Source organism: Schistocerca serialis, chromosome 7 (assembly GCF_023864345.2).
Source record: "Schistocerca serialis cubense isolate TAMUIC-IGC-003099 chromosome 7, iqSchSeri2.2, whole genome shotgun sequence".
Lineage (NCBI taxonomy): Eukaryota > Metazoa > Arthropoda > Insecta > Orthoptera > Acrididae > Schistocerca > Schistocerca serialis.
In genome coordinates this window covers 432,270,778-432,414,956 of record NC_064644.1, presented here as the reverse complement: position 1 = coordinate 432,414,956, position 144,179 = coordinate 432,270,778, and the positions used below count along the sequence as shown (strand labels likewise).

Here is a 144,179-nt window from a genome sequence, read left to right as displayed (position 1 = left end):
GGCCAGAGTTAGAGATATAAAAGAAAGAAGCTAGTTTTTCGACTTATATGGCACCTTCAAAAACATTTAAACCCAAACATCTTGACATGTTCGATTTTTTTTTACTTGTTAGCATTAGCACTCAGGTCATGTGAAATAAAACATTGTGTCCACACGATACGTGATGTCATGTCGAATAACATGATACATGCCATCATGTTATCCAACATGACAATTGTCATGTCGTGCAATATGACACATGTCATTTAAGTTAAGGATGCATGCAGCCCCACTCTGGGATACTTTCTACTATAAATGCACCCCTACTCTTGGATACTCCCTGTTGTAAATGCATATCACTCTCTAGCAGTAGAAAAAATTGTGTCTATTTGTCCTTACACCCTCACCATGCATATAACTGAGGGTGGGTTTGGGAAGGAATGGTCCCTTCGTGGAGAAAATCAATCCTTCCCCCACCCCAATCAGAAATCAAAAAATGGGTTTTCATCCCTCCCAGGAGCAAATCCACCCACAGAAATTTTATCCCCTCAGAAAAACTTTTTTACCTATTACAAGTATGCTCTTCAGCCATATGATATTCTATATTGTTTACTATGGCTGGTGAATCTTCTGGATTTTGGGAACAGCATCATGGACTTGCGCAACACGCAGATGTGCAAACACCTGGCAGCTAAGGGAGCTTACTGCGCTGGGGAAGTAGAGTTAACTCGTGGAAAAAGTGCGAATAAGTCAAGATGTTTTGACTTTTTAAATCCATAACTCTACCCAGGAAATATTCGCCTTTTTTGTACTACGGTAGGAGAATTTTTCATTCTGGTTTCCAACATTTACTCTACCATAAATTGGACCCCCAACCGATGTAGATTCTTGTTGACTCCGGCGTCGATTGATCCGGTATAATCTTTTGTATGACCGATCGAACAATGTTGCTTGTATCGTGGCCACGGATAAAGCTTTCACAAAATTACAGGATGATCATTAATTTCGTGTATTTCTCTTCTTCTTGCGAAATTTGAACTGATTCGTACAATTTTGAAACACTATTTGTCGCGCGTAAAAAACCTCACGAAAAAAGGTTTTTCTTTGCAAGTAAAATACGAATGAAGCTAGAGTTTTGAAAACGAGTTTTCAATTTTATCGCAAGAATGCTTCTTTTTATTTGACTCACTTTAAAACGTTTCTGCTCATTCAATTCACATTTGCGTATTGCATTTAACTCGACTTTAAACCATCGCATTTCGACGTCGGGTGAAGGTTATTGGATAAAAAAGTAGTGTTTTGATTTTATCCATTAATCTACCTTCGTGCGAAGTCTGAACCAATTCACAGAAAAACGTGTTTTTTCGCGCGTAATATCCGAAAGAAGCAAGATATTTTTGAACGGTTAAACTTATCTTAGACACTGGTGTACCAAATTGGAACCATCAGCCGCGCTCCAGTCCGGGGTTATTAAAGGGTGACTGTTTTTATTCGTAAAATCCGAACAAGGGTACTGTTTTTGCATGTAAAATCCGAACGTATACAGATGGTGCCATTAGCTGAACGTTAATTTCTGTCCAATTAAAATCTTTTGCAAAAGGAATTAATCGATTGGCACAATTTGCCTGGACGCCAGCTCCGGTTCGTCGTTCAAATCTTGCTTAAAGTAATGTAACATAGTTACAGTAAGACAGATGTTCGAAATGCTATACATATGGCCTCTGATCCATGTTAAATCAAAAAATTTTTACTCAACGTTCCTCACATACAGGTGGTATCAAGCACCAAGACACCGTCAATCCGCTCTGTAACGATTCCAGTTGCGACTAAGTTGCTTTAATCTGTAAACTGCTTCTTAAGTCTCACGATATATTTGTACTTTTTTTTTTTATAACCGTCCGTCGTGCTCACATATGTTATACAGTTCACATTATCGGTTTCGACTTATTGTCATCATCAGATCAGATCTGATAATGACAGTAAGCCGAAACCGGTAAGTGAGTTGTATAACATTTGTGATCAAGATGGACATCTGTAAATAAAGTGACAAACATGTCTGTGGACTCGTCTACAGACTGCATGTCTACGATGGATACCTTTATCCTTAAGATTCCTGGTGTTAAAAGCAATCTCTGGGACTCTGACGTAAATTCCGGCTTTCAGATAGAATTTTGGGAATGCTATAACAATGTCTACGAGATCCAAGTCTAGGTCATGTTTAGTAGATACAGGAAACAAATACCTTAAGGGGCTCCGGAAAGGCTGAAAATCATGAAAAGTTCAATTTTTACTTTTTTGCGTTTTCTGAATCTGCAGACTATTACCTTTTAATAGATATATAATTTATTCAATTCCGAAGACTACAACTATTTTTAAATTTTTTTTGAAATGTGTTCTACATGGGCGTGACCCACTGTGGCGCTGTTAAACTGCTGTCAAATGGTGTTATTATTAACGTCCGTGTTCATCAGGTACATTTTAGTCTGCCTCATGCAATAATGGAGGTGATAAAACCTATTTTCAGAGACTTAGCAGCACCTGAACTGTTGAAAAAGTGTATTCACGGGAAAATTCAAAACCCCAATGAAAGTGTAAATAGTGTTATATGGTCGAGAATCCCCAAGACTGTATTTGTTGGAATAGAAACACTTCACTTTGGTGTGTATGATGCTGTTGCGACTTTCAATGATGGCAACATTGTAAGGTGCAAGGTATTTAGAAATATGGGAATGAAGATAGGTTCTAACATGGTACGAGCGATGCTTGCTTTAGACAAGGAACGCCTTCGGGCTGCAGACAGGGCTGTAAAGAGTCTAGAAATACAAGCAAGAGTAAACAGGAGGAGGAACAAGAGGAAGCTGGAGGAGGAGTTTGCAGAGGATGAAGATAATCCATCCTATGGACCTGGAATGCACTAAAAAGTTAATCCAATCTTTGTCGCTCGATTCCCAAAACTTTTATTTTCTCATACTAATTACATGTTTTCTAAGGATCTTCCAAACATATTTGTTTCAAACTTTCAGTAAATGTTACACAGTACCGTCTGCATAATTTAACACAGCCTTTTTCCAAAAAACTGTATATTTTTGAATATATAAATAAAAAATTGCAAAAAAATGTTGTGAATTTTCACTACAAATGAAAAAAAATCATCTTTAATAACTGAACTAAAATTTTGTAAAATCCCTGTGTTAAGTTGTAGCCCATATTCCAATAAATAATCTGTAAAAAGTTCAACTTCCTACCTCAAATACTTTGTGAGGAAAGATGTAATTTATAAGCGTTATTTTAACATTGCAAGTATAGGGCGTTCCGGAGCCCCTTAATGAATTATAGTGAATCACTGGGACATATGTCTCTTCGTAGTTTAATCCCTTTGTTTGTGCACGCCCTTAAAGTATTAGCCGTACCTTTTAGCTAAAAATGTGTCCTTAGAGATTCTTTTTAGTTTTCAAAATCCATTTGGTGTCCATTCCCCTTAACGCTGGAGCGGGCGCTCTGGCGCGCGGAGTGCGCCACTCGTTAACAAATCTCTATAAAATATAATCAGTTGGTACATCTGTGTTCTTCTCTCGTGTATTCTTTCATTGTTGTCTTGAATTCAGCTGTGAGCAATCATTTCTGTCTGTGATCGTTAAAAGTGGAGTTACTTCATATTTCTTCCGCCAGTGTGTAGTTGCCGCACAAAGTGCGCCGCGCGCCTGCTGATGTCCCGATACCAGTAAGTTTTCCTTTTTTTTTCGTTTTATGTGCTGTACAAAACCTTCACGTTAAAGTACTTAATTGTTTTACATATTTTGTAATTATTTTTGCTTTTATAGGACTAAAAGATGCCTTAATGGCGCCGAGGTTGAGTGGCTACTCAATGAGGATACAGTTTTTCTTGTATCAAATTTCGAGTTTGATGATTGTGAAGATGAGGACGAAGAAGAAGAAGTGATCACACAGAGTGACCATGATTCAACAAGTAAACAAGAATGTGCCTCTGAAGCCGAAGAAAGTGATGTCGAATCTTTCAAGTGACAAGTATTCTATTAGAAGGGACAAAACGTGTAAGTGGAAGAAACCTTGCAGGACAGCCGCAACGAAGACAAAAAGTAAGATCATTGTCAAGATACTTCCCAGACCTAAAGCCATAGCCAGGGATGTCAAGGATGATATAAGTGCATTCACTAAAATAATCAGCATTGATATGATCGATGAGGTTGTCAAATGTACTAACATGTATATTCAGCATAAAAAGACTAGTGTAAATAATGTGCAAGAAAACGATGCCAAAGTCACGACGAGAGATGAAATAATGGCGTTGTTTGGATTGATGTACATCTTCTGAACGAAGAGGGCTAGCCATATAAATGTGAATGAACTTTGGACGACTGATGGGTCAGGCATGCAGATACTTAGAGCTATGATGAGCTCCAAGCGTTTTCTGTTCCTATTAGGTGTCTCAGATTTGATGATAAAAGAATACGACAAGCGAGACAAGAAACGACAAGTCAGCCGCTATTTGAACAATTCTTGACGAGTTTGTTGGAAACTGCAAAAACAGTTACAGCGTGAGCGAATTCGTAACAGTGGATGAAAAGTTACAAGCATTTAGAGGACTCTGTAATTTCATTCAGTATATCCCAAATAAACCAGCGAAATATGGGATAAAGATGTTTGCTCTCTGTGATGCGAGAGCTTTTTACACCAGTAACTTGGTGGTCTATTGTGGCAAGCAACCTCAAGGGCCATATGCTGTTTCAAATTCTCCTTCAGATGTGATCAGCATGCTTACCAGTCATATTGAAGGAAGCAATAGGAATGAGACTATGGATAATTTATATGATAGTTACGCACTAGCATTCTTCTTACTGACCAGGAAAGTCACATGCATTGGAACAATGAGGAAAAATAAACGTGAGATTCCGCCAGAATTCCGTCCAAAAATTCGTCTTTATTTGGGTACCAAAGAATATTGCTTTGGTGTCCTACGTACCTAAAAAGAATAAAGCTGTGATTCTCCTATCTACGATGCGTGATACTGCAGCTATCAGTAAAGAAACTAACAAGCCTGAAATCATTATGGACTATAATGTCACAAAAGGAGGAGTTGAAATTGTTGATCAAATGTGTGCCTCCTGTTCTGTAGTAAGAATACGAGAAGACGGCCTTTGGAAATATTTTTTGCGCTGATGGACTTGCAGGTATCAATGCCCAAACAATTGACCATGCATACTCTAAGCATCCTAAAATTCGATGAAGAATATTCCTGAAAGGCTTGTCATATATCCTAATGGAACCACATCTGCTACAGAGAGCTAAGATTCCATCTCTACCATCTCACATTTCAGCTTTCCTTCCAAATAGCAAAGAAGCAGAAGTAGCAATAGTTGGAGAGTCTTCTTCAAAGAAGTTTGGACGATGCGTAAACTGCAGACATGCTAAAAACATAAACACTACAATCAAATGTGATTTTTGCCGCAATTTCGTCTGCAAACGGCATGTGACTATCAGATACATATGTGAAAACTGTAAACATGTCGACACAGAATAAGACATTACAAATAAATGTGTGTGCATTGTTCACTTTCATAATAATGTAAAGTTTTATAGTTGATCATTATTTAGTGTTTTACACGTTAGACATGGAATACAATCTTCTGCTAACCCAAATATATGTGTTCTGTTTTTTGTAATTCATAAATCCATGTAAACAGCAATAGAAATACAAAAAAGACGTAAGAAACAGAAAAAGCGCCACGGCGCACAGAGTGCGTCACGTGCCCGATCGCGTAGTGGATGGAAGCGAGCCCGCTCGAGGGTTAATCTCAGCCTTTCTCCATGACTGATTTTCAGCATGTGACTGCATTTCTTCTGCAATTGCCTGAAGCCAATTGATAGATTCATTACGTGGTAAAAATTCTTCTAAGGATGATGAATATGATGTTCTGTGACCGCATGGTAATATGTCACGTAATCATTCATCCTTACTGGTTTCCTATTCCATGATGAACTTCTGAGCGCTTGAGAACTTTTAACATTGAGAGTTTGACTTTTCTGTAAGGATGCAGAATTTTTATTTGCATCTGATGGATTTGAATCTTCTGAGGTGCTTTCATTGGAGCTGCTTTGACCAGATAAAATACATTTTGCCGCATGATTATTCTCATCCGTAATAGGCTCCGACTCAACTATTTCTGTTACACATTGCTTAATTTCGGGACTAATTTCCTGCTCCCGAGGACTTTTAGGCACTGTTATACAGTATCATCGTTCTTCTGAACTGTATTTTCTTTAAATATCACCTCTCTCGCCTTTATTAATTTTCGTTGATTAGGTTGAAATAGCCGATACGTTTTGCTCTATTCGCAATATCCTACCAGTAAGCATTCAATGCTCTTTTTATCCCATTTACATCTGCTTGCTTTAGGAAAAGGAGCGAATGTCTTGCTGCCGAATATTCTTAAATGCCAAAGTTTTGTTTTTATTCCGGTAAATGCCTCTTCTGATGTCATGCCTTTTAATGATTTTGTAGATGACCTATTGATGAGATAAGCAGCTGTAGAGGATGTTTCCCCCAGTATGCTTTTGGTAAGCCTGCATCAAATAACAAGCACCCACCTTTTTCTACTGATATTCTGTTATACTATTATACCTTTTTGCTACTCCGTTTTATTCTGGTGTGTAAGGCACTGTTGTTTGATGAATTATTCTTTCATTAAGAAGTCTGCTAGTTCACGAATCACATACACCCTACCATTGTCTGTACGCAAGACACGAATTTTGCACTGAATTTTTTTACCACTAGCTTCTTCAAATTTCTAACAGTTTTCGGTATTTCATTTCGCCACTTAGTGTACAAAAATATCTTCCTCGAACAATCATCGAATCAAGAAATAACTGGCGCCTCCAATTGATTTTGTTTTCATCGACCCACACAAGTCAGAATGTTTTCATTGAAGGGTACTTTTCGCTCTCGACTCAGAACGTTGGAAAGGTAACCTCGTCCGTTTGCTTTCCAGGCACGTAACACATGGAGAATCAATGTTCCCGTATAATGCCATAGGTCATACAGTTCCGCAAAGTTTCCATTCTGCGGGGCTTAAATATCCTAATCTTCTATGCCACAAGTTAGTCTCATTTAAAAGTGGCTTTAACTAAACAACTATCTGGTTAATCCAATTTATACATGCCATAAGAAAGTGTCGCTGTTGCGAATACATTCTTTTGCTTATCTTAAATGCGACAGCCTTGTGTATTAAAGATAATGGTATTTCCATTTCCCACTATCTTACTTACAGAAAGTAAATTCGCACTTAACTGTATCATGTAAAGAACTTACTTTCATTTTCGTATTTTTTTTCAGTCAAGTGGGGCATCGATGTGTGTGTCTTCAATTCCATATTCGCCATCATCACATGCGAAGTTAATATCGATCTACATGAATTCATTTCACACGAGAGTTCAGACTTGTGTGCTAAAGCACTAGAGTCGATATACCAGTCATTATTCACAGATTTATCTGCTGTATCGAAAATGTTTTGTAATTTGAAGTCCCTCCCAATGACTTTCTACTTCCATTGCTTTTGCTACCACAGCTTTTTGCAATATGATCAAACTTATTACAATTATATAGCATCTTGCTGACTTGGAGGTACTATGCGAAAAATTTCTCGTGTCTTCTCCTTCTCTCGTAGAACTGCGTCGCTATTCATAGAGTGGGCAATGCTTCTTGTCCTTCACTTCCTGCAACAATTCAGTTTTATTAGCCTCCAGTTACTCTCTTACTGGAATTTTCTAGGCCCATAACCATTGGTTGCAGTCGTCTGGTAACCCCGCCTAAAAACGCACGCTATCCACTCACCTTTCACTTTAAAACTTATCAGAAATGGAAATTATTTTAGATACATATTCGTCTACTGACGAACAGTTCTCCAGTTGAGTTGTGAGGAGTGTAATCAGCAAACTAATTCCTCTGTAAATTCAAGAGTCTTCATGTACCTGTTTTAATTTTCCGCAGGCATATTTGGTGTTTTGCAGGCGCATGTAAATTGCTGGATCAGCTGAAAAAATTAATTTGGTTTCAGCATCACACACTTTCGACTCGTCCTTTACTTCACCTGAAACACAGTCCCATTGCCTTTCAAAAAATGGCTCTGAGCACTATGGGACTTAACTACTGATGTCATCAGTCCCCTAGAACTTAGAACTACTTAAACCTAACTAACCTAAGGACATCACACACATCCATGCCCGAGGCAGGATTCGAACCTGCGACCGTAGCGGTCACGCGGTTCCAGACTGACGCGCTTAGAACCGCACGGCCACACCGGCCGGTCATTGCCTTTCATGTTGATGTCATGTTTTCATTGCAAATTGTACGTATTGTAGTTCTCCCTTCCTTTCAGTTTCTCTACAAGCGGCAACGAATATAATGCCATAATTCCGGCTTCAAATAGATCGCTGATTTTCAGTGGCGGCTCGTAGATATAAAAGCTGGGTGTTCACAAATTTTTAAATTCAGTCAAATATGAGAGTGCGAAATCAATAGCATCTGCTGTATAACAGTTATGCTTATCAACATATTTATACCACTAAAGCCGCTGTCAATAATAATAATAATAATAATAATAATAATAATAATAATAATAACTTGTCCGAAACAAGGAAGAATAGCTTTTGTGAAATTTTGTTGTTTTGTACATAGTTGAGTACAGTTTATGGCAAGAACGAAATAATGTTTAAGTTTACGCTACTCTCCATTTCGCATTTTTATATAAGTGGGAGTTTTCGTGCTTTCTTATTTTGTGGACAAGTGTACAAGATACCTAATTCATGTATTAGTTAACGAATTAGCTTCTGGGCTGAAAATCAGGCATTCTTACGTAGCATCCACACAACTTACGCTCCTTACATACCTCTTTGTTAAATGTTCGCTTGTAGTCACACTTATTTAATTTCGTCACTTTCTCAGACAACGTATCTGGTTTGAAATGCCCCAGTTTCTTTGCGGCTAACTTTTCTTTGTAATTTTCTTTTCTGTTAGCGCTTAATACAGGTTCAATAGAGTTCATGTTGGTACTCCACAGGAAAGCCGATTCGTGCACAGTAGACAACCAACTCCAAACACAAACTGCCGTTTGCGAAAGTGATTAAATTCAAATAGTACTATCTGCCAACAAGGTCACTTGAGTATAATACAAATGATGCGCTGAGAGCCATAAGGGACAAGAGGACAGCGTCTTCGACCCACCATATTTAAATGAATCTCAGAGAAACCAGTGAGACAGCTTTTCGTGAATGCTCACTTGTATGTTCAATGTGGACCTGTAGTACGAATAAACGTGACTCACCATAAGATCAACAGATGTCAGAAGCGTGAATAAATGCTACAGTCTCACAATTGACAATGATGTGCTTTACGGTTCTCAGCGCCTCAAATGGACTACTCTAGGATAAAATCCAAAACTTAATATACACTATGTGATCAAAAGTATCCGGAAATCTCCAAAAACATACGTTTTTCGTATTAGGTGCGTTGGGCTGTCATCTACCGTCAGGTACTCCACATCAGCGATACCAGTAGTCATTAGACGTCGTGAGAGAGCAGAATGGAGCACGCCACGGATTGATTTTTTGCTTTGATTTGATTTTAACAGGTAAGCTAAAACAGCTTAGGTCTAAACCGTCACTTCCCGCACCGAAACTAAGTTTATTGTGCGGTATCGCTCCCTGTATATCTAGTAAAGCCAACCAATACCCTTCAATAGTGCAAGGAGTCCCTCTACCAGTTTTTTGTTAGACACAATTTCTTCAGGTCTAGTTGTCCCGCAGATTCTGTATCTTTTACTCTCCAATGGCATGCATTCGAAGATTAAGTGTGATGCAGTTTCTTCATCCTCACCACAGATCCTACATTTACAGTCCTCTTTTGTTAGACCCATTGTGTGTAGGTGTATTTTGAAATTCCATGGCCGCTCATCAGTCCAGCCATGAGTTTGATCTCTTTCCTGTTCAATCCTAGGATTACAGAGCTTTTTTTAAAACATGGCTTGGGCATCATTATCTTACCATGTTTTGTTTATGGACGTTGGTCCAATATCCTACGTGCTGTTTCCTAAGTCAGTTCCGCGGTTCTAATTTGATCATAGCCTTGGTGATTGTCAGGACAGGTTCTGGTCCAATAAATGGAGTTGTTGCCCCCACCCTAGCCAATCTGTTGGCTTGTTCATTGCCACAGATCCCTGAGTGGCCAGGGACCCACACTAGGTTTACCCTATTGCTTCGACCTAGCTCCACCAGAATCCTGTGGCAATCTGCAACAATCTTAGATCTTGTTGCAGGAGCTGCCAATGATTTCAGGGCTGCCTGGCTGTCTGAATAGATGTAGATGCTACGGTCCTTGTAGCACCTACGCATATTCTCCTCCACACATGCCCTGATTGCAGTAATTTCAGCTTGGAATACAGGGATCTGGCTGAACCCCGTACACCCCTGCCCCAACGCCTTGGTCTATTTCCGATTCATCGGTAAAGGAAAGATGTCCCCCGTATGGCGTCGAACTGCTTTTTCCCACTGCTCCCTGCTTCCAATTATTATATTGTAAAGCTTGTCGAAGCAGTTGGGAGTTATTATACAGTCGGAAGGCATTTCCCAAGCCATTCTTATATATACCTCACTCACTATGTTAGTGTGTGACTCTGGATATCCGAATGAGGCCCACTTTTTGCCAGGTTTAAGTCTGTGTGCCCCAGCTGCTGCCTCCATCTTGACCCAAAGGTGTAGTGGAGGCATATCCAGCATGGCTTCCATTCCAGCGGTTGGTGTGCTGCTAACTCCGCCTGTTATGGCTAAGCAGACCAATCTCTACACCTTAGCAAGCTCCTTAGCTGCAACCCGCTGTTCTACCTTCTTCCACCACACCACAGCCCTGTAGGAAATCCTAGGTCTGACCACTGTGGTGTATATCCAGTGCATACCCCTGGGGCTTAGGCCCCAGTTTTTGCCACAAGCCCTTCTAGTACTCACTAGAGTACTTTTTGCCTTGGAGCAGATACTCTTAATGTGAGGGGTGCATGTTAGCTTCTCATCTAATGTTACCCCTAGATATTTCACTATCCCCTTCACAGGTGGAGCTTTAGATTCCAACTTTATCCACTGCAAGTACTATGACAGTTACGCGGAAGGTGAGAAAACTTGGATTTCATGGTTGAGTGGCTGCTCATGAGCCGCACCTCACGCCAGTAAATGCCAAACGACGACTCGCTTGGTGTAAGGAGCTTAAACATTAGACGATTGAACAGAGAAAAAGACGTTGTGTGGGGTGACGAAAGACGGTACACAATGTGGCGATCCGATCGCAGGGTGCGTTTATGGCGTATGCCCAGTGAACGTCATCTGCCAGCATGTGTAGTGCCAACAGTAAAATTCAGAGGCGGTGTTGTTGTGGTGTGGTCGTGTTTTTCACGTAGGGGGCCTGAACCTCCTGCTGTTTCACGTGGCACTATCACAGCACAGGCCTACATTGATGTTTTAAGCACATTCTTGCTTCCCACTGTTGAAGAGCAATTCGGTGATGGTGATTGCATCTTTCAACACGGTCGAGCACCTGTTCATAATGAACTGCCTATGGCGGAATGGTTACACGGCAATGACATCCCTGTAATGGACTGGCCTGCGCAAAGTCCTGACCTGAATCCTATAGAACACCTTTGGGATGTTTTGGAACGCCGACTTCGTGCCAGGCCTCACCGACTGACATCGATACCTGTCCTCAGTGCAGCACTCCGTGAAGAATTGGCTGCCATTCCCCAAGAAACCTTCCAGCACCTGACTGAACGTATGCCTGCGAGAGTGGAAGCTGCCATCAAGGCTAAGGGTAGGCCAACACCATACTGAATTCCAGCGTTACTGATAGAGGGCGCCACGAACTCTTAAGTCATTTTCAGCCAGGTGTCTGGATATTTTTGATCACATAGTGTATCTCGTTCAAAATCCCACAAAATAAGTTTTTCTATCAGTATAACTACAACATATATTGATATACTGATATCCGATCTAATTTTACTATGTACTGGTTGAATTTGCATATCTGTGAAGTGTGTTACCGCCTAGCGGGATTAATGCGAGTGAACGTAGATAAACGTCTGCTGCAGTGTCTTACCACCTGGAAACATTAACGCAAACTGGCAGTTGAGAGAAAGTGCACGCAGCGCACTGTGCACATTGTTTATCAAATCCCTATGTATTTGGCTCTTAAGGCAATTACGTCACGGCAGTTGTACATATGTAGAAGCGCCTTGAAAAGTGCAGTTGTGAAAGTGTGGTCGTGGCCCTGATGCCAAGTTTCACTGAGTCTAGATGAGAAATATGTAGCACAGCGCGTCAGATTTAGTACCGCGTATTTCAGATTACCGCATCTACTTTACGTTTAACAGCATTCAAAGAAAAATAACCAATAAATCCTCAAGGTTTCTAAAGTTAGGGTGTTCACATGCTCTTTGCTCTTTCACAGCAGCCGCCACTGCAGAATTTTGTTATTATTTATTTCGTAATTTTTAGCCAACTGCATTTATTGCGTAGACAGGATAGATTGGACCCATAACCTGTTTCTTGCTTCAATATTCAGTAAAGCCATTAAATAAAGTGATCACGGTTCGAAGTAGCACACAAGAAACATTCTATTATACTAAAGCACACATAGTATTCGTAACATACACATATGAACAAGAATAAAGAACGTACATGGAGATTAATGTACACCAGCAGAGGCATAGATTCTCATTTCTGACAAAAACTAAATTATTTTTGAAAGATCATTACTATTGTCACCATTTCATAAAACTGTGGCACTGATTACGTCTTTATCTTACGTAATCAGTGCTACAAATACTAGCATTAATGCATGACACAACATGATGAAGGTAACAGCATTTGAAACGAATATATGAACATATTCCTCATACTTTCGACTCACTACACACAAAATTTGTTCTTTATAGCACGCTTCTCTGACAGTAAACATGTGCCTCTCATATGCTTAAATATCTCGTGAAAATACCTTTTCGGAGCTGTAGATAGTTCCCACAATAAACTCACAATTGCTTCATTATTCACTTTGAAATAATAACGTTGTTAGCATATTTCTTTGTTTCAGTCTTCTATTAGTCTATCTCCTCCTCGCCCCCTCTCTGTCATCTCTTCCTCTCCCCCTCCCTCTCTGTTCTCAGCCCATCTAACCCCCTCTATGCTGTCTTCCATCTCCCACCTTTTGTCCACTCCCCTCGCTTTCTCTGTCCATCATCCCGTTACCACCACCCCCACCTTCACGCCAAGAAAAGGTTGGTTGTTTTGATCCCCACGATATTTCTTTCCAGGTAGTAAGAGTATGTGTATCAAGTCTGAGTGAAATCCAAATGGCTCTGAGCACTATGGGACTTAACTTCTGCGGTCATCAGTCCCCTAGAACTTAGAACTACTTGAACCTAACTAACCTAAGGACATCACACACATCCATGCCCGAGGCAGGATTCGAACCTGCGACCGCAGCGGTCACGCGGTTCCAGACTGTTTATTTATTTATTTATTGTTCCGTGGGACCAAATTAAGCGATTGAACTACAGAATCATACATAATCTCGCAATCAGCACAGGTACTTAGCTTTGTCGTGCTGGATCCTTCTGCCACGGTATTGCTGCCGACGTTGCAGTTGAAGCCGACGCTGAAGATCTCGTAGCCTCTGCTGTAGTACTGCAACCGTCGCTGCGCGATGAACCGCCGTTGAAGATGCCGGTGCTGGCTGGAAACACGCGCTTTCGATGTCGCCTCTTCTTCCGCATTACTTTTTTATCACTCCTAACCACTGCTAAAACTCGGTGCCCACAACTGTTGCAAAATTCGTAGCTTAGAGACCCCATGCAAACTGCCTAAACTGCCACGGACTTGGGACCTAGATCACAGAATGTCGTTAACTGTGAGAATTGCAACTGATATTTCACAACTATTATAGAAACCTAACTTTCAGTCCTGAACCACCCACACATTTAACTTTTGCGAGAGGCCCTGCCTATCGAAGTTCAGATAATACTTTTGGAAACACTTTGCAGAATTCAAATCCAGTTCTAAAACTTTCCAGAGCTCATATTCCGCAACTAACACTTTCCAAAGCCCAATCCTGTTACAACACTTTGCAAGGTTCTTGTCCCTCAACTAACACTTTCCAAATTCCTATCCCGGACGAGCACCCAATTACGAGCTAACATCCCAAAGATGTTTGGGCTAACAGGAGGTTCGTCTTCGTCGAAATGTATTGGCTCAAACTCGTTTAGGGGTTAAAAAGCATGTGTCGCATTACACGCCCTAAATTAGACACTTGTGACCCTTTGGTTAAATTGTCTGGCTGATGGCATGTTCGCGAAATTGTATGTAGCATAGCCTTCAGCTACATTTGCTACGACCTAGCAAGGCGCCGTATTCAATTGATATTCAGATTCTATTAATGTATCATCAAGAGCGATGTTCTACAAATGTGAATTAAAGTTAAGTATTCCAGAAGCTACGTACTTTTCTTTATAGCATTCATTACGTATCCTGCTTCAGACCTCACGCCAGCCTGCGTGAGTTTAAGCGCATGCCTTTCGGCTTCCTCTCATTGTGTCTAGGCTGTCTTGTCTAGACACAACAGTATGAAACATACAAAGTTAATATAACTAATAATAAGAGTAATAATAATATGAGGAACTAAATTAACGACCCATAAATGATGTAGGCCACACAGTTGCTATTTGGTTGGGATAATGTTTATTCAGAAAGCGAAAGTGGTCGTATTTAGAAATACTGTTACACTCGAGCGCATATTCATTTGACACAGTTCGACCATTCACAATCTCATCGCGAAATACAAATCCAATACTCCATCTCGTTACCTACACGAAAACTTAAGATTCACACCAGATGCGCGGCTGCTCACCGCTCAGAGGCTAAGTCCCGCAGTACCACACAATGCGAGATTTTCTAAGTCGTTTCACTTGCTAGCTACCTAAAGACCAACTGTTCGCTTTCACATCTCAATCAGAGCTGTACCCTTTAGTGTCTAGACCAGAACTGTCCACTTTGGTGTCTCCAACCGAACTGTCCGCTTTCGCGTCTCCATCACCACTGTCTCACCACCCGTCTCCCGCGTGCCGAACATCCTCACTCAACTGACTACTGCAGTTCCCTTCCCTGAAGCTGTCCATCTGATTGGCTACAACTTATTCTACATTATTTTACATTTTAAAATATTTAAATAATCAAAGCTTGACCACTTTCATGTTCTAAATAAAGTAACAATAATATCCATTACATAATAAACATTAAATTCTTTTACATAAAACCAATACAATTTTCTTCTTAACTTTGAATGTCACAGCCAACAGCCTTGCACCAGTGTGCTTCCTGATAAATAAATACGGAACAAAAGTAGCTATTATGCACTAAACTTTACAACAAATATTCTGTTACCTAATGACCCGCCGAGGTAGCCAAGAACGCTAACGCGCTGCTTCCTGGACTCGGGTAGGCACGCAGGCCCCGGATCGAATCCGCCCGGCGCATTAACGACAAAGGCCGATGTGCCGGCCAGCGTAGATGTGGTTTTTAGGCGGTTTTCCACATCCCGCTAGGTGAATACCGGTCTGGTCTCCTTGTTCTGCTTCAGTTACATGGCTCGCAGACATTTGAACACATTCATACTATTCCATGGATTACACTCGATGCAGACAGCTGGGGTACACTAATTCAGTCCCGGGGGGTACAGGGTGGCGGCATGAAGGGCATCTGTCCAGCCCTTCAACATTAACATGCCAAATCCGATTAACGATGGCTGACCCTGCAGGACAAGGCACAAGCGATAGATAGATATTCTGTTACCTAATGATTCAATAAGGTGTCATGCTGTTGCTGTTTAATGTGTTTTGTGAGGAGGAAATGATGATGTGATATTTAACTGAAAACACTGATAATTTAAATTTACTATATCTTTTAAACAAATAAAGATACAGAGTTGATGCTTACAACATATGTCTTTTTAATTATGCATTTTGTATGAAATGTCGATTGTAAAGATCGACCAAAGTGTTCAGATTTTAGTATTCAGGTCTTTGTTACAAAACTTGTTAATTTCACTTTAACAGTAAATCCTAAACTATTATAGATATGATCAATATTCAAGTTTTATTGGGATCACTATGAAAATGTAAGAAAGATGGTAGGTTAAAATTATTGTGGCTTCATTCGATGAATTACTACAGAATTAAATAGTTTTCATAAATGTTTCCCTTTATGGCCGATCTTAGGTCTGCCGTACTTAACACTGCTATGTCTCCCTGGGCACAAACAGCTCCTACAATGTTTCCCTACGACATAGGTTCTCTTTTCTCTCACTCGCACACTACAGCGCTTAGGCCTAATCAGCCTGGCCTCATTCAGCACAACAGACGCCTGTGAATTTCTCCATCTCGTGGCGAATCTGCGATCTTTGTGGCACACGGTCCTGGACGACAGGACTCGTTTCACAATTCCTGGAAGGCTGTCTCTTTCAGCCATCTACTTAAATGAGAGCAAAGTGCTCGTTAACACACAAGGGGCTAACTGAAGTTAATCTCTCAAGACCCGCCACAGTTCATATATTTTATACCGTTGAAGTGTCATGAAGCTGTGCAGCTTGTATGCTGCAATATGGATCAACATGGATGGACTTAATCTATGGAGAGCACATGTTAAAGCACTCTTCCACAGATAGCAAAGTACAAAATATGCATATGAACAATGTACAAAACTTGCATCAAATTATGTAAAACAATACAGAACAATTTTACAAGTTACATTATGTTTTATTCTGTCATACATATTTCCCATGAGACTTGACACTTCAGTTATTGGAGAGAGAGTCTTAGCAGTTCATACATTTTTCAGTTGTTGTTGGGCTTAGAAGTTCATTACTAGAAGAGACAAATGAGGAATGAATACAATGCAGTTAAATATTTTATATGTCAAAATTATAAATTGATAATGAATTTATTACAATCAAACTGCTATTACTCTAGCTAAAGTACGATTCTGAAACAGCACATGAGGAAATGAAAGGTGTTCAACTAATGCAAACAGCAATGTGTCTGCATAGAAAGAATAACACCCCTTCTGCTGAAGGAGATAAATTTTAAACAGGCAAATGTTGTTAATAACATTCATAGTCATATTGTAAGACGTCGTGGTCTCCTAAACTTCATTGCTTACATATTCCGCCCCCACAATCATATTCCGCACATCAAGGCGCTTCATTCAAACCAAACTCAATAAGATAAAGTCAATGTTGTATGAATTCATGTAAACGATATGCAAATAACAAGCAAGCACACCGTGGTTGAAATACTCGAGGCTGGCGTATACACATACATTCCAGACACGACAGTCACAGGAGCTTTTAGTTTGGGAGAGCAACCACATGCCAGGAGGCAGGTCCCAACCTACCTACGTCGGTCGGTGGCCGCCCGTGGAGTGGACAGCGTATGTCCGAGTGAAAGGGGGAACGACCCCATGTTCGGCTTAAAAGCAAATTCCGCTACACTGTGTGGGAGCACCCAATCTACGCATTCTTTACAAACAGAGCAAGCAGTTCAGAGATTTTCACAGGAAGACAGCAAACGCCAAACGCCGTTGTTACAGATTTCCGGATTGGTCGCCTTAAACGAAACGTCATTCTCCCGTTTTAGAAGAGCAATGCTGATTGGCAGACGATATTTCTGACGCCTTGAGCTGAAGAAGTAATGGAAGAGACTGAAAGATATACCCCTTCACGTCTGGCGTGGAGCGGGGCCGTCCTGTTGTCGCTCTTGGAGTGAGAACACGTAACGAGAGCGTGCGCACTCGTACATGTACTCAAAGAGCGAGTAACAAGTCTCTCCTCAGTACTTCACTGGGAGAGCACCTCTGTCGAGAGCGAATCAGAGTGCAACTCTATATTGAGTCCTTGCGATTAAGCATTGTTCACTGTGTTGGCCGCCACACTTATGGTGTGGTGTGAACGGACAGAGTTATAGTTAAACGCCTGCGAGTGAATTTTTGAGTGGCATCGCGGTGGACTGCTTATCTGACCAGTATACCACGCCAGTAGTAAGACTAGGGGCGAATAGGAGTCCTTGACTTCATCAAGGTGTAGGGAGAGTTTGATTGGCGAAGGTCAGTCCAGATAGAACGAGAGTTATCTTATTTGTCAGCAGTGAGAGGCGCCGACAGCAGTCATCGCAGGTTATGGTATTCTGTGCTACAGTTCTTGCGAGCCCCCTATTTCCTGCACAACAGTACACTTCACTGTATTTCACACGCGACAGCCTCGACCGTACCTAGCAACATTCTAACGGATAACTATTCAAGTTGAGTAGGCGCAGCTCCCAGCCATTCTGCCAAGTCAATAACAATCTTAAACTTTGTATAGAAATTTCATTGGCTAATCCTATCCTTAAGAGGTAGCTTCACATTCCGAAAAGAACATTCCGGAAATAACTTGTTAAGTTGATAACTAAAAGTGCCATTATGATTTCCCAGAATTTTTTCAAAATAAATAATAATTTTCGGGAGTTTCATGTTTTTCTTACACTAACTAGCACTACTCCAGTACCCAAGTATCCCGCTAGTTACGTAAGAAATTTTGTGAATTTTTGTCTCATTTCCTTACAGCGGACGACTCCAGAAGATATTTATTGCTGAAAGTTTTTCAGGCATTTCTCTTTAGAACGTTAAGAGCGTCTGTCTGACTTCTGTAGTAGTGTGGGGGTGGAAATTGCATCTTGTAGGAGCCACAGGGTAAAGGATACATCTCAGATTAATCCGTTGTGCAGAATGACAGAACAGCACCCACACGCTCACAATATGCAGTTCAGATTGTGATGCACTTGATGCTTTCGGATTAACAACCAATACAGTTTCCTGAAGGTTTTGGAATAAGTTTAATATTAGCTGCATACTTTGCTATAATTAATACATCTTTGTTCTGACATACAGTACCTATAACATCTTTACCCTTTAGTTCATGGATCATGCATTTCTTCTAAGCCTTTAAAGCTTCCACTACAGCACAAATATATAGTCTGATCTCTGTTATACGTATAAAAGAATCCAGCTTCACTGAGTTTGTCTGGACACTACTTAATAGCTAAAGACCAGCCATCGAAGGATGCTAGCCTTGCCTCATATGTTTTGTATTTAGGTTGAGCTGATCCATTGTATGTGATGGTTTCTCACACTTCGTGATCTGAAAAGCACAAAAGCGTTAGTTCAGGAGATGGGTGTGGACGCATTTTCATTATATACAGGCTAAAAGTATTATAGAACATTTGACTCAGCACAGTCTTCTCCCACCACCCCTAACCCCCCCGCCCCAACCCTACCCCTGCTGCCATAGTTTTTCGACCCCTCGCCTCAGACAACCACTACATAATATCTGTAAAAGCATAGGATTCCACTTGGAGAGAGAGACTTTACAGTCCAAGTTGTTGCTATGTTGAAGGTACTCAGCACCTTTTACACGAGATGAAACTTAACAGTTCAACTTCTGCAATGTCAGAGAGAGTGAGAGAATTAGCAGTGTGGGGTCTTGCCCACTCTTCGCTAATAGGGTGCTAATGGAAGCAGCGTTCTCCGAATGCTACTCAACAATTGAAACAAATGCACTACTGGCCATTAAAATTGCTACACCAAGAGGAAATGCAGATGATAAACGGGTATTCATTGGACAAATATATTATACTAGAACCGACATGTGATTACATTTTCACGCAATTTGGGTGCATAGATCCTGAGAAATCAGTACCCAGAACAACCACCTCTGGCCGTAATAACGGCCTTGACACGACTGGGCATTGAGTCAAACAGAGCTTAGATGGCGTGTACAGGTACAGCTGCCCATGCAGCTTCAACACCATACCACAGTTCATTAAGAGTAGTGACTGGCGAATTGTGATGAGCCAGTTGCGCGGCCACCATTGGCCAGACGTTTCGGTTGGTGAGATATCTGGAGAATGTGCTGGCCAGGGCAGCAATCGAACATTTTCTGTACCCAGAAAGGCCCGTACAGGACCTGCAACATGCGGTCGTGCATTATCCTGCTGAAATGTATGGTTTCGCAGGGATCGAATGAAGGGTAGAGCCACGGGTCGTAACACATCTGAAATGTAACGTCCACTGTTCAAAGTGCCGTCAGTGCGAACAAGAGGTGACCGAGACGTGTTACCAATGGCACCCCATACCATCACGCCAGGTGATACGACGGTATGCCGATGACGAATACACGATTCCAATGTAAACAGAACCTGGATTCATTAGCAAAATGACGTTTTGCCATTCGTGCGCCCAGGTTCGTCGTTGAGTACACCATCGCGATCGCTCCTGTCTGTGATGCAGCGTCAAGGGTAACCGCAGCCATGGTCTCCGAGCTGATAGTCCATGGTGCTGCAAACGTCATCGAACTGTTCGTGCAGATGGTTGTTGTCTTGCAAACGTCCACATCTGTTGACTCAGGGATCGAGACGTGGCTGCACGATCTGTTACAGCCAGCCATGAGGATAAGATGCCTGTCATCTCGACTGCTAGTAATACGAGGCCGTTGGGATCCAGCGCGGCCTTTCCGTATTACCCGCCTGAACCCACCGATTCCATATTCTGCTAACAGTCATTGGATCTCGACCGACGCGAGCAGCAATGTCGCGATACGATAAACCGCAATTGCGATAGGCTACAATCCGACCCTTATCAAAGTCGGAAACGTGATGGTACGCATTTCCCCTCCTTACACGAGGCATCACAACAACGTTCCAACAGGCAACGCCGGTCAACTGCTGTTTGTGTATGAGAAATCGGTTGGAAACTTTCCTCATGTCAGCACGTTGTAGGTGTCGCCACCGTCGCCAACCTTGTGTGAATGCTCTGAAAAGCTAATCATTTGCATAGCACAGCATCTTCTTCCTGTCTGTTAAATTTCGCGTCTGTAGCACGTCATCTTCGTGGTGTAGCAATTTTAATAGCCGGTAGTGTAACATTAATAGTTTCATTTCTAGAAAGCAATTGACAATACTTGACTTTGGAGATTTACAAGTAGTAGTTGCAAACGAAGGGTGACGAGCAATGTAATTTAGAGTCCTTGGTATGTGAACTGTTCAGGCAAGTTGACACACGTCACTGGTGACTAAATTCCGCGATCTGGTGCCGATTTCACCCTGAGGCTAGCAGGAGCGTCGCTTATATTTGCATCTTCCAGATGTCGCTCTCGGTGTGGCGCTGTCCAATTCCGCGCACCATTGGCCGCCGTTTCCTCACTGCCTTCTCTGCTCCTGCATTCCGCATCTTCGTTCCGGTGTATGTGGTTACGCCCAAACATTCCTCCCCCCCCCCCTCCCCCAAAGCGACGGACCGTCGTCGTGGCCGTCCGGTGTGGCCGAGCGGTTCTAGGCGCTTCAGTCTGGAACCGCGCGACCACTAAGGTCGCAGGTTCGAATCCTGCCTCGGGCATGGATGTGTGTGATGTCCTTAGGTTAGTTAGGTTTAAGTAGTTCTAAGTTCTAGGGGACTGATGACCTTAGAAGTTAAGTCCCATAGTGCTCAGAGCCATTTGAACCGTCGTCGTGTATGGAGTGCGACCACGGCAGGGGATGCAGGAGCGTGGACCCTCTGATGGACCAGAAGCTGTGGCTGCAGGGGACTTCCAGCTTCTGGCCGTAACCCGCCATCCGGCCTGCGCTCGGCGGAAACGTCCAACAGAAAACGACCAGAATGGTATACGTCCACCTCCTGCTGCCATGAACGAGATGAAAGCGGCTATTGATGCGGTGTGGGCGGGTCCAGCTCCATCAGTAGGACGAGAGGAGGCGGAGGAGACGAAGGCTTCATCTCCATGAGATCGTTTTGTGGTGCCGTGATGACGCTCTCTAGCGGCTGCAGTGGCCGCGCTGCCCTCTGGACCCATGAATCTGGGGGAAGACAGACTGAAAGATAGATCAGCGTGTATGTGACAGAGGCGAAGTTGATTTTGATGGCGGCGCTGCAAACCATCTGGACCTGAAACAAGATACATGCAAGCACCAAGTCGATCGTCGATCTTGCCTCTCTCCCACCGTCTGCTGCCGCTATAAACCCTGTAAAGGACAACCATGCAGCGCGAAGCGATACTTGCGGCTGATTTCGGCGCCGGATGCTGAGGAGGGTCGAGCAGGTGGAGCAGTGTGCGATGGCGGCGGCCGTGGAGCAATTCCGCCGGCGATGGTCCATCTCGTGGGTGCGAACGATACGAGGCCAGAAACAGTTGCAATGCTTGACCCTTGGTGTGTGCGGAGCAAAGTTTGACCATCTGCTGCTTGAATGTTCTGACAAAACGTTCCGCTTCGCCGTTTGATTGTGTAAAGAATGGCAGCTAACTCTAAATATAGATAAATGTAATTTAATGCAGATGGATAGGAAAAAGATCCTGTAGCGTCTGAATACTCCATTAGTAGTGCAGCGCTTGGCACAGTCACGTCGATTAAATATTTGGGCGTAACACTGCAGAGCGATATGAAGTGGGACAAGCATGTAATGGCGGTTGTGGGGAAGGCGGATAGTCGTCTTCAGTTCGTTGGTAGAATTTTGGGAAGATGTGGTTCATTTGTGAAGGAGACCGCTTATAAAACACTGATACGACCTATTCTTGAGTACTGCTCGAGCGTTTGGGATCCCTATCATGTCGGATTGAGGGAGGACATAGAAGCAATTCAGAGATGGGCTGCTAGATTTGTTTCTGGTAGGTTTGATCATCACGCGAGTGTTACGGAAATGCTTCAGGAACTCGGGTGGGAATCCCTAGAGGAAAGGAGGCGTTCTTTTCGTGAATCGCTACTGAGGAAATTTAGAGAACCAACATTTGAGGCTGGCTGCAGTACAATTTTACTGCCGCCAACTTACATTTCGCGGAAAGACCACAAAGATAAGATAAGAGAGATTAGGGCTCGTACAGAGGCATATAGGCAGTCATTTTTCCCTCGTTCTGTTTGGGAGTGGAACAGGGAGAAAAGATGCTAGTTGTGGTACGAGGTACCCTCTGCCACGCACCGTATGGTGGATTGCGGAGTATGTATGTAGATGTAGATGTAGATGGAAAGGGGAACTAGTTAGATGCAGTATGCCATTGCGTTCACAATGTTTCAACCTAATGGGTCGTAAAATGAGGTCCGTTGTCTGACACTATTACTTCAGGTAAACTTTCTAGGCAAAAAAATCGAAGACAACACCTGAATTGTGCTACGTGACGATGTCGAGTTCATGAGCACAGCGAAAGGAAACTTGCTATATGGGTCAACCACAATCAACCAGCGAGTGTTCCAAAAGGGTCCCGCAAAGTATACATGCACACGTTGTCGTGGTGACTGCGACTTAGGCCAAGTAGAGAACGTTTGTGGCAGAGCGGACTGATTTTCCGCAAATACGTGACACTATGACGTCATCTGTTTTATTTGGGCGTCGAGACCCTGCCAAGTACAGTGTCGACGCGCTGTTTCGTACGAACAATCCGCCAATGTCCTTGGTGAAGTAACTGCAACACTTCTTTTTGCAAAACTTTAGAGATCAACACACGTGACTGTCCACTGTCACTTTGAACAAGAATTACACCTTTGTGAACAGTGAGGCTATGCCGACCTGCAAAGTATCGGAGCGCTACAAAATTCTTTATGCTATTCAAGGAGTGGGGCCAAGATGTGCGAATGTATTTGAGCAAAACGTTCAAATTTGGATCAGCTTCCGCGGCCCTTGCGATTTTCTTATAATTTAGCGGGAAAGACTGAAGCAGTTCAGAACCCTGTACACTGATGTGACAACAAGCTGCAGCAGAAGCCTCAAACTCTGTGTCAGGGCCAATCGGAAGGCGTGAAAGTGCGTCCGCATTTACACTGTTGAGCCGTCGGACGATACGCAATCTCGTACTGGTATTGAAACAACAACAAAGCCTATATTTGTAATTTTTGGGCAGTTTATACAGGAACCGATTTCATCAGATTACACATGGACTGCAAAGGCTTGTGATCCGTTACTAAGTAGAATTTTCTGCCATAGTAGTGGAATTTGGTGACACCATACACAATAGCCAATGCCTCTTTTTCAATTTGTGAATAATTACACTCAGCTTTGGACAACACTTTTTGATGCGAAAGCAATAGGCCTGTCTTTACCACCAATTCTGTGCAAAAGCGCTGCAACGATTCCATAAGAGGAAGCGTTAACTTTCAATACAATCGGATTTTCAGGATCAAAGTGAACTAAGCATCGATCATCATCTTTAATTTTTTGAAAAGCTACAAGACCGTCATCTGTCCAAACAGAGGGGACATTCTTGCGACGCAACCGATGCAATGGAGCTGCGATTTGCGCAGCATTCGGTGATATATAATAGTTTATTTTCCCTAAAACTAACTGCAATTCTGTGATATTGCGGGGAACCGGCAAGTTTCGTGTGGCTAACAAATGCGACTGCAGAGGATGTACACCTTGACTGTTTATGACATGACCAAGATACTGCAACTCAAGTTTAAAAAAAAATCACACTTGCTCAGTCTACACTTAAGTTCTGCAGCATATAACACACGAAACAAACCACGTAAGTTTGCAGTATGTTCTTCAGGTGTACGAACCTGCGACCACAACATCGTCCAAATAGTTTGAACATTTTGGCACTTGTGCAGTCAGCTGTTCCAAATAACGTTGAAAAATGGCGGGTTCGGAAGCACTGCCAAAAAGCATACACAAATATTTAAACAATCCCAAATGAGTATTTACTACACACACTTTTTGAGCTCGGTATTTGAAGATACGTGTCGCGCAAATCAATTTTTGAAAAGTAGCATCCAGCGCCTAATCTGTCCATGAGATCCTCTGGGCGTGGCAATGGATAAGTTCAGCCAAGACTTTGTCCCGAAATGCAATAGGAACAGTTCTGGCCTGGCAAAATTTCAGCTGAGCATTGTCTTTCAGCGTAATATGTGCATCAAAATTGTTAGCTTTACTTAAACCTTCAGAAAAGAGTTCTGGGAAATCCTTTAACAATGCAGACACTGACAACACATTGTCCTGAATGTTTGAGCCAAACAAATCAAAAAAGTCCAAATATGTTCTCACACTCGCGTGATTGCAGCACTGTTAAAGTCACTGTTCACGTACGCAAGCGATGCATGGCAGGCAAAGTACATGTTCCGAGAATGGGAATGTCTTGCCCATTACAAGCCGTCAGTTGCGTGCTACTTTTAAACAGGCGTGGAGAGCCTAACAGTTCATATGTGTGACGATTTAACAATGTGACAGAGGCACCCGTGTCCAACTGAAATTTCACACGTTTCCCAAAAATAAGTAAATGAACAGAAAGTTTGTTTGGGTGACGTATCAAAGTAGAAACTGCATGCTTGCTAGTTGCAAACTTGGAATTACTGCATTAACGACATGGGACATGTGCTGAAAGTTTGTGAGTGGGCTGAATTCTTATGTTTGTTCCGTTGCAAACACACGGATTGCACATGTCCTTTCCTACCACGAGTGTAACACTGAGCTTGTTGGGAGGGGCAGTCTTGGCGTTTGTGCTGTGTATAACAGCGAGGGCAAGACTTAATTCTGTTCGCTTTTGTAGCCACCTGCTTAGTGAACTACGTACGCGCTGTGGAAGGTTGATAACCCAGCGTGGCTAGCGCACGCCGCCAGTGCGGAATGGGGCGTTCGCAACTAAGGGACTCAACCCGAAAATGGCTGGCGGCTCAAATGTATGAGCCGACAAAGCACTTGAATCGTACTGATCTAATGTTTGCACCACCTGTTTATTCTCTGATCTTGACATCAGGCATATTGTACACGATCGCATCACGCAACATAACATCTGAACCACAAGCACATTTGAATTTGCATTTTCTCGTCATACCCTATAAAACTGTTACTCACTCTCGATATGTTTGTTCTGGCCGTTTTTTGCAATTAGAGAATTGATACCTAGCTGCTACCACATTCACTTGGTGGTCATAATAGTTAGTAAACGAAGTGATGACTTGTTCGTACGACAGTTCACTCGGAGTGGCGTTAGGACGTAACTTCTGGATAAGTCTGAACACAGCACTTCCTGCCGTATATAACAGAAAAGGAAATTGCACAGTACCTGAGCCGATGGGAGCTACCATATGCGCATTGAACTGGTGCAGCCACTCGAGCTATTCCTCGTCTTGTTCACTAAACTGCCTAAAAGGTGGCATAGCAGCTGTAGTAGGCGGTGCTTGTTCTGCTGGGCTGCTGCACCGTGCTGAGCAGGGTAGATATCTGATTCGTCTGAAACTGAAACAGCTGCATTAGTTGTGTTGCCTCTAACGCTCGTGGCTGCGGCGCCTGAGCAAGAGGCAGGACAGGTGGAGTGGCCATATTGGAAGACACAAGTGCAAAAAGTATCCAAGGCAAACAAGGTAAAGAACGACAAAATCAAAGAAATTTTCTGCACTGCCCACCTGAAAACACTTAATAGCAAAAACGAGAAGAAACTGTTAAAGCAACATGCGCTCCTGCAAAGAAAGACAAGAGAGAATCAAGGCATCTGCAAAAATTATGGCCATGGCTATCGGCACGTAGTTTGGTTGATGACTCGTCGCCAGTTGTGAGGTCTTGCCCACTCGTCGCTAATATGGTGCCTAAGGGAAGCAGCGTTCTCCGAATGCTATTCAACAATTGAAACAAATAACATTAGTAGTTTTATTCCTAGAAAGCAATTGACAATACTTAACTTTGGAGATTTACAAGTAGTAGTTGCAAATGAAGGGTGACGAGCAATGTAATTTAGAGTCCTTGATATGTGAACTGTTCAGGCAAGTTGACACACGTCACTGATAAATAACATCCACGATCCGGTATCGATCTGACACCAAGGCCAGCAGGAGTGTCACTTACATTCATTGCTTCCAGATGTTGCTCTTGGTGCGGCGCGGTCCAATTTCACTGCTCCTTGAGATTTAAAGAGATATCCAGTTGTTGACTTTCTGTCTTCGGAATCTCCAGCCCAATTTGCATCACAGTAACCTACTATGTGGCAGTCCTCTGACTAAGAAAACAAAAGTTTCACCTCCTTAGTACCTTTTCTATATCTGAAGATTCTTTTGACTGCTTACCAGTGCAGTATTCCTGGATTATTACAAAAACGGCTAACAATTCCTATTGGAAAGGCTAGGTCTGGTCTTGTTCCTAATTGAACATACATTAAACTACCTATTGTTTCACAATAGGGTATGTTTTCCATAGCTTCTTGCTCTTGTTCCGTTTTCGGACACATATCATGAGTGAGCATGTGATTACTGTCCAGTGGTGCACATATTAGGTTACTCTCTTTCATATTAAATCTGTTGAGAATTTGTTCCATATAGTGTGTCTGATCCATCCACAAATAACCTTCTTTGTGCTTTCTAGTAATTCGGATGCCTAAACAGTTTGTAACTTCACCAAGATTTTTCAGCTTAAATTTTTCTCTGAGTTTGTTTTTAAAAGCATATCTGTCTTGTGAACTGTTACTAAAAATGAGCATATCGTCCACATAAACAGCAACTATTAAAACGTCTGAACCTTGATTTTTATGGTAGACACAAGGATCAGCTGTTGACCTTTTGAAGTTTAGATTCAATAGTGTACTATCTAATTTCAAGTTTCAGCTGCGACCACCTTGCTTCAATCCATATACTGCCTTTTCAGTCTTTTTACACCATTATCTTTCACTGTCTTTGTAACTGGATCTACTTCTGGAACTTTCACATAAATCTCTTCATGTAAATCACCTTGTAGGAAAGCTGTGACAACATCTAAGTGATCAATGTCGAGATCATATTTAACAGCCATAGCAAGTAAATATCTTAATGAGTTATATCTTATGACTGGCATATATGTTTCATCATAGTCCAGGCCTTGCTTCTGAGCACAACCTTTTATCACTAGCCATGCTTTGTAGCATACAATGAGACCTTTCATATCTTTCTTTCTTTTAAATACCCGTTTTGCTTTGATTGTTTTTTTATATGAAGGTAAATCAGCAGACTCCCACGTGTGGCTCTCTTTGAGAGATTGTAACTCGTCTTGCATTGCCTTCAATCAGTTTTCAGCGTTGCCTGACATCATCGCTTCTTCTAATGTCAAAGAATCAGAGTCAGATGACTGTTTAGACTGATAAGTTACAAAGTCATGCAGTTTGTTTGGCTTGGAATTCTCGACGACCTTCATATTTGCTGCAGTTGTTCATGATCATTAACTGGATCGTCTGGACTTGTTTCGTCATTGCTGCTAATATTCATTGAACTGCTACTTGATGTTACACTTTGATGTTCAGGTTCAATTTTTTCTAATGCAGTTGTAGTTACTTCATCTTGCTTTTTCTCTGTCAGTGTGAGAAACAGTCGACTTGGTTCCATTGACTCAGTTCCCTCTTTACCCTGTTTCGAAGTATTTTCATCAAAAATCACATCTCTCTTTTTTATGATTCTCTGACAGTTAGGTTCAGAAAGTCTGTATGCTTTTGAATCTTCGCAGTATCCTACCAAAATACACTCAACACTTTTTTGCCTCATTTTCGTCTGTTGGCTCTTAGAATGTGAGCATATGCCTTACTTCCAAATATTCTAAGATGCTTAAGATTCGGCTTCTTGTTTGTCCAAGCTTCCTCTAGGGTCTTATTCTTTAGTGAATTAGTTGGGGACCTGTTAATTAAATAAACAGCAGTGGAGACTGCTTCTGCCCAAGATTTATTTGGCAAATTTGCTTTTTCTACTATTGTATGGTTGTAATGCTCAGTCACTCCATTTTGTTCTGGTGTATATGGCATTGTAGTCTGATGTTGGATTCCTTCCTTTCTGAAAGATGTTGTCAGATGATCATTCACATATTCTGTGCCATTATCGGTGCATGGAGTGCACATCCTTTTCCCAGTTTGCCATTCTCCTAGATTTTTGAAGTCCCACATCAGTTGTGCAACGTGATGTTTATTTCTGAGGAAATACACAAATACTTTCCTGGAATAAACATCAAGTAGAGTGAGGAAGTATTTTGCTCCTCTAATTGATCTAGTTTGCATTGGCCCACACAGATCTGAGTGAACAAGCTCGAGAATTTCTGTGGGTCTTGAGCTAGATCGTGAAAAAGGAAGTCTTGTTTGTTTTGCCTCTAAGCAAATTGCACAGGGAGTATTTATTGTTCCCTTACATGAAATTTCACTAGCCAGGCCATTACAAAGAGCATCCATAGCTTCAGAAAGCAGATACCTAGTCTTGTAAGCCACAAGTCTGCACTATGTGCCTGCAATACGGATTTTGCTTCAAAATTTCGATCATATGCTTGGTCTAGTCGGTACATTCCGTTTGCTAATGACGCACTAGCAACCATATTTTTGCATGCGTCGTGAATACAACAACCTTGGTTGTCAAATAAAATAGAATGACCCTATTCTACTATTTTAATAACAGACAGTCAGATTTGTGCTTAGCTGAGGCACATACAGAATATCCTCTACTTTGATTCTAGCTTTCTTGTTACCAGTGAGAACATCTACAAATGAAGAATTACTTTTTACAGGTGTGTTTTCATTATTTGCTATTAGAACTTGCGAACCTGTCAATGCTTCAACACTACTTTCATTACAAGGATATTTAGACAAGTGCACTGATGCACCTGACTCTACGTACCGTACTGTCCATGTATCTTTACCTGCAGCTGATGTTGCAAGTAACGTCTGGTAGCTGGCTGTCTTGGCCGAAGTTTTGTTGTCGTTTTTCTTCTTGCTGCAACAGTTTTTAGCCAGATGCCCATATTTGTTGCAATTATAGCACCTAGGACCCTTTTTTAATGTTACATCCCTCTTTTTATTGTTGACTCGCAGAACGGCATCGCTAATCGAATGTTTATTACAAGCTTCATCGTTTATTTCTTGCAGTAATTTATTTTTTATGGAGTCTCCTGTGATTGTCACGTTTGAATTTTCTAAGCTCATAACCATAGGATTATATACATCCAGTAATCCTGCAACCAGAATACACCCAATCCATTCTTCTTTAACTTCAAAATTCAAGCCATTTAATTTTTGTGACGTGGAAATTATCTTTGACATATATTCTTCTACTGATGAACAATTCTCCAGTCTGGTTTACAGTAACGTTTTTAATAATCCTAACCTTTTGAAGAGACCAGAATCTTCATAGACTTGCTTTAGCTTGTCCCATGCTTCTTTTGCTGTAGATGTATCTTGCAAGTGAACATATATCGATGGATGGACAGAAAGTATAATTTTGGCTCTTGCTGCACAAACTTTAGTTGCATCCTGTACTTCGCCACTGATGCATCCCCCATATGTTTGCATATGTTTTTCGATTGTAGGCAATGAACTGGTATTTACTGACACCATGATTTTAGCGATTACGTCGTTCCAAATTACCACGTGCTGCTAATAATTTTCCTGAGCTGGTGATCTCGTAATTTCTTTTGTAGAATATTACTCCGATTTATAATTCTGGGCCCATAACCTTATTAATACATTAAGCAAGTTACATGAATTATGCACATAAAGCTTAATACACGGAATAAAAGAAATCATAGCGTCCGTAGTTGCCCATAGCAACACAAAAGATATTCACACACCAGGGAGGCATAGATCCTAAAATCACACAAACTACAATTGGAAGGCAATGAAAGAAAGAATTATCAAGGTACACTACTGTTGACCAAAATCCTGCAACCTCAGTTGTGCTGAGAATCACAAGCAGTAGATCTTCTTGCATGATGCAGGGCATAGTTGACAGTGCGGTAGGTGTCCGTAGTGTGTGCTTCCTCGCAGTCACGGTTGGTGGTATCAGCAGAGAAACACTGTTTGTAGAGATTACTCCTGGATCTTCCAGTGTCGGAAGAAAGACAATTGAGTGACATCCACACCCTTCATTACTCTCATACTGAGCTGTGAGGGTGTCTGAATGGAGATGCCAGGTAGAGTTATGCTCAAGTCGAGAAATCCATAATTGTTTCCTTCCTGTAGCTGCTGTTGTTTGCAAATCTGGAGTGACTTGAAGCAACTTCTTTGGTACCTCACCCTTGGGATTGCTGGAACATGCCCACGTAATGGGTGGTTTTAATGATGAGCCTGCTTTGTTGTCTCCACACTGGCAGCTAATTCACCACAAATATCTGATGGTGCTATGCCTGTGAGGTGGTAAAGTTTTACAAGTGACAAGGTTTCAAACAACTTGTAGTTAGCCTACACGTTTCATGTAATACCTTGTCAACTATGTCTGCGATGGTAGTTTTGTGTCAGACTGGGTACGCAGAAGGCCAATTCACATTGGCGTCATGTCACATCATGTGTCAATACCGTCACATCAGTGTGTATTCACACTGTCCGTCATGTCACATCATACCACGTCAATTCACTGATCCCAGTAGCAACCACTGAAAGTGAGGTTAAATGAAGAGGTAGATATCGGAATTGAGCAACTAGCAACAATGAAGTTTAATAATGGCCAAAGCAAACTTCGTAGCTTATGTTCTTGATCAATTTTGTGTGGTTAAGTGCTGAGAAGGTAAATAACATTTCAAAACATCGACATTTATTTTCCAGCAGAAGTGTAGGATATACATACAAACATATCAAAGGAGATTCATCAGGGTATAAACAGAGCCTGTTTAGCCTTATCCAATATGTTTTTTCTTATATACCATAACTAATAATGTCATAAACATCTCTATTTTTCTCCTTCATTGTTGCTAATTTGTTCAGTTAATATGTTATTTAATGAAAATTACTTGATCAACGTATGTTCTTTTTTATATACAGTGCGGGTACCGTCTCTGTTCAAGTACTGTAAAAGCAAAACAATTTTTCGCTTTTAGATATCTGACTTCAGCTGTAGAAGAATGGCCGGTGGGAAAAGTATCCAAGTCATCATGCAACATTTGCAGTTTACGACAAAAATAAATCACAAGAAAAGATTAAGACACAAAATCCACTACTATCACAGGAGTAAGCGCGGCGAAAATAGGTTAGCTTCCGATGCTAATAGACGACAATAGCGTCAAAACTCTAATCGGGAGAAACCTTTGGCGTGACATGACCGTCCGTTGAAGGCCTGTGCGAATGCTGCCACTTGAAATGCACTGTGGAATGTTTTGATGTGACGTGACGTGGTGTGACGTGACGATCAGTGTGAAATGACGTGTACTCTTCAGCCGGTATCACAGTTCGTACTTCGTAGCCGAGAGCTAACAGGTCTCGCGAGAGCTCAACATGCAGCCAGTGAAATTGGAAAGGATATTAATTCTGGCATTTACTTTCACTCTAGAATTTTTGCAGCAGCTTGTGACAACGCAGCTAGACACAAATCTCAAACGATCGCCCATCCTATCATCTGTGTAGTACCGGTTTTTTTCTTACGTTTGTATATATCTTTGCTGTTCGTGCTTTGCTTCGTGTTTACTGTCGAAAAGGACGCTGTTGATATGTTGTTGTTATGTAGTTGAGCCATCAGGTAACAAGTAAACATGAAAAGCGGTGTCTTATCCAGCTGTGAGAAGTCGTTTGTCCTTCAGGCTTTGACTGAAGGGAGGGTGAGTTAATAGCATTACAGTAGTTGCCAAAAGTTTGCAATAACAAATCCACGTTGTGTACAACTTTGGTGCAGACAGACAGCATCAGACTTTAATATGAAGACAGCAAAGCCATCCACAACACTTTTATAGTCAGTGAGACAGTATAGCTCCCATTTATGGTTCAAGCACAGCACTCAGCGTCATCAGAGACGAAAAAAAAAAAAAGATCATCACACGTTTGTTGTAAATAATTCTGCTGATTGTTATATGCCATAATTGTAATTGAATTTTGGTAGATTTACGTATCAGCGCACATTACACAACAATAATTCTTGTCATAATCATATAAGCAATTGTTCGTGGCATTATTTTCAAGAGATCCCTGCACAGCTGTCACCAACGTTCCTTTCATTGACACACATCGTGGAACTGATCTGCTGCAAAGTCATCGATGTTAATGTATGACTTCATGTTATTGTTTGAAATATATATTGCCAGTCAGAGAAAATAATTTTGAGAGTGTAAAATAAGTATTTCTTTGATTATTCTGGCACTAAAGGCATAAGTCTTCATGCAATTTGAGTATGTGGTCAGTATCTAGACCAAATGTTCTTGTTAACGGATTATTGAATTACTTACCAGATTGTTGAAGAGTCCCATTTTGGTTTTTGATTGTAGCATAACAATGTAACTATTTTGATATGGCACCATTTTACCAGGCGTCTCGATAGATAGTACGTAGCTCGAAATTTCCATCAGGACATATAAATCCTTCAGAACAATTTGTTTAATAAAGAGATTTTTATTCACATTTAGGAGAGACCTTTATGCGTAGTGTATATTGGTTGGCTTCTAGGCATACTCATAATTTACTGTGATTCTCCATAACTAAAGTGTCCTGATTCTGCCAATTAGAATTTCTGTATACAGGTCACACTGGACTTCATTTCTTCGCAAGGATTAGTAGGACCCCATATTTAGTTTGAAGATACTTGCAGTATTGTGCCGCATTCTGTTATACTGCTTTTTCAGCAAGTTATTGTTATGCAGTAAATATTGGATTAAGTATGAAACTTTGGTGCTGCTACTAGAGTGAGAATTTCAGATCTCCTTGGTTTCAAAATGGAAGTTGTACATTAATAAAGAAATCCAGATACTTCTCTATTTAAAATCTGACTGCCATCATAAACATGTTAAAAATGAAGGGTTTTTGCACATAGGACACACAAACCTATTCTGCTAACAGTTGTCAAATTTTTTCAATCTACTTTGTGAGTGAAATTAGGACAGAATGAGATTCTCACATCATTAAGAAAAGTTGACAATCTTCCATAAGATTTTGAATGGGCTTATGTTTGTTGAGACACCTATAATTTAAATTTTTAGTGTTGTTGTACATTATTGATATCAGCAATGATTTGACTTTCAGAGACTTGATGGGCGAGCTTTTAATCAGCACAGAGATCTGAAAATCTTTTTTGGCAGTGATCTAGGCTGCTGTCAAGTTTTATTGGGGCTGACCAGGTATGACGTCCTTAAAATGACATTTGTTTTTCAGCTGGTTTTTTGCCTCATGTAAATATTATTCACTGTTTTAGAGTTATAGCACAGGTGTCCTGTGAAGTTCAACAACCCAAACCAACCCGTCCAGAGGAAGGTCTGCTTCTAGTTTATGTGGAATTGAGCCCTATGGCTGCACCTGATTTTGAGGCAGGACGACCATCAGACCTTGCCGTTCAGTTGAGCCGGGTTTTGGAAAAATGTATTAAGGACAGCAGGGCTGTTGACTTGGAGTCTCTGTGCATCAAAAGTGAAGAAAAAGTATATTAATCGTGTGTGTGAAAGTATATTTATGCTGTTTTGTAAACAAGAGTCAGGTTTACATTTTTTTTTTTCCCCCGCAGGTGTGGGCACTTCGTGTAGATATAACAGTATTAAACCATGAAGGAAATTTGGCAGATGCTGCCTCTGTTGCTGCTCTGACGGCATTGGGTCACTTTCAGCGCCCAGATTTTACTGCTGAGGGTGGCAAAATAATCATCCATAGTGCAGAAGAGAAAGACACAGTACCAATAACACTTCATCATTACCCAGTATGTGTCTCCTTTGCTGTGTTCAACAATGGGTGGGTGACTTTTCTATTCAGCTTTCTTTTAAAACAGATAAATACAGGACAGTTATAATTAGATTTTCACTACTTGTACCAGTGTAGACGGAAAACTATTTACCGTATTAGTATTCAATTTTATAGGAATGATGATCAAACTGTGCAGTACAGGATTTGTGTTGTTAGTAGCATTAGCTTCGAGACTTGCCCTTAGGCATCGGTACTGGTACAGCAACATAGGGTTGAAACACAAGCATTAGTATCCATTACAGTTGTTGACAATCAACATAGGTGTGGTTAAGGTATTTAGGGCTTCATTTGAAAGGCTGTCCTATCAAAACATCATGAATAGTGCTGCTGCTGATTAAAGGAATACAGGCAAGTCCTCTTTCCACATCAGCATTGAAGCACATGATTCGGAAGTTTGAATTAACAGGTGATTTTGGAATTACTTCTGGGAAAAGCCAACAGCCAATTGCACCCTGAGCTGTTGAAGAAGCTTCTGTTTCCATGGCTGAGACGCTGGATGCAATGTGTGATCCTCATGCAGTACATTAGCTGTACATGATGGCTATACAATCCTGGGTCCACAGTTCGAAAAGTGCTGTGAACAATGGTGAAAATATGTCCATGCAAGCTTCCAGACTGTTGTGGATGCAGATGTTTGTCACACTGAGCAGTGTTTGTAACCTGGAATGTAAACTTGGTACACAATTAAAGTGTGTTTCTTTCAATGGTTTAGTTATTATTTTTTTCAATGGTTTATTCAGTATTTCTCTTCATCATGTGGTTACAAATGTTTCCACAAAGTTTCCTTGTCCTATGATCACTTGCATCTCATAAGGGCCCTCCCAATTAGTGAAAGTTTAAATACAACTGTCCTGTAAATATAATTTGAAACATCTGTAACCTGTCTTGTAGGTATTCAGCATAAATTTTGTTCACTAAATACAGTATTTTACTTTGTTTTAAGTCAATGTCTTTTTGTTTCTTCATTTCTGTTTGTTTGTAGGGATTGGCTTATAATATACTAATGTTTTTTGAACTGTCGATATTGTATCACAATGTGGACTTGTTTCTTTTTTCCAAGGGAGCATGTAGTGGCAGATCCTACGGAGCTAGAAGAGCGTGTTGCTGAAGCTCATATAGTGTTCGGTATGAATTCATACCGTGAGCTTTGTGGTGTTCACTTGGGAGGCAGTGCACTTGCAAATCCCGAGATGATTATACAGTGTGCAATTCAAGCTGCTGTACGTGCATCTCGGGTTGTAGAGATAATGCGGAGTGCCTTGGAAAGTGATGCCAAAGCCAGGTGATTTTCAAACATATTTTATAAACATCTTGAGTTTAGTAATAGGCCATTATGGTTCATCAAAATACTTCCGGTGGATTGAGAGTGTCAACTACTTTGTTTACAGGCAGCAAAATTCAAATTCTGTGTACAAAGTACAGCAATCCTATTGCTAATAGTGATGGTGGGGTGGTGGTGATGGCAGTGGTAAATGTTAATTTACTTGTAAGTGGAAGTACAAAAATAAGAGTAGCTCTGTGATAGAAATTTGGGTTACTTGCTGCTGTTAGGGACTTTGTGATAATGAAAAGATCTAATGTAAAAGGAAGATACTCAATTGTGATAGTATAAAGAATACATTTAACAAACAGGGAAGATAGATCCATACAGCAAAAGAACCTTGACAGCTTGCATCATCATTTCCACCTTTGAGCATGAGGTGCAAAAAGCTACCATCAGTACTGCCTGAAAGCCGTAGTTGTCTACAAATGCAGCAACCGATCGAACAAGAGCGTCCATCAGCTCAACCACAGGTAGGCATCGGTTGGCTAGGCAATCTGCCAGGCAGTTTTGTTTGTTCACTGCTGTGTTGAGTACACATCTGGACACTTCCTAATGAATTTAGCTAGAACAATGACTTCTCGAAATAGGTCGTTGTCATTTTCCCATTGTTGGAAAGAACAATTCTTATTTTTGGAAAGAAGAAAAAAAAAGATGGGTTGGTTCAGTGTCCAATGTGCCATATGATGCTTAATCCAATGAAGAAGTACAGTACTTGTCCCTCCACCCCACCAAGTTTTGTGAGTTGGATGGCACTGCAAGGAAACAACTCATTGCAGCACTGAAGGGCGAAGTAAAGCAATGGGCAATATTGAGACACAAAAAAGTCATAATGTAAACATTCTGCATGTTAATTGAATTCATTAATTTCAATTGTTACATGTGTTTGATGCAACTAATTTTAGATCACTGACATGGAGGGACGTGCAACATTACAAACAAGCTACAAGGTTGCACACATTATTGCAACAAGTGGCATGCCATTAGGGCTGTTGATGAAATATTGAAATATCCATATTTTTCTCCAAAAAAATATCAATATATATTGATATTTTCCATTCAACTTTTTCCAAAAAATATTGATATATATCGGCGATATTTTCCCCTGGTATATTAATATCAAAGTGGCAATATCAAGTGCTGATATTTTTATTTTATATTACATCTTCGCACCTTTTTTGGTAAATATTTGAAATTGTTCTTGAACATAATTTGTGAAGGAGTTTTACTACTTCTTTTGCTTTCACCGCATCCAGTCTTTCTTTGACTGTGTGAAGCAAGTATATACAGCACAAAAGAAGAAGTCTGATTGCACAGATGGGGGTGGGGGAGTGGCAGTTCGAATGGCATAACAAGATTTACAATGTGAAAAAGTAGCACACCAGTTGCATTAAAAACAATTTTAATGCAACTAGTGCTATTCCTTCACACTGGCCTTCTTCAAAAACAGTTGCTGAAAATAATGAACAAAAAAGCTAAATGACAAGATTGGTCTTTGCGTTGGGCAGAGGCGTATAAGGGGAAATGCTGATGCTATCGGCACTTGGTGCTATCAACAGAAATTGCAACGTTTGGCTTCACCATACAATTTTGACACAACTGCTAGGTTTCTGGCGTTAACAGAAATGAAAAAACAGGGAAGTCGACATGAAGTGTTCCAGACAAATCCAATACATGATGAAATTGAGCAACAGACACATCAGACAACTTTTATTGTGCCAGTTACCTGCAACCTTTGTTAGCAAAGTGGTTATTGCCAAGTGTGAAGATGCATAGTTTTCATTTTAATTCTTGCTCTGGGCGAGGTAGGCTGGCAGGCTGCTAGTTTGTTGATGTATAGAATATCTAATAATAAATCTATACTTAAATATAGAGCTCTAAAACTGGCAGTATATTTACATTGTGAAACTGATATTTTTATGGGCCGGAATGTCGATATTTTTTCCCTCGATCAATACTTTTTCTCATTATATCGGGAGCCGATAATGATATTTTTTTAAATATCGATGTATCGGAGTTTTGAAATTTTTAAAAATATCACAGTCCAACATTCCATTTTCGATGGGCTCCTGTTCATTTTGTGTCTGCTGGCCATCGTAGGGTGCTTAATGCCAGAAGAGGTAAAGAAGTTTCAAGCAGTTGGCCTCTCCAAGAAAACTCATTGGATCTGAGATATGGGCGTGGAACTGGAGAACCAGTGGAAGGAAAGAGGTCGGCTTTTCTTCCTTATTCGTTAGCACTTGATAAAACCAGTGATGTAACAGACAATGTGCAGCTTCCATTATTTGTACAGGTTGTTGACTTGGAACAACAGGTTTTTGTGGAGCTATTAGATATTGTACCTATGGAATGCAGTATGTTGAGGTGGTATTTGAATGGGCTGAAAATGTGTTTGCCGTGGGACAGGCTCTGTTCTGAGGTGTCAGTTGGAGCACCACAGATTTTGTGTTTAAAAAAGATGGGGGAGGGGGAAAGATAAGAAGCAAGATTAAATGCCACGTCAACAGTGAGGTCATTACAGACAGAGCATCTGGAGTGCCTTAGGGAAGTCATGGAAAACCGTAATCTGGATGGCCGGACATCCTGCTGAATGTGAGTCCAGTGTGCCATCTCTTCATCTCACTGCACCAGTGTGATTTTGTGCTTCGTATAAAAGAAAAGAAATCAAGTCCGAATTTGGAAAAGACATATCAAGTATACACAACTTTATCCACCAAGAGGTCCTTTGCACAAAAAGTGTGCAATATCGTTACTTCATGAAGGTTGTGGTGCAATTGTGAACTTTGTAAACAGGCGTAATGTCAGTCACTGCCAGTGAAAGCGATTTTTGCAAGATTTGGAAGCAACATATGATGACATAACTTGGTAGGAAATAAACACTTTTATGGAAATAAAAGCAGAGACGCAGCCAGCACACAGTGAGGACAAATGGGTTGCTGGCTTGACCTTTTTCACCAATATTACAAGACACTTATACAATTTAAATTTGTCACTCCAAGCGAAAGGTTTGATTATTCCTAATGTGTGTGATGTTCGTTGACGAACTCCATTTATTTGACTGGCAGCTTACTGCAGGGAATGTTACGTTTATATTCAGACTCTTGTTTTACAGCTTATTAGCAAAAAATTGTGCAACTCTTGTCAGTCTTTTGAGACAAACATTAAGGTCCAACATAGACAACAAAATGAATTAAAACTATTTAACACTTAAGTTTCTATAATACCAGTTGCTGTGCTTTTGGAAACACAATTAGAGCTGATTGATTTGCACTTTGCTGTAGGACAAATATAACAGCAGAACCAATTTGGTAAGATGGTATCATGATATTCATGCAGAAAAGTTTCCAAAGCCGCACAGGACTGCTGCTAACCTTATATATCTGTTTGTCTCAACATATATTGAATTGAAGAACAACCACAGCTGAAAATCATATTAGATTGAAAATCTGCTTCAGTTGTGAATAATATATCTTTCATTGCGTGACTAGTTTTGGAGACCTAAAGCTCCATCATCAGGTACCACACGTAAATAGAACGGCCAGTTGAGTTTGTACCCTTTATTATATCTCCGTTTGTATAATGCTCGTAGATCAGCTTTGACAGTCTTCATACTGTCCTCATCACATGTGTAGATGAAATGATATGTCATTGATGTGTAATGAGAAATGTATTGAATCTGTTACCAAATCCTGGGGATACATTATATTTCCTGTTTGCATTGTGACTTTATAGACCCAGGCTGGACAGCAGGTATTAGCAAAACCATCTAGTATGCTTGGAGAATAATTTAAGCTGCTAAGTATGGTGAATGAAGTATCAAAATCACAGTATCAAAGACTGTTCTAAAATAAAAAAAAAGAACTTGATAGTTGCTTCTTATCAGTTCATACCTGCCTGCTACTTCTTTTAAAGGCGGCTTTTCTTTTGCCATGTTAGTGGAAGGTGCCATTTTGGATTCCGTGAAATTGCTGCCCCTGATAACTTAAAGATATCGTCTGTTATTCATTTACATCCAACACGCAATCAGAATTGCAGAAGCTTTCAATTTCTGTCTTTCAGCTTTTTTGGAAAGTTAGACCTGTACTGACTGTGTCTTTGATGAATCTCATTATTCATTTGACTGTATCTCACAACATATGCAATTGTCCAGTCTTATAGTCTTGAGCCATGAACCACCAGCTTGTTGGTGAGGAATATGATTGAATACAAGTTCCTTCAGCTGTAATTTATTTCACATTTTTGTAGCTTCAAAACAGGTTTGAGAGAGTATGCAACCATATTGCAATTTTCTGTGCAAAATTTCTTGAGCATGTTCCCAGTGTATTTACTTTGACCAATGTTGATCATCTCTTTGCTGAGCTCTTTCGGGTTTTCAATTGAGTTGTGACATGGTGTTGTCGAACATTTTGACGAGTTGGCTACTCTTCATCTTCAGTTGAAGTTCTAGGTGTGTGTCTAGTTAGTTTCCTAATAGCTGCTGAACTGCAGACTACTCTGTTTGATGGGCCAATCACATGCCTCCAGAAGAGATATCTCAACCATGGCTGCCCCCCCCCCCCCCCTCCTTCACTGAGTGTGTGGGTCTTTGGGTGTTGAGTTCTTGTGCTGCTTTTCTATCGATCAGGACTCAACAGATAGAGGTCCCTTCCCCCTGCAGCACCACCACTGGCTGCATCTCTTCTGGAGGCATGTGATTGGCCCACCTGTTGTACTCTCAGGAGTGAAGTCTGCAGTCCAGCATCTGCAAAGGAATAAGTTGGACATGAACCTGACACTTCTCCTGAAGATGCCAGATAGGAAACTCTTTGAAATGTTGTGACAAAACATCGACACAGGTTGACTGATAATCAAAGAAGATTTCATCAATGGAATTTGCTTATAAAACCTGCTTTTCCATGTAATGGTCTGTTGTTTTCTATCTCACTTTGCTCATGCCAAAACTTTTTCTTTCTTTTGCCATGTTAGTGGAAGGTGCCATTTTGGATTCCCTGAAATTGCTGCCCCTGATAACTTAAAAGGACGGCCGGTGTGGTCGAGCGGTTCTAGGCGCTTCAGTCTGGAACTGTGCGACCGCTACGGTCGCAGGTTCAAATCCTGCTTTGAGCATGGATGTCTGTGATGCCCTTAGGTTCGTTAGGTTTAAGTAGTTCTAAGTTCTAGGGGACTGATGACCTTAGATGCTAAGTCCCATAGTGCTCAGAGCCATTTGAACCATTTTGATAACTTAAAAGTATGATCTTAATATAATAGAGGGAAACATTCCACGTGGGAAAAATATATCTAAAAACAAAGATGATGTGACTTACCAAACGAAAGCACTGGCAGGTCGATAGACACACAAACAAACACAAACATACACACAAAATTCAAGCTTTCGCAACAAACTGTTGCCTCATCAGGAAAGAGGGAAGGAGAGGGAAAGACGGAAGGATGTGGGTTTTAAGGGAGAGGGTCTTTAAATATGTCTGCTTGTGTCTGTATATGTGTGGATGGATATGTGTGTGTGTGTGTGTGTGTGTGTGTGTGTGTGCGAGTTATACCCGTCCTTTTTTCCCCCTAAGGTAAGTCTTTCCGCTCCCGGGATTGGAATGACTCCTTACCGTCTCCCTTAAAACCCACATCCTTTCGTCTTTCCCTCTCCTTCCCTCTTTCCTGATGAGGCTACAGTTTGTTGCGAAAGCTTGAATTTTGTGTGTACATTTGTGTTTGTTTGTGTGTCTATCGACCTGCCAGTGCTTTCGTTTGGTAAGTCACATCATCTTTGTTTTTAAAAATATGATCTGTTATTCATTTACATCCAACACAATGAGAATTGCAGAAACTTTCAATTTCTGTCTTTCACCTGTTTTTGAAAGTTAGTCCTGTACTATGTCTTTGATGAAGTTTAGTTTCCCAAGAACTCTCATCTTACATTGACTCATCATGTCATTCTTTCATTTATTATACCTGCCCAGTAAGATGATTAGTTGTCCACTGAAACAGCGAGAAAGAATTTATTTTGCATCTAAGTTCTGTTATAGGTGTTGGGATCATATTCTGATTTCTGTAGGTTCATTTTCCTTAACATTGTACCAAACTTCTGATAACAAATACATGAAGCCTGTTTTAGACCATAAACTTCTTTCCTTGGTTTGGAATCCTTCATCTCCTCCCTGTATGTTGTGTAACATATGAATTGGTGAGCCTAAACTTCTTCTCGGAAATCATGCTGAAGGAACATGCATTGAACATCCATGTGTTCAGTGTAAAGATCAAGTTCAGCTGCTAAAGCCAACCGGTTACAAAGTGAAGAATGATGAGCAACAAATGAGAAAGATTCAGCGAAGTCCACATTTGTATGAGGGAATAACTTTTGCAACAAAACAATCCCTATAATATTCAGTATTGCCATTTTCCATTTCTTGCTCTTTGAATACCTCTTTTGAATAAATTGTTTGTTTTGTGTGGTGCTAAATCATCAGTGTCCAAATTTCTTTGCCAAGTGACAACTTAATATTCATTATTTAAGGCATCTTTCCATTTTCCCCAATCATCATGACAGCTTTTTTTTTTTAATATGAATTTGGCTCTCAAACCATACCAGAACAACCCAGATCATCATAAAAATATTTGGGTTTCAGTTTTCATTGATGTGATGATTATCTAATATCTGGCTGCATGGCATCAGTATCTGATTTTTGATCAGTGTCCTGATCAGTGTTAATGTTCACTGTCTGCTCAGTGTCACTTTATGCCAATTCAAGGGGAACTACTTCTTGATCAACATCAGTGAAATTTGCAAACTTGGCTCTGAAGTCTGTTTGAATGACTTGAATATCATATATTATTGGCAATGTACTAGTGTTGTTCCACTGTTTGCTACAGCATGTTGAAAGTCAGTTATTTTCACATTAAACTTTTTCTCTTCCTATGTCTTCAGGGCAAAGACTCAGTGTTTCCTCAAAAGTGATGATAAAGTGGGGCAAAGATGCTGTAGTTTAGCCACCTCCTGTTACAAAATAGGCAATTGTAGAGATGACGATATTGCCACACATCACAGTGTAGGACATAATCAAGTCAAACATTTTGTAGCCCATGCTGGATCTAAAGCCTTAAATGTAAAAAAAAGAAAAACAAAGACAGCAACTGAGATGCACTTTGAAGCAGAACATCTTTAACAATTACTGATCCTTTTTGTTGACTTATCATCCCTCAAAGTTTGTTGATGGTGTTCTGAAACACCCTGTGTTTGAAAATAAGTAATGCAGTAATCAGGGGCACTCATGTTACAATTTCATTGGATTAAGAAATGTCAATAACAAAAAGAAGGAAATAGTTTAGTATTGTTTCAACTTGGCTGTATACCATCTCCCACCATTGGAATAAAATGACCATTAATATTTCATTGGAGGATTTGTGTATTGATATGTATTTACATCTGTACTTTGCAACTCACCCTATGGTGAGTGTGGTGAAGGGGATTTTGTGTACATCTGTCGTTTCCCCCTTTCCTGTTCATCACAAATGGTTTGCTGGGAGAATGATTGATAGTAGCCCTCCATATGAGTTTGAATCTCTCTAATTTCATCTTTGTAGACCCTTGTTGGAGTGTACACCCTTGGAGTTTTAACAACAAACCACACCATAATGCAAAATGCCACACTTGCTGCGTCTGGCGCTGGAATTGGTTTGGCAGATCTGGGACTCTTTTGCACTTGTGATGAAACATGCTGCTCTTGTTTGGATTGTTTCCATATTCTCTGTAAATCCTTTCTGGTCTGGGTCCTAATTTGATGAACAGTATTAAAGTATCAGTCAGATGTGGTATCTGTAAGCTACCTTTTTTGTGGATGGATTACACTTCCTGAGGATTCTCCCTATGAGTATCAGTCTGCCAGCTGCCATTCTCACAGTTAGCCTTATGTGGTGGCTCCACTTTAAATTGCCCTGTGCATATACTCCTAGATATTTAATGGATGCAACTGCTTCTAGCAATTGTTCAGCATTTGTGCAATCATAAAACGGCAAGTCTTTCGCCTATTCATGTGCAGTACATTGTGTTTCTTTGTTTTGAAGGTTAACTACCAATCCCAGCTCCAATTCTCTGCAGAACTTCCTGCATTTCGGTACAATTTTCTAGCATTGAGACTTCTCTGTATACTAAAGCATCATCTGTGAAAAGCCTTACAGAGTTTCTAGTTTTATCTACTAGTTCATTTATATATATTTGGAACAGTAATGGTCCTATAACTCTCTTGTAGTATAGAGTTACGTTAATCCCTGAAGATTTCTCTCTATTAAGAATGACCTGCTGTGTACAGTTTGCTAGAAACTTTTCAGTCCAAACACAAAGCTGGTCTCATATATTGTACACTTTTTTATTATGTGTCAGTGCAAAACTTGTATCGCATACCTTCAGGGCCTCATGGACAAATGAAACAAGCAGGGTTTCACACAGTCTTTGTTGCATAATCGACATTGAGTCCTACAGAGATTTTTGGTATCCAATAAGATCATAATATGTGAACATAAAGACATCAAGAATTCTACAACAGACTAATATCAGTGATACAGGCCGATAAGGTGTGTGTGTGTGTGTGTGTGTGTGTGTGTGTGTGTGTGTGTGTGTGTGTGCGAGAGAGAGAGAGAGAGAGACAGACAGACAGGTGCTATAAAAAAAATAAAGGCCTTTTACATTCTTGATATATTGTGATCCCTGTCAGCCATCCAGATTTAAATTTTCTGTGATTCCCCTAAATTGCTTAAGGCAAATGCTGGCATTGTTCCTTTGGAAAGTGCACAGCCGATTTCCTTCCACATCCTTTCCTAATCTGAGCTTGTGCTCCTTCCCTAATGATCCTTTTGTTGACAAGGTGTTAAACTCTAATCAACATGCCTACCTACCTACCATTGACACAATGCAGCTGAGACTAGGCATCTGTTCATTATCGTGAACTGGATTTGTCCAGTTCTGATACATACAATTTTTCATTTCATAAGGATGTGAGACTTAAAGTCAGTGTGTTAAATTATCAAAATTAATAAAAAAAATCAGATGACAGGTCAAGCCTTGGATGTTTGGCAGTATGGTAGCTGTTCGTATGTAATGTGTGAGAGACTCCTCCATAATGCTTTGACCATCCATGATTATTAATCATTTATTTCATAGGTTTAAGGTTGTTGAAGATCATTAAAATACTTGTAAAGGGTTATGCTGGGAACTATTCCCAATTTATGATCAGACCAGTGGAGTCATTTTCATTTGTGATCTGATTAATTTTTGTCTTTTGTAAGCGGAACAGAGGGTTTTCATTCATTTTGCCTTTAGCTGATACAGTGAAAGAGTTGGTGTCTGGTCACTGTCTTGTTATTTATGCAGCAACACATTTGAGCAAATGTTTTTCATGGTATTTAAGAGCCTTTAAAACTTTGTATGTTTATCTGATTCTTCTCATATTTTGAAGTGATTTGTTAAATAAGAAGGTTACGAGTCTATGAGTGCATAGCAGGATTCGCCATTTCTTGATACTGATTGAGCAAAGCAACTTGAATCAGCTATTTGCTAAAACTGTTTGATTTTGTGTTGCCACATTCCCTCCCTCTTGTTACCGAAAGGTTTCTCTACAATCTGTGTTGACCATTGATCACTACACTCACCTTTTTATTAGATTAGAATAGATTCAGTTTTAGTTCCATAGACCAAAAATTGATATGATTCTCGTGGGTGTGGAACATGTCAAAAAGTATAACATAAAAAACATAAAACATTTGAATATAGTATTTACTACCCTGGTCATTTGTAAGGAGATTGCCAAAATATTTACAGAATTAATATGTTGTCAGAATGAAACATTGCTATGTACTTTTAATAAATTTATCATACACAAAATACCTAATCTTCACTGTTGTGACTAAGTGCTGTCAAAACTGAAATCTAACATACATTTTTACTTAAGCTGGTGTAACAGTCCCTGTTAAGATATCCATCTATAGAGTAGAAGGAGTTGCCCATCAAAAAGTCTTTCAAACTCTGTTTAAACCATGCTTTATCTGAAACCAAGGTTTTAATGGTTGCTGGCAATTTATTGAAAATGTGTGTTCTTGAATATTGGACCCCTTTTTGGACCAAGGTAAGTGATTTTAGGTCTTTATGTAAACTGTTCTTATTCCTAGTATTGATACCATGTATTGGGTTATTGGTTGGAAATAGAGATATATTACTTGCAACAAATTTCATTAAGGAATAAATGTAATGAGAAGCAGTGGTTAGAATACAAAGTTCCTTGAACAGGTTTCTACATGATGTTCTTCAATTTACACCACAAATGATTCTTATAACATGCTTTCGCACACTAGAAACTTTTTCTTGGTTTGATGGGTTACCCCAGAATATGATCCCGTATGACATAATAGAATGAAAGTAAGCAAAGTATGCAGGTTTTTTTATGTTTATATCTTCTACATGTAACATCATTCTCACTGCAAATACAGACTTGTTTAGGCACTTAAGCAATTCTGTGATATGCTCTTCCCAACTGAATTTGTTATTGAGTTGTAAGCCCAGAAATTTAACACTGCCAACCTCTTCAATTTGCATGTACCTTATACACGTGCTGGAAGTAAATATCTTACAGGTTCTGAACTGCATATAGTGGATCTTTTCAAAGTTTAATGGCAGTGAATTAGCTTTAAACCATTCATTAATGTCAGTGAAAATTTGATTAGCAGCTATTTCTAAGTCTCTTCTTGACTTGCTATGTATTGCAACGTTTGTATCATCTGCAAACAATGAAGACTGTTTACTGCACAGATATGTTGCAGTCACACCCTTTGTTTCCTGTTAGTTAAAAAAGAGTCAAACCGTTTCACAGCATTGCCCGGGACACCTTAATATTCTAATTTACTTAAGAGAATGCTGTGGTTCACACAGTCAAAGGCTTTTGACAGATCACAGAAAATGCAAGTAGCCTCTAATTTATTATCTAATGAATTAAGTACATTCTCACTGTAAGTTTAAATAGCTGTCTCTATATCAGAACCCTTAAGAAACCCAGAGTGTGACTTGGACAATATATTATTTGCAGTCAGATGCCTAAGGAGATACTCGAGCAGAGCCTTTTCAGATATTTTTGAGAAAGCCAGCAAAAGTGAAATTCATCGATGGTTTGATGGTATCTCTTTATCCCCCTTCTTGTAAAGAGGCTTAACTTCAGCATATTTTAGCCAGTCTGGAAATGTTCTGCCAATAAGAGATTGATTACACAATTTAAGATAGGACTCAGCTCACATGAGCACTCTTTGATTTACTTTGTTGACATTACCGTACCCACTAGAATACTTCGATTTTAAGGATTTTATGATGGATGCTACTTCTTTGGGAGACTTTGAGTGTCACTTCCATTTTTAAATACTGGTCTCAGATACTCCATTGCACTGTTCACCGAACCTGATAACCCAGTCTGTCAGTAAAAGAAGTGAAATACTTGTTTAGGAGGTTTGCAACATTACATGCATTTGTTACCAAAGTCTCATTTATTTTTAGAGCTATCTGGTCCTCTTCCTTTATGGCCCCAGCTGTCTCTGTTCACTATATCCCATACAGTTTTTATTTTGTTGCCTGATGTAATTATCTTTTTCTCATAATAAAGCTGCTTTGATTTCGGGATTACTTGCTTCAATATTTTCATGTATTCTTTGTAATGCATTACAATGCTAACATCAGAGCTGTTCCTAGATGGTAGATAGTCTCCTTTGTGTCCCACATGATATCTTTATTCTTTGTGTAATCCATAGTTTATTTTTTGACTTCTGTGTGATTTGAGTTACCTTTAGGAGAAAGCAATTTTCAAAAATTGAAGTAACTTTAGTAATGAGTGCTTTGTATTTTCGATTTGAGTCAGAAGGTTTGTAAATGTCTATCCAGTTCATGTCTTTGAGCAGTTTCCTGAATTTCTCAATTTGTGACTGATTTATTACCCTCCTGTACTCAGATTTAATAGACTTATTATCCTGGCAAGTTTCAACATTTAACACAAGATGCTGCATGTCATGATCAGATATCCCATTTACTATTGGTTTTGTGATATGACTTTTTTTCCCTAGATTTGTCTACGAAGATATTATCGATAGCAGTCTCAGAACATTTACATATCCTGAAACTTCCTGGCAGATTAAAACTGTGTGCCGGACCGAGACTGGAATTCGGGACCTTTGCCTTTCACGGGCAAGTGCTCTTGCCTGCGAAAGGCAAAGGTCCCGAGTTCAAGTCTCGGTCTGGCACACAGTTTTAATCTGCCAGGAAGTTTAATATCAGTGCACACTCCACTGCAGAGTGAAAATCCCATTCCATTTACATATCCTAGTTGGGAAGTTCACAGTAGGAACGAAATTGAATGATGGTGTTACTGATTGCAATAATTATTCTCTGACAGATTGACAATAAACCCTATGGCTTTTGAATTCTCAAAATCTTCAGTTTGTGTAAAAAGAAGAAAGAAACATATAGTTGATTCAGTATCTTGTAGGGTAACTATGTTACAGCATTGGCTCTAGAGCAAAACACTTGCTTCCTTGTATACAGTTGGTGATTGAAAACTTTCAGTATCATAAATAGTTTCAGAAATATTTTAGGCTATATGACTAATGTAATATAAAATTAGAATTGTTCTTCAAACTATTGTGTTATGATAGCCATCTGATCAAAACCTGTGGTAACTATAAATAAATGCATTGGCTATCAAGGTAATCACATTACTCGTAAAATTGTGCATATGGATGTATCACTGTTGCATTGTTCTCCAGAATGCCTTCATAATGGTAATCCCCTCCCATGTACCTTTATCCTCTGACACAAAACATAGTAGGTGACAGAGTAATCAGAACTTTGGGCTACATATGTTTAGGACTGATAGGTTTCGAATCGATATCTAGCAGTCCAGAAGTAGATTTGGAAAAAATGATGTACTGTCCTGAGACTAAATGTTTGACTTAATTCTTTTCTTTTTTTATATTTTTACTACAGATTCACATAAGCATTTCACAATGCCATAACCAATTTCAAACAGCCAGTGGTCATATTCAGACTTTCAGTGGATACAGAAAAGGAAACAAAGATTCATTTTACATTTACAAAATCTAGCAAGGAACTATCTATGTAAGGATAAAAAAGAATAAAATTGTTAATTTTATCCATGATGGATGCTGTTGAACTCCGTGACTGTTCCTTTAACAGGAAATGTTGAAGAAAATCTGCAGTCGGTCGCTTTTGAAGGCAATTTATTTGAAACACAATCTGTTTTGGGCTTATGCTCATCTTGAGGGTAATTTCATGTTTCACTCCAAAGAAGTCATATGAAGCATCACATCTCTATATTCACACTCTTAATTCTACATAAAATGTTTTACCCACAGCTTATAACATTTTTAGTGGAATTAGGGTATGAATATAGAAATATGGTGTTTCAAATAACTACTTTACAGTCATATATGTATTTGATCCATATTGTGCTCTGATTTTCAATGAACAAAGACAAAAATGAATTTAATCACTCGAAGATCAGCATAATCCTTGAACTAGTAGTGTTTTGAATAAACCATATCCAGAAGTGACTGATGGGTTTTACTCAGTGAATAAAATCATACCTAAAGACACATGCTGTAAGCAGTTTCTGTTGTTTTAACAACATAACTGAAAGAAATAGCTGGCAGAGGTTGAGGCTACGTAGCCAAAGTGAAGTCCTCTCTTTTTCTGTCGATAAATATCAATATACGTGAAAGGTATATCAGCTCCGACAGATTTTATTGTTATAATTATTAGAGTATGCAATGTAATTTTTTTAACCATTCATTCATTTTTAAAGCTGTTTAAATATCACAATACTCTAATGTATGTGCAGTACCTATAAAATGTGAGGATACTGCAAGAAGAATTGGACAGAGCACTGAAAGACCTAAGTCAAAACAAAGCACCTGGAGTAGACAACGTTTCCTCAGAATTATCGAGACCTTTGGGAAATCTAGTCACGACAAAACTATTCCATTTGATATGGCAGCTACACTAGTCAGGTGAAATACCCTCAGGTTTCAAGAAGAATGTAATAATTCTAATGCCAAAGAAGTTAATTGCTGACAGTTGCGAATATCACTGAACAATTTGTTCAACAAGTCACAGTCACAACATATTAACACAGATTATCTAGAGAAGAATGAAAAGACTTCAAGAAGCTGGCTTGGGAGAGCAGTTTGGATTCTGGAAAAAATGGAGGAACAAGCAAGACAATACTGATTGTATGAGTTGTTTTAGAAGGTACACTTAGAACAAGTAGATCTACATTTTTAGTATTTGTATATTTAGAGAAAGCTGTAGATTATATTGACAGGAAGGAAGCTTTAAAATTCTGAAGATAGTGGCGATGAAACACAGGAAGGAAAGGCTATCTACAACTAGTACTGAAAGCACACTGCAGTAGGTTCCTCTCTGAGTTTGCTCCATACTTAACAATCATATACGACCGTTCACTCGATGAAAGATCCATTCCCAAAGACTGGAAAGTTGCACAGGTCACACTAAAGGTGGTACGAGTAATCCACTAACATTATAGGCCCATATCATTAACGCCGATAAGCAGCAGGATTTTGGAACGTGTATTGTGTTCGAACAGTTGAATTAGCTCGAAGAGAACGGTCTATTGACACACAGTCAACATGGATTTACAAAACATTGTTCTCGTGACACACAACTAGCTCTTTACCCACACAAAGTGTTGAGTGCTATTGACAGCGGGTTTCAAATTGATTCTGTATTTCTAGGTTTCCAGAAGGCTTTAGACACTGTACCACACAAGCAGCTTGTAGTGAAATTGTGTGCTTATGGATTATCGTCTCAGTTATGTGACTGGATTGTAATTTCCTGTCAGAGAGGTCATAGTTTGTAGTAATTGACAGAAGGTCATTCATTGAGTAAAACAGATGTGATTTCTCGCATTCCCCGAGGTAGCGTTATAGGCCCTCTGCTGTTCCTTATCTACATAAATGATTTAGGAGGCAATATGAGCATCTGTCTTAGGTTGTTTGCAGGTGATCCTGTCATCAAAAGATGAAAAAAAAAAATTGCAAAACAATTTAGAAAAGATATCTATGGTGCGAAAATTGACAACTGATCCTAAATAATGAAAAGTGTGAGTCATCCACACGAGTGCAAAAAGGAATCCGTTAAACTTAAATCAGAAATCACAAGGAAAGATGTGGGATTTCATTTTTCCAGTGGGCTGTATGAGATTGGAATAATTGAGAATTATTGTGAAGATGGTTCGATGAACCCTCTGCCAAGCACTTAAATGTGATTTGCAGAGTATCCGTGTGGATGTAGATGAAAGAGTTGAAGGGTGTTAAAGGGGAGAAGTAGTGCGAAAGCAGTAGGACTACTTGTAGCCTATCCCTGATGTTACTCAGTCTGTATATTGAGCAAGCAGCAAAGGAAACAGTGGAAAAATTTGGAGAGAACCTCATATTTCAAGGATAGGAAATAAAATCTTTGAGCTTTACCAAAGATATCGTAATTCTGTCAGAGACTGCAAGATGATGTGGAAGATCAGTGGAATGGGACAGATATTTGCTAACCAATTTTCTGGGTTGTATCGTAATGCTCCATGAATTTCTTTGTTCCTGACATTTTGTCCAGAGCTGTGTTGGGCATTTTAAGAGACGCTCCTGGTTCCATTGAATCTTGCCTATTCACATGTTGGACATCAGAGAGTGACAAAAATATTGTGATAAGGAGCCATTGTGAAGTTTACATGCGATCAGCAGAGATAATGCTAGTTAAAGATAAGACTTAACTAACAAACTGTCATAGACCAAGATAAAACCTGTCTATTAATTCTACGGAGCTGCTTTTCATATATTACTAAGTTTCTTGGCTTCTTCTTTTCTGTTAAAACTGTCCAGATGTTTAATATTTCAATGTGTTCTGGATAATAATTGAAGACTTGTGGGAAAATGGGCTAACTCAAATGTAAAAGCTTAGAAGTAAGTGTTGCCATCTGTTGCTCAGCAACAGATGGCAACACTTATCTCTAAGCTGTTAGCCTGTTTTTCCACACATGTCTTCAATTCATCATTGAAGATAAAATCTTGGATTTGAAAAACTGCACGTGATAGCTGCCTGACTGAAGAGGATTCTATGCTACAGCTGATTTTTGTAATTACCCTAGTCAGTAAAGATTCTTTTTTATCTTTGTTGAATGTTTATTCACACTTCTGTTTGTAGTTCCAATGTAGACTTTACTACAAATAGGATCACTTTATTATCTGTCTGTATGTCTGACTGTCAAGACACCTTTTTCTCAAGAATGGGTAGAGGTATCAAGTTAGTATTTATGTCACATACAAAGGACTACGCTCCCTTGATGATGCAGAAAGTTAAGCTTCTAATCAATCCAATCCAAAGATATGGCCAGTAACAGCACATATTTCAGTACTTGCAAACTCTCATCAAAACTTAGATTGTACTTCCCATTGACCCAGAATCATGAAATTTGAGAAGAAGCAAGATTTCCCAGTATAAGTAAAGGAAAAAATTCAAAAATTGTTAATTTTTAGCTATAAAAAAGAATTTTTTGCCATTTGTTGTCCATCTGTCTGGCCATCTGTTAAGATCTCTTTTTCTCAGGAATGGGTTTAGACATCAAGTTGACATTTATGTTGGGTACTGATGTCTGTGGACCCTTGGCAGTGTAAATAATTTAAGCTCAATCCAGTCAAAAGATATGACCATATATGTCTCATATTTTGATACAATCTCATTCATCAAAACCTTAAGATAGATTAGCTGTATAACTGTCAGGCCAGTCTAGTGGTAAAGCATATATCTGGAAACAGAGACTTTGCCAGATCTAATCTTGGTCTGACTACGTATTTGTATCATCATCATCATCATCATCTATTTACATAATTAAGTTTATATGGAACCTTCAGAACATGAGTCATACTTGCACTTGTCCAGTTTTTTCATGAAAGGGAAAGAACCTGTATTCTTCCCGCATTGTTTTTCATCCTTGTCCTTCAGCCTGCTGCTGTTATTTGGTTGCAGAACTCTATTTACTTCTTTTGTGGAATTATCATTTTTATGTTTAATTCATGCTTTAATTCATTGTGTAGGTGCTCTGGTGTACAAATTCTTTTGGCTCTGCGGACGAGACTTTTACTGACACCCCTCTTTTGCAGTGAACAATGGTTGGAACTCTTATGTAAATATCTGTCTGTATATTTGACCATTTCCATGGTAAACTTGACCTTTGAACTTAAATTATTTTAGATAATGAAGTAATTGCTATAAAGCTTTTTTATCATGTGACTAAACTACGAAAAATCCTTCCATGAACCAATACCAATGAGATTTTTTTTTTTTTTTTTTTTTCTAGAGCTGATTGTTTAAATTTTTCCCACATCGAAGTCAGCAATTGCAGAATGCAGTGGGTTACCCACTGCAACACTATCAACTTGATCATTGAATTCACTATTCATACAACCCAGAAGAAACACCATCAGCTAAGGCAGGCAGTCATGAAAGCCATAATTGAAACCGATAGTATCTTGAAAAAAGGTTGAGAGATGAATATTAACAAAAGTAAAACAAGGATAATTGAATATAGTAAAATTAAAATCAGATGATAAATAGATTAGGAAGTGAGACCCTAAAAGGAGTAGACAAGTTTTGCTACTTGGACAGTAAAATAGTTTAGTATGGCCAAAGTAAAGAGAATATGAATGCAGATTCTCAAACACTTTACTCGCTAGTAAAGTGTTTCTGAAAAAGAGAAATATTATAACATACTTATAACATATATTACAAATTTCAGTGTTAGAAAGCCTTTTCTGAAAATATCTGCCTGCAGTGTAGCATTGAACGGAAGTGAAATGTAGACAGTGAACAGCACAGAGAAGTAGAGAATTGAAGCTTTTGGAATGTGGTAATGCAGAAGAATCCTGATAATTAAATTGGCAGATTGTGTAACTGATGAAGAGATACTGATTCGAATTGGGGAGAAAAGTTTGTTATGACACAACTTGCCTAAAAGAAGGGATTGGTTGCTATGAGACATCAAGGACTAGCTAATTTGGAAATGGAGGGAAGAGTGTGTGTGTGTGTGTGTGTGTGTGTGTGTGTGTGTGTGTGTGTTTTAGAGAGAGAGAGAGAGAGAGAGAGAGAGGGTAAAAATTGTAGAAGGAGACTGTGCTGTGACTGCAGTGATCAGGTTCAGGTGGATGTAGGTTGCAATAATTAGGCATAGACTAAGAGGCTTGCACTCGTGTGTGTGTGTGTGTGTGTGTGTGTGTGTGTGTGTGTGTGTGTGTGTGTGTGTGCCTTTATTTTGCACACTTTTCACAACTTCTTCCAATAATTTGCTTCTTTTAATTAGACTGGGTTCACTTTTTTAGCCTTACCTTCTACTTGCTTGATGCCCTTAGTCATCTCATTAAGTACATTTTATTCCTGATGTGTGTAATCATTTGTGTTTATTAACTAATATTGTTTTTATGTCTCATCAATTCTACACTGCTTCGATGACAACCTGCCTCTTCTCACAACTTGTATCCATCTCACACTTTCAACAATCGTGTTATTCATTAGCACTGATGAAGATCCTCAATTTGTCAGTGTTTCAAAGTGATTCTTGCTGCTGTTGATCATATGACATCTTTCGTTCATCATATTTTATTATTTTTACCTTGTTCTTTGCAGGACTGAAGGAGCAGATGTTGGCTTTGTTAAAAGCATAGAAAAAGATAGTCTACTGTCCTTAGTGCGTGAAAATGTACACATCTGTCTTGATGCCACTGAGCTAAGGACATCTGCAGTGAATGCTGTTGACAAACTGAATCACTTTAGAGAAGATATGGATCTGGATTTGAATAATGGTAAGCAGCATGTATCCAGGTAATTAGCTTTAAAACATTCCTTAATGGGTAGTTAGTTGTCTACAGCAGCAGTGCAAAAAGCATTATTTTGGAAAACTGCCTTGTATTTACAGTGTATATGTCTGTATTTTTAGTAAATTTTTCGACTGTTTTATTTAGCCAGTAGTTTTTCCAGGCATTCCGTATGCTGTCATAAGACTTAGACACAATAACACTACATACCCCAAGTAGATTTTTGACGGTTGTCACAGATAAATGAGCTAAGTGGGCACTGGCAGTTTATACCAACACGTCATCACAATGAGTAGATTGGTGGTCAGAACTCTTTCACAGATGTAATAGTGTGTATGAGATATCAGGAAGCAGATGAAGTACTTTCCCCAGGAGGTTCATTTTAATATGTCCAACCTTGTAGCTATCATTGTCTAGAGATATACATGTGATACTTTTCCCAGCTCAAATAATCTATTTCGGTCAGTTAATAGCCTGCACATAAGGTACAAGGAGACCAAGTATGTCTTTTCCATGCAGTTCACATACACTCACAACAACTGGTTATTCCAGCAGTATTATTTACTCATCCATGTGACAAGTAATGTTCAGGGTTGATTCAGTGTTCCAAAACGACCTTATTTACATATTCTGAACCCAGTCAAACTTATGTGAAGTAAATTAAATGAATTTTTACCCAAAGACTTTTTAGAAAGAACACTGTGGCTAAACTAAACTTCAAGAGGTCTTCCATAAACCCTTTATATCGATACCTGGTCACAGTGCTGCGATTTCTGATTCCCGAGTTCTTCTTCTTCTTCTTCTTCTTCTTCTCCTCCTTCTCTGCCTTCTCCTCTGCTGTCTTTTTATAGAACACTGATGATCATTGTAGAGTCTTCTTATTTAGTCTCAGCTTTTTTAAACAATGTGGCAATATCTGAGATGTTGAGTCAGTGCAACTGTGAAACTCTTCTCCAATCAAGTCCTTCTTACTTTCAGTGTTTACGTGAATGGAGCTTTAGTTTTCACTTCAAAATATGTGCCCAAAATATGACACTGTTCTGTATTTGTGATTGTGACTGCAAGTTTTTGCCGGCGTAGTGAAGTAGCTTGCCACTGGTCACATGATCTACTTACTTAGGATGAACCAGTACTTCCACATGTCAGTTGCCTTTAGTTTATATAAGGGGCATTCAAATGAAACCCAGTCACTAGTGTAAAATAACGGTAATGATTTTATTAACTCAAAAATGTAGTTGTACACAGTACACGTACTCAAAAATAGTCACCAAAATTGATGGCACATTTATCCCATTGTGTCACTAGCTGGTCGATTCCATCCTTGAAGAAGCTAGTAGGCTGTTGTTGGATCCAGGCCTGGACCCAGCCACACACTTCATCGTCCATTGTAATTGATGTGTGCAAATAGCTTGTTTTCGAGGTTCAAACACATAAAGTCACACAGTGAAAGGTCGGGACTGTACGGTGGATGTTCCACCATTTCCCACAGAAACTGCGGCAATGTCATCTTGACGGCATTGGCCGTTTATGGGCAGGCATTATCATGCAGGAAGAAAAGCTATTGGACAACAAACCTCAGCATTTCGACTTGATGGCTCCTCTATGGTTCTGCAAAGTGGCTTGATAAAGCTGGGCATTGATAGTGGTTCCCCGTTCCATGAACTCGACAAGCAGTGGTCCCTTGTGGTTGAAACAGAAGGACATCATGACCTTACCAGAACAGGTGTGCACAGCCTTTGGTTTCTTTGGAGGTGGCGTAGTTGCATGTTTCCACTTCTTGCTCTGACGCTTGCTTTCCGGTTCAAAATGGTGACACCATGTTTCGTCACCTGTGACAGCACATGACAGAAAGCCGTATTCCTACCTATGATAATGTTTCAGATGACTCAAAGACAGCGCCATTCAAGTATTGCGCTGTTCAGCGGTCAGTTGGTGGGGAACCCACTGCGCACAGATTTTTCAAAAGTTCAAGTGTTGATGTATATGGTGTGTGTGTGGCGCCCACACTAATACCCAGTAACTGGTGGATCTCATCCATGGTGATTCTGTGATTTTCCAAGACTAAAGCATTCACTTTTGCAACCATTTCCGGTGTGATGACACGATGAGCCTATCCAGGACGAGCATCATCTTTCAGTGACTTGTGCCAGCAAAGGAATCGTTTGTGCCATTCCACATCACTTGAACAACTCAGATTGTACTCACCATACACAGCCTTCATCCATCGATACATTTCACGGCCTCCAACTCCCTCCACCGCCAAAAATCGAATCACTCCTTGTTGTTCCTGCTTACTCGCCTGCCTGTGCGGTAGTGTACGATAACTTGTGTGACCACCTTCTCTTCGGTGTGAAACCACACTGGCCCTATGCAAGAACAAACGATGCGCACATGTCAGTCTCTCTGCCAATAGATGGGGTCACACACAGTTAAGTGGTGCCACCTTACGTGTAAGGCAAAGGTAGACACAGTGACCAGGTTTCATTTGAATGAGCCTCATCATAAATGAGGTTTTAATTGTATTAAGATTCTACTCCTTGTGTCAGTACAGGTAACACATAGCACTTAACAGTTCATCAGTGTGTGCAAATTGAAAATCACAATGTTATATGTCACATATTAAGAGTTTCTGAAATGCTGCCCAGCAGTGCTAATTTTAGTGTTTATATCTTCATCATAATCCCATTTTTGTGTTACCCAGCATCTTAGGTTTCTGATTTTGGTGGTTTGCAAGTATTTTCCCATAAAACTTGATAATCATGCCGTGTTTCCTGTTCTTGCTAACAACCACAATTAAAAAAAAAAATACATTAATTGTATAATTCAGTCTATCATGACCATTATTCGTATCTTCGGTGACATTGGCTTTATGTTTATCAGACCATGGTCTAAGGCATGTTTTCTGTGTGTACTGTTTTGTCCTCTACTGTAGGAGATATCCTCAGAGGCTATACAGATGTAGTTATTTAATTTTCAAATGTAAACTTGTTTAGCTGAAAAAAATCATGAAGTTTACTGGTGATCATGCAGTGGACAAGTTATGACATAATCTGACTGCTGCCCAAGATTAGAGAGTCATGATGATGTGTATTATGGAGATTGTGCAACAGAAAAGTTGACACTGGTTACTTTAATTAACCCTAAAGTTTGCCATGGTCCAAACATTACTATGCTAGAGGTCATTGGTTAACAGAAAAAAAGAGGATATAAATTAAACAAGTAGTAGGCCTTAATGCTAAATAAAGCAAACAGTGCAAACTCTTCTTGCGTTCAAATTCTGTGACACACTACAGCACAAATCTGCAATCTTTGGCAGCAGTTGGATGACATCACTACTCAACCTTTTGATAGTAAGCAATAAAATGTGGAAAGTTTGGCAGTTCCCGGTAGCTAAACAAGTCTGTTGAGGATTAACTACACTGCCTGATAAAGAAAAGTGAAAAAACCAGAAAGGGAGGAGGAAACGGAGGGGGTATATGATGTTATTTCAGTGATTAAAAAGTCGAACAAATTTACAAGAAATTTGACAGTATGAGTCCACTCATCAGTATGACATGGCACCCCGTCTGGTCTGGATGGATGCACTAATTCAATTGAGAAGAGTCACATTACTGAGGCAACCTGACCCACAACTGTTATAGCTGGTCCTTGATATTCTGGATATTGGCACTGAGACAGAGTGGACATCCGATGTTGTACCACATTTGCTCTATTACGGACAGGTCAGGGATCTTGCTGGCCTCAACAACACCCAGTGAGTTTGTAGAGATATGTACCGTGTGTGAACGAACATTGTTCTGTTGAAAAATGGCACGACAAAACTATTACATAAGAGGTAACACTTGAGGTCACAGGCTGTTAGTGATATACTATTGTACCACCAGAGTTTCCTCAATTACTATCAGCTGTGACCGGTTGCGAGCATATTCACTGACTGTGGTCATCCAGATAGTGCAGAACTGTGATTCATTGTCGAACACAACCATTTGTGTTGTGGTACTAACTGTAGCTTGTGCATGGGATGGTAATTACCTAGTCTGGCTGTGGCTAGCCTTTGAGCAGTGATGTGAGGTGACACAGAATTTGTAGAAACGAAGACAGTCTTTGATCACAAATTTTTTTATTTACAAGGTGTACAACTTTGCTTTTGCCGTTTGTCAATAGGTGGCAATAATGGTAAGTATTGGCCGAAAGAAACAGATCGCAGATGTCAGGCAGTTAGCTTGGACCTCAGTTAACATAACCTCATTCAAACATTTGTCGATTTGTGTCTGAATCATAAAGTTCTTCTTCATTGAAAATGTCAGTTTACAAGCCTAATTCTCGTCATTTGCAGGAGGTGTTGCTGTTTTGTTTCAGTATGAAGAAAACAGTGGCTGAGTCTCATCTAATGCTCTCAAGTACATATGGTAAGGATGCTATTAGTGAAAGAATGTGTCGTGAGTGGTTTCAACACTTCAAGAACAGTGATTTTAACGTCGTAGATCGGAATAGTGGTGGAAGAGAGAATGTTTTCAAAGATGCAGAATTGGAGACATTGCCGAGTGAAGACTCGCGTCAAACTCAAGAAGAATTGGCAGTATTAGTGGGAGTGACACAGCAAGCCATTTCAAAATGTCTCAAGGCTATGGGCACGATTCAGAAAGAAGGGACTTGGTTCCTGTGTGAGCTGAAACCAAGAGATGTTGAACAGCATTTGTGTGTTTGTGAACCGTTGCTTCAGAGGCAAAAACGGAAGGGATTTCTGCATCACATTGCGATTGGGGACAAAAAATGGTTTCATTACAATAAGCCTAAACGCAAAAAAATCATGGGGATATCTTGGCCATGCTTCCACATCGACGGCCAGACCGAATATTCACAGCTCCAAGATCATGCTCTGTATTTGGTGGGACCAGCTCCGCGTTGTGTACTATGATGTGTTAAAGCCAAGTGAAACTATCACAAGTGCTCATTATCGAACACAATTAATGCGTTTGAGCAGAGTATTAGAAGACAAACGGCCGCAGTACAGCGAGAGGCATGATAAAGTGATTTTGAAGCACGACAACACTCGATGCCACATTGCAAAAGAGGTCAAAAGGTACTTGGAAACGTTAAAATGGGATGTCCTACCCCAACCGAGGTATTCTCCAGACATTGCTCCCTCTGACTATCACCTGTTTAGATCAATGGCGCATGGCCTGGCTGACCAACACTTCCTATCTCATGAAGAAGTCACAAATTGTATCGATTTGTGGATCGCTTCAAAAGATGAACAATTTTTTCGACATGGGATTCGTACACTGCTAGAAAGATGGGAGAAAGTGGTGGCCAGCGATGGCAAGTACATTGAATGGTACGTGTGCTACCAATTTGTTTCATTAAGGTCTAAAATGTTGGGAAAAAACAGCAGAATCAAAGTTATACACCTTGTAGGTTAATTAACTGTTTTGATCGTTATGATCATCACCAGATTGGTCTAGAAAAGAAAGGACATGCATACTTACGAGCAGCAGCATTATGATAAATTACAACAATATGAGTAGTTGTGTTGATTCACATGACCTGAGAAGCACCTGACAAATAAAAAACCTGTATCCTTAAACTTAGTAAAAGAAGCAAACAAAACTTTTAGCCATGGTTGGCTTCCTCACAAGATACAGAAACATGATCGTACTGTTACGTACACCCATGGCCCATAATGTAGGGCCGCCATTAACACACTGTGCTTACAGACGCTATGCAGACAATGGAGAGTGCTTACCTGTTAAGTGTTTCTGACCGTAAGCACAGTTTACAATGGTATGTTACAATGGCATTTGACACAGAAGGTGTCCATTAGTTGTTCTCAGACGACACCTACAGAGTGAAAGGATTGGATGTGCTTAGTGCACAATACAATGATCTTCCCTTGTGGTGTTCAGATGTGTTCGACCAGAACCTTGACATTGAGTACATTTACCCTCATTCCCATGCAGTCCAACATTGGAACACCGTCATATGTGAACCCCGACAAATCTGGATACTGCACAATTTGATCAGCTGGTCAAATGGAGATGCACAATGTAGCCCCTTTCAAACTGTCAGGTGGTGATAACGCTGTGTCACACTAGTATGCAATATGTATGTGTCCTTAATAGTGATCGCTCAATGTCTGATGTTGCTCACGCCACTAGTGTACTCTCATGGCCATTTTACCTGTCACAGAGAATTGCAACTCTGATCATTTACATACCTGCTGGGTATGTTTGTGTGTATGAAGTTAATCAATATAATAGAGGGAAACATTCCACGTGGGAAAAAGTTATTGTGACATCTGGCCTTGTCTTATGGGTGCTTCAATTTTTTTTTGTCAGGCAGTGAAATTACATCTTATGGCCTCTAAGGATAGTAGGGTATGAAGCATTAGGTGTTGAACATGTCTTAGGTGATGGCCTAATACCCATAAAACCAATGTCAATGCGGATGTAATTGGTAAGATATCCAAATCCTTGGTTACTGATGCTAATTCTGTTTAGAAAAGACTTAGTTTCTATGTTATCTGAGAGTGTCACAGCGACACTTATGTGTAACGTATGTTTTATCATGTGCCATTGATCTTCATTCCTTTAACAACATCATCCAGTGGTTGACAAAAAGCTTTTCAGTATAAATAGAAGAATTAATAATACATATTCTTCTTGTGTATCTTAACATACGTACCTTGTAAACACTCAGTCATATGGCTGACCTTTTCTCTGGGGAATGCAAGAGTGGAACTTGTTATTTTAATTAAGGCTTCTTACTCGAATAGTAGCGCAGACACTATATCGTGGCAGTTTTAGGTGGGGACTGTTTTGAACTATGGGTGCTTGAGATACCAGTACAGTTCAAACCTGAACTACCACTACCAACCACAAAAAACATTTACACTGTAGCCACTGCCAGATGCATTGTGTACTCAAGTTTGGTTTGTATTGTGGATTGCTTGTTTTTCGTATTTTGAAATGAGTAAGAGACTAATATTGGCGCATAAAGAGATTTGAATACAATTCTCACCACGACCAAGGGAATCAGCGATTCCTATGACCATTTGTCAGTTCTGCTTTCATGAAAGCACAGAACGCGGACATAGGATAGCAGCTTTGCGTGAGGGAGGCAGGGCTTGTTCCCCCTCAGCACTCCTCTCCTCTTGGGCAGTCTAAGTCCTCATTTCTTTTTGGTCACAGCTGACTGTCACACTATAGTCCACATAATAACTCCATTTAATTGGTTACCACAGCTATACTGTATTTGCAGTATCATTTGTATCAAAGATAGTCATTTACAATGCAGTTGGATTACTTGGCAATATATTTTAAGTACCGAGTAGCCTTCTGTTATTCTCTAATTACTTGTTGCATAATTCATTTTGTTGGAAGCAGGGGATTTTGCTAGTAATGTCTAGATGGTTTGTCAAAGACTTTTGTCCTAGTCATTGAAGATTATGTAAATGATGCAGAGAGAAGATAGTGAAAAATAATGACTACATGAAAACTGACTTGTTTTGGAGAATCCTGAAACAAATTTCACTCCCAAGATTGTAAGTGTTTAGATTATGAGCAGGATGAGGCATTCCAAGGTGAGAATTCTTGATCTGTTCTGTAAACTATCTCTACACCACCACTGACACGTGTATTGGAGACTGGTTTATACCGGAAACAGATTGCTCCCTCGGAACAGGGCTAGTACAGTGAAGTTACAACAACATTATGCGTAAGTCTGAACAACATCTAGCTGACCCATTCTGTTGGACATTCCCAGATCATGAGACACACCCAGCTCCATACTGTCTCACAATCAGACAACCAATGAGGGACAAATCTTAGGTGTATCTGGGGTTGAAATGGGCTATACTGTTACCAGATCATAATTTTTTTTGTGGAGAATAAATTAATTTTCCCCAAAATATAATATAATTGGATAGACACATGTTCTTACCATGCGGCAGCAGGAAAAATTGCTTATAAAAGTTAAGGAAATGTGCAAGCTTTTGGAAGCAAAGGCTCCTTCTGGCTAAAGAGTTGAAGGAGGAAAAAGATGGATGAAGGAAAAGAACTGGGGACGCTTAGGAGTTATGGAAAAGTTGTGCAGAACCACAGGTCAGGGGATGAGAAGGAAAGACATTGCGGAGGGCTGCATCAGATGAGATTTCAAAAACCTGAGAGCATGGAGGTGGAAGATAGGGTAATAAGCAAGGCAGAAATTACTGACAAAACACCATACAAGAGTTAATAAGAGCAGAAAGCTAAATGTATTATACATGATTGACGGTCATGAGGGGGAGGAGGGAGGGGAGAGAGGAAACACAGACTGGTCAGAAAATGAGATATATAGAAAACTTAACTTGAATGTAGAAAGAAATAGTTACTGAAAAGAAATGCTGACGCTGAAGAAATTAAAATAAATTAAGATCTGATGGGAGGCAGGAACCAAGGACATGTTATAACGCCAGTTCGCACCTGCTGAGTTCTGAGAAAGTGGTGCCTGGGGGAAGAATCCAGATGACACATGTGGTGAAACAGGCACTAAGGTCACAACTGCTGTGTTGCATAGCATGCTCTGCAATAGGATATTGTGTGTTGCCAGTGTACATCCTCTGTCTATCCCCATTCATCCTGCCTGATAACTTGATGATAGTCATACCATTGTAGAAGGTGGAACAGTGTTACATAACGGTTGGTACATGACATGTTTATTTGTGGTATGGCTTAGATACTTTGATGACACATTTGCCATATAATCTCATGGTGAGACAGAGCTATTAAGATTTTTGGAATCTCTAAATACATTCTTGCAATTAAATTTCGCATGGGGCTATTCTAAACACCATGCCACTTCCTTAGATGTTGACCTCATTCTAACCAAGGGTTAGCTCTCCACCTTTGTTCATATTAATCATACTAATAAATAACAGTTCTTACATTTTGACAGTTGCCATCCTTCCCATGTCAAATGATCCCTCTCTAACAGCCTTGGCATTCGAGGCAGTGATGCAGACTCTTTATGACAGTACACCATCATTCTCACCTCAGGCATCACTGGACACAGTTACCCCACCAGTCTAGTTCAGAAGCAGATTTCCTGGGTCATCACATCCGGTCCTGGTCTTGAATGTGTTAACCAGCTACTTCAAGAAGGCTATGCCCTCCTAATATTGTGCCCTGAAATGAGGTCCAGTCTCTCTGAAATTTGCCCACTCCACCTAGAATAGCTTTTTGTTGTGCCACCCCTACCCCCACCCTTCCCACTTTATCTCCACAATATCCTGATCAGACCCTTAGTGTCTTTTGCAACCATTTTCCTACCCTACCCTTGACTTTCCCTCATACCGCCACCTGTACCAGTTCTGTAACTGTTTGGCTGGTTTATTTGGGGGAGGGGACCAAACAGCGAGGTCATCAGTCCCCTTGGATCAGGGAAAGATGAAGAAGGAAGTCAGCCATTCCCTTTCAAAGGAACCATCCCAGTATTTGCCCGATCTGTAACTGGCAAAACATGTAGTATCAAAGGGAGTGCCGCCTGCGAAGCGACACATCGTGTGCCAGCTGCTACATAACACTGTTCAGCCTTCTACAATGGTATTACTGCTGCCAAGGTATCAGTTAAGATGAATGGGCATAGGCAGAGGGTGTATACTGACAACATACAATATCCTGTTGCAGAGCATACTCTGCAACATGGCAGTCATGACCTCTGTGTCTGTTTCACCACATGTGCCATCTAGATTCTTCCTCCAGGCACCATTTTCTCAGAACTCTGCAGGTGAGAATGGCCTTACAACATGTCCTTGGTTCTCGTCACCTCATGTCCTTAATTTGTGTTAATTTCTTTTCAGTAACTATTCCTATGTACAATTCACTTTTTTTTCCTGCCTACCATGTATAACAGGCACGTAATTTTCCTCTTTAACTCGGTTAGACCATCAGCGACAGCACACCACTAGTTCCTGCTACTAATAAGGCGAGTACACTGTACACTTGTTACATATTTTTATGAGCTTCATACAGGAGCGACTTATTTTCAGTTATCTGTGTAGTTACTAGTTTATTTTTGTAATTTCTTGCATGTTCGAGTGCTTGCTAGGCACAACCTTTTATTTCAATAACAGTGTAGTGTACAGTACCGCCGTTGCTATCAACCGTTGTATCTACCCTCATATCGTACAGGCTTTTGTTTGTTTGGTTAGAACAGCTCAGTGTCAGTTAGACCGTAAGTGAGAGAGCACTTCAATTTCCTGCTGCTAATAAGACGAGTACATCGTTCATTTGTTGCATATTTTATGGATAGGAACTGTGATTGTTGTGTACAGATGTGAGCTGAGTTAGCGACCCTTCACTCACAGCTCCAGACTGCGTTGACTTCAATCACACAGCTTGAGGCTGCTGCCAAGGGGCGTCACTGTGGGGGATCGAACACGGGGATGCGAGGGACGTCGAGCACGTCCCATGTTTCCTCCGATTGGTCCACTGCTGTGACTGCCCCAGGTACTGCCTGCACTGAGGTTGACCCCTCACCCGTGGTCGAGTGGGAGATCATTCCAAAGTCTGGCAGGCAGCGAAAAACTTTCCAAGGGGTCGATCGTAGGGCCTTTCCGGTTCGTTTGACGAACAGGTTTCAGGCATTATCTGTGGCTGACGGTGTCTCTGAACCAGATGCAATCGTACACCCTGTTCCAGAGGAAACTTCTCGGCCAGCAAGGTCTGGGCATTCATAGAGGGTGGGTTTGCTGGTAGTTGGGAGCTCCAACGTTAGGCCCGTAATGAGGCCCCTTAGGAACATGGCTGCCAAGGAGGAGAAGAAAGCCAGTGTGCACTCCACGTGCATTCCGTGGGGAGTCATTCCGGATGTGGAAAGGGTGCTTCCAGATGCCATGAAGAGTACGGGGTGCAGCCAACTGCAGGTGGTGACTCATGTCGGTACCAATGAAATGTGTCGCTTTGGATCGGAGCAGATTCTGTCTGGTTTCGGGCGGCTAGCGGAAATGGTAAAGACTGCCAGTCTTGCTTCCGAGATTAAGGCAGAGCTGACCATCTGCAGCATTGTCGATAGAATCGACTGTGGTCCTTTGGTGCAGAGCCGAGTGGAGGGTCTGAATCAGAGGCTCAGGCGGTTCTGTGACCGTGTAGACTGCAGAGTCCTTGACTTGCGCCATCGGGTGGTGGGTTTCCGGGTTCCACTTGATAGGTCATGAGTCCACTACACACAGGAGGCGGCTACATGGGTAGCAGGGGCTGTGTGGAAGGAACTGGGTGGTTTTTTAGGTTAGAGGATCTCGGGGAACCACAGAAGGGGCATCCGTCTAAAAGTGGGCAAGTAGAACACAGTGAGGTAGTTGTAGAAATGATTGATATTGTAGTTGTAAATTGTCGTAGCTGTGTTGGGAAAGAACCAGAGCTCCAAGCCCTAATAGAAAGCACTGAAGCTCAAATAGTTGTAGGTACAGAGAGCTGGCCAAAGCCGGAAATAAGTTCAGCCGAAATTTTTTCAAACAATCTATCAGTGTTCAGAAAGGATAGATTAAATACAGTTGGTAGTGGAGTATTTATTGCTGTCAGAGGTAGTTTGCCTTGTAGCAAAATTGAAGTAGATAGTTTGTGTGAAATAGTATGGGTAGAGGTTATACTTGACAATCAGACTAAACTATTAATTGGATTGGTTTACCGACACCCCCCCCCCCCCCCCCCCCCTCCTCCGACTCAGAAGGTATAGTTGCTGAACAGTTCAAAGAAAACTTGAATTTCATTTCAAATAAGTACCCTGCTGATACAATTATAGTTGGTGGTGATTTCAATCTACCCTCAATATGCTGGAAAAATTATACATTTAAAGTCGGCAGTAGGCATAAAATGTCATCTGAAATTGTACTAAATGCTTTCTCAGAAATTATTTTGAACAATTAGTTCATGAGCCCACTTGAAGTGTAAATGTTTGCGAAAGCATATTTGACCTTTTAGCAACAAATAATCCTGAACAAATAGTGAGTATTGTGACAAATACAGAGATTAGTGACCACAAGGCAGTTGATACTAGGCTGAATACCATAGCACCTACAACCATCAAAAAGAAACACAAAGTATACCTATTTAAAAAAGCTGATAAAAATTCTCTTGACGCCTTTTTAGGAGACGGTCTTCACTCCTTCCGATCTGATCATGTAAGTGTAGAAAAGTTGTAGAATGTTTTCAAATAGATAATATCGACAGCAGTTGAGAGATATACACCACGTAAATTAATAAGTGATGGTACTGATCCCCCATGGTACACAACACGGGTCAGATCGTTGTTGCAGAAGCAACAAAAAAAGCATGCCAAATTTAAAAGAATGCAAAATCCCCAAGATTGACAAAGTTTTACAGAAGTTCGAAATATAGCGCATATTTCAATGTGAAATGCTTTTAATCATTTCCACAATGAAATTCTGTCTCAAAATCTGGCAGAAAACCCAAAGAGATTCTGCTCATACATAAAGCACACCAGTGGCAAGACGCAACAGTACCTTCACTGCGCGATAACAACAGTGAAGTCACTGATGACAGTGCCACTAAAGTAGAGTTATTAAACAAGGTTTTCCAAAACTCCTTCACCAAAAAAGATGAACTAAATATTCCTGAATTTCAATCAAGAACAACTGCCAACATGAGAAACATAGAAGTAGATATCCTCAGTGTAACAAAGCAGCTTAAATCACTTAATAAAGGCAAGGCCTCTGATCCAGATTGTATACCAGTCAGGTTATCAGTATGCTGATAAAATAGCTCCATGTTGAGCAATTATATACAACCACTCGCTCACAGAAAGATCCCTACGTAAAGACTGAAAAATTGCTCAAGTCACACCAATACCCCATATTTTTAGATTTCCAGAAGGCTTTCAACACCGTTCTTCACAAGTGTCTTCTAACCAAACTGCATGCCTATGGAGTATCGCCTCAGTTGTGCAACTGGATTCATGATTTCCTGCCAGAAAGGTCACAGTTCGTAGTAATAGACAGAAAGTCATCGAGTAAAACAGAAGTAATATCCGGCGTTCCCCCAAGGAAGTGTTATAGGTCCTCTATTGTTCCTGATGTATATTAACAATCTGAGTAGCCGTCTTAGATTGTTTGCAGGTGATGCTGTCATTTACTGTCTTGTAAAGTCATCAGATGATCAAAACGACTTGCAAAATGATTTAGATAAGATGTCTGTATGGTGCAAAAAGTGGCAATTGACCCTGAATAAAGAAAAGTGTGAAGTTATTCACATGAGTACTAAAAGAAATCAGCTAAATTTCAATTATGCGATGTTGTTGTTGTTGTGGTCTTCAGTCGTGAGACTGGTTTGATGCAGCTCTCCATGCTACTCTATCCTGTGCAAGCTTTTTCATCTCCCAGTACCTACTGCAACCTACATCCTTCTGAATCTGCTTAGTGTATTCATCTCTTGGTCTCCCTCTACGATTTTTACCCTCCACGCTGCCCTCCAATACTAAATTGGCGATCCCTTGATGCCTCAGAACATGTCCTACCAACCGATCCCTTCTTCTGGTCAAGTTGTGCCACAAACTTCTCTTCTCCCCAATCCTATTCAATACTTCCTCATTAGTTATGTGATCTACCCATCTAATCTTCAGCATTCTTCTGTAGCACCACATTTCGAAAGCTTCTATTCTCTTCTTGTCCAAACTATTTATCGTCCATGTTTCACTTCCATACATGGCTACACTCCATACGAATACTTTCAGAAATGACTTCCTGACACTTAAATCAATACTGGATGTTAACAAATTTCTCTTCTTCAGAAACGCTTTCCTTGCCATTGCCAGCCTACATTTTATATCCTCTCTACTTCGACCATCATCAGTTATTTTGCTCCCCAAATAGCAAAACTCCTTTACTACTTTAACTGCCTCATTTCCTAATCTAATTCCCTCAGCATCACCCGACTTAATTAGACTATATTCCATTATCCTTGTTTTGCTTTTGTTGATGTTCATCTTATATCCTCCTTTCAAGACACTGTCCATTCCATTCAACTGTTCTTCCAAGTCCTTTGCTGTCTCTGACAGAATTACAATGTCATCGGCGAACCTCAAAGTTTTTATTTCTTCTCCATGAATTTTAATACCTACTCCGAATTTTTCTTTTGTTTCCTTTACTGCTTGCTCAATATACAGATTGAACAACATTGGGGAGAGGCTACAACCCTGTCTTACTCCCTTCCCAATCACTGCTTCCCTTTCATGTCCCTCGACTCTTATAACTGCCATCTGGTTTCTGTACAAATTGTAAATAGCCTTTCGCTCCCTGTATTTTACCCCTGCCACCTTTAGAATTTGAAAGAGAGTATTCCAGTCAACATTGTCAAAAGCTTTCTGTAAGTCTACAAATGCTAGAAACGTAGGTTTGCCTTTCCTTAATCTTTCTTCTAAGATAAGTCGTAAGGTCAGTATTGCTTCACGTGTTCCAGTGTTTCTACGGAATCCAAACTGATCTTCCCCGAGGTTGGCTTCTACTAGTTTTTCCATTCGTCTGTAAAGAATTCGTGTTAGTATTTTGCAGCTGTGACTTATTAAGCTGATAGTTCGGTAATTTTCACATCTGTCAACACCTGCTTTCTTTGGGATTGGAATTATTACATTCTTCTTGAAGTCTGAGGGTATTTCGCCTGTTTCATACATCTTGCTCACCAGATGGTAGAGTTTTGTCAGGACTGGCTCTCCCACGGCCGTCAGTAGTTCCAATGGAATATGGAATTATGCGATAAGTCACACAAATCTGAAGGCTGTAAATTCAGCTAAATACTTAGGGATTACAATTACAAATAACCTAAATTGGATCAATCACATAGATAATATTGTGGATAGAGCAAACCAAAGACTGCGATTCATTGGCAGAACACTTAGAAGATGCAACAGGTCTACTAAAGAGACTGCTTACACCACGCTTGTCCATCCTATTCTGGAGTATTGCTGTGCAGAGTGGGATCTACATCAGGTGGTACTGATGGATGACATCGAAAAAGTACAAAGAAGGGCAGCTTGTTTTGTATTATCGCGAAATAGGGGAGATAGTGTCACAGACATGATACGTGAATTGTAGTGGCAATCAAAAAAAATAAAGGCGTTTTTCGTTATGAAGGGATCTTCTCATGAAATTTCAATCACCAGTTTTCTCCTCCAATTGCAAAAACGTTCTGTTGCCACCCACCTACATATGGAGAAATGATCATCGTGATAAAATAGGAGAAATCAGGACTTGCACAGAAAAATTTAAGTGCTTGTTTTTCCCTCGTGTCGTTCGAGAGTGGAATGGTAGAGACACATCTGGAAGGTGGTTCATTGAACCCTCTGCCAGGCACTTTATTGTGAATAGCAGAGTAATCACTTAGGTGTAGGTGTGTGAACTTAATTCTTCTCCCATGCACCACTTTCTCAGAACTCGACAGGTGGGAACTGGCCTTACAAAATGTCCTTGGTTCTCATCACCTCAGGTCCTTAATTTATGTTACTTTCTTTTCAGTAACTATTCCTATGTACACTTCATTTTAGTTTTTTAAAATTTTTTTTATTGTATTTTCTGATCTGCCTACCACGTACAGCATGCACTTAATTTTCCTCTTTAACTCTCGCATGATGTTTTGTCAGTAATAAATGTCTTGTTTATTATCCTATCCTCCACCTCTAAGCTCTCAGGTTTTCAAATCTCATCCAGTGCAGTCCCCAGCAATCAGTCTTTCCTCCTCATCCCATCTGATAAGGCTCCCCTACTACAGGGGTCTGCCAGAGCCACTATCTCTGAAAGCTTGTACATGTCCTTAATTTTTATACATTTTTCTCCTGCCACCACTTGGTGAGTAGATTTGTTATCATTCCAATTATATTATATTTTCATTGATATATTAAATTTCTTGAGCTATAAAAGATACTACAGTCAGCAAATGTTTGGCAGTAAAGTCGGTGTTCATCTGGGAGCCGCTCCCTGATGACTGGAACTTTGATTTGTATGGTGCAGGCAATATAAAGCTGTAGTCAGTAGTGAGTGTAAACAAATGAGACATAAACTGCCCAAGGGAGAGGAGGGGTTCGAGGAAAAAAGCCTCACGTCCCTCTCGGAGAGCTGGCAGTGTACACCTGTTTTATATATCTGTACAAAAGCAGAACTTCTACCTGCTGATAGGGATCACAGAACCCTTATGGTGTTGTAGGATTCGTATTCGAATACCATGACTTACAATGATTAGTCTCTTTTTCATTTCAAAGTAAGAAAACAAAACAACAAGAAACAATGCTCAACTCAAAACTTAGTGGAATACACTAAGCATTTAGTAACAGCTACTGCAAAATAACTCACTGAGGTTAAGAGTGGTTGTAAACTTAGGCCTGATCTCCGCCGGTATCTAACACAAGTGTAGTTCAGAACACCCCACACCTCAAACAGCTGTGTTAAGGTGTCTGCGTAATAATTCGGCATCCCAAAACAGGAGCTGAACTTGTCTCTAGATTCTAAAGATTTGGAAGGCACATTAAAGTAACCACGAAGTCACATTTTCAAATGTGTGATCTTCTGATATGGTGATACTGTACCACTAGCCTTCAAAAACACATTTACTGTAACTAGATCAGAGTAATAAATTTACTGACAGCTAGTTATTTACTGGAGAGTTACTATAACAACAATCACACATCACCTGTTCTCTGTTGTGCTCTGCTGTCTGAGGTGCCTGTTGCAAATTATGTTTGTGGGTAGTAATCTAAATTTTATGATTCATTTGAAAATGGTCTTCATTATTCTGCAACACATGGTCTGAAGAGAGCAGAGAGAATGCATAAAAATTGATAAAGCTAATTATGACCCTGTAGAGGGAACCATGTCAGTATATGCAGTACAGATCAGAACAGCTGCTGCTGCTGCTGCTGATGCTATAGTCATGCTGTAATAGCAGTGACTGATGTTGCCAGCTTTCAGGATCAGCTCTGCTCAAGTATCAATAACTTTCTCTGATCCATGCGTACGAAATAAGAAAAAAGGCACGATAAAAAGAAAGTAAAAGATTCACATACAGATCAGTAATTGCCGTCATAGTGCAATGGTTTTTAATTAGATTAGTGAATATAAAATCTTTGTGTGTGGTTATTTTATGTGTGTCGACTGGGCCACTGCTTTGTTGGTCAATCTGTCTGTTAAAATGACCAACTGCCACTTATATAGCCTGCCAGTCCTCTGTTGCAGGTGATGCTATACATTGAAGAATGGGAACGTCAGTTAATGGCTGCACTGGCATAGTGTTGGAGATAACTACACAAGTAAATAATCCAACTACAGCAACTACATTTTTTTTATAGTACTCTGACATAACTGAATACAAATAGCATTTCCTGGAATAGATAACTTCTAGAAACTAAGTCCACAACCTAACACACAGTGTAAGTCTGATAGTCCCCCTGACAAGTCCATATCTACGTAGTTATGAAATTTTAAACATTTTATTGGCTGTGATTCAACAACCGCACGCTATTTAATTACAGGATGTGTATACAGCCACTTCGGTTGCGCAAAATTTTGTCAGTTGACCACAGTTTCGATTGCACTACGGCGATCTTCTTCAGAATAAAAAGGTACATGGAATACATGTAATCACACCATGGTTTAAAACGTCTGAGCAAAAGTATTCTCGTCAAACAGAAATGTCATAGGAATAAAAACTACACACATCAAAAAAAGTTTTACGTCACCTCGGTTTACAGAACTCCTGAAGATAGATGTTGACTGTGGATACTGTATCACAGACACAGTCCCTTTGACTGTTCAGAGATGTCACTATACCCACCCAAAGATGTAATCAACCGTGCATGAGCATGGTCTATTAGATGGAGGGGGTCCAACAGCCAATTAGTTCCAGTCATTCCACCAGGAAGGAGGTACACGTCTCATATTGTCTGTAGTTCAACCATGACTTGATGGTCAGTACTGCGGTTCGCATTGTTACCTTGTGGCAGAAAGGGCTCTCAACAAGGGAAGTGTCCAGGCGTCTCAGAGTGAACCAAGGCGATGTTGTTCAGACTTAGAGGAGATAGAGAGAGACAGGAACTGTCGATGATATGCCTCACTGAGGCTGTCCAAGGGCTACTACTTTGATGGATGACAGCTACCTATGGATTGTGGCTCGGAGGAACCCTGACAGCAACGCCACCATGTTGAATAATGCTTTTCGTGCAGCCACAGGATGTCATGTCGGCTCAAACTGTGCACAATAGGCTACATGTTGCGTAACTTCACTCCTGACGTCCATGGCGAGGTCCATCTTTGCAACCACGACACCATGCAGTGCGGTACAGATGGGCCCAACAACATGCCGAATGGACCGCTCAGGATTGGGATCATGTTCTCTTCACCGATGAGTGTCGCGTATGTATTCAACCAGACAATCATTGGAGATGTGTTTGGAGGCAACCTGGTCAGGCTGAATGCCTTAGACACACTGCCCAGTGAGTGCAGCAAGGTGGAGGTTCCCTGCTGTTTTGGGGTGGCATTATGTGGGGCTGACGTAAGCCGCTGGTGGTCATGAAATGCCATCCTCCAACCGATAATGCAACTATAGCGGCAGCATATTGGCGAAGCATTCGTCTTCATGGACGACAATTCGCACTCCCATCATGCATATCTTGTGAATGACTTCCTTAGAATAATGACATTGCTCGACTTGAGTGACCAGCATGCTCTCCAGACGTGAACTCTATCAAACATGCCTGAGATTGATTGCAACAGGCTGTTTATGGATGATGTGACCCACCAACTACTCTGAGGGATCTACGCTGAATCGCCGTTGAGGAGTGGGACAATCTGGAGCAACAGTGCCTTGATGAACTTGTGGATAGTATGCCATGGTGAATACAGACATACATCAATGCTAGAGGGCATGCTACTGTGTATTAGAGGTACCGGTGTGTACACTAATCTGGACTACCATTTCTGAAGGTCTCGCTGTATGGTGGTACATGATGCAATGTGTGGTTTTCATGAAGAATAAAAAGGGCAGAAATGATGAAACTTCCTGGAAGATTAAAACTATGTGCCGGACCAAGACTCAAACTCGGGCCCTTTGCCTTTCGTGGGCAAGTGCCTATCCTTTCTTCCAGGAGTGCTAGTTCTGCAAGGTTCGCAGGGGAGCTTCTGTGAAACTTGGAAGGTAAAAGACGAGGTACTGGCAGAAGTAGAGCTGTGAGGACGGGACGCGGGTCATGCTTGGGTAGCTCAGATGGTAGAGCACTTGCCCATGAAAGGCAAAGGTCCCGAGTTCGAGCCTTGGTCCAGCACACAGTTTTAATCTGCCAGGAAGTTTCATATCAACACACACTCCGCTGCAGTGTGGAATTCTCATTCTGGGTGGAAATGATGTTTATGTTGATCTCTATTCCAATTTTCTGTATAGGTTCCGGAACTCTCAGAACCGAGGTGATGCAAAACTTTTTTTTTATGTGTGTAAGATGTAAAAGTATAAGATGATTGTCAACCAGATAAAATACTCCATGGGATATAATGACAACCACAAGGTCGCTTGGGACCAAGAGCAGCATAACACAGCTGCTACTGTCAGATGGTACCCAAAATAATTTAACCATAGTGACAAGGAAATTAGAATTCAGTCTTGACTGTAGGATAATGAATTTAATACATACTTTTAAATATCTGAATCTGCTCAATAATTAGATATGAATTTTATGACCGTAGTATTTGCCCCACGTCTTCTTCTTCTTCTTCTTCTTCTTCTTCTGCAGCTCTGCAACTCGTGATGAGTCATAGCTTCTTCGACTATCTCCTTCCATTTATCCCGGTCCCTTGCTAACATTTTCCAGTTCCTGTAGCCCATCTTCTGAAGGTCTTGTATGACTCTGTTCTCCCATCTAGTTTTTGTTGACATGTTCTCTCTGTCCACCTGGCTTTCCTTGTAATACCTTTTTTGGTATTTCTGTATCATTCACCTGTGCCACGTGTCCAGCCCACCTCGTCCTAGATGACTTCACAAATGTAACGGGCTGGTCTTTGTAGATGGCATACAATTCATAGTTGTATCCCCTCCTCCATCTTTCCCTTTCGCAAATTGGGCCAATGATTCTCCCGAGTATTCTTCTCGTGAATGCATCCAATGATTCACCATCCTTTGCTGTCACAGCTCAGGTTTCAGTGGCGTGTGTAAGCACTAGTCTGATCGGTGTTTTATAAGTGGTTAGTTTTGTGTCTTCGTCAGGAGCCTTAGAGATAGAAACTTTGTTAAGGTGAAATAAACTTTATTGGTTGCAATTAGTCTTTGCTTTATTTTGTATGAGATATCATTTAAGGTGGTTACTGTCGAACCCAGCTACTTGAAATGAAATGATTGACTTTTTCAATTGTATAACTACCCATGATTATTTCGGCTGACATGTTCTTGTGCGCTTTCCCAGCAGCTTGGTGTTTTGTTTTCTGCTCATTGATATTTTGTCCTACTATCTTGCTGGCCTTTCTGAGTGCAGTGAATGTTCCTTCCATTGCCATCAGAGCTCTTGCTAATATGTCAATGTCGTCTGCATGGGCCAGTACCTGCACAGATATATGAAAAATCGTTCCCTTATTAAAGATATTTGCTTCTCTCATCACCTTCTCCAAGGCAGCATTGAATATGAAGCATGCCAGCACATCACCTTGCTGTACTCCATTTTTAATTTCCGAAGTATTGGACAACATTCCTCCAATTTTTATGCAACCTTGCTTTTCTCTCCTTGTCTCACTATCCTTATCAGTTTTTTTAAATACCCTATTCACCAAGAGCTTGATATAGTTCCTCTCTGCCTATACTATCGTACATTGTTTTAAAATCAGTAAAAAAATGATATGTTCCAACCCTGTATTCCTTTGTTTTGTGCGGAATTTGTCTTAGTTTAAATATCTGGCCGATAGTTAACTTACTGGGGTAAATGCACATTGGTATAGCCCCGTTTCCCTGACTATTATTGGAAGGAGTCAGTTGTACAGTATGTTACAGAGGATTTTATATCCTAGATAAGCAGTGTGATCCCTCTAAAGTTACCACATCCTATTTGGTTTCATTTCTTATAGCTAGGGCATAGAACTCCTTCTTTCTATGTTTGGAGCATTTCCTCTTCTTCCCATATATTAGGTTAACCAGTTTCAAGATGTTCATTTCCAATTCAGAGCCTCCTGGCTTGAAAAGTTCAGCTGGGATGGCATCTGTTTCTGCTGCCTTCTTGTTCTTTAATTTCCTCATTGCAGTACATGATCGATCTGATTTATTGTATTTCCATCTGGTACTATCCATGTTTCCTTATGTATTTCCTTGTGTGGGAACAATGTTGAGCCTACCACCATGTTTTTAGATGTGGCAGATAGTATCAACCCTGTCCCATAGTCTTTACTTATGGCATGTTTACAATAAATGCTGATTCTTTGTCTATAGATCTGTTCCCTTCCCACCTGGACATTTAGGTCTCTGGCTAGTATTTTTATATTGCGCCTGGGGCATTCATCCTATGCTATTTCCAGAGATTTATAGAAATCTTCTTTCTCCTTATCCTCTGATTCTTCAGTTGGTGCATGGTCATTAATTATGGGGTAATTGAAGAATTTCCCTTTTATCCTAAATGTCAGTAGTCTTGGGTTTACGGGGTTGAATCCAATTACTTAAGTTGATGATGCACCAAAGTCCTGTCCTGAACTCATATTTCTTTTCACTACAGCTACAAAATATGTTTACTACTTTCTGTTCTAGGACTCCACTCCCGATCTTATTTCTATTAATGCTATGATGCTCTGCTTCAGGTTCATTATTTGGTCTAGCATCACTTTCAGAGCACCTGGACGGTATAGTGATCTCACATTCCAAGTACCGATGAATAAATCCAATTTATGCTTTATATTGTTTTTCTTTCTTTTCTCTTCTTGTCTCCCATCGTTTGGTTGCCTTTCCTCTATAGCCTTGTCCTTGCCGTGTCTATCATCCTTTATCCATTTGGCTTTTTTTTGTTGAAGTTTCGTGACAGGTGGTTGTTTTTTTTTTTTTTTTTACAGAGTAGGCTGTCAACCCCACATTAATTTTTTTCAGCGTTTTCTTCCCTTAGCCTTTGGATACGCAACTCCCAAGGCAAGACAGCAGTTTGCTAGTTTTGGTCCGCCACGGGTATTCTATTTCCTCGGTGTCCACCATATCTGGTGAACATTCCCCTAACCACCACCTGGGGAGGCACCCAATGGGAGACTAGCAGGCCCAATTCTGTTTATTTAAATTTAATAAAAAGTCTTCCCTTATTTATCATGGCTGTTACGGTACTGTAGTTGTATGTTGCAGAATGATAATGGGTTAGCCTCTTCACATCTGCTGAGAGATGGAATTAATTTTTTACTACCATGCCGCTTGTGGTAGCGATTTTCCTTTTCGTGTAGCATTAGCTCCAAATTCCATCATAGATTAATGTTAGATATTATTGCTTTCTAAAAACCACCATTTCTGTAGATGACTTTGACACAAATGCTGCTTTCAAACCAACTTCCGCATGATTATGCACAATTTTAGCACTCAAAAAATATTACCATCACCGCACATGACACAGCTACATGTGCACTACAGGCTTACCCTGCATGCAACTGCTGTTTTTTTCATTCCATTCCATTCCATTGCATTGTACCCACGTCACTTAGCGCGTAGGTCATTTATACAATAGCAGGTTGAAAACCAAAAATGGATTCCTGACTTTCTTTTTTGCTTTGTCAAAAGTATTACATATTTTCAATTAACCTATGAATATTACAGTCATCATAATTATAGAAACCATTCATTATTATGCTTTGGGTTTCTATAAACAATCTCTGTTACTTCATTTACTTTTAACAGATTGTCAAAGACAGTTAACATAGATAGAAAACATTGATACATTTAATATAGTTTGAAAACATCGATACTTTTATCTATTGATTTTTAGGGTTATAGTTTAATCAAAACATTTTAATGAAATTTTGCTCAAATTTTTTAGGCTCTTAAATTACAAACAACTTACCTGCTAAGTTATATTCCGAGATGATTTCCTGCAGGTCAGCTGTACTATCAGTGCTGCCACTTAATGACGATGATTGTAGACAGTAGCCCACTATCTCCTTAGCGTAGACTCCAGCTGTGGACTGACCGTGCCGTCGACTGCCTTTAGACTGACTTGTAGAGGCCTGTTGCAGCTGAGTGTATTATCGCACAGAGGAGTAGATTCAATCCGCAGGATTGACTGGTGCTGGCTGGGTGATGAGCTGCATACTTGTTGGTTCTCTGTGTAATGTGATGCCATCAGGCGAGTGATTGTCATCTGCAGAATGCATGGCAAAGTAGTTCTGTCAGCTGTGGTGCACTTTTGAGGCAGCACTGTCAGTCTTGCAGATTGTCGCTCTGCGGCCGAGTCTTCCAAAAGAAAAGGTACCGTTTCTAGTTCTGGTTCTCCTGCCCTTTCCCCCTTGGCCACTCCATGGGAGGAGGGACAGGCCCGCCGGCTTGGGGCGAAGTACTTCCCCCGCTATTTGGTCTGTTCTCGAACAGATGGGGGGACGTTCGCCACCTCCAAGCCCATGTTCTTTGTTCAACACATTGAGGACGTCTTCGGGGAAATCGAGGCTCTCAGCAAGATGCGATCAGGGTCCGTTCTTATCAAGACCACCTCTGCCACACAATCGGCGGCACTCCAGGCGTGCGACCGCCTAGGGGACATCCCAGTCTCCATTGTCCCACATCTGGCACTAAATAGGACGCAAGGGGTCATTTTTCATCGTGACCTCCTGCTACAATCTGATGAGGAGCTCAGGGCCAACCTGGAGCGCCGCGGCATGCATTTCGTCCGGCGAGTCCAGCGCGGCCCCAAAGACCGTCGCATCGACACCGGGGCCTTTATCCTCGCCTTCGAGGGGGACGTTCTCCCGGAGAAGGTAAAGGTGATGTGCTACCGGTGCGACGTGCGACCTTACGTCCCGCCTCCTATGCGCTGTTTTAGGTGTTTACGCTTTGGGCACATGTCGTCCTGGTGTGAGGCTGAGCCCCTTTGTGGCAACTGTGGACGTCCTCTTCGTGAGGAACATACTTGCACCCCACCACCTCGGTGCCCTAATTGTCCTGGCGTCCACTCGCCTAGGTCCCCAGACTGCCCCGCCTATCAGAAGGAGAAAAAGATACAAGAAATCAAAACTTTGGATCGGCTCTCTTATTCTGAGGCCAGGAAGAAGTATGACCGCCTTCATCCCGTGTCACTGGCCACTTCGTTTGCCTCAGTTGTGTCCACTCCTTCCGCTGTATCCTCACCTCTATCCTGTCCCCCCTCCGCCTCCTCTGCCCGTCAGGGGGCTCTGCCTCCGCCTCCCAAATCCCTCCCTTCCAACTCCTCCTCCCCCGCGGCCCCCACCCCCCCTGCCCCAGGGGCCACCCTTCCTCCTCCTCCTCCCCCCAGGCCACCTGAGAAGCGATCCTCTTCTCAGGCGTCCATCGGGGAAACGTTCCGGACCCCAGCTTCCGAGGTCCGGCGTTCCAAAACGGACCCCGCGCGTGAGGACCTTCTTCGGGTCCAGCCCACCATCCCTGTGCCTCCTCGGCCTTCCAAGAAGGCCTCCAAGAAGAAATCTCTATCCCCCTCTCCACCCCGGCGCGTTTCATCTGACGCTTCATCCGTGAGTCGCTGCTCCCGGCCGTCCTCAGTTTCGCCGGGACGCTCTGCTGCCAGGCGTTCCGCCGGCCTTTTGTCGGCAAATGATGCGGCCCCTCCTACACAATCAGGGACAGCGGCCGCAGCTGGCGACGAGTCGATGGAACCGGATCCGCCTGCCGTCAGTTGTAGCGTTGTTGCCTCGCAACCTGGCCCTCCGCGGCCATCGAGGTGACCAGCTCTTCCCCGTCTCGTTCCCCCAACTTTTTGACTAGCAATGGCGTTGTTTCATTGGAACATAAGAGGTATTCGATCTAATCGGGAGGAATTACAACTGCTCCTCCGCCTGCACTGTCCGCTCGTCCTTGGTCTCCAGGAAACCAAGTTGCGCCCGACTGACCGTATTGCCTTTTCCCACTATACCTCGGAGCGGTATGACCTCGCCCCTGTGGACGGTATCCCAGCTCATGGTGGGGTCATGTTGCTCGTTCGGGACGATGTCTATTACCATCCCATCCCATTGACCACCCCACTCCAAGCAATAGCTATCCGCATTACTCTTTCTGCTTTTACTTTTTCAGTTTGTACCGTCTACACTCCACCGTCATCTGCTGTTAGTCGGGCTGACATGATGCACCTGATCGATCAGCTTCCCCCGCCGTTCTTATTGTTTGGCGACTTCAATGCCCATCATCCCCTTTGGGGCTCTCCTGCATCCTGTCAAAGAGGCTCACTCTTGGCCGATGTCTTCAACCATCTCAATCTTGTCTGCCTCAATACCGGCGCCCCGACTTTCCTCTCGGACTCTACTCATACCTACTCCCACTTGGACCTCTCGATCTGTTCTACCACTCTTGCCCGTCGGTTCGAGTGGTATGTCCTTTCTGACACCTATTCGAGCGACCACTTCCCCTGTGTCGTTCGTCTCCTGCACCACACCCCATCCCCACGTCCTTCGCACTGGAACATACTGAAAGCTGACTGGGGACTTTACTCCTCCCTGGCGACCTTTCCGGACCGCGATTTTTCCAGTTGTGACAGTCAGGTCGAATACCTCACGGCTGTTATTATCAATGCTGCCGAACGTTCCATACCTCGTACTACTTCTTCTTCACGTCGCGTTTCCGTCCCCTGGTGGAACGAGGCTTGTAGGGACGCTATCCGTGCTCGACGACGTGCTTTACGCACCTTTCGCCGCCATCCTACGTTGGCGAATTGTATTGAATACAAACGACTCCGAGCGCAATGCCGTAGAGTCATCAAAGACAGCAAAAAAGCTTGCTGGGCCTCTTTCACGAGCTCCTTTACCAGTTTTACTCCCTCTTCCGTTGTTTGGGGTAGCCTGCGCCGGCTGTCGGGCATTAAGGCCCACTCCTCAGTACCTGGCCTGACCTCAGGTAATGAGGTCCTTGTTGATCCTGTGGCTGTCTCCAACGCCTTTGGCCGCTTTTTCGCGGAGGTTTCAAGCTCCGCCCATTACCATCCTGCCTTCCTTCCCAGGAAAGAGGCAGACGAGGCTCGGCGACCTTCCTTCCACTCGCTGAATCTGGAGACTTACAATGCCCCCTTTACTATGCGGGAACTCGAACGTGCGCTTGCACTGTCCCGGTCCTCTGCTCCGGGGCCAGATGCCATTCACGTTCAGATGCTGGCACACCTTTCTCCGGCGGGCAAAAGCTTCCTTCTTCGTACCTACAATCGCGTCTGGACCGAAGGTCAGGTCCCCATGCGTTGGCGTGACGCCGTTGTTGTTCCTATACCCAAACCCGGGAAGGATAGACACCTTCCTTCTAGTTACCGCCCCATTTCTCTTACAAGCTGTGTCTGTAAGGTGATGGAGCGCATGGTTAATGCTCGGTTAGTTTGGATTCTTGAATCTCGACGACTACTTACTAATGTCCAATGCGGCTTTCGTCGCTGCCGCTCCGCTGTTGACCACCTTGTGACCTTGTCGACATTCATCATGAACAACTTTTTGCGAAGGCGCCAAACGGTAGCCGTGTTCTTCGACTTGGAGAAGGCTTATGATACCTGTTGGAGAGGAGGTATCCTCCGCACTATGCACAAGTGGGGCCTACGCGGTCGTCTGCCCCTTTTTATTGATTCCTTTTTAACGGATCGAAAGTTTAGGGTACGTGTGGGTTCCGTATTGTCCGACGTCTTCCTCCAGGAGAACGGAGTGCCTCAGGGCTCCGTCTTGAGCGTAGCCCTTTTTGCCATCGCGATCAATCCAATTATGGATTGCATTCCACCTAATGTCTCAGGCTCTCTCTTTGTCGATGACTTCGCGATCTACTGCAGTGCCCAGAGAACATGCCTCCTGGAGCGCTGCCTCCAGCGTTGTCTAGACAGCCTCTACTCATGGAGCGTGGCAAATGGCTTCCGGTTCTCTGAAGAGAAGACGGTTTGTATCAACTTTTGGCGATATAAAGTGTTCCTTCCGCCATCCTTACATCTCGGTCCCGTTGTTCTCCCATTCGTGGACACAACTAAGTTTCTAGGGCTCACGTTGGACCGGAAACTGTGTTGGTCTCCACATGTCTCTTATTTGGCGGCCCGTTGTACACGTTCCCTTAATGTCCTCAGAGTTCTTAGCGGTTCATCTTGGGGAGCGGATCGCACTGTCCTGCTTCGCTTGTATCGGTCCATAGTCCGATCGAAGCTGGATTATGGGAGCTTCGTCTACTCGTCCGCTCGGCCATCCCTCTTATGCCGGCTCAACTCCATCCACCATCGGGGGATACGTCTTGCGACCGGAGCCTTCTACACTAGTCCTGTCGAGAGTCTTGACGCTGAAGCTGCCGAGTTACCGTTGACCTACCGGCGCGACATACTGCTGTGTCGGTATGCCTGCCGGCTGTTGTCTATGCCCGAACACCCCTCTTACAAGTCCTTCTTCGCCGATTCTCTCGACCGTCAGTACGGGTTATATGTGTCTGCCCTGCTGCCCCCCGGAGTCCGCTTCCGTCGCCTGCTTCGACAATTGGATTTTGCCCTCCCTACCACCTTCAGAGAGGGTGAGAGCCCGACACCACCTTGGCTCCAGACTCCGGTTCGTATTTATCTCGACCTCAGCTCACTCCCGAAGGAGGGTACTCCGGCTGCAGTGTATTGCTCACGGTTTGTCGAACTTCGTGCTCGACTTGCTGGTCACACCTTTATTTACACCGATGGCTCCAAAACTGACGATGGTGTCGGCTGTGCCTTTGTCGTCGGGACCGCCACCTTTAAATACCGGCTCCTTGACCAATGTTCCAGCTTTACGGCCGAGCTTTTTGCTCTCCATCAGGCCATTCAGTATGCCCGCCGCCACCGCCATTCATCGTATGTACTCTGCACGGACTCACTCAGTGCTCTTCAGAGCCTTGGGGCCCCCTATCCGGTCCATCCCTTGATTCAACGAATACAGCAGTCCCTCCATTCTTTCGCTGATAATGGCGGTTCTGTCAGCTTTCTGTGGGTCCCCGGACATGTAGGAGTGCCTGGGAATGAGGCTGCGGATGCTGCAGCCAAGGCTGCAGTCCTCCAGCCTCGGCCAGCCTCCCATTGTGTCCCGTCATCTGACGTTTGTGGGGATGTATGTAAGAGGCTTGTGTCCTTGTGGTGGGATGCTTGGTCATCCCTCCAAGGAAACAAGCTCCAGGCAGTAAAACCGCTCCCAACTGCTTGGACAACTTCCTCCCGACCATCTCGGCGCGAGGAGGTCCTTCTGACCAGGTTGCGGATTGGGCATTGCCGGTTTAGCCACCGCTACCTGCTCTCTGGTGACCCAGCCCCGCAGTGCCCTTGTGGTCAGGCATTAACGGTGCGCCATGTTTTATTGTCGTGTCCCCGTTTTAGTCAATTTCGTGTTGTCCTGTCCCTGCCATCTACCTTACCGGATGTTTTAGCTGATGACGCTCGAGCAGCTGCTCGTCTTCTGCGTTTTATAACTTTAACTGGCTTGACCAAAGACATTTAACCTTTTTACTTATTTCATCTGCATCTTTGTCAGGTCCTTTTGATGTCCCCCCATCCCCTTGAGTTTTAGCAGGTTCCTTGTGCTCTAACACCAGTGACTGGGCGCTAATGACCTCAGCAGTTGAGCGCCCTTAAACCCTACCAAAAAAAAAGTCTTGCAGATTGGTTGCAACTACTGATTATGCAACCAGTGACACAGCACTGCACAAAGGTATGTTGTAGAGTGGGCCCTTGAGGATGCAACATTGACAAATCTCTTTGTCTATGCCTCCAAGAGATCCACTTCAAACCACCTGATGGCACACTGCTAAAGGGAGACCATGTGGGGAATATATATATTATTTATTTTTGCGGTGCGCTGCATGGCTCTCTGGTAAAATGGCTCACCTGTGATGTTGACAGCCTGCTTCTCTTCTTAGCCATCATAACATTTCAAACAAAGATGCATGTTTCTTGAGCATTTCCATAAAGAGTAAAAATATAAATATGACAAAATTTAATTTGTAATGTTCTTTTTTATTTATACTGTTTTTATTAACAATCTGTTATAAAAGATCACTAATTCAACATTTATATTTGCAATGAAAATTGGACTTTTGTGTATGATGTGTAATTAGCAATAAGAAGACCTGCATTTTTCATAAAAATGACAGATAATCATCAGTTAGCATATATTAGATGAATTTTGTATTTAAATGACTTACGTATTTGAACTGAACAGGTGAAATAATAATAATAATAATGACAGAAACTAGACTCAAATCAGTGATATAACGGTCTTGAGTGCTACTCCCCCCCCCCCCCCTCAAGTATGACCCCATTGTTATGTATTTTTTACTTCATGGAAATACTTGTAGAACATGAAACTTAATTAAAAAAATTTTGTTGCGAGGAATCGAATCTGTGCTGCGCTTGTGGTATACGAGCGCTCTGCCACAGAGCCACACTGCCTTTCGAAAAATTGATCTCATTTTATTTTATATTAAAGATGCTCAGGAAACTACAAAGTCAGTTTCCTTGAGAGTTTTTGAGAGTTGCATTGAACTGCTATGGGCGGCATCGAACTGCTATGGGTGATTAGTATTTGACTTCTGAACTTAAAATACTATGAATTTAAAAAAAAAATACAAAAATCTGATTGCCATGTGTCTCTTTGTAAAAAGCTACAACGTCCACATGAAGGATGAGTGTATAACAGAGAGAAGCCTAAAGATGGTATGGCTGTGTTCATCGAGGACACTTGCCACAGTGTGCTTTCAGTCTCCACAACAACTTTCAACCAGTTACAGTTACTATTCATGCACCCCAAAAGACCATCTCTGACCACTGTTCAGCTCTTATTGAACTGATCAAAGAACTTCCTCATCCATTTCCTCTAATAGATTTTAACACTCACACAACCTGATGTAGAGCTCAATGCTATATGGCCATTTCTGCCACATGTTTCGATACTCACACTCATCAGAACCTATATATATAGTACTTCCCATTTATGTAGGATCATGAAATTTGAGAAGAAGCGAAGTTTCACAGTACAAGTAAAGAAAAAAATACAATAATTGTTAATTTGTAATTATATCACATAAAAATATTTTTTCCCCCCTTTTGTTGCCCATCTGTTAAGACCGCTTTACCTCAGGAGCAGGTATAGGTATAAAGTTGAAATTTATGCTACATACTAAGGTCAAAAGTCATTTGGCAATGTGAAAAATTTAAGCTTTTAAGTCAGTGCAATCAAAAGATGTAGCTATATGTGCCATATTTTGATACAAACTCTCATCAGAGCCTATAGATGAACGAGTCTACTTGTATACACATGTTGGTGTAGTGGTAAAGCAAGTGCCTAGAAGCAGAGAAGTCATGGGATCAAATCTGTCTGAATACGGATTTTTCAGTCTTCATTTTAACCTAGCCTTCTCCTGTCAGCTTCCTGAGGAGTCATCAGAAACAACATGTGGTTTGGATTTCACATTAAACTATAGGTCCCTTACCCTGGTTGGATAACTGGAGTAGATTAGGGACATACAAGTTGCCAAAGTGGTGTCGAGCAGAAAGATTTGCATCAGGCCAGTGAGCCACTCGAAATTATTATCGTTATCTATATTGTTGTTGTGGTCTTCAGTCCTGAGACTGGTTTGATGCAGCTCTCCATGCTACTCTATCCTGTGCAAGCTTTTTCATCTCCCAGTACTTACTGCAACCTACATCCTTCTGAATCTGCTTAGTGTATTCATCTCTTGGTCTCCCCCTACGATTTTTACCCTCCACGCTGCCCTCCAATACTAAATTGGTGACCCCTTGGTGCCTCAGAACATGTCCCTTCTTCTGGTCAAGTTGTGCCACAAACTTCTCTTCTCCCCAATCCTATTCAATACTTCCTCATTAGTTATGTGATCTACCCATCTAATCTTCAGCATTCTTCTGTAGCACCACATTTCGAAAGCTTCTATTCTCTTCTTGTCCAAACTATTTATCGTCCATGTTTCACTTCCATACATGGCTACACTCCATACGAATACTTTCAGAAATGACTTCCTGACACTTAAATCAATACTGGATGTTAACAAATTTCTCTTCTTCAGAAACGCTTTCCTCGCCATTGCCAGCCTACATTTTATATCCTCTCTACTTCGACCATCATCAGTTATTTTGCTCCCCAAATAGCAAAACTCCTTTACTACTTTAACTGCCTCATTTCCTAATCTAATTCCCTCAGCATCACCTGACTTAATTAGACTACATTCCATTATCCTTGTTTTGCTTTTGTTGATGTTCATCTTATATCCTCCTTTCAAGACACTGTTCATTCCATTCAACTGCTCTTCCAAGTCCTTTGCTGTCTCTGACAGAATTACAATGTCATCGGCGAACCTCAAAGTTTTTATTTCTTCTCCATGAATTTTAATACCCACTCCGAATTTTTCTTTTGTTTCCTTTACTGCTTGCTCAATATACAGATTGAACAACATCGGGGAGAGGCTACAACCCTGTCTTACTCCCTTCCCAACCACTGCTTCCCTTTCATGTCCCTCGACTCTTATAACTGCCATCTGGTTTCTGTACAAATTGTAAATAGCCTTTCGCTCCCTGTATTTTACCCCTGCCACCTTTAGAATTTGAAAGAGAGTATTCCAGTCAACATTGTCAAAAGCTTTCTCTAAGTCTACAAATGCTAGAAACGTAGGTTTGCCTTTCCTTAATCTTTCTTCTAAGATAAGTCGTAAGGTCAGTATTGCTTCACGTGTTCCAGTGTTTCTACGGAATCCAAACTGATCTTCCCCGAGGTTGGCTTCTACTAGTTTTTCCATTCGTCTGTAAAGAATTCGTGTTAGTATTTTGCAGCTGTGACTTATTAAGCTGATAGTTCGGTAATTTTCACATCTGTCAACACCTGCTTTCTTTGGGATTGGAATTATTATATTCTTCTTGAAGTCTGAGGGTATTTCGCCTGTTTCATACATCTTGCTCGCCAGATGGTAGAGTTTTGTCAGGACTGGCTCTCCCACGGCCGTCAGTAGTTCCAATGGAATATTGTCTACTCCGGGGGCCTTGTTTCGACTCAGGTCTTTCAGTGCTCTGTCAAACTCTTCACGCAGTATCGTATCTCCCATTTCATCTTCATCTACATCCTCTTCCATTTCCATAATATTGTCCTGAAGTACATCGCCCTTGTATAGACCCTCTATATACTCCTTCCACCTTTCTACTTTCCCTTCTTTGCTTAGAACTGGGTTTCCATCTGAGCTCTTGATATTCATACAAGTCGTTCTCTTATCTCCAAAGGTCTCTTTAATTTTCCTGTAGGCGGTATCTATCTTACCCCTAGTGAGATAGGCCTCTACATCCTTACATTTGTCCTCTAGCCATCCCTGCTTAGCCATTTTGCACTTCCTGTCGATATCATTTTTGAGACGTTTGTATTCCTTTTTGCCTGTTTCACTTACTGCATTTTTATATTTTCTCCTTTCATCAATTAAATTCAATATTTCTTCTGTTACCCAAGGATTTCTACTAGCCCTCGTCTTTTTACCTACTTGATCCTCTGCTGCCTTCACTACTTCATCCCTCAAAGCTACCCATTCTTCTTCTACTTTATTTATTTCCCCCATTCCTGTCAATTGCTCCCTTATGCTCTCCCTGAATCTCTGTACAACCTCTGGTTCTTTTAGTTTATCCAGGTCCCATCTCCTTAAATTCCCACCTTTTTGCAGTTTCTTCAGTTTTAATCTACAGGTCATAACCAATAGATTGTGGTCAGAGTCCACATCTGCCCCTGGAAATGTCTTACAATTTAAAACCTGGTTCCTAAATCTCAGTCTTACCATTATATAATCTATCTGATACCTTTTAGTATCTCCAGGGTTCTCCCATGTATACAACCTTCTTTCATGATTCTTAAACCAAGTGTTAGTTATGATTATGTTGTGCTCTGTGCAAAATTCTACCAGGCGGCTTCCTCTTTCATTTCTGTCCCCCAATCCATATTCACCTACTATGTTTCCTTCTCTCCCTTTTCCTACACTCGAATTCCAGTCACCCATGACTATTAAATTTTCGTCTCCCTTCACAATCTGAATAATTTCTTTTATTTCATCATACATTTCTTCAATTTCTTCGTCATCTGCAGAGCTAGTTGGCATATAAACTTGTACTACTGTAGTAGGTGTGGGCTTCGTATCTATCTTGGCCACAATAATGCGTTCACTATGCTGTTTGTAGTAGCTTACCCGCATTCCTATTTTCCTATTCATTATTAAACCTACTCCTGCATTACCCCTATTTGATTTTGTGTTTATAACCCTGTAGTCACCTGACCAGAAGTCTTGTTCCTCCTGCCACCGAACTTCACTAATTCCCACTATATCTAACTTCAACCTATCCATTTCCCTTTTTAAATTTTCTAACCTACCTGCCCGATTAAGGGATCTGACATTCCACGCTCCGATCCGTAGAAAGCCAGTTTTCTTTCTCCTGATAACGACATCCTCTTGAGTAGTCCCCGCCCGGAGATCCGAATGGGGGACTATTTTACCTCCGGAATATTTTACCCAAGAGGACGCCATCATCATGTAATCATACAGTAAAGCTGCATGCCCTCGGGAAAAATTACGGCTGTAGTTTCCCCTTGCTTTCAGCCGTTCGCAGTACCAGCACAGCAAGGCCGTTTTGGTTATTGTTACAAGGCCAGATCAGTCAATCATCCAGACTGTTGCCCTTGCAACTACTGAAAAGGCTGCTGCCCCTCTTCAGGAACCACACGTTTGTCTGGCCTCTCAACAGATACCCCTCCGTTGTGGTTGCACCTACGGTACGGCTATCTGTATCGCTGAGGCACGCAAGCCTCCCCACCAACGGCAAGGTCCATGGTTCATGGGGGGGATCGTTATCTATATACATAATTAAGTTTGTACGGTAGCCTCAGACCATGAGTGTTATCGCACTTGCCGGAGTTTTTTATATGACATCAGGAAATAAGCAAATAGCCTGTATTTCTGTGTTAGAAGGAGGCTGTAAAGAGAGGACATCTGGACTTCTGCTCAGCTTCAATAATGAATAAGAATGGAAGGTTCTTCTTTATTTGAGAACTTGAATCCATCATATCTGTGATAAAGTTACAGCTGTAGGACCTAATGGTACTCAGTATTTTATAAGGTATCATCAGCCTTTGGAACCAGTTTTGGGACAGTTATTACACTGAAGCACCAAACAAACTGGTATAAGCATGCGTATTCAAATACAGAGATATGTAAACAGGCAGAATACGGCGCTGCAAGCAGCACCGCCTATATAAGACAACAAGTGTCGGGCGCAGTAGTTAGATAAATTACTGCTGCTACAATGGCAGGTTGTCAAAATCTAAGTGAATTTGAACATGGTTTTATAGGTGGCACATGAACAATGAGACACAGCATCTCTGAGATAGCGATGAAGTGGGGATTTTCCTGTATGACCATTTCACGAGTGTAGTGTTTCAGGGATCCAGTAAAACATCTAATCTCCAAAATTGCTGCGACCAGAAAAAGATCCAGCAAGAACGGGATCAACGACAACTGAAGAGAATCGTTCAATGTGACAGAAGTGCAACCCTTCCAGAAATTGCTGCAGATTTCAGTACTGGGTCATCAACAAGTGTCAGTGTGTGAACCATTCAACAAAACATCATAGATATGGTCTTTTGGAGCCAAAGGCCCACTTGTGTGCCCTTGATGATTGCACGACACAAAGCATTACGCTTCACCTGGGCCCGTCAACACCGACATTGGACTGTTGGTGACTGGAAACATGTTGAATGGTCGGACGAGTCTCTTTTTAAATTATATTGAGCAGCTGGACATATACAGGTATGGAGACAACCTCATGAATCCGTGGACCCTGCATGTCAGCAGGAGATTGTTCAAGCCGGTGGAGGCTCTGTAATGGTGTGGGGCGTGTGCAGTTGGAGTGATATGGGACCCCTGATATGTCTAGTTATGACTACAACAGGTGATACATATGTAAGCATCCAGTCTAATCACATGCATCCATTCAGGTCCATTGCGCATTGCGACGGACTTTGGCAATTCCAGCAGGAAAATGAAACACCCCACACATCCAGAACTGCTTCAGAGTGGCTCCAGGAACACTCTTCTGAGTTCAAACACTTCCACTGGTCACCAAACTCCCCCAACATGAACATTATTGAGCATATCTGGAATTGCAATGTGCTGTTCAAAAGAGGTCCCCACCCCCTCGTACTCTTACAGATTTATGAAGAGCCCTGCAGAATTCATGGTGTCAGTTCCCTCCAGCACTACTTCAGACATTTGTTGGGTCCATGCCACATAATGTTGACGCACTTCTTTGTGCTCACAGGGGCCTTACACGATATTAGGCAGATGTTGCAGTTTCTTTGGCTCTTCAGTGTATATCCCAACTTGTCGGGGGATGTTATCTTCTCTGCCTGCCCAAAGCTAGGCACCCACAAGCGGATATTTCATTGTTGCCCTCAACAGCTGCTTAGGAGAGAGTGTTGAATGATTAATCAAATGGTACTGCACTTGGATTCTCAAATGATGAAATCTTATCAGTTGTTTGCAATGAGTTTAGGACTCACTCCCTGATAGCCTGACTCTACTAGAAGCAGCTTATATAGAGACACAAGTGACATCTCAGAGGGATATTGGATAAGCATGTGACACAATGTGCTTCACCCACATCTACATTTACTTGGCTACTCTGCAAATCACACTTAAGTGCCTGGCAGAGGGTTCATCAATCCGTCTTCATAATACTCTGTTATTCCACTCTTGAACAGTGCTCTGATACAACTAATGCCTGTATCTTTCTGTACGAGCTCTGATTTCCCTTATTTTATTGTGATGATTGTTTCTACCTATGTAGGTGAGTGTCAACAAAATATTTTTGCATTCGGGGAAGAAAGATAGTGATTGAAATTTAGTGAGAGAAGATCCCGATGCAATGAGAGATACCTTTGTTTTAATGATATCCACCCCAAATCCTGTATCATGTCCATGATACTCTCTTCCCTATTTCTCGATAATACAAAATGTGCTGGTCTTCTTTGAACTTTCTCGTGGTACTCCGTTAACCGTATCTAGTAAGGATCCGATACCGTGCAACAGCACTCCAAAAGAGGGCGGACAGGCGTAGTGTAGGCAGTCTCTGTAGTAGATCTGTTGCATCTTCTAAGTGTTCTGCCAGTAAGATGCAGTCTTTGGTTCACCTTGCCCACAATGTTTTCCTTGTGTTCTTTCCAACTCAAGTTGTTCAGATTAGTAATTCTTAGGTATTTAGTTGAATGTACAGCCTTCAGGTTTGATGGATTTATTGTGTAATTGAAGTTTAATGGATTCGTTTTAGCACTCATACTTTTTGTTATTTAGAGTTGGTTGACAATTTTCACACCATTCAGATATCTTATTTAAATAGTTTTGCAGTTGGTTTCGATCTTCTGATCACTATACTAGAAGATAAATGACAGCACCATCTGGAAAAAACCTAAGGTGGCTGCTCTGATTGCCTCCTGAATTGTTTATATAAATAGGAGAAACAGAGGAGCTATGACACTACCTAGGGGAATGCCAGAAATCACTTCTGTTTTACTTGGTGACTTTCCACCAGTTACTATGAACTGTGTAATCTCTCTGACAGGAAATTACGAATACAGACGCATAACTGAGATGATATTCCATAAGCACGTAATTTGATTACAAGCTGCTTGTGAGGTACGTTGTCAAAAGGCTTCTGCAAATCTAGGAATATGGAATCAATTTGAAATCCTTTGTCACTAGCACCAACACTTAGTGTCAGTAAAGAGCTAGTTGTCTTTCACAAGAACAATGTTTTTTAAATCCATGTTGTCTGTGTGTCAGCAGATCTTTCTCTTCAAGGTAATCATAATGTTTGAACACAATATATGTTCCAGAACCCTGCTGCATATTGGCGTTAATGATGTTGTTGTTGTTGTGGTCTTCAGTCCTGAGACTGGTTTGATGTAGCTCTCCATGCTACTCTATCCTGTGCAAGCTTTTTCATCTCCCAGTACCTACTGCAACCTACATCCTTCTGAATCTGCTTAGTGTATTCATCTCTTGGTCTCCCTCTACGATTTTTACCCTCCACGCTGCCCTCCAATACTAAATTGGTGATCCCTTGATGCCTCAGAACATGTCCTACCAACCGATCCCTTCTTCTGGTCAAGTTGTGCCACAAACTTCTCTTCTCCCCAATCCTATTCAATACTTCCTCATTAGTTATGTGATCTACCCATCTAATCTTCAGCATTCTTCTGTAGCACCACATTTCGAAAGCTTCTAATCTCTTCTTGTCCAAACTATTTATCGTCCATGTTTCACTTCCATACATGGCTACACTCCATACGAATACTTTCAGAAATGACTTCCTGACACTTAAATCAATACTGGATGTTAACAAATTTCTCTTCTTCAGAAACGCTTTCCTTGCCATAGCCAGCCTACATTTTATATCCTCTCTACTTCGACCATCATCAGTTATTTTGCTCCCCAAAAAGCAAAACTCCTTTACTACTTTAAGTGTCTCATTTCCTAATCTAATTCCCTCAGCATCACCCGACTTAATTAGACTACATTCCATTATCCTTGTTTTGCTTTTGTTGATGTTCATCTTATATCCTCCTTTCAAGACACTGTCCATTCCATTCAACTGCTCTTCCAAGTCCTTTGCTGTCTCTGACAGAATTACAATGTCATCGGCGAACCTCAAAGTTTTTATTTCTTCTCCATGAATTTTAATACCTACTCCTAATTTTTCTTTTGTTTCCTTTACTGCTTGCTCAATATACAGATTGAACAACATCGGGGAGAGGCTACAACCCTGTCTTACTCCCTTCCCAACCACTGCTTCCCTTTCATGTCCCTCGACTCTTATAACTGCCATCTGGTTTCTGTACAAATTGTAAATAGCCTTTCGCTCCCTGTATTTTACCCCTGCCACCTTTAGAATTTGAAAGAGAGTATTCCAGTCAACATTGTCAAAAGCTTTCTCTAAGTCTACAAATGCTAGAAACGTAGGTTTGCCTTTCCTTAATCTTTCTTCTAAGATAAGTCGTAAGGTCAGTATTGCCTCACGTGTTCCAGTGTTTCTACGGAATCCAAACTGATCTTCCCCGAGGTTGGCATTAATGATATGAGCCTGTAATTTAGTGGATTACGTCTATTGCTTGTCTTGTTTATTGCTGTGACCAGTGTAACTTAGTCTTTGGGTACGGATCTTTTGTCGAACGAGCAGTTGTGTATGATTGTTAAGTATGGGGCTATTGCATCAGCATACTCCGAGAGGAACCTAATTGGTATACAGTCTAGACAGGAAGATTTGCTTTGATTAAGTGATGTCAATTGATTCACTATTCTGAGGATATCTACTTCTAAGTTACTCATGTTGGCAGCTCTTCTTGATTTGAATTGTGGAATATATACTTCTACTAACAAAGAGATAGAGGGGCTGGCCAGTACTTACCTCAGCTCAGTACAGCCGATAGATACACAAAAAACAGAACTGAAAATTTACATTCCTAGCTTTCAGAACAAATGTTTCTTCATCAGGGAGGAGAGAGGGGAAAGAAAGGGAAGAAGGGAAAGTGGGTTCAGTTACTCACAACCCAGGTTATGAAGCAACAGGGAAAGGAAAACAGGGAGCGTAGCAAGGATGGTGGCATGGTTGTCAGAGGGAAGCCAAAGATATTCTGCTGTAAGTACTGTGCCAGCTTCAGACCAAAGAGGATGCATACAGAAGTAAAGAGGTATATAGTATAAAGATAAACACAACTATATAGGATGAAAGGATGCGTGAATGGCTAAAGAGGAAAGGGAAAGAGGAGAAGACTGAGGAGTAAATGGGAGTGAGGTTGTTTAACGTAGGTTCAGTCCAGGGGGATGGCGGGATGAAAGGATGTGTTGGAGTGCAAGTTCCCATCTCCGCAGTTCAGAGGGACTGGTGTTGGGTGGGAGAAGCCAAACGGCACATACGGTGTAGCAGGTTCCTAGGTCCCTAGAATTATGCTGGAGGGCATGCTCCGCTACTGGGTATTGGACATCTACTAGACGGACAGTTCGTCTGTGTCCGTTCATGCGCTCAGCCAGTTTAGTTGTTATCATACCAATGTAAAAGGCTGTGCAGTGCATGCATGTCAGCTGATAATTGACGTGTAGTTTCACACGTGGCCCTGCCTTGAATTGTGTATGTTTTACCAGTAGCAGGGCTGGAGTAGGTAGGTGGTTGTGGGGGGGATGCATGGGGCAGGTTTTGCAGCGGGGTCGGTTACAGTGGTAGGAACCGCTGGGTAGAGAAGGTAGTCTGGGAATATTGTAGGGTTTAACAAGGATGTTAAGGAGGTTAGGGGGGCGACGAAAGGCAGCTCTGGGTGGTGTGGGGAGAACTTTGTCAAGGGATGATCTCATTTCAGGGGTTGACTTGAGAAAGTCATATCCCTGGCGGAGTAATTTGTTTATGTATTCGAGGCCAGGATAATATTGGGTGACAAGAGGGATGCTTCTGTGTGGTCGGGGGGTAGGAACATTATTGTTGGATGGGGAGGAATGTATTGCTCGGGAGATCTGTTTGTGGACAAGGTCTGCAGGATAGTTGCGGGAGAGGAAAGCACTGGTCAGGTTATTGGTGCAATTGTTGAGGGATTCGTCACTGGAGCAGATACGTTTGCCACGAATACCTAGGCTGTAGGGAAGGGAGCGTTTGATGTGGAATGGATGGCAGCTATCAAAGTGAAGGTACTGTTGTTTGTTTGTGGGTTTGATATGGACAGAGGTGTGGATGTGAGCTTCAACAAGATGAAGGTCAACATCCAGGAAGGTGGCTTGGGTTTTGGAGAAGGACCAGGTGAAATTCAGATTCGAAAAGGAGTTGAGGTTATGGAGGAAATTAAGGAGTGTTTCTTCACCATGAGTCCAGACCACAAAGATGTCATCTATAAACCTATACCAGGCCAGGGGAAGCAGCTGTTGGGTCTTCAGTAAAGCATCCTCCATGCGGCCCATGAAGAGTATGACATAGGACGGAGCTATCCTAGTTCCCATAGCCATTCCCCTGATTTGTTTGTAGGTCTGGCCTTCAAAAGTGAAGTAATTATGGGTGAGGATGAAGTTGGTAAGTGTGATAAGGAACGAGGTTTTTGGAAGATCTTCGGGCGGGCGTTGGGAGAGGTAGTGCTCAAGGGCAGAGAGACCATGGGTATGTGGGATGTTTGTGTAAAGGGATGTAGCATCTATGGTGACAAGAAAGGTTTCAGGTGGGAGAGGAGTGGGAATGGATTTGAGGCGTTCTAGGAAGTGGTTTGTGTCTTTGATGTAGGATGGAGTCTGCGGGTGATAAGTTGGAGGTGTTGGTCTACCAGAGCTGAGATACGTTCTGTTGGGGCTTTGAAGCCTGCTACAATGGGACGGCCAGGATGGTTCTCTTTGTGGATTTTGGGTAATAGGTAGAAGGTAGGGGTACGTGGCTCAGGTGGAGTTAGTAAGTCTATGGAAGCTGTTGTGAGGCCTTGTGAGGGACCTTGGATTTTTAGGATTTTCTACAGCTCAGTCTGGATGGAGGGAATGGGATCCTGGGTAACAGTTTTGTAGGTTGAGGTGTCGGAGAGTTGACGCAGTCCTTCTGCCTCATACTCCACACGGTCAAGTACCACAGTTGTGGAGCCTTTATCCGCCGAGAGGATGACAATAGAGCGGTCTGTTTTCAGCTCCTTAATGGCTCGGGATTCAGCTGGGGTGATGATGGGGGTTGTCGGGATGTTCTTCAAGAAGGACTGGGAGGCAACACTGGATGTGAGGAATTCCTGAAATGTCTGCGAGGGATGGTTTTGGGGGAGGGGAGGAGGGTCCCTTTGAGAAGGCAGTCGGAACTGTTCTAGACAGGGTTCAACACTGGGTCTAGTATTTGGGGGCTGTGTTTGGGTAGTGAAGTGATATTTCCAGTTGAGGTTCCGGGTGAATGAGAGGAGATCTTTAACCAGTGCAGTGTGGTTGAATCTAGGCGTGGGGCTAAAGGTTAAGCCTTTTGATAGAACAGATGTCTCTGGAGGAGAGAGGGATCTGAATGAGAGGTTTAGAACTGAATTGGGACTGGTGATATGTGGCATTTGACTGTGGTTATAGTTGAGATTTGGTCTGTGTGGGGTATGTGCTGGGATGGGGAGACTGAGTAGGGTGGCTAGGCTAGGTTTGTTGGCTATGAGAGGGGTTTGTTGAAGGTTCTGTTGTGGTTGGTGTTTGTGAGGGATAGGGAGAGGGACCCCACTTCTTATGTGTTGCACTAGCACGGTGGATAGTTTTTTCAGGTGGTGTGTGGCATGGAACTCAAGTTTGCAGCTGTCTTCTAGGATGATGTTCCTGAGTGTGTTCTCCAAGCAAGGGTTTGAGGGGTGGAGGACTTTGAAGAGAGATAGGAGCTGTTGGGAGTGGTGGTTACATGAAGTAGTGTAGAGATTCAGGACAAGTTGGGTAAGGGCTAAGGATTGAAGGTTCTGGAAGTCCAGGAGAGACTGGTGGAAGGAGGAGTTGCACCCAGAGATGGGAACTTTTAAGGTAAGTCCTTTAGGGGTAATTCCAAAGGTTAAGCAGGACCGGAGGAAAAGTATGTGGGATTGCAGTTTGGCTACGGTGAATGCATGTTTCCGGAATGAATGTAAATAATGTGGTATAGGATTAGGGTACATAGTGGGTAACTGGTGGGTAGGGAAATTAAATAACTTAAGTTAAAATAGTAATCATAAGAAGGAATAAAACACGGAGGGAAGGACGAGAAAGAAAGAAATTGTGTTGGTAATGTTCAATACCAAAGGAAGACCACTAAATAAGAAAAATATGGAAAAAGTTGACCAGACCAAGCAAGTATGTCCAGATCAGGGGAAAAGACACACGTTGCTCAAAAACAGAGATAGCGAGTGGCGAAAAAAAGGAGATCGCGCGTGCCGCAAAAAAGATCGCGGGTAGTGCAGAAATGTCCCAAAAAAATTTTCCTGTGGCAGAGAAAGATAGCCAATGGCACAAAATTATCACCAGCAACACGAAATCGACGGAAATGGATGATACTGGTAGGTGTGGAAGAGATTGTTGGCAGTGCTTGTTGGCTGGAAAACAGCGAATAACGAACGTTAAAACTACGAAATGTTAAATAAATAAATCAATAAATAAAAAAAGAGAAGTGGACTATAAACGGAACAAGATAATAGGAGGAAAATGAAACTAGCACAGTTGGTGACGAAAATATTTATTTATGTATATATAAAACACTGAAGAAGAGAAAGTGTTTAGATGACAGATGTAAGTGATAGCTAACAAAAGGGACAAAACAATGAAGGATGTGGACCATATAGGTGATCTAAATGATTAACGGAAAATCTCATATAAAGATGTGAAACAAATACTAACAAAGAGATAGAGGGGCTGGCCAGTACTTACCTCAGCTAAGTACAGCCAATAGATACATCCCACATACCCATGGTCTCTCTGCCCTTGAGCACTATCTCTCCCAACGCCCACCTGAAGATCTTCCAAAAACCTCGTTCCTTATCACACTTACCAACTTCATCCTCACCCATAATTACTTCACTTTTGAAGGCCAGACCTACAAACAAATCAGGGGAACGGCTATGGGAACTAGGATGGCTCTGTCCTATGCCATACTCTTCATGGGCCGCATGGAGGAGGCTTTACTGAAGACCCAACAGCTGCTTCCCCTGGCCTGGTATAGGTTTATAGATGACATCTTTGTGGTCTGGACTCATGGTGAAGAAACACTCCTTAATTTCCTCCATAACCTCAACTCCTTTTCGAATCTGAATTTCACCTGGTCCTTCTCCAAAACCCAAGCCACCTTCCTGGATGTTGACCTTCATCTTGTTGAAGCTCACATCAACACCTCTGTCCATATCAAACCCACAAACAAACAACAGTACCTTCACTTTGATAGCTGCCATCCATTCCACATCAAACGCTCCCTTCCCTACAGCCTAGGTATTCGTGGCAAACGTATCTGCTCCAGTGACGAATCCCTCAACAATTGCACCAATAACCTGACCAGTGCTTTCCTCTCCCGCAACTATCCTGCAGATCTTGTCCACAAACAGATCTCCCGAGCAATACATTCCTCCCCGTCCAACAACAATGTTCCTACCCCCAGACCACACAGAAGCATCCCTCTTGTCACCCAATATTATCCTGGCCTCGAATACATAAACAAATTACTCCGCCAGGGATATGACTTTCTCAAGTCAACCCCTGAAATGAGATCATCCCTTGACAAAGTTCTCCCCACACCACCCAGAGTTGCCTTTCGTCGCCCCCCTAACCTCCTTAACATCCTTGTTAAACCCTACAATATTCCCAGACTACCTTCTCTACCCAGCGGTTCCTACCACTGTAACCGACCCCGCTGCAAAACCTGCCCCATGCATCCCCCCACGACCACCTACTCCAGCCCTGCTACTGGTAAAACATACACAATTCAAGGCAGGGCCACGTGTGAAACTACACATGTCATTTATCAGCTGACATGCCTGCACTGCACATCCTTTTACATTGGTATGACAACAACTAAACTGGCTGAGCGCGTGAACGGACACAGACGAACTGTCCGCCTAGGAGATGTCCAATACCCAGTAGCGGAGCATGCCCTCCAGCATAACTCTAGGGACCTAGGAACCTGCTACACCGTATGTGCCGTTTGGCTTCTCCCACCCAACACCAGTCCCTCTGAACTGCGGAGATGGGAACTTGCACTCCAACACATCCTTTCATCCCGCCATCCCCCTGGACTGAACCTACGTTAAACAACCTCACTCCCATTTACTCCTCAGTCTTCTCCTCTTTCTCTTTCCTCTTTAGCCATTCATGCATTTTTTCATCCTACATAGTTGTGTTTATCTTTATGCTATATACCTCTTTACTTCTGTATGCATCCTCTTTGGTTTGAAGCTGGTACAGTACTTACAGTAGAATATCTTTGGCTTCCCTCTGACAACCATGCCACCATCCTTGCTACCCTCCTTGTTTTCCTTTCCCTGTTGCTTCATAACCTGGGTTGTGAATAACTGAACCCACTTTCCCTTCTTCCCTTTCTTTCCCCTCTCTCCTCCCTGATGAAGGAACATTTGTTCTGAAAGCTAGGAATGTAAATTTTCGGTTCTGTTTTTTGTGTATCTATCGGCTGTACTGAGCTAAGTACTGGCCAGCCCCTCTATCTCTTTGTTAGTATTTGTTTCACATCTTTATATGAGATTTTCCATTAATCGTTGGAATATATACTTCATCTTATTTGATGGAGGAATTTCGGTAGGCCGTGTTTAGTATCTCTGCTTTAGCAACACTTTCATCGATAGTATTTCCATTCTATTGTGCAGAGAAAGCATTGATTGGGTCTTGCCTCTAGCATACGACCAGAATCTCTTTGGATTTTCTGCCAGGTTATATAAGCTATAATATCCTGAGCCAACCTAAAAGAAGGAAAATTTGTGGCTGTGCATCATTGTTATCGAGTTCCCTTTTCATAAAATAGTTATTTGAAAGTTGAGTGTGAAACATGATCTCAGATAAACATACTCCATAGAATGGTGTCACATAAGGTAGTGTGTTATGCGCCCTTCCCTTTGCCCTAAATAACATAACCAGGACAATAAAGAGCATTATGACAAGCTTGCTGTTTGCCACAATATTATGAAATATTGTTATTCCTACACTGTCACAGTGACAACTCATCAAAATTTCAACTTGTTCTTGTAGCGCTCTCCTTATATCTCCAAAACACAAGTTTTATTTTTTCCACTGGATAACATTTGTGTCAGTTACTGCCATTTGCGGTGGATATTTAATTTATCTCACTTGTGATTTGAGGACATCCTTCTCAGTTTCAGCGACTCTGAGGGTTCTGGACCTCATATACAAGGGAATCTCATCTGGGTATCACATTTGTACAACCATAGGTGAGAGCATTGATGGCCATCAATATTCTGGAGTGCCTCCATTAGAAAAGTTATAATGCTGACAGATCGAGCTTACTGCAATTTTACAGGACATTCATTCACTCTCAAGTGGACTAAGAGTGTAACACTTATGGATTGGAACAAACTTCTTATTTGAAAATATTAAATGAAGTGTATCATGATTCAAAGACTTCTTGATGGGGCTTATAGGACAAACTCCACCCTTTTGAGCTAACAATCTGGTGGCAGCATGGTACAGTGAAACATACATTTAGGGCCATGTCAGCTACAGAGTTTCCTACATTCAGTACCATTGCTCACCACCAATAACGTAACTAAGTAATCACCTACAACCCACATAGTTCATCTGGAAATATACATTGTTGTTAGGGATCCAAGGGAAGCATCATAGCCGCACGGGATTAGCGCTGCAGTCATGAACTGTGCGGCTGGTCCCGGCGAAGGTTCGTGTCCTCCCTCGGGCATGGGTGTGTGTGTTTGTCTTTAGGATAATTTAGGTTAAGTAGTGTGTAAGGTTAGGGACTGATGACCTTAGCAGTTAAGTCCCATAAGATTTCACACACATTTGAACATTTTTGAAGCATCATATGTTCAGTCTCAGCATAATAGACATGGGGGTCTCACACAGAAATGGAACAAGCTACTACCATGGTTGATCAGTATGCCCCATATAATTTTATTTTAAACATGTATACTGGCTGTTCAGTGGTTTACGCTGATGGCTCCAAGCAGTGGTCTTAATAGTCTGCCTTAAAGTACATTTATGAAGGTAATTTTTACTGTCTTTCTAGTTGAGTTGTATGTAGCCATTGCAGCTCTCAAGAAATTGTTTGTTGCACTAGCTGAGAAACCCAGAGTATCCTGGATATTTATTTATAACTGTGCACAAGATTTTGTATGCATGGAATTTATTTGTTACTTATAAAGCTTCTTTGTATACAGTGTTTGAAGTAATATGATTGGGGATGTGAATTACGAGCTTGTTTGCTTCACTAACACGAGAGAGCCACACAGAGCTGGGAATTCAAAAAGCACCTGACACTAAGGTCCATGCCTGCAACACAGCATCTGGCATTGTGTTTTGGATATGGTTATGACATAACATAATCTCACTGGAAATTGTACACGTTTAAAGTGAAATGGTAAATTGGTAGGAATAATCAGGATTTATGGTGTAAAAACTCGTTCACATGTCCCACTTGCTATCAAAATTTCAACTCGTATGATGTGACATTGGAGAGAAGTAACTTTAAACCTCTGTGAGTGAAAGGTTCTGAGGAGAGAGATAATGCATGACATTCTGGATCAGAGTTAAGTCACGCCTTGGTTTTGCAAGGAATTTCCATTGGTTTCCTGAGACCACACAGTCCTCAGTCTTTTAGCTGTTCCAGTGTATTGACGCAGTGGTTATCACACTGGACTCACATTCGGGAGGACGACGGTTCCATCCCGTCTCCAGCCATCCTGATTTAGGTTTTCCGTGATTTCCCTAAATCGTTTCAGGCAAATGCCGGGATGGTTCCTTTCAAAGGGCACGGCCGATTTCCTTCCCCATCTTCCCTAACCCGAGCTAGCGCTCCGTCTCTAATGACCTCGTTGTCGACGGGACGTTAAACAACACTAACCTAACCTAACCTAACCAGTGTATTGAAGAGACTTGACCATTTCTAGGCATTTTTAATCATAAACAAAACAAAATCAAAATGTAATGAGTAAGCACCCAAATCACAAAGCAAACTTGAGAAATATGTTTTTCCTAGAAAGAATATAAATGAAACCTATCGAAAGAAGCAACACTAAATCTCTGTGTCCTGGACAAGTAAATTCACTGTTAGTTTGTTTTTATGATTGCTGCATGTAATTCTGTCACTGATGCAAACTTCCAAAAATACATGTCACTGAGTTTAAAGAAACTAACAGTGCCATATATATTGGTTTTTTTGGTGTACTTCAGAACTGACAGCACCATCTATTGGTTCTTTGATGTACAATGCCATGATAACTAAACATCTGAACCACCAAGGTGAGCAGATGATTATAGATAAGACTTTTAAGTTATGATATCTTTTTCTAATGTTCCAGGCTGCACTCAAGTTACCTGTGAAAACTCCATGGAATTTTGTGTAGTTCTTTCAGAGATTAGCATGTTCAAGCAGAGACACAATGGTTTTAAAGTTTTATTATCAGTGTGGATTGCAGACAAATTTCTCATCTGATTCTCTGTTCCTCTTCTGAACATCTGGTGAATGTACCCAATAGAAAAACTTCGTCAGCCTTTTCTCCCTTCAAAACCACAGTGGAAAGCTATTCTGTGAAGTATAGCAATCTATGATAATTGGATGGCAAGTGCAGTAGCTGAAGAGATTTCGGAGAAAAGTACAGTGGCTGTAGGTGCCTTCCCCTTACATGAATGTGTTCGTGAAATGGTCAGTCATTGAGAAGTGGGAAAGAGAGTGGCTGAAAATGTGGAGAATAGACTCCATATTCCCAAACCAACCACTCAGTCATAGTGTACCTCCAGCCAGTCGCTTGGGCAGAATGAGGGGATTCTAGCTCATCTCTGTATAGGCATTGTTCATAAACCGGTAACTTCCTACTGCATGTAGAAGAGTCAGTATAGTATTATTTCTGTGACACCAGCATACCAGTACACCACGATTTGGCAGTGTGTGGTCCGTGTGTTGAGCAGTGGGCATCAAGGCAAAGCTAGCAGTACATCTTGATTTAGGCATTGGCACTGTCATTGGTGGTAAGTTCCTATAGGACCAAACTGCTGAGGTCATCGGTCCCTAGACACTGTCAGTAAAATTTTGTGAGGCCAGCTCTAATCTCTAAATGCTGAAGAGAGAGATATGAGTTTTCTAAACTGGTTGCTACAACTTATGCAGTATCTGTTGTATTAATTTCTATCCATAGTGCATTTCAATTTCTTAATGATGTAAACTTATTTTTTTACTTCACTGTCTTTGCCTGCTCCTGAACAATTAGAGATTATCAAATTTAGAAGAATGCTATTTACAACAAGATTGAGTGCTCTAAAACCAACTGCTACGATCCAGTTGCTGAGAGTTCCTCAGTGCAGCACAGACTTTTGTGTTCTTTTAATATCTGGTTCGCTTCCTTATTTAGCAGTTCAGCAGCTGATGGTTGGTATGGTTGCAAAAACCACCGTACTTAATAACTATCAGATTTCATATGTCTTAAGCTCTAGATTTGTTGGTGCTAGAGGTACGCTCGTGTCTCAGGTACGGTTCTGCAAGACATTTATGAGATATCCAGCTACCAGTTTCACATCCTTTGGCGCATTCTCTTTGAAGAGTGTCACTGAATAGTGATAGACTATTTCTCAAAACTAAAAATTATAAACAAAGATGATGAGAACTTGTGGAGGAATAAGAACATTGTATGTGGTACGACTGATGATGTTTTCTAATTATGCAAAGTGACATAATAAACTATATAAGCCATGACATATTAAAAAGGACACACAGCAAATTTTTAATTTCTTTGAAATTGTAATGTACAAAGACTTAATTATGTTTGTACCTTATGTGCAGGTGAAGTGGAAAATACTAAGGACGAAAAAGTAATTTTCTTGGGTAATGGCACAGCTGAACTGGTGGAAGTCAAAGAAGAAAAAAGACAAAACAATGTAAAGACAGAGGTTGAGGAAGTGGGAACAGGAGGACCGAGCAAGTGGGAGGTGTCCAGCAGCAGCAGTATTGAAGAAGTTAGCATTAACAGTGATCAGTCACATGAGAAAGATGATTCACCAGACATTGAGGTAGTCAAGGAAGTGAGCTTTGAGGAGAGGCTGAAAATAGTTGATAGCATTGGTATGTCATTTCCACATTTATTGTATCTCTATTACACCTGTTTACCAATCAGTTCTGAAGAGTCCCATTTTCACTTTTTGTTAGAACTGAGTGGCGACAGTGAAGAGGAGGAAACTAGTGTTCTACACGCAGATGACATTAATGAAGTTATGGAAGTGGGAAAGAGTTCACGGTAATTATTTCTCTAATTATTTGTGTGTGTGTGTGTGTGTGTGTGTGTGTGTGTGTGTGTGTGTTGCACAACACTCATAGCTTATCCATTGTTTCTGGTTCCAGGAAAGCAGTAAAGGATGAAGAAGTAGAAGAAAAAGAAGCACCTAGCAGAGGATGGTACAAACCAAAGTGGTAGCAAATATATCTTTCCTACAAAAAAGTGTCATACAATGTACAAAATGTGAAATTTTTTATTGTAATGTTGACTGTTTTGTCTGAGATATGTTTCATCTTCATTGTTATAAAGATTTTTGGGAGATACAAACTTTTATTGTGTAATAGCCAGCCTTGCACATTATTACTTGCTAACTGAGAGATAGTTTTGTAGCATTTAAAATACAATGTTGTCCTCTTCCTGCATGTAAATGCCATTTTCAAAGATATTGCTTCAGCATGTCTAATTTTTGACACTGTAAGTAATTCTTAGATTGATACTTACACAGCAGTAGGTACACTTCAGGTAAGTGAAAGAAATTGTTTCAATCTTTGCTAGTGCACACTTTTCACATGCCAACAGGGGATGTGCACTTTACAGTCATACTGACAATGCAACATAGTTTATGTGCTAATGCAGTCGCAGCATCATATTAAAGGCATTACATGAAATAAAGTGTAACATCAGTTGAAAGATTCTGAAGATGTGGGTAAAGTGTAGAAGACAGTCATCCAGGATTTAAATATGACTTCAAGCTCTGAAAGAACTGACATTTTTGCCTTCAGTGAACATTGAACAATCTCACATCCAACACCTTTACCAGTTGCATTCAAGACTGTTTGCTGCTTCCCATTAAATGACCATCATAAGATTGTAATGATGGGAGAAAAATAGAGACAAAAGTAAAATAAATAATAAAGTACAAATTCACAGGATTTATTCAAGCACACACAGCAAGTGCAATTAACAGGTAGCCATTTCAAGTACACACCAGCAAAGAGATTAAATAGATGACTACAATTCTTGTGGCTGCAAATGTATATCCAGCAAAGTGTGGCATTTCTACTCTTGACGTGACAGTTTCTATCTTAAGCTATCTTTTCACTCAGTCAGTGACACAGGTGTATTTCATGAAAGACTAAGTATGCACTAGTAGAGCTTATTTATAAAATTGAAGCAAAGCACGTAATGCCTAATTACAAACTATTCTCAGTACATCCCGTTATTTAAATCTTTTGAGAACAAAATTTGTGATAGATTACTGACCTCTTTCCTCCCAGTAACTTTGCAATGACTTCATTTTTCCCTATTAAGTGTGCTCTGCAGAGGAAGCAAATTTATAAAATTTTACTTGGCTATCTGAGGTATTGTGGTATTAATGTCACAACAATTGCATGGGTGGAGATGTCCATCCAAACTTCACAAGCAACCTTTCATTTTATTTATTTATTTATTTACACATCAAGTTCTGCAGGACCAAATTGAGGAGCAAATCTCCAAGGTCATGGAACATGTCAGTACATGAAATTACAACATAAAAGTAATAACAGATAAAAATAAAATATTTATGAACCTGAAAAAAATCAGTCCATAAGTTTAAGTAAACACAATCAACAATACAACAAGAGTCAGCTTTAAGTTTTCAAGGAACTCCTTGATAGAATAGGAGTGACCCATGGGGAAACTCTTCAGTTTTGATTTGAAAGTGTGTGGATTACTGCTAAGATTTTTGAATTTGAGTGGCAGCTTATTAAAAATGGCTGCATTAGTATACTGCTCACCTTTCTGCACAAGGGTAAGGAAGTCCGGTCCAAATGCAGGTTTGATTTCTGCTGAGTATTAGCTGAGTGAAAGTTGCTTATTCTTGGGAATAAGCTAATATTGTTAACAAGAAATGACTGTAAGGAATATATACATTTGAGAGGCCAATGTCAAAATACCCAGACTCGTGAACAGGGGTCAATAAGAGGTTTGTGAATTTACACCATTTATTGCCTTAACAACCCATTTTTGAGCCAAAAGTATCCTTTTAGAATGGGAAGAGTTACCCCAAAATATAATACCATATGACATAAGTGAATGAAAATAAGCAACATATACTAATTTTCATGTCGAACGATCACTTGCTTCAGATACCTTTTGAACAGTAAAAATGGCAGTATTGTCTTTGAACAAGATCCTGAATGTGGGCTTTCCATGAGAGCTTACTATCTATCTGAACACCTAGAAATTTGAACTGTTCAGCCGGCCGTGCGGTTCTAGGCGCTTCAGTTTGGAACCGCATGACTGCTACGGTCGCAGGTTCGAATCCTGCCTCGGGCACGGATGAATGTGATGTCCTTAGGTTAGTTAGGTTTAAGTAGTTCTAAGTTCTAGGGGACTGATGACCATAGATGTTAAGTCCCATAGTGCTCAGAGCCATTTGAACCATTGAACCATTTTTATTTTTATTTTAACTGTTCAGCTTCACTAATCATATGCCCATTCTGTGAAATTAAAATGTCAGGTTTTGTTGAATTGTGTGTTAAAAACTGTGTCTTCCTGTGATTTAGCATTAGTTTATTTCCTACAAGCCATGAACTCAGGTCATGAACAGCACTATTTGAAACTGAGCCAATGTTGCACACTACATTCTTTACTACCAAGCAAACAGAAATATTTTAGAGTTACCCGTAATCTAGAGGGCATATCACTTATATAAGTAAGGAACAGGAGTGGCCCCAACACTGATCCCTGTGGCACCCCCCACTTGACCGTACCCCACTCAGACCCCACATTACAGCCACTCTCAACATTGTGAATAATGACCTTTTGCTGTCTGTTGCTAAAGTAAGAGGTGAACCAATTGTGAGCTACTATCCGTATTCCGTAATGGTCCAACTTCTGGAGCAATATTGTGTGATCAACACAATCAAACGCCTTATTTAAATCAAAAAATATGCCTAGCGTTCGAAACCTTTTGTTTAACCCATCCAGTATCTCACAGAGAAAAGAGAATATAGCATTTTCAGTTGTTAAACAACTTCTAAAGCCGAACTGTACATTTGATAGCACATCATGTGATAGAAAATGATCAATTATCCTTACATACACAGCCTTTTCAATGACCTTCGCAAATAATGTTGGCATATAAATAGGTCTAAAATTGTCTACATTATCCCTTTCTCCCTTCTTATAAAGTGGCTTTACAACTGAGTACTTCAATCATTCAGGAAACTGACCATTCCTAAAGGAAAAATTACAGATATGGCTAAATACAGGGCTAACATGTGCAGCACAGTACTTTAATATTCTACCAGGCACTCCAACATATCCACGAGAGTCCTTAGTTTTCAGTGATTTCATTATTGGCTCGATCTCCCTCTTATCTGTATCACAGAGGAGTATTTATCAATACTGGAAAGGCATTTTCCAAGAAAGTTATATGATTCCCTGTGGAAACTAAATTTTTATTTAATTCACCAGCAATGCTCGGAAAAGATTGCTAAATACTGTAAATGTATCTGATTTATCAGTAACAGAAATATTTTTACTACGAACTGACTTTATATCGTCGACCTTGTGCTGGTGACCAACACTTCCTTCACAACTGACCATATGGTTTTAATTTTATCCTGTGAATTAGCTACTCTTATTGCATACCACATACTCTTTGCCTTCCTAATAACATTTTTAAGCACCTTACAATACTGTTTGTAATGGGCTACTGTAACTTGAATGTGACTACTTCTAACATTTTGATATAATTCCCGCTTTGTTCTACAAAATATCCTTATCCTACTAGTTAGCCACAGGGGCTGCCTATTATTGTTTGTACCCCGTTTAGAACGTTCTAATGGAAAGCAGCTCTCAAAGAGCACGAGAAATATGTTAAGGAAAGCATTATATTTGTCATCTATGTTATCGGCACTATAAATATCCTGCCGCTCTTGTACCTAGATAAGGTTTAGAAAACTGTCTATTGCTGTTGGATTAACTTTCCCACATAGTTTGTGATTAAATGTGACATTTGTTTGAGTACAGAAGCCTTTTAGTGTTAAAATTTGTGCATCGTGGTCTGAAAGGGCATTCACCCTTTTACTATCAGAATACCCATCTATTAATGAAGAATGAATAAAAATATTGTCTATGGCTGTGCTGCTGTTCCGTTGCACCCTAGTTGGAAAAACCGTCTGCATCAGATCATATGAATTTAGGAGATCTACCAACCTTTTTCTTGCACCATCATATACAAAATTTATATTGAAGTCACCACATATAACTAATTTCTGGTACTTCCTACAAAGTGAATCAAGAGCCCTCTCTAGCTTGAGCAGAAATGCTGTGGAGTCAGAGTTAGGGGACCTAGAAGTTTAGTTTCACTAAATTCAACTGTCCCTGCACAACATTCAAATATCTGTTCAGTGCAGTGCCGTGATACGCCTGTGGACTCAACGGAATTTATATTATATTCATGAGTAGTGTGACACACCTCTGTATGAGCTCAAATTTTTGTCATTTTTCCCATTATTGACATTTCACTAGATGACTTGCGAGGAAGCAATATGTTGCCCTTCTTTAGGATTTCTCTGTGGATGAAATATTCAGTTGTTTTTAATGATTTCCCTGTAGATGGAATATCTTATCACTTTGTTGTTGAGTGAATTTCTGGGGCATATTTATTTCACTGTCCGAGATTTCAACTGATAACCTTCCAGCCATTGTCAGAGTGAGTCAGTGATTGTACTGTAAGTATGAAAATGAACCTACTTTTCTAACAGATTGCAAAAACACATTTAATGTGCATGAGTCACAATTGCAGATTGGATATACAAATGTTTAATATGATATTAGTAAAATGCAGAAGCATCGCAGGTAAGATCTTATAACTCGTAGTTAGTAACACTTATTGAAGTTTACAATGCTCATATAGTTTTAGGAACACATAATTGGTTGGAATCCGAAGTGAAAAGTTAAGAGTGGAATATTTATCATAAGAATTGGTTAGTTGACAATGGTGGTGGCATATTTACTGCAGTAAAGAATAACACCTTGTGACGTTATCATGGATTCCAGATGTGAATTAATCTGTGTAAAGTTAAGCATCAAAGGTCAGTCAAAAATGGTAATCAGATGTTTTTATAGACTGCCGGGGTTGGAAGCTGTACTTGTAGAGTGCTTCAGACAGAACATGTAGAATATCGTTAATAATTCTCCTGATCATACTGTTGTTAATAGAGGGTGAATTCAGCTTGCCAGGTGTAGATTGGAAGAATCTTAGTAGCAAAACTTGTGCCAAGGACAGTGATTCATGTGGCATTATTCTGAATGTGTTGTCCAAAAATTACTTTGAGCAGATAATTAGAGAACCAACTCATGAAGGTAATTTCTTAGACCACCTGGCAGGAAACAGGCCTTAACTTATCGAATCTATTAATACGGAGGAAGGTATCAGTGATCATAAGATTTTGATAGCAACAATGACCACAGGTTTTACAAGAAACGTTAGGAAAGGTAGAAAAATATTTTTATTAACAAGAATGGTGGGACGCAAATTGAATAGTATTTTAGTAGTCAGCATCAAATACTCGGTGCTGATGATGAAGATGTGGAGCACAAATAAAAAAATTCAAAAGCATCATTCAGTACGCCTTAGATGAGTATGTTCCGTGCAAAGTCCTAAGGGATGGGAAGGACCCACTGTGGTTCAACAATTGTGTTAGAAAACTGCCACGCAGACAGAGAGAGCTTCATTACAGATTCAGGAGAAGTCACAACCTAGATGCCAAACAAAAGCTGAATGAAGCGAAAATGAGCATTTAATGAGAGAAGCTGTCAATTACTTTGGAAGTAAAATGTTCTCAACTGAGCTGAGTAAAAACACTAAGAGGCTTTGGTCTTACACAAAATCAGTAAAGGGTTCAAAATCGCATAGTCATTCATCAGTGATCATAGTGGCACCGAACCGGAAGAACAAAGAGGATTCTGCATACAAATTTTGCTCTCTTCCTCCATGAGATCCGTAATACTATAGACAGTGCTGCCCAGGTTGGTGCCATGTTCCTTGACTTCAGGAAGGCATTTGATACTGTCCTGCACTGCTGCTTAGTGAAAAAATATGAGATTACTGAATGTTGTTGCTGTTGTTGTTGTTGTCTTCAGTCCTGAGACTGGTTTGATGCAGCTCTCCATGCTACTCTATCCTGTGCAAGCTTCTTCAAGCCAGTACTTACTGCAACCTACATCCTTCTGAATCTGCTTAGTGTATTCATCTCTTGGTCTCCCTCTACGATATTTGCCCTCCAATGCTAAATTTGTGATCCCTTGATGCCTCAGAACATGTCCTACCAACCGGTCCCTTCTTCTAGTCAAGTTGTGCCACAAACTCCTCTTCTCCCCAATTCTATTCAGTACCTCCTCATTAGTTATGTGATCTACCCATCTAATTTTCAGCATTCTTCTGTAGCACCACATTTTGAAAGCTTCTATTCTCTTCTTGTCCAAACTATTTATTGTCCATGTTTCACTTCCATACATGGCTACACTCCATACAAATACTTTCAGAAACGACTTCCTGACACTTAAACCTATACTCAATGTTAACAAATTTCTCTTCTTCAGAAACGCTTTCCTTCCCATTGCCAGTCTACATTTTATATCCTCTCTACTTCGACCATCATCAGTTATTTTGCTGCCCAAATAGGAAAACTCCTTTACTACTTTTAAGTGTCTCATTTCCTAATCTAATTCCCTCAGCATCATCTGACTTAATTCGACTACATTCCATTATCCTCGTTTTGCTTTTGTTGATGTTCATCTTATATCCTCCTTTCAAGACACTGTCCATTCCGTTCAACAGCTCTTCCAAGTCCTTTGCTGTCTCTGACAGAATTACAATGTCATTCGCGAACCTCAACCTTTTTATTTTTTCTCCATGGACTTTAATACCTACTCCGAATTTTTCTTTTGTTTCCTTTACTGCTTGCTCAATATACAGATTGAATAACATCGGGGACAGGCTACAACCCTGTCTCACTCCCTTCCCAACCACTGCTTCCCTTTCATGCCACTCTATTCTTATAACTGCCATCTGGTTTCTGTACAAATTGTAAATAGCTTTTCGCTCCCTGTATTTTACCCCTGCCACCTTCAGAATTTGAAAGAGAGTATTCCATTCAACATTGTCAAAAGCTTTCTCTAAGTCTACAAATGCCAGAAATGTAGGTTACCCTTTCCTTAATCTAGCTCCTAAGATAAGTCGTAGGGTCAGTATTGCCTCACGTGTTGCAACATTTCTGCGGAATCCAAACTGATCTTCACCGAGGTCGGCTTCTACCAGTTTTTCCATTCATCTGTAAAGAATTTGCGTTAGTATTTTGCAGCTGTGACTTATTAAACTGATAGTTTGGTAATTTTCACATCTGTCAACACCTGCTTTCTTTGGGATTGGAATTATTATATTCTTCTTGAAGTCTGAGGGTATTTCGCCTGTCTTGAACATCTTGCCCACCAGATGGTAGAGTTTTGTCAGGACTGGCTCTCCCAAGGCCGTCAATGTTTCTAATGGAATGTTGTATACTCCCGGGGCCTTGTTTTGACTCAGGTCTTTCAGTGCTGTGTCAAACTCTTCACACAGTATCGTATCTCCCATTTCATCTTCATCTACATCCTCTTCCATTTCCATAATATTGTCTTCAAGTATATCGCCCTTGTATAAACCCTCTATATACTCCTTCCACCTTTCTGCTTTCCCTTCTTTGCTTAGAACTGGGTTTCCATCTGAGCTCTTGATATTCATACAAGTGGCTCTCTTTTCTCCAAAGGTCTCTTTAATTTTCCTGTAGGCAGTATCTATCTTACCCCTAGTGAGATAAGCCTCTACATCCTTACATTTGTCCTCTAGCCATCCCTGCTTAGCCATTTTGCACTTCCTGTCGATCTCATTTTTGAGACGTTTGTATTCCTTTTTGCCTGCTTCATTTACTGTGTTTTTATATTTTCTCCTTTCATCAATTAAATTCAATATTTCTTCTGTTACCCAAGGATTTTTACTAGCCCTCGTCTTTTTACCTACTTGATCCTCTGCTGCCTTCACTACTTCATCCCTCAGAGCTACCCATTCTTCTTCTACTGTATTTCTTTCCCCCATTCCTGTCAATCGTTCCCTTATGTTCTCCCTGAAACTCTGTATGACCTTTGGTTTATGTGGTCAGAATCCACATCTGCCCCTGGAAATGTCTTACAGTTTAAAACCTGGTTCCTAAATCTCTGTCTTACCATTATATAATCTATGTGATACCTTCTAGTATCTCCAGGATTCTTCCATGTATACAACCTTCTTTTATGATTCTTGAACCAAGTGTTAGCTATGATTAAGTTATGCTCTGTGCAGAATTCTACCAGACGGCTTCCTCTTTCATTTCTCTCCCCCAATACATATTCACCCACTATGTTTCCTTCTCTCCCTTTTCCTACTCTCGAATTGTAGTCACCCATGACTATTTAATTTTCGTCTCCCTTCACTACCTGAATAATTTCTTTTACCTCATCATACATTCAGAAAAGATTGTAACAACTGCAGAGGTATCTCTTTAATCAGCGTTGTGGGTAAAATCTTCTCAGGTATTGTTGAAAGGAAAGTGCGAGTATTAGTTGAGGACCAATTGGATGAAAATCAGTGTGGGTTTAGGCCTCTTAGAGGTTGTCAGGACCAGATCTTTAGCTTACGGCAAATAATGGAAAAGTGTTATGAGTGGAACAGGGAATTGTATCTATGCTTTATAGATCTAGAAAAGGCATATGACCGGGTTCCTAGGAGGAAGTTATTGTCTGTTATACAAGATTATGGAATAGGAGGCAAACTTTTGCAAGCAATTAAAGGTCTTTACATGGATAGTCAGGCAGCAGTTAGAGTTGACGGTAAATTGAGTTCATGGTTCAGAGTAGTTTCAGGGGTAAGAAAAGACTGCAACCTGTCTCCACTGTTGTTCATAGTATTTATGGATCATTTGTTGAAAACAATAGACTGGCTGGGTGAGATTAAGATATGTGTACACAAAATAAGCAATCTTGCATATGCGGATGACTTAGTTGTGATGGCAGATTCGATTGAAAGTTTGCGAAGTAATATTACAGAGCTAGATCAGAAATGTTAGGACTATGGCATGAAGATTAGCATCTCCAAAACGAAAGTAATGTCAGTGGGAAAGAAATATAAACGGATTGAGTGCCAAATAGGAGGAACAAAGTTAGAAGAGGTGGACGGATTCAAGTACTTAGGATGCATATTCTCACAGAATGGCAACATAGTGAAAGAACTGGAAGCGAGGTGTAGCAAAGCTAATGCAGTGAGCACTCAGCTACGATCTACTCTCTTCTGCAAGAAGGAAGTCAGTACCAAGACTAAGTTATCTGTGCACCATTCAATCTTTCGACCAACTTTGTTGTATGGGAGCGAAAGCTGGGTGGATTCAGGTTACCTTATCAACAAGGTTGAGGTTACGGATATGAAAGTAGCTAGGATGATTGCAGGTACTAGTAGATGGGAACAATGGCAGGAGGGTGTCCACAATGAGGAAATCAAAGAAAAACTGGGAATGAACTCTATAGATGTAGCAGTCAGGGCGAACAGGCTTAGATGGTGGGGTCATGTTACACACATGGGAGAAACAAGGTTACCCAAGAGACTCATGGATTCAGCAGTAGAGGGTAGGAGGAGTCGGGGCAGACCGAGGAGAAGATACCTGGATTCGGTTAAGAATGATTTTGAAGTAATAGGTTTAACATCAGAAGAGGCACCAATGTTAGCACTGAATAGGGGATCATGGAGGAACTGTATAAGGGGGGCTATGCTCCAGACTGAACGCTGAAAGGCATAATCAGTCTTAAATGATGATGATGATGATACATTTCATCAATTTCTTCATCATCTGCAGAGCTAATTGGCATATAAACTTGTACTAGTGTAGTAGGCATGGGCTTCGCATCTATCTTGGCCACAATAATGTGTTCACTATGCTGTTGGTAGTAGCTTACCCGCACTCCTATTTTTTTATTCATTATTAAACCTACTCCTGCATTACCCCTATTTGATTTTGTATTTATAACCCTGTATTCACCTGACGAAAAGTCTTGTTCCTCCTGCCACCGAACTTCACTAATTCCCACTATATCTAAATTCAACCTATCCATTTCCCTTTTTAAATTTTCTAACCTACCTGCCCGATTAAGGAATCTGACATTCCACGCTCCGATCCGTAGAACGCCAGTTTTCTTTCTCCTGATAACGACTGAATATCAGACCAGATTTGCAGTTGGATTGAAGACCTCCTTGCAGACAGAACTCAACGCGTGACTCTTAATGGAACAAAATCAGCAGATGTCAAACTGATTTCTGGAGTAATCGAAGGAAGTGTGATAGGATCATTACTGTTACCAATGTATGTAAATGATGTAGTAGAAAGTGTTGGAAGCTCCTTAAGACTGTTCACAGATGAAGCGGTTGTCTGTAGAAAATAGCAATGCCAGAAGACAGTTTTGATTTGTAGAACATGTCCAGAGCGACCTTAAAGGGAATGATCACATAAAACAAATAGCAGGAAAAACGGATGCCAGATTGAGACTCATAGGAAGAATCTCAAGGAAATGTAGCTGATCCACAAAGGAAGTCGCTTCCAAGGCACTTGTTTGGCCTATTGTTGAGTACAGATCGAGAGAGAGAGAGAGACAGAGACAGGTAGGCTCCATCAAAGAGCATGTATTGTCTTGGGTTTGTTTAATCGGTTCAAGGGGTTTACAGAGATGCTCTACAAACTCTGGTGGCAGACTTACAAGAGAAGCGTTGTGCATTACAGAGAGACATACTACTGAAATTTCAAGAGATCATTTTCCTGAAAAAGTAAGACAACATATTCCTTCTTCTCACATACATCACGCAAAAAGTCCACAATCAGAAAATTCAAGAAATGAGAGCTAGTACAGAGGCTTACCAACGATCATTCCTCCTATGCACCACACACAAGTGAAACAGGGTAGGGGGCTCAGTTGGTCGTATCAGAAATACCCTCTGCCACACACTGTTAGGTGGATTATGGACTATGATGTAGATTTAAATGTACTTCCTTCACAGCTCTCCTAATATGTCTTACCAACAGATATAAGTGTTAGCCAATGCGCTATTGAGCCAGTATGGTGTGTCTCTCCTGTTGGAACTACAGAAAATCTTCCCGCAAAGTTCGTACAAGCACAGGGGGGTGGACATGTTGGTCATTGAGAGAGAGACAGACAATGGAGTCCTTCATGAAAATAACTGGCAGACCATTAAGGAGATGTAGAGTACAATTGGTATGTTTGCCATTGGAAAGGGTGGGGGGTGAGGGGTGAGGGGGTGGCTGGCTGGATGGATAGGGATGAGGAAGGAAATCTATTGTGTGCTTTTCAAAGCAACAATCCTGGCATTTGCCTTAAACAATATAGGGGAACCATGGAAAGCATGAATATGAATGGTTGAATGGGGAATCTTCATATTGAATGCAAAGGTGGACTAGACGTTGATGGTGACAGCATATTTATTGCTGTAAAGATTCTGAATATGAAATAATCTGTATGAAGGTAAGTGTTAAAGGGGGTAAAACACGATGTGTTGAATAGAAAATCAACTAAAATTGTGTGACAGAGAAAAGCAACTGGACGTGATGGGTTAGCTTTACGATTTTGTACAAAATTATGCTTAAGCACTCGGTCCCCTACCAGCAGCAGTTTTAACAGTTCATTAAACAGCAGATTCCAAGAAGGGACATTAGACAGACCCATGTAGCTATGGGCCTATTGTGGTGATGTAAATTTTTTGTGTTGCAGATTCCATACTAAGATGGGAGGGAAGCAGCTCAGCTGTGATTATTGACTTCCGTTTATTCATTTTGCTTGCCCAGCCATTGATGCAATTGATTTTGGGATACTTGAATAGTAGAATTGAGCATCTTCTAGAGAATGCCAGTGATTTAATTCACAATCCCACATGTGTCACAAAAGTATGGCAGCAAATGTCCAGTAAACCAACCAGCAAGCTTGAGGCCATGACAGGGATTGCGTTTGTGGGGTCTGTTACTGGTGGCCTCTGAAAGTGTCTGAGGATGGGATTTAAGAAGCCTGAAATAAGTTGCGTTTGAGTTAAGTTTCACAGATCACAGCTGTGTGGATAAGTGAATTGAGGAAATGTAGTATTGTATATCACTTTTAATGCTTGTGAATTTTGAACTATTTGGAAAATGAAAATCTCCTCTAATAGAATCAACATAGATTCTGCAAGCAGTGATCTTGTGAAACTCGACTCGCTCTTTTTTTTCCCCCATGAGATCCCAAATAGATAGTGGCACCCAGGTTGTGGCTGTGTTCCTTGACTTCCAACAATCATTCAAGACAGGTCCATACTGTCTCCTAATGAACAAAATGCAAGGCCACTGATTATTGGATTTAATGTCCCTGTCTGTGGATATGATCAATAGTGGATCAGAGGCACTACAGCTATCATCTGCAAGGTGCCAGAGATGTAATCATAGTGTCATGTGGGTAAGGCTGATGGCAGCTTAAATCTAAATGAGCAGCTGTGAGCCAGTCTTTTATGTAGTCCAATTCACAAACGATGGCAGTTTGCCCAGATTGATGCCAGTTCCAAGTGACAGATGTGGTACACACGTACTCCCTTGGAGAAAGCATATATCCTGCAAATTACGTCTCTCGCTTGCTGATGTAGAATTTTTTGCTTACCACCACTATCAATGATAACTTGCAACAAATGGTATAGAAATACACTATGTGATCAAAAATATCTGGACACATGGCTGAAAATGACTTACAAGTTCATGGTGCCCTCCATCAGTAATTCTGGAATTCAATATGGAGTTGGCCCACCCTCAGCCTTTATGACAGCTTCCACTCTTGTGGACATACGTTCAATCAGGTGCTGGATGTTTTCTTGGGGAATGGCAGCCCATTCTTCATGGAGTGCGGCACTGAAGAGAGGTATTGATGCTGGTCGATGAGGCCTGGCACGAAGTTGGCGTTCCAAAACATCCCAAAGGTTTTCCTACGGGATTCAGGTCAGGACTCTGAGCTGGCTAGTCCAATATGGGGATGTTATTGTCGTGTAACCACTCAGACTATCAAACGAATTGTGTGATTGGATTGAAGAGTTCCTAGATAACAGAAAGCAGCATGTCATTCTCAATGGAGAAAAGTCTTCTGAAGTAAGAGGGATTTGAGGTGTGCCGCAGGGGAGTGTCGTAGGACCGTTGCTATACACAATATATATAAATGACCTTGTGGATAAAATCGGAAGTTCACTGAGGCTGTTTTGCAGATGATGCTGTAGTATATCGAGAGGTTGTAGCAATGGAAAATTGTACTGAAATACAGGAGGATCTGCAATGAATTGACGCATGGTGCAGGGAATGGCAATTGACTCTCAATGTAGATAAGTGTAATGTGCTGTGAATACATAGAGAGAAATATCCTTTATCATTTAGCTACTAGCAGGTCAGCAACTGGAAGCAGTCAATTCTGTGAATTATCTGGGAGTAGGTATTAGGAGTGATTTAAAATGGAATGACCATATAAAATTAATTGTCAGTAAAGCAGATGCCAGACTGAGATTCAGTGGAAGAATCCTAAGGAAATGCAGTCTGAAAACAAAGGAAGTAGGTTACAGTACACCCGTTTGCCCACTGCTTGAATACTGCTCACCGGTGTGGGATCCATACCAGATAGGGTTGATCCAATGGAGAGCAGTGCGCTTCATTACAGGATCATTTAGTAATCATGAAAGCATTACAGAGATGACAGATGAACTCCAGTGAAAGACTGCAAGAGAGACGCTCAGTACGGGCTTTTGTTGAAGTTTCAAGAACATACCTTCACCGAGGAGTCAAGCAGTATATTGCTCCCTCCTACGTATATCTCGCGAAGAGACCATGAGGATAAATTCAGAGAGATTAGAGCCCACACAGAGGCATACTGACAATCTTTCTTTCCTCAAACAGTACGAGACTGGAATAGAAGGGAGAACCGATAGATACTCAAAGTACCCTCTGCCACACACCATCAGGTGGCTTGTGGAGTATGGATGTAGATGTAGAAACACCATCCTAGCCAGCAGAATTACTACTCTTTAGTGGCCTGATGAATTCTAGAATCTCTTTAGGGGTTGTATATTTTTTTAACTAATGTGTTTCAGTATTGCACACAGTGTCTGCCCAAGTAAATCTAATGCATTTGTTCTTGGTTGTTTGTTGCTGGATAGAGATTTTGCAGCCACTGAGAAGAATTGATCATCGAATTTTGTGGTAAGTGCCATCGTATCTCCCGAGCTATTTGTTGGAGGCTCAGTTTCATTTAGATTGAGATAGGTCATGGTATGTCTCCTGCATGTCATCTTTGCCTCTAGCAGAGAGCATGCCATTTTGATGTAAGCAGGTGACAGTGTGAGGAGCGAATTAGACAGTGGCAGGCAGCAGAGCAGGAAGGGCTCTTCAGGCATGGCATGTTGTGATTTAAGCTGTACAATTTCACTGTTGGACAAGTGGACTTCAGTATTGTGATTTGGTCCAAGTATCTGAGAATAAATTTTGATCCTGGTGGCTCTGGAGAACAGGAGGTAGCCAAAGCTATTTTCACTGTGAAAGTCTGAGATTGCGGCACCTTCATTAAAAGGGAAGCATGCTGTCTTAGAACTGTGGTGAGGTACCTTATTCTGTTGAATGAATCTGGTGACAGTGTGAGGTTTCCAAAATGTTCCTTCTTATTGTCTTTTCCAGAGTGTCAATATCTGCCTCTGCACTTTACCCACCTTAATGGCTATTAGAACTCTAAAAACTATCAGCTCAATCTTCCTGCTTGCGTAAGTCCCAGTCATGGGTATGCTGAGGGTGAGTACGAGAGACCTGCATGTGTTTGTACTACAGCAGAGAAAGTTCAGATGTTAACTGAACTGACTTATAAGTGGAGTCACAACTCCAGTTTTAGGCTTAACCTCACACAGTTCGATGTTATGCTGTTTCAAATAAGCAATGGTGACCATTTGTCGCCAGAAGTAGACATTCAAACAATGGAAAATACAGGATGGAATGTAACAATGTAATGAAAAGTATAGTTTCTATTCACCATATAGCGGAAATACTGAGTCACTGAAAGGCAGTTAGACACTGGACTTGCATTCGGGAGGACGACGGTTCAATCCCGCGTCCGGCCATCCTGATTTAGGTTTTCCATGATTTCCCTAAATCACTCCAGGCAAATGCCGGGATGGTTCCTCTGAAAGGGCACGGCCGACTTCCTTCCCCATCCTTCCGTAATCCGATGACCACGCTGTCTGGTCTCCTTCCCCAAACAACCAACCAACCAACTGAAAGGCACAACGAAAAGACTGTCAAAAAATTTGCTGCTCACAATCCAGCTCCAGCTGCCAGAGACTGTGGTCATGTGTGTTGTGAGTTTGGTTTGTGTGAGTGTGTTCATGTGTGTATGTTGTCCATTTTTGACAAAGGCCCTGTTGGCTGACAGCTAACTTCAGCTAACTTTCCAACAATCTTTTTGTTTTGCCTTTCTGCAACTCAGTATCTCCACTGTATGGTGACTAGCAGCTATCCTTTTCATCATATTGTCAGAAGTAGTCATAGACTGAATGAAGCACAGTGTGTTTAATTCCTTCAGGTCCAACTGGATAACAAATAAATTGAAATGGAGCCAACACAAGGATAAACTAATCAGGAAATTCAGTTTATCATGTTATGTCCTTTGAAACATCTGTCATTGTGTTAGCCTAAAGACAAGAGTGGTAGCTTATTCTGCATATGTTCACTTCCTGTTTTTTTTATGGAATTGCTATCTGGGGCAGTGCACCGACTATAAAATTTTTTTTTCTTTTTTTTTCCCCAGCAGAAGTGAGCAGTAAATATATGTAAAGTAGAAAACTATACACAAAAGTGACTAAAGTTGTGGGATACCTACTAATATCGTGTTGGACATCCTTTTTCCCGCTGAAGTGCAGCAATTTGACATGGCATGGACTCAACAAGTCACTGGAAGTTCCAAACAGAAATATTTAGCCATGCTGCCTCTATAGCTGTTCATAATTGCAAAAGTGTTCCCAGCCAACGATGTTGTTTATGAATTGACCTCGATTATGCCCCATGAATGTTTGATCGGATACATGTCAGGCAGTTTGGGTGGCTAAATCATTCATTCAAATTCTACAGAATGTTGTTGCAAACTAATCCTGAACAATTGTGGCCTGGTGACATGACATTGTTGTTTGGGAACACGAAGTTCATGAATAGCTGCAAATGGTCTCCAAGTAGCTGAATATGACCAGTTCCAGTCAATGATCAGTTCAGTTGAACCAGAAGACCCAGTCCATTCCATCTAAACACAACCCACACCATTTATGGACCCAACTCAGCTTGCATGGTACCTTGTTGACAACTTGGGTCCATGGCTTTGTGAAATCTGTGCCACTCTCAAACCCTACTATCAGCTCTTACCAACTGAGATCAGGACTCATCGCATCACAACACTGTTTTTCAGTCATCTATGGTCCAAGTGATATGGTCATGAGTCCAGGAGAGGCACTGCAGGTGATGTGCTACTAGCAAAGGCACTCTTGTTGGTTGTCTGCTGCCATAGCCCATTATGCCAAATTTCACAGCACTGTGCTAAGGGATCATCATACATCGCACATTGATTTCAGCACTTATTTCACACTTGTCTCTTAGCAAAACACCACTTCTCTCAGTAGTTAAGTGAAGGCTGTCAGCCACTGCACTGTCCATTGTCCATGGTGATTGTCCGTGGTGACAGGTAATGCTCAAATTTGGTACTCTCAGCACTCTGTTGATGCTGTAGATCTCAGAATACTGAATTCCCTAATTATTCCCAAAATGGAATGTCCCATGCGTCTAGCTCCAACTACCACTCTGCATTCAGTGTCTGTTAATTCCCATCATGTGGCCGTAATCATGTGGGAAACCTTTTCAGATTAATCACCCAAGTACAAATGACAGCTCCACCAATGCACTGCCATTCTAAAACTTGTGTGTGCGATACTACCGCTATCCGTATATGTGCATATTGCTATCCCACAACTTTTCTCTCCTGGTGTACATTTTGCAGAAGGCCTTTTATGGGTCTTGGAATTGTTACACTCACTTCTCAATATGTTTACTCTTAAAGGCATTTTTGCTGATAATAGAAATCATTTTCAACAGAACTGAGATACACACAGTCACAATATAAAACACAAAAATAATTTTCATGTAAACTTTGCCTCCTGGTCAATGGTCCAAAATAGAGTTATTTTGTCTGGAGGAAAGATACTCAATAAGCACTCATCTAACAAAAGCAAGGAATTGGAAATCCCTTCCATTTGAAATAAAAATGTACCTCATTAGGAACTCTCTACAAATTATTTGAACATCTAGATTCAGGGACTGAAAGATTCTCTTAGTAACAGGTGTGGCATGAAGTCACATAAGAAGTATGTGCCTATTTTTACATAATTTGAAGGTTATATCAGTGCTATAATTGATGCTATAAAAATTCATGGAAGTCACAAGTTGTGTGGTGGTTACTTTCTTTAATTACACATAAAACTTATACATCATTGTCAGAGTACTCTGAAAAAAATCCTTAAAAAGGTACAAATAATACTAGTGCATAATAACAGTTACCGACCCTCAAATGAAGAAAGGAAGCATATCAAAGTGCAATATGAAAACATATTAGGGTTTGCGAGAACATGTCATATGTATGTATGGAGTCATCCATCTTAGTATAAGACAATATGAAACTGAATCTTAACAGCAGTTGCACTATTCAGAAAGGCCCCATTCACACGGGGTACTCAGATCAGGTTTCCACCTACCTGACAACCAAGGGACTGGGAGATTTGATGACTTGAGCAGCCAATCACATTCACACAGGCACAACATGTCCCATACTGCCAAGTCACTTGAAGTGTGAATAGAAAATTAAATCAATTTCATTGGTTGTGGCCATAAGATGTATGTAGGCCACCTTTTTGTTTACCAAGCCCCCAGCAGTACCATATCTAGTGACTCTAACAGTGATGATGATTTTATAATACAATATTATTATTACTGCCGGTTCAGAAGGATAAAAGTGAGAAAGTGTGTGTGTGTGTGTGTGTGTGTGTGTGTGTGTGTGTGTGTGTGTGTGTGTGAGAGAGAGAGAGAGAGAGAGAGAGAGAGAGAGAGAGAGAGAGACGGACAAACACAGAGTTGCATTAGTGGGAGTGTGTGTATGTATGTTGTCTATTTCCAATGAAGGCCTTGTTGGTTGAAAGCTCACTTTCTGACAGTCTGTTTGTTGTGCATATCTGCAGCTCAGCATCTCCACTATATGGCGAGTAGTAACTGTTGTTGTTGTTGTTGTTGTGGTCTTCAGTCCTGAGACTGGTTTGATGCAGCTCTCCATGCTACTCTATCCTGTGCAAGCCTCTTCATCTCCCATTACCTACTGCAACCTACATCCTTCTGAATCTGCTTAGTGTATTCACCTCTTGGTCTCCCTCTACCATTTTTACCCTCCACGCTGCCCTCCAATACTAAATTGGTGATCCCTTGATGCCTCAGAACATGTCCTACCAACCGATCCCTTCTTCTAGTTAAGTTGTGCCACGAACTTCTCTTCTCCCCAATCCTATTCAATACTTCCTCATTAGTTATGTGATCTACCCATCTAATCTTCAGCATTCTTCTGTAGCACCACATTTCAAAACTTCTATTCTCTTCTTGTCCAAATTATTTATCGTCCATGTTTCACTTGCATACATGGTTACACTCCATACAAATACTTCAGAAATGACTTCCTGACACTTAAATCTATACTCGATGTTAACAAATTTCTCTTCTTCAGAAACACTTTCCTTCCCATTACCAGTCTACATTTTATATCCTCTCTTCTTCGACCATCATCAGTTATTTTGCTCCCCAAATAGCAAAACACCTTTACTACTTTAAGTGTCTCATTTCCTAATCTAATTCCCTCAGCATCACCCGACTTAATTCGACTATATTCCATTATCCTCGTTTTGCTTTTGTCCTTTGCTGTGTCTGACAGAATTACAATGTCATTGGCAAACTTCAAAGCTTTTATTTCTTCTCCATGGATTTTAATACCTACTCCGAATTTTTCTTTTGTTTCCTTCACTGCTTGCTCAATATACAGATTGATAACATCGGGGATAGGCTACAACACTGTCTCACTCCCTTCCCAACCACTGCTTCCCTTTCATGCCCCTCGATTCTTATAACTGCCATCTGGTTTCTGTACAAATTGTAAATAGCCTTTCACTTCCTGTATTTTACCCCTGCCACCTTCAGAATTTGAAAGAGAGTATTCCAATCAACATTGTCAAAAGCTTTCTTTAAGTCTACAAATGCTAGGTTTGCCCTTCCTTAATCTAGCTTCTAAGATGAGTCGTAGGGTCAGTATTGCCTCGTGTGTTCCGACATTTCTATGGAATCCAAACTGATCTTCTCTGAGGTCGGCTTCTACTAGTTTTTCCATTCTTCTGTAAAGAATTCGTTTTACTGTATTTCTTTCCTCTATTCCTGTCAATTATTCCCTTATGCTCTCTCTGACACTCTGTACAACCTCTGGTTTAGTCAGTTTATCCAGGTCCCATCTCCTTAAATTCCCAACTTTTTGCAGTTTCTTCAGTTTTAATCTACAGGTCATAACCAATAGATTGTGGTCAGAGTCTACATCTGCCCCTGGAAATGTCTTACAATTTAAAACCTGTTTCCTAAATCTCTGTCTTACCATTAGATAATCTATCTGAAACCTGTCAGTATCTCCAGGCTCCTTCCATCTATACAGCCTTCTTTTATGATTCTTGAACCAAGTGTTAGCTATGATTAAGTTGTGCTCTGTGCAAAATTCTACCAGGCAGCTTCCTCTTTCATTTCTTAGCCCCAATCCATATTCACCTACTACGTTTCCTTCTCTCCCTTTTCCTACTACCGAATTCCAGTCACCCATGACTATTAAATTTTCGTCACCCTTCACTAGCTGAATAATTTCTTTTATTTCATCATACATTTCTTCAATTTCTTTGTCATCTGCAGAGCTAGTTGGCATATAAACTTGTACTACTGTAGTAGGCGTGGGCTTCGTATCTATCTTGGCCACAATAATGCGCTCACTATGCTGTTTGTAGTAGCTTACCCGCATTCCTATTTTTTTATTCATTATTAAATCTACTCCTGCATTACCCCTATTTAATTTTGTATTTATAACCCTGTAGTCACCTGACCAGAAGTCTTGTTCCTCCTGTCACCGAACTTCACTAATTCCCACTATATCTAACTTTAACCTATCCATTTCCCTTTTTAAATTTTCTAACCTACCTGCCCGATTAATGGATCTGACATTCCATGCTCCGATCCGTAGAACGCCAGTTTTCTTTCTCCTGATAACGACATCCTCGTGAGTAGTTCCCGCCCGGAGATCCAAATGGGGGACTATTTTACCTCCGGAATATTTTACCCAAGATGACGCCATCATCATTTAACCATACAGTAAAGATGCATGCCCTCAGGAAATATTACGGCCGTAGTTTCCCCTTGCTTTCAGCCGTTCGCAGCACCAACACAGCAAGGCCATTTTGGTTAGTGTTACAAGGCCAGATCAGTCAATCATCCAGACTGTTGCCCTTGCAACTATTGAAAAGGCTGCTGCCCCTCTTCAGGAACCACACGTTTGTCTGGCCTCTCAACAGATACCCCTCCGTTGTGGTTGCATCTATGGTACGGCTATCTGTATCGCTGAGGCACGCAAGCCTCCCCACCAACGGCAAGGTCCATGGTTCATGGGTGGGACATTCCATCCTAAATTTCCATTGTTGGATTTTGCCTGGCAGATGATTACAGTTTTCATTCATCATACTGACACAAACATGAGGGAGCCAAACAATGGAAAATCCAGGATGGAATGTAACAATATTAAGTGGATATGCTGAGTTGCAGATAGGCACAACAAAAAGACTGTCATAATATAAACTTTCACCCAACAAGGCCTTTGTCGAAAATAGACAACAGACACACACACAGACACATGCAAGTGGCTGCAGTCGTGTGTGTGAGTTGGGCTTGTGTGTCTCTGTGTGTGTGTGTCTGGTGTCTATTTGCGACAAAGGCCACGTTGGCTGAAAGCTTATATTATGACAGTCTTTTTGTTGCGCCTGTGCTTTGACTCGGCATCTCCACCATATGGTGAGTAGCAACTTTCTTTTCTTAAACATTAGGGATGTGTGAGCCCCAATGAGTGACTTCTAATAACACTGAGGTAAGTCTCAAATCACATTGTACCAATATTTTGAATTTTGTGTCTTCCACATGTACTTATCAAAAAATGAGAACTGTAAACATACACTCCTGGAAATTGAAATAAGAACACCGTGAATTCATTGTCCCAGGAAGGGGAAACTTTATTGACACATTCCTGGGGTCAGATACATCACATGATCACACTGACAGAACCACAGGCACATAGACACAGGCAACACAGCATGCACAATGTCGGCACTAGTACAGTGTATATCCACCTTTCGCAGCAATGCAGGCTGCTATTCTCCCATGGAGACGATCGTAGAGATGCTGGATGTAGTCCTGTGGAACGGCTTGCCATGCCATTTCCACCTGGCGCCTCAGTTGGACCAGCGTTCGTGCTGGACGTGCAGACCGCGTGAGACGACGCTTCATCCAGTCCCAAACATGCTCAATGGGGGACAGATCCGGAGATCTTGCTGGCCAGGGTAGTTGACTTACACCTTCTAGAGCACGTTGAGTGGCACGGGATACATGCGGACGTGAATTGTCCTGTTGGAACAGCAAGTTCCCTTGCCGGTCTAGGAATGGTAGAACGATGGGTTCGATGACGGTTTGGATGTACCGTGCACTATTCGGTGTCCCCTCGACGATCACCAGTGGTGTACAGCCAGTGTAGGAGATCGCTCCCCACACCATGATGCCGAGTGTTGGCCCTGTGTGCCTCGGTCGTATGCAGTCCTGATTGTGGCGCTCACCTGCACGGCGCCAAACACGCATACGACCATCATTGGCACCAAGGCAGAAGCGACTCTCATCGCTGAAGAAGACACGTCTACATTCGTCCCTCCATTCACGCCTGTCGCGACACCACTGGAGGCGGGCTGCACGATGTTGGGGCGTGAGCGGAAGACGGCCTAACGGTGTGCGGGACCGTAGCCCAGCTTCATGGAGGCGGTTGCGAATGGTCCTCGCCGATACCCCAGGAGCAACAGTGTCCCTAATTTGCTGGGAAGTGGCGGTGCGGTCCCCTACGGCACTGCGTAGGATCCTACGGTCTTGGCGTGCATCCGTGCGTCGCTGCGGTCCGGTCCCAGGTCGACGTGCACGTGCACCTTCCGCCGACCACTGGCGACAACATCGATGTACTGCGGAGACCTCACGCCCCACGTGTTGAGCAATTCGGCGGTACGTCCACCCGGACTCCCGCATGCCCACTATACGCCCTCGCTCAAACTCCGTCAACTGCACATACGGTTCACGTCCACGCTGTCGCGGCATGCTACCAGTGTTAAAGACTGCGATGGAGCTCCGTATGCCACGGCAAACTGGCTGACACTGACGGCGGCGGTGCACAAATGCTGCGCAGCTAGCGCCATTCGACGGCCAACACCGCGGTTCCTGGTGTGTCCGCTGTGCCGTGCGTGTGATCATTGCTTGTACAGCCCTCTCGCAGTGTCCGGAGCAAGTATGGTGGGTCTGACACACCGGTGTCAATGTGTTCTTTTTTCCATTTCCAGGAGTGTATATTCATATATATGGAAAACAAAATATTACTGCAAAGATTAAAGTAAAGATCATGTACAGATAAAATGATACACAAAAATTATTTAGCTGTTGATCCTGCAAAAACTAATTTTGCGGTGGTATTGATGGAATTGAAAACATCATACACGTCTTTGTAATATATTGAAGAGTCCTGTCACTGTTCCTCCTCCAGTGACATGTAGCTTCCATATCTCTCACTCTAAGTGGAATATGTGGATGACTCTGTAGGGGCCTGTCTGCTGTGTACTTTGGCTTGGTCACAATACATTAAGTCATCAATTACTTGCAGTACTCAACACCTGATCAACCTCATCTGTGTGTCCATCATTGTTTCGATTTCTGGCAGCAAACTGAGAAGAAATATTCTTTTGCCTTGGGAATCACTGGCTGTAGGAGTAAGTTTCTTTTCTTTTGGGATCAAGAAGTCCCTTGAAGGATTTATCTACATCTGTGAGAGGCAGCAGCTATATGAGTATGGAGATATTTTCTTCCTCTGCCAGATATTTATTGTGAGACAATGCACACAACTGCTGTAACAGAGTAGGTGTAATTTCTGCTTCCTCCAACAAATTTCCATTGGAGGTAGTCATCATTTTGATAAACAGAAGCATGAACTTCATCACCCCTGGCAAATAATACTATTTCTTACTTCTATGGGAACCACTGGGAAGGGACTTTATATGCTGTTCATCAATCTGGATCATGAATTTCACAACTTCTCCTTGCACTCACTGCAAAAAATATATTATAAATAAATAACACAAATAAAAAATGTATAATACGGCAGTACACACATAGGTTGTCAAATACAAACATACATACATACATACCTGTGGTATAGATGTTAGAGTACTGGAGCTGTATTATGTCTTGCAAGTACCTGGCAATGGGATGTACTTTTGCAACACTGTCACTGTACTTTGCTAGAGGGCACCGTACAGTTACATACCTTTCCTGTGAAACTACCAGAATCATTTGGTAAGTGTTGAATCAAACTAACATGCCTATTCCAAATGAAGGGCCATGACAATGATAGCTCATTGTTTTTATTTGCTATGGAATTTGCCTAATTGCTTGGGTGCATTGGGCGGGACGTGTATCTGCTTTGAAAAATTACCTGGGACAGGTTCAGCTAACTTCAGTTATAAACAGTACCCCTCTATAGTATTGTTGGCGTGCTAATGGTTTCCTCTTTAACAATGAAACTGGTTATGCACGTATAAATAGTGATGGAAGGATATTTTGTGCTTCAGCAACAAAATATTTGATTACAAATGGAAGATTAAACTTACCATTGTCTTTGAGATTACCAGATGATGAAAATGAATATGTTTCCCTTATTACTTTGAGGGATATGGAGTGTTTCCATTATCACACTACTTGATGTGACCATACCCACAAAGAACTCTCAATAATGTGAAGAAACTTTACAATTATAGATTAAGCAAAGAAAGAAAATCTGTAGAATTCACATTTGAAATGATGACACAGAAGTTCCAAATCCTGAGCAGTCCTATTCATTCTTGACCTACAGAAAGAGTGATTCACATAATAAAATCTGTGTGCCTTCTGCATAATTTAATTCAAAAACATGAAGGTATTCAACACAGTTGGGCTGAACAACAATGCAAAACCCCAAAATGCCAACAATCAGAATATAGCCAGGGAGAGACATTGTACTGCATCTCATTCTACTGCTTATGAAGTAGGGAATTATTTAGCCAAATACTTTCTGACACTTAATGATTCAATTCTGTGGCAGTGGAAGTATTGCATCAATAATAATCAGGATTTACTAGAATTGTCTATGTTTACAATTTTTTTGTAATATATGTACTTCTGTAAAACATATAAATTTATGTATTATTATGTAATTAAAAATGTTGCAGTTACATATTTGTTACATATATTGCATAGTGGGTGCTTATAAATCTTTGATTAGTTTTCCAATAAAATGGATCTTAAAGCATTGTGAGTAGAGTGTATTTATTTTATGTTAAAATTTTAATTACTGGTAATGAACTTAGCTAATGGTTTAACCTCCTTGCCTACTTCATGCTATCTGTCATCTCCTTCCAGTTTGTAATTGCATAGTTCTCTATATTTCTCCATTTCTCCCACTAACTTCAAATTTAACATTCGTTCAGGCATTGCCCAATCCAATAATATGAATGCAACTGAGAGACTGGGAGACTCAGTGATTAGCGCCAAGTCTTGGTGATTCTGGAATGCCGCTACTGAAGTATCCCCATCTGAATGACCCCACCTAATTACACAAGTCTGGTCTCTTGGTTGCAGAGTATTTCAGTTGCTCAGAGACTTAGGTATCCTGATGTGAATAGGACTGAAGACAACTAGGCTACAAGATGAGGGAAGCGGAGGCTTGGTAGCAGCCAGGGAGGGAGACAGCATGATCTGTTGATGGACATCTGTATAAGAAAACACCAATGGTGGTGATCTAATTCAAAACAGTTTAAACCCATCACAGTATTACTGAAAACTGAGCCACATGGGCACTTCTTGACACCCACGTAGTTAACCAAAACTTTTCACAAAAGTAATGCCACCTTTTTCGCTGGGATGTAGGTTGAGAGTGATAGTGGCTACTGGATGTGAGAAGCAGATCGTTGGTAGGACATGCCTGGTTGAATTAGAATTCTGTTCGTGTAGGATACTGAGTTGTGGTTGTCACTGAAGTAGAGGCCATGCTGCCCCCAGCCTGGGCTGAAACAGGTGTTCCTCTAGAGCAGGAAGTAGTCACCCAGAATGAGACCCAGTGGTGCAAAGGTCCTAAGTTATCTGCATATGGTCCCCAGCACCAGGTGACTGCCTGCTCCTACTGGAGAGAAAGTCATCTGTTGATGACTGGATACTTCATCTGGCACTACAGCAGTCTCTGTTTTGAAGTCAGCAGATAGAGATGATGTTGGTCGCAATCACATACACACCCCAATACGGTCGGGCACAGCAAATATCAGTGAACATCTGAGAACGACCAGGTACATCTGAGACAGAGTCTGATTTTTTTTTTTTTGGGGGGGGGGGGGGGGGGGGGAGGGAGGGGGGGGGATATTTATGGAAGTCTACTGGTCAGTGCTTCTCTAACAGCAGCATCCCCATTCCAGAAGATACAACATGTAATAGCAGCTGGGCATCATCATTGGGCTGTGTTCTTGTTTGGTCAGCTCCTGAAGGAGTCTAACTGGAGCTGTAGTATTGCCCAACTTCACCCTTCAGGGACATGGGCTAGCTTCTTCCACTTCATTAGCTTCCTGAATGGGGGCTCTTGCACCCTGAATATATTTTTTCCCTTCATAGCATGTGGTCACCACATTAATGGCACCTCTCTCCCTATGATGTCACTTTGTTGCATTGGTGGCAGATAATTCAGTGCTCCAGACTAGGGCCTTGTGCAGCACTCCTCCCTTCTCTTAACACTTCAGAAACCTTGGAAGAATATTGGGCCTAGGATACTGACCATTTATGCCATTTTTTAAAGTGCTGCTGGCACACATGTAATTGATGTTTCTCCAAGAGCAACATATACTAAATAAGGGCAAAGCTTCAAGATATATTTATCATATTTATTCTTTGATAGATTAAAAATTTTAAAATAATGATGTCAGAAAATATAATAATCCACCAAAGGAAAAAATGCAAGGTGGGTTATTGAGCAATTTCTTCCCCTTGAGTTTCAAAAGTTTCTTGCTCATTCAGCAGACATCAAATATTTGTAGCAGAATTGCAGCAAATTGAGAAACATAAAGACTACTGTATTTACTTGAATCTAAGCCGCACTCGAATCTAAGCCGCACCTGAAAAATGAGACTCGAAATCAAGGAAAAATAATTTTCCCGAATCTAAGCCGCACCTGGAACTTGAGACTGAAAATTCAAGATGAGAGAAAAGTCTTAGACCACACCTCCAAATCGAAACAAAGTTGATCCATTGTAACATGAGACACAATTTAGGTCGAATGGATAAAGATACAGCTACAGTAGTTTGGTTCGAGTCGTAAGCTTAACAATTAAGATTTACAAAGTAGCCATTGCTATGTATCAGGCGCTCCGTCCGTATTTATACGGTTACCCTATCCTTTTCACGTGCTTCGACTGGTTTAAATCAATTGCTTATTGTGCTTTGATCTGATAAGTGTCGTTCTCTTTGTTATAGGTGTTTACGTCACTCTAAGCTGAAACTGCATTATTGTACTGTGTCATGCATTGTTTGTCGCATTCTGATAATGAGTGTTTATGACCTGTAGCCGCTCGTGGCATGGCTCACTTTTGTGCGCGCTATCGCTGATTACAATAAAAAAAAGGGAGAGGATTTGTCTCATAAGCGAAACAGAGGCAAGAGACCTATTTGTTGTTACTTACACTGCTGCTTTCTTTGATAATGATCAACAAGAACCAAATAATATACTGCGTATGATAGATGATGTTATGAACGAGAGTTTAGCGAAAAATTTTCTCCGTTTGAAATTCTTTGCAGACGCCTCTTTAGTACATTACATTCTGCACAGAAATAAGAGTCATCTTAGATTTAAAAATCTAGTCAGTTGCCGTGGTTCATTTCTGACTACCACTATTCAGCATAAGAATAATACGAATATAATCATGACATGATATGTATATTCTTCCGTGTTTGCTGTTGTCTCTCTCTAGTTTCGTAGTTTATTAGGCAGACAGGATTTAAATGAGATAGCAGCAAACACAAAACAATACACAGCATTATGTTTACATTCTTCTACCTTTTCTTTTAATTTATTTGCTGACGCAGAGGTTTTGGTGCCAGTATTTATCTTTGTGCCTGCAAAGCATGCCTGTGTAGCACTCACATATTTGACGGCAGAAGTTAGTTGTGGCGGCACCAACCAACATTTTTCAGAACTTCTGCTTACATTGCACTCCATTCTAAGCCGCAGGCGGTTTTTTGGATTACAAAAACTGGAAAAAAAGCGCGGCTTAGATTCGAGTAAATATGGTACTCACATGAAATTATTTCAGTGTGATCAATATTGTGAGTGGAAAGTTGCTACTCACCACATTGCGGAGCTGCTGAGTCGCAGATAGTGTTGTAACTATCTGCGACTCAGCATCTCCACTATATGGTGAGTAGCAACTTTCCTTCTCACAATATTGTTACTTTCCATTCTGGATTTTCCATTGTTTGATTTTTATCAATGTGATCATATTGGATCAGCCATTCAGGACACCAACTGCTACATTTACTAATGTTTCTTTCAAAATAATTGTAGGAATTGACAACAGAAGGCAGCAGTAGTCAAGAAGCAGGTCATGAGATTTCCATACATTGTTCTCATATGAAACAACTCCAGATTTTGAGTGACAGGTAGCTAGCGTGTTGAGAAAATCACATCCTGATCTAAACTCAGGTGCAAATATCTTAACACGAAGTTGCTGCTTGAGCTATGCGCACACTTGGTTTCCAGAATGTTAAGAAGTATTTGTACATATCTGGACAAAAACACTTGAACACATGTCTACAAGCTTACATAATAATACAAAATGAATACAAGTTTTTTCTTCTCCCTCTTAGTCTAATGTAGCATAAACAAGATGGCTCACTGACTGTTCTTTCTTGCTTTCTCAGCAAATTCCTTTAGCACATCATTTAAGAGGAAATAATTCTCACGCTTGGTATACCTCCTTGTGTATCTGTTGGCTTCTTGTTTAATTAGTCATTATTTGCGAAGTGTGAACAAATCCAAGTGGTAGCTGATGAACTGGGAGTCCATGGAGTCAATAGTTTTCTGCTGGAGGTAGGTGCAAGTTGCACTAAGCAAAAGCCGAATCACTACCGTACCAGAGACTGAGATACTTAAGGTCTTAATATTACACCAATGTTTAGATTAGATTAGATTAGTTTTTCGTTCAATAGATCCGTGCTGAGGAGATCCTCGTGGATTTGGAACAGGTCAATTTTTTTAAAGCTAGAATATCAATACTAATAGTATGAATATATACAATACATCAGTTGTTTCTATTAAAAAATTCGTCAATGGAGTAGAAGGAGTTGGCCACTAGTAAGTCTTTCAGGCTCCTTTTAAACTGATCTCTATTTGTAACTAAATTTTTTATGATTGCTGGCAAATTATTGAAGATGAGTGTTCGTGAGTAGTGGACCCCTTTTTGAACTAAAGTAAGTGCTTTTAAGTTCTTGTGCAAATCATTTTTGTTTCTGGTATTGTATGTATGAACTGAGATGTTTGTTGGAAAAAGAGATATAATATTTAGGACAAATTTCATTAAGGAGTAAATATTATGAAAGGCAGTAGTTAGTATACCCAGTTCTTCGAAGAGGTTTCTACCAGACGTCCGTGAATTTACTCCACAAGTAATACGTATTACACACGCTTTTGGACTCTGAAAACTTTTGTTTGACTTGAAGAGTTATCCCAAAATATTATACCATATGACATTATGGAATGAAAGTAGGCAAAGTATGCAAGCTTTTTCATTTTTATGTCGCCTATGTCTGCTAACACTCGAATTGCAAATACAGATTTGTTAAGACGTTTCTGCAGTTCTGTGGTGTGCTTCTCCCAACTGAATTTATTATCAACTTGTAACCCCAGGAATTTAAGACTGTCGGCCTCTTCTATCTGCTCTTCTTCATACTTTATGCATATGCTGGGTGGAAACCTCTTACAGGTTCTGAATTCCATATAGTGAGTCTTTTCGAAGTTTAATGTCAGTGAGTTGGCTTTTAACCATTTATTAATATCCATGAAAATATCATTAGCAGATCTTTCTAGAACTACACTCGACATACTATTTATTGCAATACTTGTGTCATCTCCAAACAAACCAAACTCTGCTTCTGGCAGTGTAACTGATGAGAGATCATGAATGTACACAAGAAAAAGCAATGGCCCTAAGATGGATCCTTGTGGGACACCAAATGTAATTTCTTCCCATTCTGATGATGACTGATGACTTAATTCACTAGTCCCTTGCACTGACACCCTTTGTTTCCTGTTAGCAAGGTATGACTTGAACCATTTTGCAACACTGCCCATGACAGCATAGAATTCTAATTTATTTAAAGGATGTTGTGGTTCACACAATCAAATGCCTTTGACAAATCACAGAAAATACCTGCTGCTTGTAATTTGTTACTTAATGAATTAAGTGCATTTTCACTGTAGGTGTAAACAGCCTTCTCAATATCAGAACACTTCAGAAATCCAAACTGTGTTCTTGATAATATGTTATTTGTGGTCAGGTGGTTGAGAAGCTGCCTGTACATTACTTTTTCTAAAATTTTTGAGAATGCTGGCAAAATTGAAATCGGTCTGTAGTTTGATGGTATCTCTTTCTCCCCTTTCTTGAATAGAGGCTTAACATCTGCATATTTTAGCCATTCAGGAAACGTCCCAGTTATAATTGACTAGTTACACAAGTAACTTGGAATTGTACTAAACTCACAAGAACATGCCTTAATTAACTTTGTTGATATTTCGCCGTAACCACTAGAATGATTTGTTTTTAAAGATTTTATTATGGAAGTTATTTCTTTTGGTGAAGTGAGTGACATATTCATGTATCTGAAGCTATTTGTTAAGGTTAGTCTCAGATATTCAAGGGCATTATTTACTGGTCCTGACAATCCCATTCTATCAGTAATGAATATAAAGTACTTGTTAAATAGATTTGCCACACTATGCCCATTGCTTACTAATGTGTCATCTACCCTTAATGCTATTTGCTCCTGTTCCTTTCTGGTTCTACCAGTCTCCTCTTTCACTATATCCCATATTGTTTTTATTTTGTTCCCTGGAATTGCTATCTTCTCATAGTGCATTTATTTAGATGTCTGAATTACTTTTTTCAATATTTTACAGTATTCCTTGTATTTACCTAAATCATCAGCATTGGAGCTATTCTTGGTCGACAGATAAATTTTCCTTTTTGTCTTACAGGAAATCCTTATTCCTTGTGTAATCCATGGTTTTATTATAGACTTCTGTTTAATTTGAGTAACTTTTAGAGGAAAACAGTTTTCAAACATGGTACTGACATTGTTCATGAATGTGTTATATTTTTCATTTATGTCATGAGCACTATAAACATCTTTCCAGTTCATATCTTTGAGTAGTTTTCTAAAACACTCAATTTTTGGTTGATTGACTACTCTACTGTACTAAAATTTAGCAGTCTTGATAATCTGCTTATAATTTACATCTAAAACAAGGAGCTGCATGTCATGATCTGATAGTCCATTTATTACAGGTTTTATGATATGATTTTGTTCCTTTGATTTGTCTATAAAAATTTGATCAATGGCGTCCTTGAGGATTTAGTGATCCTAGTTGGAAAGTTTACAGTGTGAGTTAGATTGAAAGACAACATTACTAACTGCAGTACATGTTTACTGGAAGATTGCATTAGAAAATCTGTATTAAAGTCACCAGCAATCAAAATTTCTTTGTTTCTTCCTGTTCTTCCTGTCTATCATGATAATGCTGTACATGCTGAAATATTTGCTTAGTGGAGGTAAGTCCCTTCTGTGAGTTTAGAAAGTATCATTTAAATAGGTCAGGTTCTTGGTCACCAACATGTCTAATGGTCTTTCTGGCCAAGACAACAAGGGTTGTGTCAGGTTCATTATGGTTGTTCCAGTGATGGTGACTGGCAGATGGAATGTTGTGCCTGCAATGCCACAAATCATACAATTAACTAATATTCCACAACTTTGTAAATCTAACTTGTGATTCCTTTGGATCATCCCTGGTTGTAACAGTTTACTATCACTACATCTGGAGTAAACAGCGAGTAAACCCAGTCTATGCTAACCCTCTGAAATTGTGGGTGTGGCATCAGAACTTCCAACTGGCATCCTTCTGCTCCTGTTTTACCCAAGAGTAAATGCATTTCTTATGTCAGTCTGGACCATCCTGGTTGGACATATTGTAAATCTTTCTCTCTGGCACAAGCATATCTCATCTGTTAATATCGATACATAGTTCCCCTTCTGAGTGTTCTTGGTGGTAAATCATCTGGGAGACAAGAATTTGAATCATTCTTCCTACTCCTCTCAAAAAGGTGGGCTTACATGACTCATTTCTCCATTAACAACATATTATGGTAGCTACAATACTGTTCACTTAGAAAACAAACACCTACTAAAAAACCAATAAACAACATACCCTCAAAAACTTACAAAAAATGCTACACAATCACACTACAATAAGACATTGATATAATTATTGTACATATTACTTACAAAAATACATCAATTATCCTGCCTCACTGGTATTTATGGGCATGGCCTGAGTGCTTAAGGCACTCCATGTACCTTTCACCCGTCAGTTTCTGTTTCCTTCTTCCCTTCATAGTTTGAACTTTTCATGCTGATACCATTGCTGACACTTGCAGTAGTGTCTAAATTACCCTTGAAAGTCCAAACACGTCTCATGTGAAATGGCAACTGTAACTTTATTTCACCAGTGATATTTCTCTGACTTGATTTGGTCCCTCATATCACGTAAGGAATGTTTTTGTTTCATCCTTCGTGTGTAGGGATTCACCAGCATAACCCAGTGACCAGTTCTGTACTCAGGTTGTTTAGCAACATATCATCCCCTGTGTTCTTGATGCTCAAGAGCCTTCATATTTGCTTTTTTCATCCTTTTCCACACAATTTGTAACAAATTCACAAACACCTTTATCAGCTCCCCTTTTTCACCATTTTTAGGCTTAATCACTTCAAATGGTGATAGCATCTTTCTATCATTTATCACATTTTATAGTGAATGCTGGTATGTGCTTTAGAATTAAACACAACTATGACGTAAGATCCGTAAACATGCCACACATTACGATGGCTTTTCACATAATAACTTAACATATTGCTAACAGTGTGGTGGACATGTTCTGTTTTTCTGTTCCATTGGGAGTGGAGATTCTGAGATTCTGAATCTGCAACATATGTCACTGCTGCTTAATCATCTCAGGCATGAAATTGGTATACTGATCCATAACTACTGTGTCAAGAACCCCAAACTTTAATAACCAGTTGTTTATCATGGTCTGTGCCACCATACTCACTTATTGACCTGGGATTGCAATCATTGCAACAAAATTTGAAAAGTGGTCTTTGATGTTAGGTTTAATGACCTAAAATGTCAATTCCCATAATTTCAAATGGCATGGCTGCCTCTGGTAATACTTGCAGCAGTATTCGTTGATGACTCAGATCAGTATGTTGTGTCTGTGGTATGCAATTCCTTACATACTGCTCAATGTTCTGACTCCTCATCCTCCACCAGTATTGCTCAGCAATCAGTTGTTCTTCATCCACTGTGACATGCTAACACATGGTTGTGTGCGCCCTCCTTCAAAGTCGTAGGTGCTGCACCATGTGGCCCATACTTTGTCATCCTGCACAAAAGACCATAGTGAACAGCAAATTGTGACTGTGTCCTAAATAGCTCCCAGTCTGCAGCAGTAGTCTCTGCTTATTGCTACTCAGCAAGACTTCTGCCAAGCACCTGTACAACCCCAGTCTTACTGCTCAAGCCACCAGCATTCTCATGTTTCTTACTAAGTTCATGTTCTACTTTGTAATCAAATTCACTCAATTTTAATGCCCATTGGTTTAATCTACTCAAAGGCTCCTCCAGTCCTAATAACCACTTTAACACCATATGGTCCATTATAACTTAGAAATTTCCTATCTTACAAGTAACAACAAAAATGGGTAATACCATATATGACACTCAAAATCTCTTTCTTCTTGCTTGAGTAGTTCCATTTGGCTTCATTACATTGTCCTGGTGTGCATGCCACTAAGTTTTTCTTACCATTTGTGTCCTGGCCCAGAATACATCCAGTCACCTTGTTACTTGCATCACAGTACAGGATGAAAAGCTTTTCGAAACCTGGAAATATTAGTACTGGGATAGTTATTAGTTCAGTTTCTGAAATGCCATCTGATGGCTAGTTTACTGATGGACTTTTGCAGCCTTTTAAAAATGTTTAACAAAATTTCTATAATAACTACTTATGCCTAAAAAATGATTGAAGTTGAGTCATTGTCTGTGGTGGTAAGAAGTCACAGACATCTCATATCAGCCTTGGGTCAGTCTTTGTGCCATCTTGGCTGATCACATTACCTAGATAGTTTACTTCCAAAGACACAAAGTGACACTTTTCAGTACTTAATCTACAGTACACATTAAGTGTAACAAATGCAACCTCTTGAACATTTCCTCCAATCATTGTCTGTGTACCTCTAGATCTTTGGAAAACACAATAATATTGTCTAAATAGACCATACACTGATGTGGTTTTAATCTCCTTACCAACCCATCCAATAACCTCTAGAACATGTCTGAAATATTCTTAAGCCTGAATGACATCTGTCAATATTGATAGTGACCCCATGGAATCGTAAACATAGCCTTCAGATAGTCTTCTGGGATGACTTCCAATTGGTGATATCAACTCTTCAATCCTTTGTGGAGAAATATTTACAATGACCTGGATTGCTCAAAGTGTCTGCTTCAACTCTTCAAATCCTTTGTGGAGAAATATTTACAATGACCTGGATTGCTCAAAGTATCTGCTGTGTTCAGTGTAGGATACGCATCCATGGTGGTTTTTGCATGTAGGTACCCATAATCAAAACAAATCTTTATTTCTTTGTTTCATTTGATGACTTTTGGGCAATGACAATGGCCACTCCCTACAGACCAACACTTTCCTTGATAATGCCATCAATCAGCTGCTGATTGATGATTTCTTCCATTATACAATGCAGGTGCCTAGGTATACTGTATGGTCTCTTCATTCACATGAACAGGAGAGGACGAAATCCTAATAACTGGTACAGTGGGTTGTACCATCTGTCATGTATTTCACAGTGGTTTATTTTTATTTTTATTTTATTTTATTTTGATCCAACATCAACTGATTACAAAAAAAAGGTTTTTTTTTTTGTTCCAGCCTTCTCGATAAGTCAGAGCCTTACTTACTAGAGCTACATATTATTGGCTGGCACTTTTATCTACACAACTTTTTCTATATTTAGTTGAGAGAACAGAGTTACATATATGGACTATACATAAAAAAAATTTATTATTGCCATACTTAGATTAAGGAATCTGCAGTTTGTGACACAGTATTCATATCTGACATTCAAATATTTACAGTTTGTGACACAGTCTACGATCTGAAATTACATATATTTTTAGATAGATGGTCTTCCATCATATGATTGTACTAAATCTAGAAACTCATCTACTGAATATACAGGATTGTTTAGGAGCCATAATTTTAATTTCGTTTTTAGTTTTGTAATGAACAATTTGGAAATATTAGGATGGAAGCAATTCAGTAGTTTTATGCCTGCATAGTGAGGGCTTTTCTCATAAAGTGTTGTTCTATGAGAGACGATGTGGGGTCTCCCTCTACCTCTAGTGTTGTGATCGTGTATTTCTTTATTAAGTGTTTTGTTACTGTTTACTGCCATAATGATTATCGTCAGCACATACAGATTATGAACAGTTAGTATTTTAAATTCTTTAAACAAATTTCTGCAGGCCTCACTAGCACATTTATTTCCCATAATTCTGTGTCTTCTTTTCTAAGATATTGACCCCTGTGGAATATCAAAATTTATGTCAGTGGTGTTTGATTTGTATGCTCCCTCTCTAGTGCTAATAGACACAAACTGCTTCCTATTTGTCAAATAGGACCTCATCAGATTATGGGCTGTGCCTCGAATGCCATAGTTCCACAGTTTGTCCATCAATATGGTAGTATCAACACAGTCAAATGCTTTTTGTAAGTCCAGAAAGATGCCACACACATGTTCTTTATTATCTATTGCTTGAGTGACACCTTTGATTAAGTTGGATGCTGCTGTAATGGTGGATGACCCCTTGACAAACCCATACTGCCCCTTAGAAATCACTTTTTTTGCATACCAAGAAGTTCCAGATTCTTATGTATATTACTTTCTAAAAGATTTTGGATATTATTGGAAGAACAGAAATGGGTCGAAAGTTTTCTACTAGATTCCTGTTTCCTTTTTTAAAAATAGGCACAACTTTAGCAATTTTCAACTCATCTGGAGATAGACCATCTACCATATGAGAGTTGATAACTGTCGATAAAGGTGATGCATTTTATGTATACATTTCTTAAGAGTGTCCAGACTAAGACCATCATATCCTGCTGCATGGGAATTCTTTAAGCTACTCACTATTTTAATTATTTCTTCTTTACTTGTTGGCATCAAAAATATACTTCCTGACACTGGTGTTCCTCTGAATTTGTATTTATGATTTTTAAGCTGATTGTTTATGCTGGAGCCAACAGAAGTAAAGTAATTGTTAAATAGATCTGCCATCTTATTCTGATCAGTTTCTATTGTGCTGTTTATCAGGACGCTTGTGGACTATAGACATAGATATACACTGTGGGGTTATTTCCTGTTGGGATATTATGCTGAGTCACAGGTGTCAATGCTAATGGTCCATTAGCACTGAGTAAATCCATGAATCATATCAACAAAATTCCTATACCTGGCTTAGCCTTTCCTTTTAGATGCTTCACCTTCTTGTGTAATGCACATACATTGACAGTTTACTGGTGGCTAATGTCTCCACTTGACCCACCCAAATTATTCTCATCTAGGATGTTTAACATGCCAATCAATAGACCTTTTGGTAGATCCATTTCATCAGAGTCAAAAGTATACACACTCACTGGAACCAACTAATCTGTATCTATTTCCTGCACACATGCCACACTTCTATGCACAAAACTACACGTAGTATTGCATTTTCCATTGTGTTGCAATGCCACTATAACACAAAATAAATCACTTGGTAATTCAGTACCCACACTAACACAGAGTAATTTTCTTGTACCTCTTGGTACCTTATCATGCAAACTGAGATTTAATGAACATACACTCAGTTCATTTGTTTCCCTTCGTGACTGGCAAATTTTGAGGCAGTACCTCATTTGCAGCTATCATTCCTAGCAGAAAAAAAATGTCCCACTAAGTTCTATAGCATGCTGCAAAAGATCAATTTTTGTGTGGTGCTTAGTCAGAAAATCCTACCGTAGGATTGCATAATGCCCCTCATCAACATGAGGCAATACTTCAATATATTCCTGATAATTCCTTGCTCCAATACAGAAATTGAGCAATGCTGACAACAATGATGACATATCATTGTCCATTAATCCACATAATACGTATTGTGGGGACCTCAGCCTCTTCTTATCCAGGAGGTCCAGACTAGCTGCCAATACATGAACCCTTATGATCAGTAAAAACCTATGTTCCATTCCATTTACCATGACCACTAAGCACCACTCCACCTCTCCATCTGCTTTTGCACATTCTGTTTTACTGGGAACCCCATTAAGCAGATAAGCAATACCTGTTGATGTTTAACAAATCTCGACACTCTAACAACCAATGTCCCACCACCCTGCACTCATAACACTGTGACTGGCAGCTTAATTTCTGAATGTGACCTGTATGTCTACAACCTATAACACTGAACTTCTGAAGAAAATACGTATTGCTTATCTGCAGTTGAGTTGTTATATCCACCTCCTCCAGCTGTGTAGCAATCTTAATGGATTTTCTATCCACAGTCTCCTTGACGTACTGGGTGGAGGCCCTCTCAAAACTGTGCTCCACCTCCTACAGAATAATTTTATCCTCTCCTTCATTCTGTATCAACCGAAAGATCTGCACACTGATATTCTTGATCCTATCTAAGAATGCTCCCTCTGGTTTGTTTTGGTTCTGGGTCATCCCATTATGTTGTTTCCTGAAGAATCTAGCACTATTCTGTTTGCATTAATTCTGAAGGTGTCCCTACTCAAGTTGTTCATATGTATGTGCCTTATTCAGTCCCTAATGATAAATGATGTATGTCTTTGTATCACCCATTACTGTAATGGTAACTTAACCATACACTAACATACATCATCCAGCCTATAGCACTAACATACATCAACCAGCCTATCACCCAGACTAACAGCAGTGCCCAGTTTGTTAATAAATGCTGACACATATTAAATTGGTTTACCCAAAAAAGGAGCCACCAAGATCCACAGAAGGAACAGGTATACTGACTAAATGCATATGTGCTAGTCCATGCTCACTATCTGCCATCAAAGTGTATATCAGGCCATTGTAATGCAGAATTGTTCCCCTATAGTTTGGCTACCCATTATGTTAAAACTTCTGACACTTCCTGCATCATCATTGTTCATGTTTCTGGCATTTGTGCAGCTTCCATCTAACAACAGAATGTACTTAAAATACATCACTAAGTGAAGACATCTAACACAAAAATCTTAGACAGGAGTGCAAGGAAAACAACACTACTTCTTATAATGGATTATAGCCCATTAAGCCTCTGAGCACTGATGTGCCTTTGCCCAGAATGTTGGCATGTGTTATGCAAAGCTAGCACCACCTCCATACACGGTAATTCACGATCTGTTAAATTACAATACTGGTACCTCACTGACCACAAATTGTCCATGTGTCCTTCTGGTTTCTTAAGCCATATGTCCAAATTCCTAAGGGCGATGTACTTCAGGACAATATTATGGAAATGGAAGAGGATGTAGATGAAGATGAAATGGGAGCTATGATACTGCGTGAAGAGTTTGACAGAGCACTGAAAGACCTGAGTTGAAACAAGGCCCCGGGGGTAGACAACATGCCATTAGAACTACTGATGGCCTTGGGAGAGCCAGTCTCGACAAAACTCTACCATCAGGTGAGCAAGATGTATGAAACAGGCGAAATACCCTCAGACTTCAAGAAGAATATAATAATTCCAATCCCAAAGAAAGCAGGTGTTGACAGATGTGAAAATTACCAAACTATCAGTTTAATAAGCCACGGCTGCAAAATACTAACGCAAATTCTTTACAGACGAAACTAGTGGAAGCCAACCTCGGGGAAGATCACTTTGGATTCCGTAGAAATATTGGAACACGTGAGGCAAAATACTGACCCTACGACTTATCTTAGAAGCTAGATTAAGGAAAGGCAAACCCACATTTCTAGCATTTGTAAACTTAGAGAAAGCTTTTCACAATGTTGACTGGAATACTCTCTTTCAAATTCTGAAGGTGGCAGGGATCAAATATAGGGAGCGAAAGGCTATTTACAATTTGTATAGAAACCAAATGGCAGTTATAAGAATCGAGGGGCATGAAAGGGAAGCAGTGGTTGGGAAGGGAGTGAGACAGGGTTGTAGCCTGTCCCTGATGTTATTCAATCTGTATATTGCGCAAGCAGTGAAGGAAACAAAAGAAAAATTTGGAGTAGGTATTAAAATCCATGGAGAAGAAATAAAAACTTTGAGGTTTGCCAATGACATTGTAATTCTGTCAGAGACAGCAAAGGATTTGAAAGAGCAGTTGAACGGAATGGATAGTGTCTTGAAAGGAGGATATAAGATGAACATCAACTAAAGCAAAACAAGGATAATGGAATGTAGTCAAATTAAGTCGGGTGATGCTGAGGGAATTAGATAAGGAAATGAGATACTTAAAGTACGAGGGTTGCCCAGTAAATAATGCCCCATATTTTTTTTCTCCAGAAGTATTTATTCCACAACAATCAAATTTACATATGTGAAAGACTGATGTTTTGTCTACTTGCTTTATTTTTCCACATAATCTCCTTCAAGTTCGACGGCCTTTTTCCAGCGAGACACAAGAGCGTGTATTCCCTGCCGGTAAAAATCTTTACTCTGCCTACGGAGCCAGGTTGTCACTTCGTGAATCACTTCTTCGTCATCGGCAAAACGTCTTCCACGAATGAAATTCTTCATTGGCCCAAACAAGTGAAAGTCTGAAGGAGCCAAATCGGGGCTGTAGGGTGGATGGGGTAACACTATCCAACCCAGTTTCGCGATGTGTTCACAAGTCCTCAAACTTGTGTGAGGACGAGCGTTATCATGCTGAATCAAAACATCCTGTGGGTTAACATGACGCCCAAGGCGCCGGAAGCGCTGCTTAAGTTTGTCTAATGTTTTGACATAAGCCTCTGAATTAATGGTACTGCCTTTTGGCATCACATCAATGAGAATTACGCCCTCGCAATCCCAAAACACAGTCATCATGACTTTTCCGGCTGAAGGAACTGTTTTGAATTTTTTCTTCTGTGGAGAATAAGCATGACGCCATTCCATCGATTGTCTTTTTGTTTCGGGCTCAAAATGATGCACCCAAGTTTCATCACCTGTCACAATCCGTGACA

General features: G+C 40.8%; 1 protein-coding gene across 1 annotated transcript; it reads left to right on the top strand.

Annotated features, from left to right (window-relative positions):
- The first annotated feature begins 32,315 nt into the window (after positions 1 to 32,315).
- Positions 32,316 to 104,378, top strand: LOC126412709 (exosome complex component RRP45-like). Its single transcript, XM_050082426.1, has 9 exons — positions 32,316 to 32,601; positions 34,013 to 34,107; positions 34,182 to 34,404; positions 34,488 to 34,708; positions 35,781 to 36,002; positions 54,763 to 54,938; positions 103,602 to 103,880; positions 103,965 to 104,052; positions 104,157 to 104,378. Exons 1-9 carry the CDS (start codon positions 32,536 to 32,538, stop codon positions 104,227 to 104,229), a joined length of 1,443 nt encoding a protein of 480 aa, XP_049938383.1. The 5' UTR covers positions 32,316 to 32,535; the 3' UTR covers positions 104,230 to 104,378.
- The last annotated feature ends 39,801 nt before the right edge of the window (positions 104,379 to 144,179 follow it).

Excerpts from the sequence above, each read along its gene's own strand:
- LOC126412709 (XM_050082426.1), top strand. The coding sequence starts at position 32,536 with ATGAAAAGCGGTGTCTTATCCAGCTGTGAGAAGTCGTTTGTCCTTCAG. Across the intron at positions 34,108-34,181 it reads GTTTTATTGGGGCTGACCAG|AGTTATAGCACAGGTGTCCT; the intron begins GTATGACGTCCT and ends TCACTGTTTTAG. Across the intron at positions 36,003-54,762 it reads GAAAGTGATGCCAAAGCCAG|GACTGAAGGAGCAGATGTTG; the intron begins GTGATTTTCAAA and ends TGTTCTTTGCAG.